At 41.4% G+C, this 123163-nt stretch overlaps 1 protein-coding gene across 2 annotated transcripts; it reads right to left on the reverse strand.

Moving 5' to 3' along the window:
- Positions 1-3825: 3825 nt before the first annotated feature.
- On the reverse strand, positions 3826-108829 carry LOC137376529 (apoptosis-stimulating of p53 protein 2-like). 2 transcript variants are annotated; one of them, XM_068045249.1, is made up of 18 exons: positions 108416-108829; positions 85687-85834; positions 85128-85247; positions 82061-82137; positions 70575-70676; positions 55447-55618; positions 46856-47037; positions 45751-45915; positions 41153-41396; positions 37802-37966; positions 32570-32721; positions 25628-26072; positions 19370-20187; positions 17142-17279; positions 15956-16089; positions 12807-12973; positions 9586-9785; positions 3826-9019 (listed from the first exon to the last, which is right to left on the reverse strand). In XM_068045249.1, exons 1-18 carry the CDS (start codon positions 108440-108442, stop codon positions 8978-8980), a joined length of 3498 nt encoding a protein of 1165 aa, XP_067901350.1. In that variant the 5' UTR covers positions 108443-108829; the 3' UTR covers positions 3826-8977. The 2 variants fall into 2 exon arrangements, with proteins under 2 accessions (XP_067901350.1, XP_067901351.1); XM_068045250.1 differs by lacking the exon at positions 108416-108829 and adding an exon at positions 107635-107696.
- Positions 108830-123163: the final 14334 nt, after the last annotated feature.

Here is a 123163-nt window from a genome sequence, read left to right on the forward strand (position 1 = left end):
TGGAGAAGCAAATACGTAGGCAAATCTCAGAGGTGTAAAAATAGGATAATTATAGGGAATTTCAACTTCCCCCAATATGAACTAGGATAGTTTTAGTGCAAAAGGCTTAAAGGGGACGGAATTCTTAAAATGCATACAGGAGAGCTTTTTGAGCCAGCACGTAGAAAGTCCTACAAGAGAAGGGGCAGTTCTGGACCTAATCTGAGGGAATGAAGCCGGACACGTGGTAGAAGTGTCAGTGGGGTAGCATTTCGGGGATAGTGACCATAACTCTAAGATTTAAGGTGGAAAAGGACAAAGATGGACTGGAAATAAAGGTACTGAATTGGGGGAAGGCTGATTTCAATATGCTAAAACAGGATCTGGCCAAAGTGGACTGGAAGCAGCTACTTGTAGGAAAGTCTACATCAGACCAGTGGGAGTCATTCAAAGAGGAAATAGTGAGAGTTCAGGACCAACAAGTCCAGGGATATAGAGGATTGAATAAGAAAAAAAAGAGGCTTGTGGCATATTCAGAGTGCTGAAAACAGAGGCACTAGAGGAGTGTACTTAAAATAATTAGGAGAGTGAAGAGGGGACATGAAAAAAGTGGTGGGCAAGATTAAGGAAAATCCCAAGGCGTTTTATAAGTATATTAAGGGCAAGAGGATAACTAGGGAAAGAGTAGGGCCCATTAGGGGCCAAAGTGACAATCTGTGTGTGGAGCCAGAGGACATGTGAGGTTTTAAATGATTACTTTTTAATCAGTGTTCACTATGGAGAAGGACAATGTAGGTGTGGAGCTCAGGGAGGGGGATTGTGATCTACTTGAACATATTCGCATTGAAAGGGAGGAAGTATTAGCTGTTTTAGCAGGCTTAGAAGTGGATAAATCCCCAGGCCCAGATGAGATGTTAAACCAGGCTGTTATGTGAGGCAAGGGAGGAGATAGCAAGGGCTCTGACACACATTTTCAAATCCTCTCTGGCCACAGGAGAGGTACCAGAGGACAGTGAATGTGGTACCATTATTCAAGAAGGGTAACAGGGACAAACCAGATAATTACAGGCCAGTGAGTCTAACATCAGTGGTAGGGAAACGATTGGAAAAAATTCTGAGGGACAGGATTAATCTCCACTTGGAGAGGCAGGGATAGTCAGCATAGCTTTGTCAGGGGGAGATAGTGTCTAACTAACTAACTTGATTGAATTTTTCAAGATGGTGACTAGATGTGTAGATGAGGGTAAAGCAGTTCATGTAGTCTACATGGACTTCAGTAAGGCTTTTGATAAGGTCCCACATGGGAGATTGGTCAAGAAGGTAAGAGCCCATGGATCCAGGGCAATTTGGCAAATTGGATCCAAAAATTGGTTTAGTGGCAGGAAGCAGAGAGTGATGGTCGAGGGTTGTTTTTGCGAGTGGAAGCCTGTGACTAGTGGTGTACCGTAGGGATCGGTGCTGGGACCCTTACTGTTTGTAGTGTACATTAATGATTTAGGCGTGAATATAGGACGTATGATCAGTAAGTTTGCAGATGACACGAAAATTGGTGTCGTAAATAGTGAGGAGGAAAGCCTTAGATTACAGGACGATATAGATGGGCAGAGCAGTTGCAAATGGAATTTAATCTCGAAGTGTGAGGTGATGCATTTTGGGAGGACTAACAAGGCAAGGGAATATACAGTGGATGGTAGGACCCTAGGAAGTACAGAGGGACTTTGGTATACTTGTCCATAGATCACTTAAGGTAGTTAGGAAGGCATATGGGATACTTGCCTTTAGCGAGGCAATGATAGAGTTGTATAAAACACTGGAGTACTGTGTACAGTTCTGGGCATCACACTATAGGAAGGATGTGATTGACCAGGATGTTGCCTGGGCTGGAGCATTTCAGCTATGAAGAGAGACTGAAAAGGCTCGGGTTGTTTTCCTGACAGCAGAGAAAGCTAACGGGGGACCTGATTGAGGTGTATAAAATTGAGGGTCATTGTCAGGTTAGACAGGAAGGAACTTTTTCCCTTAGTGGAGGGTTCAATAAGCCAGGGGCATAGATTTAAGGTAAGGTGCAGGAGGTTTAGAGGGGATTTGAGGAAACATTTTTTCACCCAGAGGGTGTTTGGAATCTGGAACGCACTGCCTGAAGAGGTGGTAGAGGCAGGAACCCTCAACATTTAAGTATTTAGATGAGCACTGAAAGATGACGTCTGGTGTTAATCACTAACTGGATGCTGCTGTCATGCCAAAAAAACGTCCTGCCGATCACACAAATGATTAATGAGATGTATGAATTTCAGTGCCAGTGTGATGCTAGGCCGATCATATCAAACATGTCCCTTCCGCTGTTGACAACAGGCAAGGTACAGGCCATACCCAACCAGCCCGTGCTTGCAAAACTCAAACCATAATGTCCAACTTTTGCTAAATAATCCTCAGTGTGCTAAGAATTACACCGACAACCAATTTGAGATGGTCAGTAGGGCTCGCAGTGGCGCATTTGCACGTACTGGAAGCTAGATATATTAATAGACAGGGCCCTGTTCTTTGCAGACAGAAAGAACATGTACAAACATTGTGCCTATTTCAGCTAAACAACATTAGTGACAGCCATTTGCTGGTTCATTCCTCAGGGCAATGCCTTGACCAGAGTCAAGCTGCCTGGTTTAAATTTCAAACAAAGCTTGGCATTTAACTGTCAGTCACCGTAGACTGATGCATTCTCCATGGCAATGCCTCTACCAGAGTTCATTTGCCAACGAATCAGCACTACACAGTATAAAGTTGTTTTCCCTTACATTGGTATTTTTGCAGATTGTCCTGATGAGTGCAAGACGAAAAGCTTCGACAACATGTCTCTTTTTACATGACCATAATTTTTTCCCAGACTGCTGTTAAATCAATCACAGGATTGTTGAGAGTTTAGTTTTACCTTTAAAAAGCTCTAAATCCAGACAAACATTTCATAGGCACCAGTATTTGAAGTTGGAACAAGAAGTCTATATTTCAGAAGATGATGCCAAAACCACTGTGGTGCATTTTTACTATTCTCCTAAAGGATAAGCTCATTTCAGACTTATTGCAAAGGAATTCTAGATGAAAACTGCAAAACAGCATTCATTGAATGTACTATTTTAAGTCCATACTGTATATAAAAGCTACGACCACTCTATAAACATAATAGAAAATGACGGTATAAATCAAATAAATTCCATGGTTAAAATTGTCCTTTTGCTAGTGCAGAACAGAAAATTGATCAATTTGTCATCAGAACTTTTATTTCTCAAGTCTATTGATCATCTCACTCTGTTTTACCTTACCAAGACTTCTTGACCAATAAGTGTTGTTTAGAAGTGATGCAATCAAACTAGTAATAATTCCAGCATTTCTGTACTCAGTTAAAGTAATGATTCATCACCTCCATCCACACATCACTGTGTCTGCAATATTAGTTCTGAAAACAGCAGCAGATGCTGAAAGGTCACCATAATGACAGCATTATTAATCATAAAGAGCACTAGACAATTACAAAAAAAAGCTACAGTCTTGCAAGCTTATTTCTTTGTCATGATACATAAACAATTATGGACCAGAAAATACCCACTGGTCCATCCAGCCTGTTCCACACATGGTGATGGCATTTAAGAAATAATTAAAGATGGTACCTTGTAGGGCACAATGTAAAATTGTGCAGTTTCTGGTTGAAAATTATCCAAGACGACATATTTTCTTGGTATCTGAAGTTTAACAAAGGCTTCATTTTAACCATTTTACTGCTAATGGCTGTAATAAGTTTATCAGTCCATCTTGAAAGGGAAATATTAAAAACACACTTTGCATTCATAGTGGGATTTAAAGACTTTAATAACAGAAAACTGAAGTACAATTTAATAAAATGGTTAGTAATTGGATACACAATAGTAACTTGATATTACTAGCTTTCTTTTAAACCCTCATTAACTTCTACGTGAGGTATTTTTAAACATTTTATATCAAACACAAAAATATAAATAAATACACATGGTAAAAGATGCCAGTTCCTGTGATACACACATTCTATGAAGTGTTATGCGACACTGTGTTGGCTGAATTCAAGGAGCCTTCTAATGGAGGGAAACACATTTGCCAACTGCAGAATACCAAGACAAGAGAACTTCTAATATATTTTACCATAAATTCCTGTCACTAATTCTTATGCAAGCACCCCATTTTCTGTAAAAAGTCTGTAATTTTGTTTAAAAGGTGCCGTATTTCTCAAGATAAATTTGAACTCCTTCATGGAGTTCAGTCTTATTAGTAAAGAGAGGAAGTCAGGGAGGTGTAATTGGGCCACTTTCTCTTTGCTGAAATGCCATTGTTATGGGTGAAACACTAGCTCATTTTTAAGAATCTATGGGAAGGTCAGACACTTGTGAAAAGTAAGCCATAGAATGGAAAGCCTTTCTATCTCAAACATTTTAACCCATTTTCTGATGTTTTGTATAGGTTCCTATATGAAAACAATTTCAACAACCATTAAACTCTTCAAATATACAAAAAAAAAATTCTTACACAATATTAACAATTCAAACACTCTGCAAACAGATGCAACCTTTTGTCATCACACTAAATCTTGGATCTACAGATAAATTCGAGGATGTCAAGAATTTAAAAGGCTTTGAAAACACCATACCACCTTCTCCTTTAAAAATAAAACTAGCAAAATGTAGTGACAATCACAAAGCACCACCATCTACCATAACTTATATGAGTTGATGCTGTCTGTCAACACAAAAGTGGCACAGCTTGCTCAATTCCCCAAGTACTGCACACCTTTGTTCAAATAAAACAGCAGAAAAACACCATACTGAGTCAGAGCGTACTTTAACCTTGCTGGCATGGATAGAAAGTCAGCCTTCAAAATACACAGCCCCGTTTTCAATTCACGCATATGTAAAAATACATTTTTCTGTACATTTCTACTAAACATTATATAATGAAATTAGAGAAGTGTACAAAACTTTCAACGCACTGTATTCTTGGAATACACTAATAAAGATTGTGGTTTTTCTATTTTTGATTTTGATGCTGAAATGTTACTATAATCAGAGTCAATAATTAAAAGGATATGAAATATGTTGCTAGCCAAACAATAATTCCAATTTGCTAAACAAATGTGTACTGTATGAAAGGTCACAGAAGTTCAAAACAGTAGCCATAGAATTACATGGCAGAATGATTTATAATCAGGCTTTGGTAGTGGTCAATGGTCAAGAACAACCCTTCAGGGTACAACAATTTTTAAAAACTAACCACAAACTAATAATTCTTCAAATTGAATACATTTTTGAGATACATTTCAGGTACAGACTTGACAATATGTATTCCTGTTCATCTCTGCAGATAATCTTATTTCAGTACAGAAACATAAAAAAAATGCAAAAATACACTGCAGTAACTTCAATTGTATAAACATGCTGCTAGAACGGCATACTGTCAACGGTAAAAGATTGCAATGTCAAAATGGAAAACAAAACTATTAGTTTTTCCATAATGGAGCAGAAAATCCATTTCATAACAAAATTGACTTCACTAACTGAGTACTAACTTACAGCTAATTATTATCAGTAGCTGAGACGGTTTTAAGGATGGGGGGAATAAGCATAATGGAAGTGCTGCATATGCAACTTGTAAGATGGCAAAATCCAAACAAAAAATTCTGTCTATTTCAAACATTAAAGAGTAGAAATTGGTATGAATTATTTCACTTTTCAGTCATAAAAAGGGCACCAAGCATATCAAGTCAGCCTGCATCCAATCTCTGGAGGTGTTGGTCCTGCCACTAAATTCTTGAGGCCCATCTTTTAGGCACCTAAGCCCCTCGAAAACATGTTAATGTAGGGACTTAATACGTGTTGAAGGGCTACTTTGCAAAATTAGTTCTTAATGAGTGGGAAGTTATCGGGTATAACCCACTAATGATTCTGCAGGCAGTCAACTAAAAGTAAGTTTGAGAAAATTCAAATAAAATACTTCCTGTGGAGTCAGGAGGAGCAGGAATGCTTCTCCTAACTACACAGTCATCGTTATTGCCTCCTCCCTCCCCCCCATCCCCATAGACTGCTCCTTCCCTCCTCCCAGGACTTTACCTAGGGTCACTGCCAACAAAGGAGGGAGCCTGACAATGTTTTGCTCTACTAGTGAGCTGCGTATGAAGGTGCAATCAGCACCAGCAGGCGCCTCAATTATTCAGCTGAGGCCTGAGCATCAACTTCTTTGGATCCTCGGACCCCTTGGTTCAGGCACATACTGCCTCCATAAACGGGCCAGACTAATTTCTATCCTGAAGACTACAGCTATGAAATAATATTTTCTGTGCTGTAGGCATGTCTTGAAAACTGTGCTGTAAGTTAATGTCAGCCATTACTCATCTATAATCTCTAAAATTCAAAATCTTGGTTTGACAGCTATCCACTTTACACAACCAATATATTTCATGAGGTTCCCCAGACTGCCCAGCGTGAGAAAAATGGTCCTTGTGGACAGATAGTTCCAAACCAGCATCCTTCAGCCAGATAAGTCTAATAGAAACATTAAAACCAACAGATTCAAATCTTTGAATTGTTTAAAAACAAAATTAAATTAAGTGGACAAGTACAAAACATAATTTAAATGGCTAATGAAAAGCTACCCTTTATCTTAAGGGGGCTGGAATTCAAAGGAGTTGAAGCTTACTGCAGTTGCATAAAGCTGTTAGACCAAATTTGGAGTACTGAATTCAGTTCTGGGCACCTAAACTTAGGAAAGGGTTAAATTATAAGGACATTGCATAGACTAGGCTTTATTCCCTTGAATGCAAAAGATTAAGGGGCAATTTGATCGAGGTGTTTAAAATGATTAAAGGATTTGATCAGAGTAGATGGAAAGAAACTTTTGCATGGTGAGTCTAGAACAAGAGGGCATAGCCTTAAAATTAGAGCTAGTCCATTCAGTGGTGGTGCAGGAAGCACTCCTTCACAAAGAGAGTCGTGGAAATCTGCAACTTTCCCCCAAAATGTTGCTGAGCTTAGGTCAATTCAACATTTTTAAATGGAGTTTCACAGATTTTTGATAGGGAAGGGAATAAAGGGATATGAAACCAACATGGATAAATGCAGTTGAGATACAAATCAGCCATGGTCTAACTGAATGACATAACAGGCTTAAGGGCCTATGCCAATTCCTATGTAAACCACAAAAAGGTTTAGACATTTGAAGTACCCTTTTGTTAAGGATAATTTTCTACCATGAATTTTTCATATATTGTACCCGGCAATAGATTACTGTAAATGAATACTAGTTTCTTTTTTTCATTTATTCTTTCCTTTGCAAGACAGTACTTCACCTTTGTGTTTTGAAATGGAAATTACAAAATGATTCTTTTTATTTTTAATAGTGTAAGAAAGATCTGAGCAGTAAGATCTGTAGCTTTTGTTCATCCATAGCTGACAGCACTCAACTTCCCAGCTGACACAACAAGCAACATGGTTGGAAATGGAGGTTTATACCTGAATAATTTCAATTATTATTTAATATTAGGCAAGGAAGGCAGGAAATAACAAACTAATCAACGTGTGAGGAGTCTATAGTAAACCACAGAAGCATGGGGCAATTTCCAACTCAAAAACAAATTTTGTGCACACAATGTTTAATCTGCCTTACAGAAACAGTTAAACAGCAAACAACCCAGAACTCTGAAAATGGGGTAGAAAAACAGTTCAAACCACAATGGCATGAATGTTTTCTTCACAAATGAGGAATTAAACTCTCAATATTAAAATGGAAATTGCTAAATGCTTAGGAATAATCCTTAAATGTATTAATAGAGAAGATGCTAATAGTTTTACACTGTACTCAGTAGGAAGCTAAAGATTCTTCAGTGACAAAGGAAAATTGAAGTAAAAGATGTAAAACTATATTTTTATGATTGATTACAACATAAATACTTTAGACTGTTCTTATTGAGAGCAAGTTATTACAAAGCATATTTCAAAAGACTGCATTTTATTTTAACCCTTTCAACAACCTCTTGGATCTCTTGAAAAGTTCAAAATACTACTAGCTGTGCTCATCAGAGTTAAATACAAATGAATATGTAAAAATCAAATTAGAGATGAAATTTTTCACTAAAGGAGGCAGGTTTAATGTAGTCAGTGACACTAACACACATTTGAAAAAGACAAATTGTGGTGTCGACCTCAAGAATAATGCTACATTCAGCCTGTGTAAGATTAATTTAGTGAAAGTATTAAAAATAAGCTTTGACATTTTAACTATGCCTAACTTTCAAAACTCTGGATGCATGCTTTGGAATGTGCAATGTCATAGCTACATTATATTCAAGAGTGAAAAATGTCAAGATGAAAATCTTTGATGTTTGGTTACTAGACATGATTACAAACTAAGCAAGGGCATTAATGTTTCAACTTTCTGTAGTCCTACATGGAACTATTTAAAACAAGAGTCCAATTCTTTGCTGACTGAACATCTCATTTCAGTATCTTCAAAAAGTTCCTAGTAAAAGTGAGCTGGTTTCATTATTCATACCATCAAATGGCTTAACAGCTCCTGGGTATAGTTTAGCACCTTCCCAAAGATAACAATTGCAATACAAACACTGTGCTTTAACGAAGTGGTGGAGGGGAAACAAAAGAAGCCAGCTGATTTGTTTTTCCAAATCATCTGTGCTTTATCTACATTATGGCCCTTAAAATGTTCTAAACCTACATTAACAAGTCCTTTAAAATGCACTAAAATAAACAGTCTTTTGTCAAAAAAACCCTTCAATTCACCATTTATATTAGGTGATCGTTAACACTGAACAAAAATCGCTCACTTCATATTGCATCCATTGAATTTTCCTTCATTTAAGTCTGGAGACCACCATTTTATTGCAGACATTCTGTTGGATTTGAATTGCTACAGCTACCTTTAAAAATGCACAAAGGTTTATAGTCTTTATCTGTAGTGTTTTCACATAAGTACTTTATGCCAGACTCCGCTGTCTTGGTTTAATTCTTGGATAAAGCTGTAAAATAGAAAGCAAATTGTGAGCTTTGGATTGCAGAAGGCTACAATAATTTAAAGCTCTAATTCCCCTAATTGTATAGTGATGAATTTGATACTGAGTCATGTAGACCAGGAAGTTCCTAAGTTTAACTCCCGAGCAGCAGTGAAGTGCAATAACTGGCCCATGCCCCTGAACCGTTTTTGGAGGCTCATGGAACAAACAACGTTCAGCAAGTACCACTGGCTTCAAGAAGGATAAGTGAGAAAACTAAAAACAAATACATTCACAAGTTCCTTTTCGATTCTTGTAAGCTTTGGTACATCTTCCAGCAGCAAACCTCCAAGAGCAGGTCACCCACAGCTAATTAATGCCCCAGTGCACTGGGGAGAATTCATTCCTCAGAAAATATAATTAGGAAGCAACTATGTGTTCCACATCATAGATTTAAGTACTTTATATTGAAAGCACAGATGTTAACAGCTACCTTTTAAGTTTGTGTACACTTTTGTTTCTTAACTATTTCACAGCAGTAAATTAACAATACTACAAAATACAACAAGTCATTATTCTTCTAAAAAACCTACCCCAAGTAAGTTGCGTGGCACATATCCTTCCCCATCGTTTAGCCGTGCCCACCACCACTCAATCTCAGCCTCATCTTCTCGTCGGATGATCGACATACAATCACCTTCTTTAAAGGTTAACTCATCTTCAGTTTGAGGTTCATAATCCCATAGGGCATATACGACCCCTCTGTTCATTATACCCATTTTTTCTTGCACACCTGAAGGATGAAATAAACAACTATTTGAATCGTTTTCTTTCTCTGCCAGAAATTGCTCCAAGCTGGCTTGTGGGATTAATTTGATAATAAACACTTCATGGTTAACAGTGCATGGATCACAATTGGATATCATAAAGGAGAACACTTCACAGATGATTAAGTCAAACACCTTTGCCCTCAGGTCCTGGGACAGAAGCTATCGGAAGGGGGGAAAAGCAGAGGCTCCCAAAAGTCTTTGGCACTCATGCAGCCAGGAGGAACACTCATGCTCCTCCCAGTGCCACAAGTAGGGAAGTGTTATTTAAACTTATCTTTTTGGTGATGGCCTCCAGTGGTTTCTTTAAAGGCCAATGGTTAAGCCACACGTAGACCACATTTTCCTTAACACAGTATGCTAGCTGCATTCAAATCAAAGCAACACAATATTGCAAAAGGACCTCCTTGTGGTGAGTTTCTTAGATGCCTCTTTTTCTGCATTCACCAATATGTTGGCAGCGCACTTCTGGCATGTAATGAGAATTTGCCCCACCCACCTTGAGGTTCCCATTTTGCCCCTGAAAAATGGACAATTCCTAGGCAACTCTATATAGATAGATCAGGCAATCCAAAGTGAACTTGTACAATGTTAGTTAATAACAGTTTCTGACTTATAATTAACCCTGGGAATGGCACTTTTTCCAGTCAAAAGTGCAGTTAATAAACATTGAGATGGGAAATGAAAGAATAATTTGCATTGATATAACATCTTTGGCCTATGGAATGTACCACTTAATAATGGAAAAACTAACACCGAGCCGAAGCAGAACGGTTAGAACAGCTGACTGAAATTACAGTGAAATGATCGTTTTAAGGACAACAGAGTTGTACAAGGTGGAGGAGTTAAGGGAAGGAGGACCAGGCAGCTGAACCAAACAGTTGAACTGTCACCAATAGAGAGTGTGGGATGCACAGAAAATCAAAGGATTCAAAAATACAGCCTGGGTTGGATGGCTGGAGGAGACACCAAAGTATAAAGTGGAAGGTAACGGTTTCTGTATTCAATGTATTGAGGGTAGATAGCTTGCATCAAAGATTTGGATGGAATTGGAGATTGTGAAGAATGGTGTTTGGGAGACAAGTGAGGAAGTCAGTCTAGAGGCAACTAAACCATGAAAAAAGGTTTTAGCAAGTAAGAGTGAAGTAAAGGCAAAAGGCAGACAATATCGGAGGTGGAAATTATCATTTTTGGTGATGGATAAGTTCTGGACTGAGTACAGCAAGTCACTGATGGTCACACACCATCTGGTACAGCTTCAGTTAACAACAGGGTGGTGATTATAGTATATATGGGGTTCCTTACTGGAGAGTGCACAGGTACCACTACTTTGGAACTGCACGCACTTTTCTAAGCATGATAGACCTTCAAGGATTTTGTGTAATGAAAGTAAAGTGGAATTGGCAAATTTTTAATGTTTATCAAAGTTTGTTACACATTTTAATCAAGTAACAGTTTAGGTTTACATATTGCAGTCTCTATGAATGTACAATCATAGAATGGTTACAGCACAGAATGAGGCCATTCAGCCTGCTGTGTCCATGCCGGCTCTCTGCAAGAGCAACTACCTAGTCCCACTTTTCCCTGTAGCCCTGCAAAGTTTTTCTCTTCAGGTGCTTATCCAATTCTCTTTTGAAAGCCATGATTGAATCTGCCTCCATCACACTCTCAGGCAGTGGATTCCAAATCCTAACCACTCGCTGCATAAAAAGGTTTTCCTCCTGTCACCGTTGCTTCTTTTATTTATTTTTTTTATTTAGAGATACCGCACTGAAACAGGCCCTTTGGCCCACCGAGTCTGTGCTGACCAACAACTACCCATTTATACTAACCCTACAGTAATCCCATATTCCCTACCACCTACCTACACCAGGGGCAATTTACAATAGCCAATTTACCTATCACCTGCAAGTCTTTGGCTGTGGGAGGAAACCGGAGCACCCGGCGAAAACCCACGCGGTCACAGGGAGAACTTGCAAACTCCACATAGGCAGTACCCAGAATCAATCCCGGGTCCCTGGAGCTGTGAGGATGCGGTGCTAACCACTGCGCCGCCCTAATCTTAAATCGGTGTCCTCTGATTCGCGATCCTTCTGCCAACGGGAACAGTTTCTCCCTATTTACTCTGTCCAGGCCCCTCATGATTTTGAACACCTCTACCAAATCTCCTCTTAATCTTCTCTTCTCCAAGGAGAACAGACCCAGCTTCTCCAATCTATCCACCTAACTTAAGTTCCTCATCTCTGAAACCATTCTCGTGAATCTTTTCTGCACCCTCTCTAATGCCTTCACATCCTTCCTAAAGTGTAGTGCTCAGGACTGGACACAATACTCCAGTTGAGGCCGAACCCAGTGTGTTCTACAGCTTTATCTTGACTTCCTTGCTTTTGTACTCTATGCCCCTACTTATAAAGCCCAGGATCGCGTATGCTTTATTAACCGCTTTCTCAACCTCTCCTGCCACCTTCAATGATTTGTGCACATATACCCCCAGGTTCCTCTGCTCCTACATCCCCTTTAGAATTGTACTGTTTATTTTATATTGCTTCTCCTCATTCTTCTTACTAAAATGAATCACTTCACACTTCTCTGCATTAAATTAGATTTGCCACTTGTCCGTCCATTCCACCAGCCTGTCTATGTCCTCTTGAAGTTTATTATTGTTCTCACAATTCACAATACTTCCAAGTTTTGTGTCATTTGCAAATTTTGAATTTGTGCGCTGTACACCCAAGTCTAGGTGATTAATATATATCAGGAAAAGCAGGGGGTCCCAACTCTGGCCCCTGGGGATTCCCACTGTCTGAAAAACAACCATTCACCACTACCCTTTTTTTCTGTCCCTCAGCCAATTTCTTATCCACGCTGTTACAAGATGCTAAGAAACACTGCTTCAAATACTACTTATATAAACATAATAACATTCCAGAATATTGGTATTTTTACACCTTGCACAATTTACATTCTACTAAATACCATGCACATACCATACAGAAATTGCGAGCACTGGATGTAACCCTCCTCCATCTCCTCGCATTTATCAGCAGCAGTCTGTAGGTCACTGTAGGTTGTAGCAAACACTGCTGCTCCAGATTCAACTAGAAACTTGCAAACCTGCACGTTATTACAGGAGGCTGCACAATGCAAAGGAGTCCTAAGAAAGGAAAACAAAAGCAGCTGATATTTAACAAATAAAAAGATGTTTTAAAGACTCATGCTTTTCTTCATAGGCTTTTTCTCAATCTGAATGAGTATCAAGAGATAAGATAAGGGTCTTTCACACTTCCAGTTATGTTTACGACTATCAGGTGAGACACATCCAATGATTCCTAATAATAAAATGATGCAGCCCATTGTGCCTGTGCTGGCTCTTTGGTAGAGCTATCCATAGCCCTGTAAATTTTTCCCTTCATGTATTTATCTATTTTCTTTTTGAGTGTTACTATAGAATCTGCCTCCACCACCCTTTCTGGCAGTGCATTCAAGATCATAACCCACTATGCAAAAAATGTTTCCTCATGTCACTTCTGCATCTTATGTCAATCATACCAAAACCATTCCTGATTTTGAGCACATCAAATCTCCTCTTGACCTTCTCCGCTCTAAGGAGACCAACCCCAGTTTCTCCAGTCTCTCCACACGAGTTTTGTGTTGTGTGCATGCTCTGAAATTATGCCCTGTATACCCAAGTCAAGGTTATTTAACATGCATCAAAAAGAGAGATGGTCCCACAATGAAGCCTCGGAAACGCTGCTTTACACTTCGCTCCGGTCTGAAACACAACAGCTCACCACAACCCTTTGCTTTCTGTCCCTTAGCCAATTTAGCATCATGCTGCCACTGTCTCTTTAATCCCAGGGGCTTTAGTTTGCTAACAAGTCTATTATGTGGTACTTTTAACACATGTTTTAAAAGTCTATATGCACCACATCAACCACACTATTCTCATCAACCCTCTCAAAGAATTCTATCAATTTGCCTTTAACAGAGCCATGCTGGCTTTCATTTATAGCCCATACTTTTCCATATGCCAATTAATTTTGTCTTGGATTGTCTCTAAAAGTTTCCCCACCACTGATATTAGGCTGACTGGCTTGTAGTTGCTGAATTTTTCCCCCTTCCTTTTTTTTTTTTGAACAGGGGTGTAAAATTTGCAATCCTCTACTCCTTGGATATGGGAATGGTGCCAAAGGAGGACTGGGGGATTGTGGCTACAGCCTCTACAATTCCCACCCTTACATCACTCAGTAACCTAGGATGCAGCCCATCTTGACTCTTCTACTTTCAAGTACCTCCTCTTTATCTATTTTTATCCTATCCAGTATTGCAATTACCTCCCCCTTTACTGCTACATTGGCAGCAATCTCTTCTCTAGTGAAGACAGCTAGAAAGTACTCATTTAGTACTTCAGCTACGCCCTCTGCTTCCACAGGATGGTCTTTTTGGTCCCTAATTGGCCCACCCTTCCTTTGATTACCCTTTTACCACTTATGCGTTTAAGAAAATTTTGGGTTCCTCTTTTTGTTAGCTGCTAATCTATTCTCATACTCTTATCTTTTCCCCTTTTATTCTCCTTTTTAGATCTCCTCTGTACTTCCTATATTCTGCTTGGTAATAACCTTGCTAGAATCTGCTGAGTACTTTATAGTGAGTGATACAAGGCGGCCTGAGGGTAGGCAATTCCTGAAACCCAAACACAAATTATAGACTTATTCTGTCAGATTAGCCAGAATTTTGCCAAATCAGAATATGGAATTTCTAATTTTAGCCTAACTTGAATATTTTGCTCAATAACTTTTATTAACACTCATACATATCAGCATTTAGGCTATATTAGATATCTTTGATCAAAGTACAAGGATAAAGTAGGTATTTGTGACACTGAAAAGTGAATACAAAGCACGGAAACTTGAAAACTGCTAGCTAAGGGTGATTCAGGAACTAACAGTGGAATATTGTATTCCAAAGCAAAGGGTAACATGTTTCCAGCTTTGTGACATTTGAACTCTGCTTTCAATAGCAAACTTGTCCGATTTTGCAGCTGGACTACCAGTTGGAATACTGTGTGATGGAAGAGCAATCACCCTTACAAAGAGCAAAATGGCAAGAACATTGGAACCCTAAAGAACCACACGTGACATAGCTGAATCACAGACTGGTACTCCCCCAGACAAAAAAAAAGTTAGCGAAAGGAGGACTCAATATTGAGAAATTAGATTTTTTTCTGAATGAGAATCAAAGATTTTAAGTGTTTATAAGGGTGGAGTATTTTAATACAATATATTAAAGACAAGCTGGCCTTAAGTACAGAAGTCAGGTTACATTTTAGGAGTTCTAACAGCTTAATTTCTTCATCCAATTTTGATTGGAAATGTGCATAAAGAGGAACAAATCCATAAATAAAAAATCAAGTACAACAATTTTGAATCCCTCAGCTAGATCAACTTACAAATATCAGCAGTTAGACCTCTCTACATCAAACTACAAACTGTGAACTCTATTATTGCATCCTGTTTAACATTACAGAGAGGAAAAAAAGGATATTTTGGTTTACTGTTTAACACTTCATCCCCTAAAATATAAATAATGCATAGAAATATTAAATTATTCCTCTAAATGGTTTCTAAAATGAACAGGTGTTCATAAATATATCAGAAATAGCTTTATCATCACTCAAGGAGAAAATAAAAATATACAACGTTTTATTTTAGCGGAACTGTTCATAAATGCCTTCTGTGTAACAAGACCACCATCTATTTATAATGGTCAATTTGCATCAGCCGAAACATAAAATGAATGAGAACTGTGTTAAAATACCTAAAAGGAAGCTTTAAATTACATGAAATATTTAAAACAACCATGAAAAGAACCTTCCTCCCAAGTGCATATTCCATTAACCATATTCTGTAGGACTTTCTTGCGACATTGCTAATTGTTCAAGAGTTTAATGTAATTACGTTAAGGTGTTTTAAGTACACTGCAAAAAAAACTACAGCAATTTTTTTTAAAAATGCCTTCCTATGCAGTGTTTGCATATGCAACACTAACTTTTTGAACCAAGATTGCCAGTATCGCATTTGGAATTAAGCAACAATGTGACTAAGCAAGCTTCAACCATATTTATTTTACAACTTACCACCCGTCACTATCTGCTGCATTAACATTTACTCCAAACTGTACCAAGAACTTCACAATTTCTGTGTGACCTGCACAGACAGCATTATGTAGGGCTGTAATTCCTTCATCGTTTGGTTGGCTAGGATCCTCCACCTATACAAAGAACAGCAAATTACAAACTATGATGTATTGATTTTAAACCACTCATGAATGCAAACTGACAAGTTATTTAGTCATATTCTTTAAAAACAAATCCACTGTTCCAGTATTGCATACATCATATTTAGAACAATTTCCAATACTATACAACCACTAGGGAGGCGGTGGCGTAATGGTATTGTAACTGAACTAGTAACCCAGAGACCCAGGGTATTGTTCTGGGGACATGGGTTCAAATCCCACCACAGCAGAAGGTGGAATTTGAATTCAATTAATAAATCTGGAATTAAAAGCTAGTCTAATGATGGCCATGAAACCATTGTCGATTGTTGTAAAAACCCATCTGGTTCACTAAGGTCCTTTAGGGAAGGAAATCTGCTGTCCTTACCTGGTCTGGCCTACATGTGACTGCAGACCCACAGCAATGTGGTTGACTCTTACATGCCCTCTGAAATGGCCTAGCAAGCCACTCAGTTCGGGCAATTAGGGATGGGCAATAAATGCTGGCCTGGCCAGCGACACCCGCATCCCATGAATGAATGAAAAAAAAAAATCATGGAAATCTGCATTTTTCCAGATACAGCGTTCTTGAAATAAATTGGGAAAAAAATAACCTATTCAGTAGTCTAGAAGATGTCAATACACTTGCCAACTGTGCTCTTTATTTAGGATACTATTGAGTTTAGCAGCTGATTCACATTAGAAAACCAATTCAGAAAAATGAGCATTTAGCCCAGATTTGCTCCAAAAAATGAAAGCAATTTTTTGATTCAAGTTCATTCTGGATTGGATTGCCCACAGTACTTCTTGTCCTGTCACACAGGTGTTGCAGATTCACATGCAAGTAACACATGGGGATGTTCTATCAAACATAGAAGATAAACAATATTTGAGTAATGTTATCTTGGCAATAGACAAGATCAAAGTGTTGGGACGCATTTAGAGTTGCATTTCAATCTGTCCACAAGTCCAGTAAAACTAGACACAGCTGTAGAAATCAAAGACTTGTATCCAGTGTATAAGTTATCCTGAAGGTACTAACATACCTCATAAATGATGCGCTGCACTAAATCAAATTCACCTTCCAAAGAAGAATCAAGTAACAGGGCTAGAGGATTGAACTTCACCCTCATTCCATGACCAATGCGTTCTGAGCCCAACTTTTTCAGGTTGGTTCTCTTTCCCTAAAACCAACAAAACTGAAATAAATATTGAGACATGAACAAAGGATAGACTATACTGTTGCTAGAAAGGGACTAGTACAGTACATAATTCTGGCCACCAGGCAATATCAGATCGGCCAATTATTGGTTATTAAAGGGTCATTAGGGAGCCTATTGCTTCAATGGCTCAGGAAGTTTATATTTCAATTGAGCCATATAGGTCAGGGAGGTCCCAGGTTTGACTCTGGATCTGAATTAGGAATGGCAACAGAAGAGTTGGCCTCAGAAGCCTAGGGTCAAGGTGGGAAAACATTCTGCCAGGGTGTTGACAAGTGTTAGCTGTATTCAGTGATCCCTTTTGGAAGCAGTATGGGAGGAGTTGGGGATGTCAGGTGAACATAGATTTGGGTTTGATTGTATTGACATATAATTAAATGACTACTGTCACCCTCCATCTCAGTTAACAATAACAATTTGCATTTATATAGCACCTTTAATATAGTAAAACATCCCGAGATGCTTCATGGGAGTGTTATCAAACCAAATTTGACAATATGGATAACGTTACGTAGCAAAGGGTTGTCAGTGCCATACCCTAGCAGTGGCTCAAAGCCTTTACAAGAAAGTGATGGTGACAAAAAAAAACCTCAAGTTATCTGTGTACCAAATATCTATGACAATCCTCACAGGTATCAATGCCAGGTTGAAAAAGCAGTGGAACTTGGATCAGTAATCTTGATTCCTTTTAGTTGCTATTTTGTAAAGTTAAAAAATAAAAATGGTACCTGGGAGTGGATAATGTACTAAGTATATTTTCAAATTTATAAAAATTATCAGTTTTCTACAGTATACTTTTGGTAGGAGTAAGCATTCCTTGTACTATGTAGAAAAAAAATCTGTGAAAAATCTGTACATGTCCTATACCATAACTTACCAAAACAAACAAAAAAATCAATTTGTAATGTTTGTAGACACTCAGTTCCCTAAGATATATTACTTATATGTTGTACATTTACATGAAGTGGTTGTTAGGTTGAAGAATTCATTCTATCCCATTTAATTCCACTTAGTTTTATTTCTCAATCATCTGCCAAATTCCATTAATCTATCCATTATGGCAGATAATTACGATTCTACTATATAATGTCTCTAAGTCAGATATACCATAGCTCTTTTGGAAGGAGACAGAGGAGATACCAATTAGTAACAATGAAAAAAACAAACATGCAAACTCCAAAGAAATGAGTTATAAATGTGGGTCAAATAATAAAGAAAAAATCTTATTCCTCCATTTAGCTTTCACAAATAGATAAATTGTAGCAAGACTTGTACAAAAAAAGGGGTTGAGAAACTGGCAATCTTCAGATAATCTTGAAACACATGTCTAATAAAACACTAGTCAGCTTGAATGGTCACATTAAGGACTTAATAAAGCACATGTATTTTACTCCTGCTAGCTACCTCAAATACAGCATCAAGGAAAGCTCTGTGTATCGATCTAAGGTGTAGCCAGAGCAAACAAAGTGCAATTTAACTCAGTAATATTTGAAAAGTGACAGGTTTACCAACTGTTTTTTCAAAATGAGAACATTTATGTTTGTTCTATCACTATAGAGTGCTAAAGCTTTGACTAATATAGTACATCCTTTCAAAGGAAAGTAAATAGTAAGTACAGTTCCAGGACCATTAGTTCTCAAACTAAATAAAAAATACATCATTAGGCAAAAGTGATAAATTGCACCAATGCTGCCAACATCTGAACATCAAAATAAGGCAAGACTTACGAAAGGATCAATTCAATTAAATCTGCTCATTAATATACAAGTAGAGCAATAGTCTTGAATGTAAAAAGGTCAAACTAGGGTCCAAATAAGTCCAAAATATATCCATTTTGATTCAATTTGAATTATTCATGTTTTCAGGAAACTGGATAGCATTCGGAGACCCTAGTTAATTTTGGTTGAAAATTTAAATTGTGAATAATGAAAATAAAACATTTTTGCCAAAGTTACAAACTGCATATCCAGTATAAATCATTTGTATAAACCCAAAGGAGATCTTCTAATGATCCCAAGCATCTAAGAAAAATCTTTATAATATCTATTACTCACAGGCGGTAGGACAGTATGTCCTGTAATTTCAGGTGGACGCATGTTAAAGCTATCATCTCCTACATTCTCATGTTCACCAGTAACAGGGTATGGAGGTGGTGGGTAAGGGGGATATTCTTCTGCTAATTCTTCTGGAGAGACTGGGCTATCCTGACTCTGTTGCTCTTCCACAGAAGATAAAACAGGAGAAGTTGGTGTCTGTCCCTCCAGAACGTGAGCAGGACCACCTGAAGGTGATGTCACAAGTTCTTCAGCACCTGGTGCCTCAGTTTCCTTCTTGAGAACTGGTTCTGGTTGATCTTGAGTGACATCTGTTGTAGCTGTAGTGTCTTCCTCTAGTTTAACGCTGAGATCTGTGCTTTCCTCGATGGCATTCTCTTCTGCAGATGAAAGAGTAGATTGTTTTGGTTGATAGAATGGCATTGGGCTAGCAGTCTCCATGGCAGCCAGTGTGGTGCGCTGGTATAGCAGCTTCTGAATATTGGGTCCATTTGGTCCCTCTGGCTCTGTAATAGAGCTACGCTTCTTCAATGGCCTAGGAGCATTGGACAGTTTTTTCCTTAATGCCTCCAAGTCAGCATCACTCTGATTTCGGTAGGGGTTGTACATAAAAGGCAGGAGCTTGGTGGGGCTCAATGGTCGTGGAATGCGTTCAGTCTCTGAATGGTCTGTTGGAGATGCTGAATTATCAATCTCAGTATCAGGACAGTCTGCTTTATCTTGGCTCTTTGAATACATACTAGTAATCTCCTGGTCAGTTTGATGCTGACTGCCTATGTAATTCTGCGAGGATCCAGGAATCAGTGGTTTGCCATATACTGCAATTAACAAAATAATGCGGAATTCAAATACAGATACAGCTCAAATTAATTTGATTGAACATTTATTTGCAAGAACAATTTTTACTGAATCACTATTTGCTTGTGAATTTTCCCCTTAAATTTCACATGTATTTACCATCAGGTTATTCAAGAAACAGCGAGACAACCAGTATATTTTTTAGTATCGACCCAAAACAGTACCCTGCCTTTTAATTTTAAAGATGCTGGCTGACCTGCAGCGTTTCCAGAATTTTCTATTTTCAAATGAATATAAACAAACATACTGCATAACTTCACTACAACCAACTATAACGAAGTTAACGTTTCAGCTCAGTGACCTTTCATCAGAACTGGCAAAGGTTAGAAATGTAATAGGTTTTAAGCAAATAAAGTGGGGGGGTGGGGCAAAAGAGAACAAAAGGCAAGGTGTTGATAGGACATGGGTCACAGAGAATAACTGACAAGGTGGTCAAGGGGCAATGTTAATAGTGTGGTGAAACACGAAGCGTTAGTGCAGAGAGGGTGTTAAATGACAGAATAATGAAAGCCCTAGCCAAAAATGAAAAAAAAAGTGGGCAGGCACATGGTTAAAAAAAATGTAATGATGAATCAAACTAAAATAAAATGAAATAAAAAATAAAATAAAAAGTAAAAATAAAAATAAAAAATATATAGGAGACCGCATTGTGAGCAGCGAATACAGTATACAAAATTGAAAGAAGTACAAGAGCAGTGAATACAATATACTAAATTGAAAGAAGTACAAGTCTGCTGCTCGCAGACTGGGTGACCACTTTGCGGAACAGCTCTGCTCAGTCTGAAAACATGACCCCGAGCTTCCTGTCGCTTGCCATTTCAACAACCCCCCCCTGCTCATGCCCACATCTCAGTCCTGGGCTTGCTGCAGTGTTCCAGTGAACATCAATACAAGCTCGAGGAACAACACCTCATTTACCAATTAGGCACACTACAGCCTACCGGACTGAACATTGAGTTCAATAATTTCAGAGCATGACTGGCCCCCGCTTTTCTTATTTTTAGTTTTACTTCTTATTTTTATTTAATTTTATTTTACTTTGTTTCATCATTCAATTTTTTTTTACCATGTGCTTGCCTACTTTTTTTTTTCATTTGTGCTTTTGGCTAGGGCTTTCATTATTCTGTCATTTCACACCTTCTTTGCACTAACACTTTGTCTTTCAGCACACTACTAGCACACTCTTTGCCTTCGCCCTATGACGTCCTTGTCAGTTATTCTCTGTGACCCTATGTCCTATCAACACCTTGCCTTTTGTTCTCTTTTGCCCCACCCCCACTTTATTTGCTTAAAACTCATCACATTTCTAACCTTTGCCAGTTCTGATGAAAGGTCACTGAGCTGAAACGTTAACTCTACTTCTCTCTCCACAGATGCTGCCAGACCTGCTGAGTATTTTCAAGCATTTTTTGTTTTTATTTCAGATTTCCAGCATCTGTAGTATTTTGCTTTTATTTATAACAAATTCTGGATTTAACATCCCAGTGGCAAGGCTCAATACTTTGCAATGTAAATTAGCCCTGCTACAACAAACACTTAATCAGGATTGATCCGGACAGAATTGGATACAATGATGGAATTCAAGCTGAAGCTATTTGTAAGATAACCTATCGTAATGCGAATCCTGCATGACATATGCATCCATTGCCTGATAAGACAGTCCGCCATCCGCACACAAACTGCAAAGATTCAGTGGCCATGTGGAAGCAACGGCAATGAGGCAACTGTAGCTGGGCAATATGCGTGCTTCATGGCGTGCAGGAAATGGCTGCCCAAAAGGAAGAAATAGCATCTGTGAGACAGGAATGTGATATACTGGGAATTTTAGAAATAAGTGGATAAAAAAATGAATTTGAAGAAAATCCAAACTGTTATATCAGCAATTAGGAGCAATTATGACATTATTGAATTAGTGACATTGAGTTGGGAGAGGATGAAAAAAGGTCCGGTGACGAGGGTGTGGGAGGCACAGAACCAGTTATTCCTTCACTGGAATGGAGAATCTTTTTGGACTGGTTAACAAGAGAGAAATAGCGTGCATTCAGAAAAGCAGGATTATGATGCAATCTACGCTGTAAAGTTTTAACAGAATAAAATGATCTTCAGTTCAAATCGGCAGTTTAGTTTTTTTAATGTAGCAAATCGTCAAACCCCACAATAGTGAAGAGACTGATATCAATTTTTCTACCAGTCCTGTAGGGGTTCATTCTAGTGAAGTTAAACTGTATTCATTTTGACTAAAGGTGTACATTTTGCACAGAATACACGTAGTTTGAGTCCTTGAAGCTTTAAAGTCTGTCAAATAGATCAGTTTCCTGTGATAAAAACAAGAAATGCTGGAACCACTCAGCAGGTCTGGCAGCATCTGTGAAAAGAGAAGCAGAGTTAACGTTTCGGGTCAGTGACCCTTCTTCAGAACTGACAAATATTAGAAAAGTCACAGGTTATAAGCAAGTGAGGTGGGGGTAGGGCAAGAGATAACAAAGGAGGTGTAGATTGGACCAGGCCACATAGCTGACCAAAAGGTCACGGAGCAAAGGCAAACAATATATTAATGGTGTGTTGAAAGACAAAGGATTAGTACAGATTACGTGTTAATGCACTGAATATTGAACAGCAGCAAGTGCAAACCTGAAAAAAAAACAGTGGGTAAGCAAACTGAACAAACAAAATGAAATGAAATAAATGCAAAAAGATTGTAAAAAATGTAAAAAAAGAATGTAAAAAAAAAAGAAGAAAAAATAACTAAAAATGAAAGTAAAATGGGGGGCTGTCATGCTCTGAAATTATTGAACTCAATGTTCAGTCCGGCAGGCTGTAGTGTGCCTAATCGGTAGATGAGATGCTGTTCCTCGAGCTTGCGTCGATGTTCACTGAAACACTGCAGCAATCCCAGGACAGAGATGTGAGCACGAGAGCCGGGGGGGAGTGTTGAAATGGCAAGCAACCGGAAGCTCAGGGTCCTGCTTGCGGACTGAGCGGAGATGTTCCGCAAAGCATTTATTTCATTTCATCTTAGTTTGTTCAGTTTGCTTACCCACTGCTTTTTTTTCAGGTTTGCACTTGCTGTTGTTCAATATTCAGTGCATTAACACTTAATCTGTACTAATGCTTTGTCTTTCAACACACCATTAACATACTGTTTGCCTTTGCTCCGTGACCTTTTGGTCAGCTATGTGGCCTGGTCCAATCTACACTTCCTTTGTTATCTCTTGCCCCACCCCCACCTCACTTGCTTATAACCTGTGACTTTTCTAATATTTGTCAGTTCCGAAGAAGGGTCACTGACCCGAAATGTTAACTCTGCTTCTCTTTTCACAGATGCTACCAGACCTGCTGAGTGGTTCCAGCATTTCTTGTTTTTATTTCAGATTTCCAGCATCCGCAGTATTTTGCTTCTATTTCAGTTTCCTGTGACTTTAGGGACTTTGCAAAAAAGCCCTGTATAGAAAACAACCAATCCAAACTCTAATTTAACAAAGCGATTTAGCACCAGTAGACTAAACCTTGTAGTTTCATTCTACCTGACAGGCCTCTTTCATAATATATTTTCTCAAAAAAGATTTGTATACGAACTATGGCCTTTCATTATACTGTTGTAATTATGAGGATATTCCACTTCCAAGGAATGTTACAAAAAAAAGAGCATGTGTTTAAAAAGGTTACGTTCACAGTATATCTAGTAGTGACAGTGCTTTGTACTTGTGTGGGAGTGCAGGGTGTACAAAAGGCTGGAATCCTTGAAGTTTTACAAAGTCTGTGGAATGGACTAGAGCCAGAGGGCCAAAGAGTGCAAGGCAAGTATACAAGGCAGGAAAGAATTGCAGAGATAGGGCAAGGCTGTGGCAGGACTGGAGTATAATTTTAAATTCAATGCACTGGGGGATAAGGAGCCAACATATGTCAGTGAGAACAGGAATGGTGCATAGGTAAGGTCTTAATGCAGACAGAATACAGGCAGTTGAGTTTTGAATGACAATATATTAAGGGTGGAGGATGGGATGTCAATTGGATATGAAGGTTCTAGGCTGTCTCATTCAATCTGACCAAGTAGTTGGGGAGGGGAATTAAATCAGCTGCAAGTGTATAGAGTTTATCGCCAAAACCAAAAATGATCTTCCCAATATTTAGTTGGAGGAAATTTTGACTTATCTTGAACTTGATATTGGAAATGCAGACCAACAGCACAGAGGCAGACATAGGACGGTGGGGGGTGGGGGTGTTAAGGAAAGTAATGGAGAAGTCGAGCAGAGCACCATCAACACAACATGTGGAAGCTGACCTGGTGTTATTGAAGGTCAGCATATAACAAAGGACGAGGAGGGAGCCAAGGATAGATCCTTAGTGATCTCTGAAAGTGACTGAGTTAGAAAAGAAGCCACTATAGGAGAGTTCCTCACAGCCTTCCAAAAGTAGAAAGTAGCTGTACCATGAGAGGGCAGTTCTGATGGAGGTGGACCACAGAGGAGAATGGTATGGTTGACCATATCAAGACCTGTGGTGAGGTCAAAGAGAACAAGAACAGAAAATGCACCATAGTCACAATTAGATAGGATGCCATTTGTGACTTGTGTCGAATGCAGAAATTTGACCAAAGAGATTCAAAGAGGGGTCTTTGAGAGATGGCCATGGAGCCAGGTGGCAACACCACATCCTAGGATCACAGAATGGAAAGGAAGGTTAGGGAAGGCTAGGGAAGGCTGCTCTGTGTTTGGGTTCCAAAAATCATGTACAGTCAACCCGGTCATGGGCTCTATCATTTGTATTTAATCTCCTAATGTAATATGAGCATAAAAATATGGTCCGACACCAAAAGGAAACTTTGGCGTTTTCACCAACCCCAACCTTTCAATTCAAAACTGGCCAGCCTCATACAAAAGAACAACGCCCGTCACATTTCGATAGTATCACAGGAGCCATCATGATTATTTGAATTTCTTATTAGGAGATGAATGCAAAAGTGAGCACACAGATTTGTTTTAGAATTCCTATCTTATGAGGAGATTGCAAACTCTATTAAAATCTCTTTGTAGTAGGAAAATTAAGTGCACAAACTCAGTTATTAGACATCAGCTACAAGAAATGCCAGCGCACAATGTCAAGAAGGAATAACACTGAATATCTTACCAATCAGGAAGCATCAATCCACAGTGTTGACTATTACTGAGTATGGAGACACAAAACTACAAATCTCCTGGGGGAAAAAAGACTAATAATTTTACATATTTCCTTAGAGATTAGATTTAAAAAATACAATTTTGGGAATGAGTGAAGGGGAAAAGTACTTACCTGTACACCCCACATCACACACCAGGTTAGATTGGGATGATCAGACAACAAAATCCAACAACTCAGTTCAAAACAGTCAACAACTCTCAAGTTAAATGAATGCTCACATACCGCTTGTGAATTGTGGCCGTGCCTGTACTCTTGTCAGGGCACCCTGAACTGCCTGTTGGAAGTTTTTGCCTGGCGCTTGTTGTTGCGTGTACATTGTGTAGATAGAGCTAGCAGCCACTGTCTCTGGTTTTCTCAGGGGCTGCGGTGGAGGTTCTTTAGATGGTTGTGGGGTGAAAGGTCGAACAGTAGCTGCAGGAGGCGCCTCTGGAGAAGGATAAAGTTGCACATTTGAGGCACAATGCTGCGTTTGCTGTGCTCCTGTAGTTAGGGTTGGCTTCAGTTTATTGACTATGGTTCCTACAGTCCCAAGTAATTTTTGTGGGTTGTATTCTGGCTTATTCTCTGCTCCAGGGGCTAGGCTAGATGGTCCAAAATGAGGTAAAGAAATCTGTTTGGGTTTGGAAGGAACAGGGGGTGGTACTTTAACCACATTCTTGTTACCAGTCTGAAAGTCAAGATTGAACAAAATTAGTTTACATGAAAATAGAACTTAAAACATCTTGATAAATGAGCGTCTGCATTATTTAACATTTCTATTGAAATAGAACCATAGAAAAATTACAGCACAGAAAGAGGCCATTCAGCCCGTCGTGTCTGCGCCAGCTGAAAAAACTAGGTGCCCAATCTAATCCCACCTACCAGCTCCTGGTCCATAGCCTTGCAGGTTCCAGAACTTCAGGTGCATGTCCAGGTACCTTTTAAATGAGTTGAGGGTTTCTGCCTCCACCATCGTTCCTGGCAGTGAATTCCAGACACCCACCACCCTCTGAGTGAAAAAGTTTTTCCTCACGTCCCCTTTAATCCTTCCACCAATCACCTTAAATCTGCGCCCCCAGTAATTGACCTCTTCGCTCGGGGAAACAGGTGCTTCCTATCTACTCTATGTAGGCCCCTCATAATTTTGTACACCTCAATTAAGTCACCCCTCAGCCTCCTCTATTCTAAGGAAAACAACCAGAGCCAATCCAATCTTTCCTCATAGCTGCAACTTTCAAGCCCAGGCAACACTCTTGTAAATCACCTCTGTACTCTCTCCACAGCAATTATGTCCTTCCTGTACACAATACTCCAGCTGTGACCTAACTAGCATTTTTTACAGTTCCAGCATTACATCCCTGCTTTTGCATTCTATACCTCAACCAATAAAGGAAAGCATTCCATATGCCTTCTTCACCGCTCTATCTCCCTGTCGTGCCACCTTCAGGGACCTGTGGACATGCACTCCAAGGCCTTTCACTTCTTCTACGCCTCTCAAAATCCTCCCATTTATTGTGTATTCCTTCGCTTTGTTTGCCCTTCCCATATGCATTACCTCACACTTCTTTGGATTGAATTCTATTTGCCACTTTACTGCCCACTCAACCAAACCATTGATATCATTTTGGAGTCTACAGCTATCCTCTTCACTATCAACTACACGGCCAATTTTTGTGTCATCGGCAAATTTCCCAAACATGCCTCCCTCATTTAAGTCCCAATCATTAATATATACTACAATCAGCAAGGGACCCAATACTGAGCCCTGTGAAATGCCACTGGAAACCGCTTTCCATTCGCAAAACCATGTGTCGACTATTACCCTTTGTTTCCTGTCACTGAGCCATTTGTGGATCCAACCTGCCACATTCCCCTGTATCCCATGGGCTTCCAGTTTACTGACCAGTCTGCCATGCGGGACCTTGTCAAATACCTTACTAAAATCCATGTAGACCACATCCATTGCACTACCCTCTTCAATCCTCCTGGTTACTTCCTCAAAAAACTCAATCAAGTTAGTAAGACATGACCTTCCCTTAACAAATCCATGCTATCCCTGATTAATCCATGCCTCACTAAGTGGCAGTTTATCCTGTCCCACAGAATTGATTCTAATAATTTACCCACCACCGAGGTCAGACAGACCGGCCTATAATTATTTGGCCTATCCCTCGCCCTCTTTTTAAACAATGGTATAACGTTCACAGACCTCCAATCCTCTGGCACCTCGCCCATATCCAGTGAGGATTTGAAGGTGATCCTCAGTTCATCTTCTATTTCCTCCCTGTCTTCCTTTAACAACCTGGGTTGCAATCCATCCAGCCCTGGCAATTTTTCCACTTTCAAGGATGTCAGACCCTCTAGTACTTCCTCTCTCATTATGCTTATTGTATCTAATATTTCACTCCTCTTTGACTACAATGTCTGCATCATCCCTCTCCTTTGTGAAGACTGAGACAAAAAACTCATTTAGAACCTGCCCACATCTTCTGCATCCACACATAACTTCCCTTGTACATCTCTGATAGGCCCTACCCTTTCCTTAGTTATCCTCTTGCGCTTAATGTACTGATAAAACATCTTGCTTTTACCAGCTAATAATTCTTCATGTTCCGTCTTTGCTTCTCTAATTTCCTTTTTTACTTCACCCCTGCATTTTCTATACTCTTCAGGGCTTTCTAAAGTATGAAGTTTTTATGATCGTCATAAGCTTTCTTTTTCTGCTTTAACACCCTCTAGATAAGCAGGGAGCTCTAGATTTGGCAGTACCACCCTTTACCTTTGTGGGGATATGCCTACACCATGCCTATAGAATCTTGCTTTTGAATGCCTCCCACTGATTTTCCTTCAAGTAGCTGTATCCAGATCACTTTCTCCAGATCACCTCTCTGTTTCGTAAAATTTGCCTTCCCCAATTTAGAACTTTTACTATAATAAAAACAAGAAATGCTGGAACCACTCAGCAGGTCTGGCAGCATCAGATGCTGCCAGACCTGCTGAGTGGTTCCAGCATTTCTTGTTTTTATTTCAGATTTCCAGCATCTGCAGTATTTTGCTTTTAGAACTTTTACTCCTATTTTATCTTTGTCCTTTTCTGTGATTATGCTAAAACTATTATGGTCACTTTATTGTGGAAATTGGAAATCTTTCATTTTTAAAAACAAATTATCTTTTTCTTCACAAATTAGCCATCACAGCAATATTGGTAATGATAACCAGAGTGGGAAAGGAAGGGACAGAGCATGCAAACTTAAGATCAGTACAGTTGTGAGAAATGATCTTAGTTCTGAAGATCAAGATGTAGAATCAGTTTGGGTGGAGATAAGAAATAGCTAGGGAAAGAAGTCACTGCTGGGAGTACCATACAATCATAGAAAAATTATGGCACAGAAGGAGGCCATTCAGCCCATCATGTCCTTGCCGGCTGAAGAAACTAGGTGCCCAATCTAATCCCACCTTCTAGCGCCTGGTCCATAGTCTTGCAGGTTACAGCACTTCAGGTGCATGTCCAGGTACCTTTTAAAAGAGGGTTTCTGCCTCCACCACCATTCCTGGCAGTGAATTCCAGACACCCACCACCCTCTGGGTGAAAAATTTTCCCCTCAAGTCCCTTCTAATCCTTCTATCAATCACCTTAAATCTGTGCCCCCTGGTAATTGACCTCTCCGCTCGGGGAAACAGGTCCTTCTTGTCTACTCTATCTCGGCCCTTCATAACTTCGTACACCTCAATTAAGTCAGCCCTCAGCCTTCTCTGTTCGAAGGAAAACAACCCTAGCCTATCCAATCTTTCCTCGTAGCTGCAACTTTCAAGCCTTGGCAACATTTTTGTAAATCTCCTCTGTACTCTCTCCAGAGCAATTATGTCCTTCCTGTAATGTGGGTCCAGAACTGTACACATAACTCCAGCTGTGGCCTAACCGGTGTTTCATACAGTTCCAGCATTACATCCCTGCTTTTGCATTCTATACCTCAGTCAATAAAGGAAAGCATTCCATATGCCTTCTTCACCACTCTATCTACCTGTCCTACCACCGTCAGGGACCTGTGGACATGTACTCCAAGGTCGCTCACTTCTTCTATCCCTCTCAATATCCTCCCGTTTATTGTGCTTTCCCTCGCTTTTTTGCCCTCCCCAAATGTATTGCCTCATACTTTTCTGGATTGAATTCCATTTGTAGTTCACAGGCCCCTTAACAGTGGCTACACTGTAGGACAGAGTATAAATCAAGAAATGGAGCTTGTAAGAAAGGTACTGCCATAATTCTGGGCAATTTTAATCTTCATATAGATTGGATAAATCAAATTTGTAAAGGTAGCCTTGAGGACAAGTTCATAGAGTGTATTCAGGACAGTTTCTTCGAACAATAAATTGTGGAACCAACCAGGCAACAGGCTATTTTAGGCTTGGTAATGTGCAATGAAACAAGATTAATAAATGATCTGATAGTAAAGGATCCTCCAGGGAAGAGCAACGATAACTTGATATAATTTCACATTCAGTTTGAAGGTGAGAAACTTGGGTCTGAAACTAGTGTCTTCAACTTAAATAAAGGCAATTACAAAGATATGAAGACAGAGGTGTCGAAAATGGACTGAGCAAATAGGTTAAAAGGTAAGACGGTAGATAAGCAGTGGCAGACATTTATTAAGGAGATAGTTCATAACTCTCAACATATATGAGAGAAAGCCTCCACGAGAAGGATGAACCACCCGTGGCTAACTAAGGAAGTTAAGGATGGTATCAAATTTAAAGAAAAGGCGCACAATTCTGCGAAGATTAGTGGTAGGCCAGAAGATTGGGAAAGCTTTAAAAAAAAAACCAGCAAAGGATAACTAAAAAAAAAAAAGAGGGATAAATTAGAATATGAGAGTAAACTAGCAAGAAATATAAAAAACAGACAGTAAGAGCTTCTACAAGTATATTAAAAGGAAGAGAGCAGCTAAAGTAAACATTGGCCTCTTAGAGGAAGAGACTGGGGACCTAATGGGAAACAAGAAAATGACAGAGACTTTGGACAAATATTTTATATCTGTCTTCATGGTAGAAGACACTAACAGCATCCCAATAATAGTAGAAAATCAAAGGTCAAAAGGGAAGGATGAACTTGAAACAATCACTATCATTATAGAAAAAGTGCAAGGAAAACTAATGGGACTAAAGGCTGACAAGTCCCCTGGAGCTGATGGCCTGCATCCTAGGATCTTAAAGGAAGTGGCTGCAGAGATAGTGGATGCATTGGCTGTAATCTTGAAAAATTCCCTAGATTCTGGTAAGGTCCCAGTGGATTGGAAAACTGCAAATGTAACGCCCCTATTAAAGAAAGGAGGGAGACAGAAAGCAGGAAACTTTAGGCCAGTTAGCCTAACATCTGCCATTGGGAAATTGCTGGAATCCATCATTAAGGAAGTAGTAGCAAGACATTTAGAAAATCATAATACAATCAAGCAGAGTTAACATTGTATTATGAAAGGGAAATCATGTTTGACAAATTTATTAGAGTTCTTTGAGGATGTAACAAGCAGGGTGGAAAGGGGAACCAGCAGATGTAGTGTCTGGATTTCCAAAATGCATTCGATAAGGTGTCACATAAAAGGTTACTACACAAGTTCATGGTGTTGTTGTAATATATTAGTTTGGATAGAGATTGGCTAACAGGCAACAGAAAGTCAGGATAAATGGGTCATTTTCAGGTTGGCAAACTTTAACTGGTGGGGTGCCACAGGGATCGGTAATTGGGCCTCAACTATTTACAATCTATATTTGACTTGGATGAAGGGAGAGTGCATCGTAACCAAATTTGCTGACGATACAAAGACAGGTGAAAAAGCAAGTTGTGAGGATACCAAGAGTCTGCAAAAGGGATATAGATAGATTAAGTGAGTGTGTAAAAACTTTGCAGATGGAGTATAATGTGGGTAAATGTGAGGTTATCTACTTTGGTAGTAAGAATAGAAAAGCAAAATATTATTTAAATGGAGAGAGACTACAGAATGCTGCAGTACAGAGGGATCTGGGTGCCCTTGTACATGAATCACAAAAAGTTTGCATGCAGGTTCAGCAAGTAATTACGAAGGCAAATGGAATGTTGGCCTTTATTGAGATGGAATATAAAAGTAGGGAAGTCTTGCTACAACTGTTGGTGAGACCACACCTAGAGTACTGCATACAGTATTCATCTCCTTATTTAAGGATGGATATACCTGCATTGGAGGCAGTTCAGAGAAGCTTCACTAGGTTGATTCTTGGGATAAAGGGGAAAGGTTTAGCAGGTTGTCCTATACTCACTGGAGTTTAGGAGAATGAGAGATGATCTTCTTGGAAACCTATAAGATTCTGAGGGGCTTGACAGAGTAGATGCTCAGAGGATGTTTCCCCTTGTGGGAAATCTTGAACTGGGGACAAAGTTTCAGGATAAGGGTTCTCCCATTTAAGATGGAGATGAGGAGGAATTTCTTCTCTCAGAGGGTCGTTAATCCTTAGAATTCACTATCCCAGAGAGCAACGGAGGCTGAGTCATTGAATATGTTCAAGGCTGAGTTAAACAGATTTGTGAACTACAAGAGAGTCAAAGGTCATGGGGGGGGTGGTGCAGTCGGGAAAGTGGAGTTGAGGCCACGATCAGATCAGCCATGACCTTATTGAATGGCAGAGCATGCTCAAGAGGTGGTATGGCTACTCCTGCTCCTAAATCCTCTGTTGACACAAAATTAACTATAGTTTGTCATTATTTTAACAAAATCATTCAAAAAGGAAGACTGGTCTAGAAAATTGCACAATTACCTTGCTAGACTGAGATTAAGGCAGATTACATAAAGAGTAAATTAATCTTGTGTAATATTGGACCTGGGAGAAGTTGGAAAACTGCACCCTGACCACAGTTTGACAGGAAAAGGAAAATTTACCTAAAAGGTATGACAAAGAAATTTTGACCAAAGTGAAAAGGTTATATAAATTCCAGCATACTAAAATATTTGATTTTTCCTTGAGTGATTTTTGTATGCAGACAGGGTTTTGGCCACCCTTATTTAAGGCTCAATTATTATGAAATTTTATCTGGTCATTTTTTAAAAATGCATTATCAAGATCCGTCATTTGTGTTGCATTTCATGAATGAGGAAGGATATAGAAGTTATAAATTCCATATTACTATAAAACCTTATTTATTAACATCCACCTCTATACCTGAATTTCCCGCAGAAGGTCCTCGCTGCTCTGGTTTTTCCTTAGTGTTCCAGCAGATGGAATTCCTGCAGGTGGATCCATGGACTCAAACATGGAGAAGCAACGTACTCTCTTATCATTCTTGTCTCTCATCACAACATCACCATCACCAACTGTTAAATTAAATATAAAAATTTTGTTCAACCATTTATCTCAGCATGTTTCAACATCAACCGAAAACAGATGCCAGTTGGTGCAATGAGTGACTGTGGCAAAACTAGACTTTTACCTGCATTACACATTTTAAAAATTTGTACTTTGTATCACTAGAACTAGTAACTTCACACAAGATCACACAAGAGTTTGAATCACATTTGCATGGGTAAGCTGTTCCCAAGCAACCTTGACATGGATCAAATAATCAGGCCCAGTCTGGGTAGCAGGGATTTGATTAATAGCTGTGAGAAGAGACCTTTGAGTATGGGATAGGGTCATTGGTTGGCTGTAGTCCTCTTTGATAGATTGATAGACAGCTCTGAAATAAACTTCTGTTTATAAAGTCCATGTTTAGAGAGGATATTAGTGGTTTCTTTATTATTTTATGTATCAAGAGTAGGTGTGCATGTTTTACTGTTTTATACTATTGACTGTTTATTGAACTGTAGAATGTAAATTAAACTACTTGTTGCTTCAAAGCCTGACACTTGGTCTGGTAAAAGTATATATTCAATCCTCTTTTTGAAGAGAAAATTGCATGGCAGCATGTGAAACATTCCAGGAGCTGACATATACAGAAGGGGTTCTGTTATGATCTGGCTCTTGCTTGGTTTACCTAGAAACCAGGTGGAAAATGGTGCACTCTGGACCACAGAGAACTTTAGGGTCACTTACAGGAATGGCCAGTGGAGCTGGACCCAATAAAATATCTCAAGTAAATACCCAAAAACCTGACAGTGGCCCAGCAATTCAACTGCTACCAAATTCTAAATGAGGACAAGGCTGTTCCAAGCCTCTTAGAATTTTTTTTTTTTTTGCATGATCTTCCTTTTCTGGCTCTCAGAGCTCCTAAGAACTGTCAATAAAAGTACCAAGTCACATTGAGCACATCTGTGTCCCGATGTCATGACATGACGCATATTTCTTGGTCTGCTACATTCTGGATTTTAAATGACCTAGGTCAAGAACACAAATCTTTCCTAATTCCAAGTGCCAACTAACGAATCAATGGATATTAATTATATCAACACTGTATATATAAATCATGCATGTGAAGATTCATCAGGTTTCTGCTCTTGAAGCTCCAATTAAATATGTAAATGCTAGAGAGCTGTGCATTTGGGATACTTTATGAACTAGACTGAACCAAAAGTTATTTTCGGGCTGGACTGGGACGAAAATGTGCATTTTGTCATATGGGTTATTTGGGCATAAAGCTGATTTAAAAAAAAATTGTTTGTGGGATGTGCCCATCCTGAATTTCCCTTGAACTCAGAGGCTTGCTAGGCCATTTCAGAGGGCATTTTAAGAGTCAACTACATTGCTGTGGGCCTGAAGTCACACGTAGGCCAAACCAGGTAAGGACGGCAGATTTCCTTCCCTAAAGGACATTAGTGAACCAGCTGGGCTTTTACAACAATCGACAATGGTTTCATGGTCACCATTAGACGAGCTTTTTAATTCCAGATTTATTAGTTGAATTCAAATTTCACCATCTGCCATGGTGGGATTTGAACCCATGTCCCCACAGCATTAGCCTGGGCTCTGGATTACCAGTTTAGTGACATCACCACCTCCCCTATTTATTTCAATATAATTCCCCAGGTGTGCAACACATACTTAAAACTTATTTCAATTTTGATGGGACAACATGCAACAAAAATGCTATGTCCCACCCTCTGCCAATTTAATGTATTCTATTAACAGGACGATTTTTAATGAAAATATATGAGTATCAAGATCAAACAGGCAAAACTCTGAAATACTCCCCATTGACAGGCACTGTATGAGAGAACAAAATTTCTTTTTGAGCTGAATTCCAATGAAATGGAGAGCCTGGCAGGAACCCTCACAACATTTAAGAAGTATTTAGATGAGCACTTGAAATGCCATAGCATACAAGGCTACGGGCCAAATGCTGGAAAATGGGATTAGAATAGTTAGGTGCTTGATGGTTGGCACAGACACAATGGGCCGAAGGGCCTGTTTCTGTGTTGTATAACTCTATGACCATGACTCTATAATGCCGCCACTTAAATTTAAATAAGAAGTGTACAGATTATAAGTCATTGAAAGCATCAGATCACATATGGAAAGGAATCTTTTTTGTTACTAATAATGAATGAGATTATGGCAATAGTGAAAAGCGGGGACATTTCCCCATCTAATGGTGGAAGGCCCATGGAAACTTCAACACATTCTTGAACTAACTCTCATGGATAAATAAAAAGAAACATGATTCTGTAAAATTAAACTTTTTGAAACGCTCCTTCAGGAGAGATGCAGCAAGGAAGCAAAAAGGGCAGTAAAGGTGGAAATAGACCAGAATATGATCAGTCTTTTAAAAGTTCATTTCCTGAGATGCGGGCATCGCTGGCAAGGCCAGCATTTGTTGTCCATCCCTAATTGCCCTTGAGAAGGTGGTGGTGAGCTGCCTTCTTGAACTGCTGTACTCCATCTGGTGCAGGTACACCCATAGTGCTGTTAGGTAGGGAGCGCCAGGATTTTGATCCAGTGACAGTGAAGGAAGGTGATATATTTCCAAATCAGGATAGTGTGTGGCTTGGAGGGGAACTTGCAGATGTTGATGTTCCCACATGTCTGCTGTTCTTGTCTTTCTAGGTGGAAGAGGTTGTGGGTTTGGAAGGTGCTGTTGAAGGAGGTGTGGTGAGTTGTTGCAGTGAATCTTATATATGGTAAACATTGTTGCCACTGTGCATCGGTGGTGGAGAGAGTGAATGTTTAAGGGGCACTATATGAGGGAAGCGCATGGGAAAGGCTTCCACTGCTATGTCCAGACTGGCCAAGAGAGTGTGGGAAAATGGCGCACTGACACGGAACACAAAAGTCCGAGTGTATCAAGCCTGTGTCCTCAGTACCTTGCTCTATGGCAGCGAGGCCTGGACAACGTATGTCAGCCAACAGCGACGTCTCAATTCATTCTATCTTCGCTACCTCCGGAGAATACTTGGCATCAGGTGGCAGGACCGTATCTCCAACACAGAAGTCCTCGAGGCGGCCAACATCCCCAGCTTATACACACTACTGAGTCAGCGGCACTTGAGATGGCTTGGCCATGTGAGCCGCATGGAAGATGGCAGGATCCCCAAAGACACATTGTACAGCGAGCTCGCCACTGGTATCAGACCCACCGGCCGTCCATGTCTCCACTTTAAAGACTTCGGCAAACGCGACATGAAGTCCTGTGACATTGATCACAAGTCGTGGGAGTCAGTTGCCAGCGTTCGCCAGAGCTGGCGGGGCTGAAGTGTGGCGAGTCGAAGAGACTTAGCAGTTGGCAGGAAAAAAGACAGAAGCGCAAGGGGAGAGCCAACTGTGTAACAGCCCCGACAAACAAATTTTGTCTGCAGCACCTGTGGAAGAGCCTGTCACTCTAGAATTGGCCTTTATAGCCACTCCAGGCGCTGCTCCACACACCACTGACCACCTCCAGGCGCTTACCCATTGTCTCTCGAGATAAGGAGGCCAAAGAAGATATGAGGGAACATCTAATTGATACGAAGAGAAGCTGAAAAATGTATTGAATATATGTCTGAAGTCATCAAGTTGCAGATAGGCTGTATTCTGACTACAGTAGATCAGGAATGGTAGCATTACAATGCAAAACTTAATGAAAAATGGAACGCCACTGAGAAACAGTATGTGGCATAGGAAGGGAAAGTCCAAGAGGCAGTAGATCAGGAAGCAGGTGCAAACATTGCTGAAGTTTTTTGAACAAAGGATAAATAGGGACTGCATATGGACCAATGTTTTCAGCATGTCCAGGAATAACTGGACCATGGTGACTGAAGTTGGTGGGTCAGTCTCGGGGACATCTGCTTTGTTGAACATGTCTATAGTCAAAGAGGACAGTTACTTTGGCCACAGACAAACCCTACTATGCTACAAAAACGTGAGAGATTTTAGCTGAGGTAATCCTATAGATGATTAAATTTAGCTTCTGGAATTTTTTAACGACTCAATTTTATCCATTTCAATGCAAGGTTGATTCAAAACAAATTTCAAAATGTTGCAATTGGAACTTATCGTACCATTTATTCTCAATGTGACAATCAGGGAATAATACTATGATGGCCCAGAAGTTGCTCGAATTGCACATGTGACATGAACTGGACTTTTCTCCTCACCCTTTAGACCGCACCATATTTGCGCCAATTGCAGAAATGCAAATTGATAAATCAATGCAGTAACACAATGCTCTAATTTGAACTGCAGCACAAACAGGACACACTGATGCTGAATGACTAAAAATGTAACTCTCACAGATGTTCAGTTCCCACACACTGTTGTTTAAAAGTTCTTTCAAGAATCTTCTCCATTATGCTCATTTCAGATTTTTGTTAACAAAAGATATTAAAGGGATATGGGGCGAAGGCAAGTATGGGGAGACAGGTTACAGAACATCCACGATCTCATTGAATGGTGGACAAGCTTGAGGGGCTAAATGGCCTACCCCTGTTCCTATGTACCTGTTCAGAAATGGGTGGGGTGGGGGACAGGAAGGAAATTATAATTCGCTTCTGGACAATTCTTCATTCCCACCCTCAAATTTGTTTCTAAAATAATGGTCACAATCTCAGCCAGATGATTAGGTGGAAGGCAAATAGTTGTGATTAAACATCACTGAATCTGGAGATAGGAGAAAAACAAAAATTATGTCACACAAATTATTAGATCACACATCCAAGTAGCGGCGTGAAAGGAGGCATTAGCAAAGGGTAGAAGGCGGCTGCCCACCCATTTTCTCAGCTACAGTTGAGAACAGATAATATATTTTTTAAAATTAAATTTGTTTCCTCACCTAATTTCCTTAAAACCATTTGACTGCCTTCATAACTTCTCTCAACCTTGCTTTGAAATAAAAGTGAACAGACTAATAATGCTTGTAAGAAAATTCACTTTGTGCAAATTTGTTTGCTCTACAGTAATGAATGAAGAAAAATCAATAATGCATTCCATTCTTGGTGGATCTCAACAAATCAAATAGCAAAAATAATGTACGGATATAGATGTTACCTTGACCTGTATTGGGCACTGTTGCTCCTCTGGCTAGGTTTGAAGTGCTGATACTCAAGGAAGCTGATGCTGCAGGCTGACGAACAGGAACACCAAAACTCAATTCATTCCTTTCGGGACCAGCCTGAGGTGGTGCCTGCAAATGCGCTTGCGTCCCAATGCCAGCTAAAAACAAAAAAAAAATGTAACTGCTATAAATGTTTTGAGAACAGAGATTGTCACTGTTGCTGCAAACTTGCTTGCTGCAGATCATTGGAATTTTGGGTGGCTGTAGCCTTTGAAAGGACAATAACACCTTCTGTTAGCTGTCCCGGGCCTACTTAATTTGCAATTCAGAACTACTCAACACAACTGGTAACCACACACATGAAGGCTTCATGGAAACTCCCCAAAAGTGAATATCCCCAATAACTAAGTACACCATCATTGCTAACGTTTTATAAATATATTTTACACAACCATCTAGCAGTACTTCATCTGTCTTCTTGGCTGTAAGGTGGGATCTTTGCAAAGACCAAAAAGGGGCAGAATTACTAGATGAATGCCCTGAAAACAAAAAATAATTTTAATTTTTATACATTTAATTCAAAGGGAAAATTATGATAATTTTGCTTCAGCACTTGTAGAGAAGTGGTTACTTACACAAAAACAAGTATCTTACAAACTGGTTTGAAGACTAGAAAAAGGGCATATTAAACATTATGAAGTCTAAACTTGCAAATAAAGCAAATCTTAATTTTTTTCATCACTGCACTGTTAAATCAAAAAGGAAGAATTGAGATTAATGACCTTTAGTACATGCAGGCACACAATAATCTTTTTATATTCATACTTGAACTACCCCTCCTCCATGCAATCTAAACAATTACCCATTATTGAGACTGGGACATTAATGGCTATTGGAGGTTTTTAAGCATTCTGTTCAAATGGTCATTGGTAAGACCTAAATAAGGCAATACTGACGATCCAGTGACCTGAAACTTTGTACCACCCCCTTCAAAGCTGCATGCCACTTGCAGCCAAGAACATTTGCAATTAGTAACACAACCTTTAAAAGATTCTTTGGGCAGGTCTGTACGCATTTATATTCAGTATATTGGTACCATTCCAGTAACATCAAGTTTGACATTCCCACACCCTCACTAAATAGATCCAATGATTTGGTTCTTTTTTTTATTAAGGAGAGAAAGAGATGGGGGAAGCATGGGGAAAAGAGCTTTTTTAATTCCCAACATCTAGTAAAAATGAAACTATTCCTTGGGCCGACAGGAGACGATTAAGTCCATGTTCAGGCAGAGAACAGAGACATATTTAAGTGACTAATTTAGTTCTTAGCACATCAAAGAGATGAAAATATTTGAATTGAATATATACTTGTGGTACTACTGCTTTATATTTTTTCAATATTTTCCTATTGCTTTTTCCATGTTATTTGCACAGCAGTAGATAACTAACAGCACACATTCACGGTCACAATGCTGACACGGATACTCAAACGTATGAGTTTCAGTCAATAATACTTAAACACATTATATCAGCAAACAAAAACCAAATGAATGACGTGGGTTAACAAACTAAATCTCTGTGCCAACCTGTTACAGCTACTAAAATACAACTGTTCACATGGTAAATTTGAGAACTCAGCCTTATTATGGTAGCGGCTAAAGCCTGGCTACCCGACCTGAACCCAACCAAACCCGACTATGTGTCGGGTTTGGGTCGGGTCGGGTCTATATGCATTCAGGCTTGGGTCGGATTGGGTTCGGGTTTACTGTGGTCAGGTTTTGTTTTGTATTGTTTTCTTTTTAATCTACATTTTGACACAATTTTTTTTCTGTACTAATAACATGTTTGATATTTTCAGGTCGGGTCAGGCATGAAAAAAAATTGAAGGACTTGGGCCCAGGTTGGCTGTGGTCGGGTTGGGTTTTAATTTTAGGCTCTAGTAGAGGCTCATCAAGAAAACAAAATGGGGGAAGAAAATGGAGAGCAAACAATTCTGTGTAGTGCTGACACATCGAGTGACTAAACTAAAAGCACCACTGGCAGGAGTCACAAATCAAGTTAGCCATGATACAGCAAGGAGCCAGACACATACAAACTGGAACTCCCAAAGAAAATCCCATACAATGCATCAAAGACACACAGATAATTGCCCATCCTGCCATTTCCTCACAATGACATTATGTGACCAGAAAGTCAAGGAGTAACATACTTAAAAAAAAATACAAATTCTCTTGAGTATTTAACTATTTCTGACCAAGGCAAAACTTCATCCCTTTTCTTGCCAATTTTTCTCCTCCAGAAGGTTTTCTCCTCCTTGTTGGGCTGTGGTTCCGATGGCACAGGTTGCTCCTTGGTACCTTGTCCAAGCAGCAATTATTTATGAGAGTGTTGACAAAATCATGAATCTTGTCTCAACAAATATACATGTGTGCACATGCTTTAAGCAGAACTACTTATTCGCAATAAGGGGCAGGAGTCCTGGCTCATTTACGTGTCCCTAACCCAGGCACTCTGAAATAAATTACAATGTAACTTAAGTCAAGTGAAATCAGTTAACATAAGGATCAGGAATGAAATTAGGGATCTTGGACGGCACAGCTCTGCTATTCATTGGATAAACTCGCTGAACCATTTGGGGAACCTTCCCATAACTTTCTATGAAGAACTGTACAGAGGACCAGGTTCTAATTTAGCAGAAAACAAAAGCAAGTTATAAACTCTAATCCGATAAATCCTAGTTTTATAACAGAAGGGGAAAATGGAAATAGTACTGAGATGACATATAAAGAAAGGGTAACATGGTATTTAGGAAAGATTTACGAATACTAGCTTTGTCAAAAATGAAAGCATTAAAACTCTTTTTTGGAAACTTTTGTCTGCAAAATTTCAGCTTATCTGAAATAAAATGTGACAAACAAAGAAATACCTTAAATTCTTCACAATCATTCTTTGTAAAAAGAAAATCCCCAAATTGAAACTGGTTATAAAGATGGGCACTGTTACATAAGAAACAACAACAACAGCACAGTGCTGCAGTATGGAATGTTCTTTAAAGCTTGTGATAAAACATGTTTTTTTTAAAAAGACAACTAATCAAAACTATGCCATATCTACCTGGGAGTAAGAAATGGAAAATTGTAATTGCCGATTTGTGACCTGACCTACCTAATGAGCACAAAGAGGAAAGGCACTGAATACAAAGATTTAACTGGATCAGCTAACTTCAGCACTACCATATAATTACAATTTACAAATCCTTAGCCATCTGTATAAATACGAAAACCTCCAATTCTTTCCTCACCCCACCACCACAGCAAAAAGAGACACATAGATCCATCTACTTACCACCAAGAGTTTTGACTGGGGAAACACCAGATTTCACATCAGGAGTCTGAGCATTCACTGAAATAGCATGTACTTGCACATTGGGTAGAGTAGACGATCCATTAGGAAAGGCTGGCTTTACCAGGAGCTCAAGCTTCTGTGGGGCACGTGGCAAGGTGGATGATTGGATATAGGGTCCAACTGCAGCCACACGGCTGGGCGCAGAAGACACCACTTGTTGAGGGATATTCTTGTCAGATGAAACCTACATACAAAATTCAGTTAATCAACATCTTTTGTTCTAAATTAACTCAGCAATTAGTTTAGTTCATTATCTATCCGACCTCGCCAAATCAACAGCCCTTTGCAATCAGGTTTCAGTCACCCAATAAACTAGGGTTTCCCCGAATTTTAACACCAAGCCTCCCATCCTTTCAGTCATGCAAAGGCATCTCATAATTCACTGAACTTAAAATTCTTGTTACAGGTTGGAATTAAGTACATTTACAGACTGTCTAGTACAGGTAGAAAATATTGTGACCAGATACTGTGAAATGGTTGGAATAATCCCTTCACTAAGAAGCCAAATCAGAAGTCCTTCCAAGAGCTAAAACTCTTCTCACAGTGAAGGCTGGGAGAATCACAAACAAATGGATTTCAAGTACAAATGCACTTATCCAAAATGGAGTTAAACTCATCACAACTTTTGTAAGGTATTTTGTTAGCCTTACTGTTGCGTTTTATTGTACCCTGAATCAATTTCTTCAAATTATCTGCAACACTTGCCAATTGGACATTAATAAAACAAATTATGTCTATTTTAGTGATACCAACTTGGTATCCCACTTTTCTAAATTGTGAAGCAATTTTAAACCAGTAATGATGGCAAAAGATTATATCTTAAAATTAACCTCGATTTTAGATACCTTTATAACACTTCAAGGTTGCTCCCCCAGTGGTTCAACACATTTAGCCATACAGACCAGTTTCAATCCCTGGTTGGTGCAGAGCTAGTTGGTCTCAGCCAGGGCAGCAGTAGGGTCTCTAAATTTGTGCCATTGACTTAAGTTTAGGGATGAGAAAATCTGTCCAGCAACCTGTGTCAGAATTGTTAAGTTTTAACTACAAGGTAAAAATTAGGCTGCGATGACAGCCTTTCAATTATACTCTATGGATTCTCATCAAGTATATACATTCCTGTTTTATTTTGACTTATTTCATTTTGTTTTTCTTCAAATTTTTAGTGAATTTTGTAACCCTTAATAAAGCTCACACCAGACATGAGGTGCAAGATGTTAAAGACAGAAAATGAAATATTATTCAACATTGGGGTCTCAAATCTCAGGAACGAGCACTTCCAGGTCAGAAATAACAAAATAAAAGCTCCCTTATCCACCACAACCTCAAAGGTGAATTCCTTATTGTACCAATAGCATCCATTTCTCATGTCAGCCATGCAGTCTCTCTACATGTGACTGACAATTTTAGCAACAATAACTAAACAGGATAAAAAAGGGGGTTTAGACCTCTGTGTTCTCCAAAGTGCTGCCTGATCCACTGAGTGTTTCCAGCACTTTATGTCTACACAAATGCATGTTTGTTCTTTCTTCATAAACTTAATCTTTTACATTGTTTGATATTATTTATATATGGAGAGGTCACTCCATAGTTGCCTCACAGCGACTAAAACAACACGGAAGGCAGCAGTTACGGGTTATAAGTCTCTGCAGCACTCTCGAGATAAGGAGGCCCAAAAGAAAGAAGATAATAGATGCACCCACATATACAAGGGGAGACGACAGGCGAGAACAGAGAGGGTTAAAGATTAGCTTAGCAACAGTCAGTCAATGTGTTCAAGATTGATCAACAGATTGCGTCAACTTTAATAGCGACAGCAGTAAAGCTGCCGATGCATGACAAACAGACAAGATACTAGAATTAGGCTAGAATTTACTATATAAGCCATGTGCAGTAGAAGGACCAACTGGGGAAAAATTAAGAAAAAAGTGTAAAAGATTTTTCTTTTGTTCAAGTGGTACAAGGTGAATGCATCCCTATATTTAAATGTGCTCTATCCACTGACAATACTTAGTTTGTAGATTATTTTTTACTTCAGCATAAGAAGCAGTGATTTTAACTACTGACCGACTTTGTTACTACTCAAGTGAATGATGCAAGTTACTTAATAACAAATATACAAACACAAAGTAAATTGTGACTGGTGCACAATTTTTGGAATGTATGCAATTCTAAGGAGTTTGTGCTAGTGTAGAGGTAATTAAAGGCATTTTACTATGGGCTGAATTTTACTAGCATCTCGACGCCATGGGTCTTCTTGGCGGGGGGGTGGGCATAAAATTCAGCGGGGAGTGGCCCACCCCGACCCCCGACATCCAGAAGGGCCCACCGCATATTAACGGCAGCAGGGGGACCTCCTCTGCCGCATGGCGGCAGGGCCTTCATCTAAATATTCAAATTAACATAAATTAGACTTAAATGAACCTACCTGCAGGTGCAGCCGTCCTACGTTGATTTTATGGCCGCCGATCGCACTGGCACGCCTTTGGAACTCCATACGGAGTTCCGAGGCGAGAACCTGGTGGAGAGGGGAGAGCAATAAAATTTTCAGGGCGGGAGGGGTGGGGAGCAGGAAAACCATTTTTTATTGCCTGTGGGGATGGTGGGAAGGTTGAGGGTCAAAGGGAACAAATTTCTTGGGGGGGGAGGAGTTCAGGAGATCAAAACACATTTATTACGCGGGGGTTGGGGGGGGGGGGGGGAGGAGGGCAATTTGTATATAAATTACCCATTGGGAGATGGGAGGCGGAATTTAGAGTGGAAGTAAAATTTTGTTATTTCCTGGAGACCGGAACCTTTAAATATTGGATTATTACTGAAAGGCTTGAAGCCCTTTAAAAATGGCACCGATGTCCGTATGGTGGCTCCGGACGCCGTTGCTGGGGACGCGGCAGCCGCCCCCTCTACATCATTGGGGCCGGCTGCTCCGCCCCCTCTATTTAAATCAGCTCCCGCATGTAACATCACAGGAGCTGTGCGGCGGCGCTTACATGTCGGAAGGCCGCAGAGTTCAAAGCAGGCCGCCGCAGAGCGCTCATAAAATCCAGCCCTATTTCTTCAGGAGTTTTTCTACCTTCCCCACTCACCAATACCCATGTTTAATATTAAAATTTTGTTGAACAGAATAGTTGTAATAGAATGGGAGGAAAGCATTGTTTGAGGAGGTATCACAGTTTATGAATAAAGGAAACTCCATGGGCACTGTTTATCTAGAGTTACAGTACCATGTAGGAAGTTGCCCACAAGATAGGAAAACAGAATAGGCGAGTAATTATTGAAATGGACTGGCAATTAGCTAGGCCAAAGGAAACAGAAGGAAGTTGTGCATGGAGCTGCACTGAAGCAGCAAATGAATAGCGCAAAGTTCCAAGGATCAGTGCTGGGAACTATGTTATTCATGTACTGTATCAATGAATGGGAATAGAGTTAAGACTGTGAATACTTGCTGATGACACCAAGGTGGGTAGGGGTTGTAGACATTCAATAGCAGACTGTTCAGGCATAGGGGTTGTAGACATTCAATAGCAGATTGTTCAGGTGTAGAAGAAATCTGGACATTTTGGCTTGAGAAATTGGAAAATGAAATTCAATAACAATCCTTCTGTGCTGCAAATGACTATGACAATAGAAGCAGAATAAACCATGGCACTATAAAATAAATGGTGCTGGTCTACAGGATACACCACAACTATTTAAAAGTACTGATAGACAAATCTTTTGGTTAAGGTAGTTGAGAGCAAGTAGGGATCTTATTGAGGCTTTGATAATCTTTGACAATACTGAACAGTAAAAGCTTGAAAAATTTCGATCAAGGCCCCAAAGACAATGCAAGGGGTGTGTGATAAAACTCAGAAAAGGAAAGGTGAATAGGTAGGTATTGATGGTATCAATAATTGCAGCACCTAAAACTTTGAAAGAGATTTAAAAAAAAATTTAAATCAATTTACAACAACTTGCAGAGAGCACTCATTACATGCAGAAAAATCTCAAAAGCGCTTTAAAGAATGAACAAAAATAGTGTATGCTGAGCTGTGTGGAGTTTGCAAGTTCTCCCTGTGTCTGCGTGGGTTTTCCCCGGGTGCTCTGGTTTCCTCCCACAGCCAAGACTTGCAGGTGATAGGTAAATTGGCCATTGTAAATTGCCCCTAGTGTAGGTAGGTGATAGGGAATATGGGATTACTGTAGGGTTAGTATAAATGGGTGGTTGTTGGTCGGCACAGACTCGGTGGGCCGAAGGGCCTGTTTCAGTGCTGTATCAATAATAATAATAATAATAATAATAAAGTGAAAAATGCAGAGGGTTAGCATGAGGGCTGAAAGCATAGTCAAAAAAGAATTATGAAGACAGAAAGGGAGGGAAATGGCAGGGTACAGAGAATGAGGCAGGGAGTTCCATCTAACCACTTTAAATTCAGAAGTAGCAAATATTTGAAGAAATTTCAGATTTTGTTCAGATCTAAAGTAATATCATTTTTACTCCTCGTGTTAAAAATCTATTTTATGTTGGTAATTTTACATCCTAATATAGACACTAAACTTACTGGCACATTTTCTTTTTGTTGTAAGGCTGCCTTCTTTTTCCACAAGCGTTCACGCAGATCCCCGATACGTCTGTCCATCGATGCAACTTCAGAGTTGCGCTTGTTTAAGGACTCCCTTTGATGTTGAAGCTTTGCATTCTGCTCTTGGTTCAGTTTATTCCTTACCTGATTGGTGAAACATAGAAATTAACAATTCCTTGCTTTAGTAGTCAACAATGAAACCAAGTATGAAGAACTCTAATTCATTTTCCAACCAACTAGAAATCTAAATTAGAATAAATTTTTGTTATTTCTGTATTCAGCGAGATGGTTATAGAACTTCAAAATTGATGTCCTTCTTTGAAATCTATATGTGAAATCGCTAACATTGATGTCAGTACAGCAACAAACTAGTTAATTCCTTGTGGCATTGCACATGGGAAATCCAAACCAAGGGCAGCAGGCCAAGCAGGCATAGAGATCAAGAGTTATAAATGGGTCAAGTGGAGGGGATGGAAGGAGGTGACTTTTGCACATCTGCTCCGAACTTCAACTCAGCAAAAGAGGCGGAACAGACTTTCCCATCGTCAGCTTCAGGTTAGCTAGGAGCTGGGCCTTTCCACTGCTGACCCCCAAATTCAATTCTGTAGTGGGAGAAATGATGCTTACTCATCATGGCTATGAACTGCTACTGAGTCAGGGTGGGGCAGAAAAAAGGGAATGGGTTAGCAAATGGAGCTTTTCAAGGAATTAAAAAGCACTGCAATTATCATCAGGAATGCGAGAAGATCAGAAGATCAGGCTACATGAAGCAGAAATTGGCCTTGGAGAAACAACAAAAGCGATTGGGAAGAATAAGATCGAAGGGAGATGGGGGCGGGGGGGGGGGGGGGGGGAAGGCTGACTGACAAAGTAATTACATAAAAAGGACAAAAAAACAAAGTTGATCAGGTAGCTTTACAAACTTTGAAGTCTCTCATGTCAATGAAGGTGCAATTTAGGGTCAGGACTATGGGACTGTCATGTAATGCCCCATTGCATTCAAGTAATCACCAAATGGTATGTTCATGTCGCCACATAAAGGTGTCGTGGCTTTGGAACCTTGACTTTTTCATGTAGCAATTACCTGCAACTCTTTATATAGTCTATCAAGCTCAGCTACAGCAGATTGGTTGTCATGGTAACCATCAATCTTTCCACTTTTCAACATGTCTAGTTGCCTGGTTAGCTCCTCCACCTTTGCAACAGCAATCACCAACTCCCTCTGCTTCTGCTGGAAGAGACTATTCATCTGTTCAATCTCCTCAACTGTAAGAATAAAATTCGAAGTACTTAGCACCAGAATTTTTAACCATTTTTCAGAATAAAATTTAAAAATTACAACATATGCATCTTGCCAAATGAGTATTAAGCAACATTGATAATGCTTGAAAACGTATCATTTTGCATAATGAAAGCCAATTGACTCATAAATGAGCTTCACTGTCAAAACAATCAAGGTAATTGTGGCCATCTTGATGAGGTCATAATGAAGTGTAATGTTAAACTGAATTCAACCAGAGTTGTTCGGGAGGATAAAGAAGGAGGAGCATGAGACAGAACGAGGGGAGGAGAGGGTAGGGTGGGGTGGGGCAGAGCGAGGGTGGGGTGGAACAAGATAGGTGGGGTGAGAAAGAGAGGGGTGGAAGTGGAGAGGGGCGAGGGGAGGGGTGGAAGTGGAGAGGGGCGAGGGGAGGGAGGGGTGGAGGGGGGGCGAGGGGAGGGAGGGGAGGAGAGGGGTGGAGAGGGGCGGGAGGGGAGGGAGGGGTGGAGAGGGGCGGGAGGGGAGGGAGGGGTGGAGAGGGGCGCGAGGGGAGGGAGGGGTGGAGAGGGGCGCGAGGGGAGGGAGGGGTGGAGAGGGGCGCGAGGGGAGGGAGGGGTGGAGAGGGGCGCGAGGGGAGGGAGGGGTGGAGAGGGGCGCGAGGGGAGGGAGGGGTGGAGAGGGGCGCGAGGGGAGGGAGGGGTGGAGAGGGGCGAGGGGAGGGAGGGGTGGAGAGGGGCGAGGGGAGGGAGGGGTGGAGAGGGGCGAGGGGAGGGAGGGGTGGAGAGGGGCGAGGGGAGGGAGGGGTGGAGAGGGGCGAGGGGAGGGAGGGGTGGAGAGGGGCGAGGGGAGGGAGGGGTGGAGAGGGGCGAGGGGAGGGAGGGGTGGAGAGGGGCGAGGGGAGGGAGGGGTGGAGAGGGGCGAGGGGAGGGAGGGGTGGAGAGGGGCGAGGGGAGGGAGGGGTGGAGAGGGGCGAGGGGAGGGAGGGGTGGAGAGGGGCGAGGGGAGGGAGGGGTGGAGAGGGGCGAGGGGAGGGAGGGGTGGAGAGGGGCGAGGGGAGGGAGGGGTGGAGAGGGGCGAGGGGAGGGAGGGGTGGAGAGGGGCGAGGGGAGGGAGGGGTGGAGAGGGGCGAGGGGAGGGAGGGGTGGAGAGGGGCGAGGGGAGGGAGGGGTGGAGAGGGGCGAGGGGAGGGAGGGGTGGAGAGGGGCGAGGGGAGGGAGGGGTGGAGAGGGGCGAGGGGAGGGAGGGGTGGAGAGGGGCGAGGGGAGGGAGGGGTGGAGAGGGGCGAGGGGAGGGAGGGGTGGAGAGGGGCGAGGGGAGGGAGGGGTGGAGAGGGGCGAGGGGAGGGAGGGGTGGAGAGGGGCGAGGGGAGGGAGGGGTGGAGAGGGGCGAGGGGAGGGAGGGGTGGAGAGGGGCGAGGGGAGGGAGGGGTGGAGAGGGGCGAGGGGAGGGAGGGGTGGAGAGGGGCGAGGGGAGGGAGGGGTGGAGAGGGGCGAGGGGAGGGAGGGGTGGAGAGGGGCGAGGGGAGGGAGGGGTGGAGAGGGGCGAGGGGAGGGAGGGGTGGAGAGGGGCGAGGGGAGGGAGGGGTGGAGAGGGGCGAGGGGAGGGAGGGGTGGAGAGGGGCGAGGGGAGGGAGGGGTGGAGAGGGGCGAGGGGAGGGAGGGGTGGAGAGGGGCGAGGGGAGGGAGGGGTGGAGAGGGGCGAGGGGAGGGAGGGGTGGAGAGGGGCGAGGGGAGGGAGGGGTGGAGAGGGGCGAAGGGAGGGAGGGGTGGAGAGGGGCGAGGGGAGGGAGGGGTGGAGAGGGGCGAGGGGAGGGAGGGGTGGAGAGGGGCGAGGGGAGGGAGGGGTGGAGAGGGGCGAGGGGAGGGAGGGGTGGAGAGGGGCGAGGGGAGGGAGGGGTGGAGAGGGGCGAGGGGAGGGAGGGGTGGAGAGGGGCGAGGGGAGGGAGGGGTGGAGAGGGGCGAGGGGAGGGAGGGGTGGAGAGGGGCGAGGGGAGGGAGGGGTGGAGAGGGGCGAGGGGAGGGAGGGGTGGAGAGGGGCGAGGGGAGGGAGGGGTGGAGAGGGGCGAGGGGAGGGAGGGGTGGAGAGGGGCGAGGGGAGGGAGGGGTGGAGAGGGGCGAGGGGAGGGAGGGGTGGAGAGGGGCGAGGGGAGGGAGGGGTGGAGAGGGGCGAGGGGAGGGAGGGGTGGAGAGGGGCGAGGGGAGGGAGGGGTGGAGAGGGGCGAGGGGAGGGAGGGGTGGAGAGGGGCGAGGGGAGGGAGGGGTGGAGAGGGGCGAGGGGAGGGAGGGGTGGAGAGGGGCGAGGGGAGGGAGGGGTGGAGAGGGGCGAGGGGAGGGAGGGGTGGAGAGGGGCGAGGGGAGGGAGGGGTGGAGAGGGGCGAGGGGAGGGAGGGGTGGAGAGGGGCGAGGGGAGGGAGGGGTGGAGAGGGGCGAGGGGAGGGAGGGGTGGAGAGGGGCGAGGGGAGGGAGGGGTGGAGAGGGGCGAGGGGAGGGAGGGGTGGAGAGGGGCGAGGGGAGGGAGGGGTGGAGAGGGGCGAGGGGAGGGAGGGGTGGAGAGGGGCGAGGGGAGGGAGGGGTGGAGAGGGGCGAGGGGAGGGAGGGGTGGAGAGGGGCGAGGGGAGGGAGGGGTGGAGAGGGGCGAGGGGAGGGAGGGGTGGAGAGGGGCGAGGGGAGGGAGGGGTGGAGAAGGGCAAGAGAGTAAAGACGGATGGGGTGGCGAGGCCGAGGTGGGGGGAGGTGAGAGCGAGGGGAGAGAGCGCAAAGGATGAGAGAGAGATATTTAAATACTGAACTTAATGCTTATCCTTAAGTTGTGAAGAAACCTGTGTTCTTGATACTTTGTTCAACCTCAATTACTTAATAAGATAGTGTTAAAGCGAACATTACTACCATAAAGCTTTGTGACATACAAACGTGGGGGTACACTTCTGGAAGTAACCAATATTCCTGTACCGATATGATGATAGACCTGGAACCATCTCTTGAAATTGAAGTAAAATTTATATACTTATTTCAAATGAAAGCACTGCTTGGTGACTTATCTTCCAGGCCAATTGTGTTAAAATAAATTAAGCTAGACTATGCTCTTTATTTCTCCTGTACTTTAATGCTTGCAGCCAAACACTTGATCCAGTATGCCAAGGGTTCTGACGTCACTTTTATCTATTAACGTTTGACATTCATTGTTCAGAACCATTTTCCCCACAGCAGCCCAATACTGTCAGTAGCCAATGCCAACCGTATTGTTTATTATTCTTTCATGGGATGTGAGCATCGCTGGCAAGGTGAAAATTTGTTGCCCATCCCTAATTGCCCTTGAGAAGATGGCGGTGAGCTGTCTTCTTGAACTGCTGCAGTGCACCTGGTGTTTGTGCACCCACAGTTCTGTGAGGGAGTTCCAGGTTTTTAACCCAGCGACAGTGAAGGAACAGCGATTTAGTTCCAAGTAGGGATGGTGTGTAATTTGGAGGGGAACCTGCAGGTGGTGATGTTCCCATACCTTCTGCTACCCTTGCCCTTTCAGGTGGTCGAGGTGCTGCTGAAGGAGGCTTGGCAAGTTTTTGCAGTGCATCTTGTAGATGGTACACACTGCTGCCACTGTGCACCAGTGGTGGAGGGAGTGCTGATCTAGCTGGGCTGCTTTGTCTTGGATGATGTCGAGCTTCTTGAATGTTGTTGGAGCTGTACTCATCCAGGTAAATGGAGAGTATTCCATCACACTCCCGACTTCTGCCTTGTAGATGGAGAACAGGCTTTGGGGAGTCAGGAAGTGAGTTACTCGCCACAGAATTCCCAGCCTCCTACATGCTCTTGTAGCCACAGTACTTATATGGCTCGTCCAGTTAAGTTTCTAGTCAATGGTAACCCCCAGGATGTGGATGGTAGTGGATTCACTGATGGTAATGCTGTTGAATGTCAAAGGGAGATGGTTAGATTCTCTCTTGTTGGAGATGGTCATTGCGTGGCACAAATGTTACTTGCCACTTATCAGCCCAAGCCTGAATGTTGTCCAGGTCTTCCTGCATGTGGACATGGACTTCTTCAGTATCTGAGGAGTTGCGAATGGTACTGAACAGTGTGCGATCATCAGCGAATATCCCCACTTCTAACCTTATGATGGAGGGAAGATCATTGATGAAGCAGCTAAAGATGGTTGGGAGGACACTACCCTGAGGAACTCTGCAGCCATGTCCTGGGATTGAAATGATTGACCTTACAACAACCACAACCATCTTTATGCAAGGCATGACTCCAACCAGTGGAGAGTTTTCCCCGATTCCCATTGACTTCAATTTTGCTAGGTCTCCTACACTCTCACCTCACCTAATTAACCTACTTCTGGCCAACTGATGCTCGCACAAAATCCTCTAGCAGAAAGGAAACAAAATTTTGTTAAGAAATACTACATTATCAGAACCTGTAAATTATCCTTTGTATTTCTTTTCCAGCTACCTACATCAGTATAATACTTTCCGCACAACTCTTACGCACAGAAGCCAAGGACAGAAATGATTAGTTTGTGGAACTCTGCAGGAGAGGATATGAATTGCAGTGTTCTGGATTATATGAATTTTAAATGTTGTAGGTTAATGAAAAAGTGTGTAATTAATGTGATTATGTCAATGATTAGGGTTTAACAGTGGTAGGGCATAGCTGGGCAACATTCCAAAGGTAAACTAATGCAGTGTTGGAGATAGATGGATGTGAAATGAGAAACTGGGCACAAAGTTGAAGAAAATGCCCACGTTAGGACTACTGGATTTAGTTCGAGGGGGCAGATGGGATAAAATTAAATAGAATAGAGCCAGAGACATGCATAGCCTAAAAGGATTTTCTTTTTGCCAATTTTGAGTGGAAGGAAATATTGACTCATTCTAGTTGCTTACTTGAGATCAAATTCTGCAAGAATAGCAAAACCCTTGGATTTGATGATGTCTGACTCCTTAATTGAGTCTGATGTCACCATGGAATTGAATGGAAGTGAATAGATTAGATCAAGGATGATCCCCCAGAAACAGTGAAATGCACAAGCACAGAAGGAAAACCCAAATGAGGGAGGAGTCTCAATAGTTGCACTGAGACATATGGGAGTAGAATAACTACAACTATCTGTCCCAATGCCATCACTGATGTGGTGAAATGGACAGAGAGAAGTACTGGTGAAGGAAAGTGAGCATGCAGTTGGGAAGCAACCAGATACTCAAGGACATAGCAACACAGGAAATAGGAGCAGAAGGAGGCCATTCGGTCCCTCAAGCCTGCTCCGCCATTCAACTAGACCATGGTTGATCTTCTACTTCAATGCCATTTTCCTGCATTATCCTCTTATCCCTTGATGCCTTTAATATCTAGAACAAAGAACAGTACAGCACAGGAACAGGCCATTCGGCCCTCCAAGCCTGTGCCGATCTTGATGCCTGCCTAAACTAACACCTTCTGCACTTCCGGGGCCCATATCCCTCTATTCCCTTCCTAGAAATCTATTGATCTCTGTCTTGAACATACTCAATGACTGAACCTCCACTGCCCTCTGGGGAAGAGAACTCCAAAGATTCACCGCCATGAGTGAAGAAATTCCTCCTCATCCCAGTCCTAAATGACCGACCCCTTATTCTGAGACTGTGTCCCCTGGTTCTAGACCCACCAGCCAGGGGAAACATCCTCCTTGCATTTACCCTGTGGAACCTTGCAAAAATTTTGTATGTTTCAATGAGATCACCTCTCATTCTTCAAAACTCCAGAGAATACAGGCCCTGCCTCCCCAATCTCTCCTCATAGGACAATCCCGCCATCCCAGGGATTAGTCTGGTGAACCTTCATTGCACTCCCTCTATTGCAAGTAGATCCTTCCTTAGGTAAGGAGCCCAAAATTGTACACAATACTCCAGATGCAGTCTCACCAAGGTTCTATACAATTGCAGCAAGATATCTTTACTCCTGTACTCAAATCCTCTTGCAATAAAGACCAACATACCATTTGTCTTCCCAAGTGCTTGCTGCACCTACATGTTAGCTTTCAGTGACTCATGAACAAGGACACCCACGTCCCTTTGGACATCAACATTTCCTAAAAAAATCACCATTTAAGAAACTCTGTATTTCTGTTTTTCCCACCAAAGTGGGTAACTTCACATTTTTTCACATTATACTCCATCTGTCATGTTCTTGCCTGTCTTAGCCTGCACTTAGCCTACCTAAATCCCCTATAAGCCTCTTTGCATCCTCCTCACAACTCACATTCCCACCTAGTTTTGTGTCATCAGCAAACTTGGAAATATTACATTTGGTCCCCACCTCCAAATCACTGATACAGATTGTGAATAGCTAGGCTCAAGCACTGATCCTTGCGGTACCCCACTAGTCACAGCCTGTCAACCTGAGAACGACCCATCTATTCCTCTCTGTTTTCTGCCGGTTAACCAATTCTCAATCCATGCCAGTATATTACCTCCAATTCCATGTGCTCTAATTTTGTTTATTAACCTCTTGTTTGGGACCTTATCGAAAGCCTTCAGAAAATCCAAATACACCACATCCACTGGTTACCTCTTATCTATTCTGCTAGCTGCATCCTCAAAAAGTTCCAACAGGATTGTCAAACAAGATTTCCCTTTCATAAATCCATGTTGACTCTGCCCAATCCTATCACTATTTTCTAAGGCTGGGATTTTATCTTGGCGACGAGGGTCTCGACTTCCGGAAAAGGCCGAGAACCCTGCGTTGCCTCTACTGTTAGAGGCCCACCGAATCAAGTGGACAACGATGGGCCTTCCTCGGGACGGAGGATCCCGGTGATGAAAGTCCTGCCCTCGGAGAGCTGCTGGACAATCAAGAGGTCAGCAGCTATTTCACTGAACACCACCACTGTGGAGGCGATGGCTGCTGCCAGTGGAGCACCTACCCAAGGACCAGGTGTGGTGCCGGACCCAGGCTACAGGTAGGCCAGGGCGGGAGGGATCTTGTGGGGAGGGGGTCATGGGGGAAGAGGGGTATTGAGGGGGGCGTTATTAGCAAGGGCAGGGGGTGGCTCTCTGCAGGGTCCCCCACCTTTCCTAATGCCGGGTCCCTCGCTCAAGCACTAGTGCCTAACGAGGGACCCCTCCCGGAGCCGGAAAGCAACCCACATGGCTTTTCATGCCGTGCCTCCTGATCGGCGACAGGGCCACCCACCACATGGCTAATTGTAGTGGGGGAGGGATGAAGCCCTTTATTGGGCATTAATTGCCCAGTTAAGGGCGTCAAATGGCAATGGGGCAGGAAGACGGTTCACAGGCCTTCTCATCCTGGACTTAATTCTGGCAGTGACGGGAAGGTGGCAGGGTCCCCCTCAGCACTATTTAATGCTTTCCCTGCCTCCAAACCCGCTGGGAGGGGGGGGGGGGGGGGGAAGAGCATAAAATTCCCCCCAAGTCTCCAGTTATCACATCCTTTATAGTAGATTCTAGCATTTTTCCTACTATTGATGTCAGACTAACAGGACTGTAGTTCCCCGTTTTCTCTCTCCCTCCTTTCTTGAATAGTGGGGTTACATTTGCTACCTTCTAATCTGTAGGAACTGTTCCAGAATCTATAGAATTTTAGAAGAGGACCACCAATGCATCCACTATCTCTACAACCACCTCTTTCAACACTCTGTGATGTAGACCATCAAATCCAGGTGATCTACCAACTTTCAGTCCTATTAATTTTTCCTGTACTACTTTTTTACTAATACTAATTTTTTTCAGTTCCCAGTCTCGCTCGTCCCCTGGTTCTCTAGTATTTCTGGGAGGTTTTTTGTATCTTCCTCTGTGAAGACAGTCACAAGTATTTGTTTAGTTTCTCTACCATTTCCTCGTTCCCCATTATAAATTCTCCTGTCTGCCTGTAATTGGCCCACATTTGTCTTGGCTAATCTTTTCCTTTTTACATACCTATAGAAGCTTTTACAGTCTGTTTTTATGTTTCTTACTAGTTTACTTTCATATTCTATTTTCCCTTTTTTTTTAATCAATCCATGGAAAACAGATGCAGCACTATGAATGCCAGAGACTTAAACTAACTTCAAGTATACACAGAAAGTAATTTAGTAACAACAGTTAAGTGAACATCACATCTCAAAATATTGTTTTGAAGGAGTTTTGTGGGATAAAGTTACGATCAGGAAGTCAGAGAAAGAGATTCTGAGGACACGTAATCATTTGAAAGTAAAAACCGAAGTTAGTTAAAGGAAGCTTTTTTTTTAAAGTTTAAAGCGATATGGGGAAAAACAACCTAAATTAAATTCAAAAACTCAAGCCACCAGACTATATTCATTTTTATTCGATGAGCCCTACAATGCAGATCACAAGGAGTAGATTGAAGGCCGTGAGAGAACAAGTTTAAAGAAATACTGCCCCCAATTAAATTGGTATGGGTGCCTTAACAGTTAAGACTTACCCAGCTTCCCATTGCTAAGTCGGTTTTGTTCCACCTGTCCTTTAAGTGTCCGTACATTCTTTAATTTGGCTTCTTGGCCCTCAGCAATCTCACGAAGCTTTTGTAGCTTCTCTTGTTCTGCTGCCTGCTGCTCCCGATGATCCTGCTGTTTCAGGTATCTCAAATGCCGCTCCTAAAGATTAATACGGAAAGACAATGTAAAAAATATCAGATTTATAGCATCAATGTGCAAAGAATTAAAAAAATGTGCCTGGTGGCAAACTTAGAGAACAGAACACTTGACACATCAGTACTACAAACCACTATATCAAACACCCCCCTTCTCCTGATATGACAGAAGAAGACAGGTTAAAGAAAGATAAGACCATTAAAAAATCCAGAAATTATTATTGCTGCTATGATGGAGGAATACCAAATGCATTATTCTTTCCAATAAAGAGATTAACACCTCAGTAAAGTAGTGCACAGAAGAATGTCATAGAAATAAGTATTCATCCACTAATATTGTCAATAATAATTTCTTGGTTGGGATGTGGCTACTTTATAACCTCAAGTACAAGTAGAATTGGTCCATAATCTAATAACATAGGACTATTGATGGGCATCAGAGTAAAATGGGAAAAAAACGTACAGTGGGCAGGATCTGTCAAAGAAAAGTTTAGGGGCCTGAATATAATCAAGGAACAATTACGTGCTATAGTTCCAGTGGTGAATTGTTGTCAAAAGAGGCCCTAATAGTAGAATTAGTATAGTGCCCTCTATTATTAGGAAAATAGTAGCATTTCAACATACTCAAATATGTGTCAGTATTAAACATGTAGCTATATTTTAGAGATCCTCAAAGTCTGCAGATGACACAACACTTGGAAGTATTGTGGACTCTGAGGAGGATAGTGATAGACTTGAAGAGGACTTAGGCTGGTGCAATGGACAGACAGGTGGCAAATGAAATTTAGTGCAGATAAGTGTGAAGTGGTACATTTGGTAGTAAGAACAAGGAAAGGCAATATAAAACAAAGGATATAATTCTAAAGGGATTGCAGGAGCAGAGGGACCAAGGGGAATATGTGCACAAATTGTTGAAGGTGGCAGGGCAAGTTGAGAAAGCAGTTAATAAGGCATGCCAGATCCTGGGCTTTATAAATAGAGGCATACAGTATAAAAGCAAGAAAAGTTATGGTAAACCTTTATATAATACTAGTTCAGCTTCAACTGGAATATTGCGTCCAATTCTAGGTACCACTTTAGGAAGGAGCTGAAGGCAGAGAGGGTGCAACAAGAACGGTTCCGAATTTGAGAGTCTTCAGTTAAGTGGATAGAGTGGCGAAGCTGGGCTGTTCTCCTTTGAGAAGAGGCTGAGAGGAGATTTAATAGAGGTGTTCAAAATCATGAGGAATATGGACAGTGTAGGTAGAGAGAAACTGTTCCCGTTGGTGGGAGGGTTGATAATCAGAGGACACAAAATTAAAGTGATTGGCAAAAAAACCAGAGGCGACGTGAGGAAGATCTTTTCTATGCAGCAATGCTCAGGATCTGGAATGCACCGCCTGAGAGCTTGGTGGTGGCAGATTTAATTGTGGTTTTCAAAAGGGAATTGAATAATTATCTGAAGAGAAAAAAATTGCAGGCCTACGAGGAAAAGGCAGAGTGTGGGTCTAGCTGAGTTACTGTTAAAGAGAGCAGGCACAGACACGACATGCTGAATGGTCTCCTTCTGTGCTGTAACCATTCTATGATTCTGTGGATCTCAGGCCACTGAAACTTTACAATTCTTAGTAGGATTGTAAGGAAGAAGAATGTGGAGAAGCAAGAAACAAATCCTCAACCACCACACTAGATTCACATACACTGTTATTATTCAGCTCCATATCTAATTGCCATAACGGAAATGTTGGCTACAGGGTGACCAAGACTGGGAACTGAATATTCAAGGATATTTGACATTTAGGAAGGACAGGCAAAAAAGGAAAAGGAGGTGGTGTTGCGCTGATAAGAACGGATGGGATCAGTACATTAGTAAGGGAGGATCTCAGATCAGAGGAACAAAATGTGGAATCTGTTTGGGTGGAGCTAAGAAACAGCAAGGGGCAGCAAACATTGGTAGGAGTTGTTTATAAGCCACCAAACAGTAGAGGTAAGTGTGGGGCATGGTAATAATCAGGAGATTAAAGAAGCATGTAGCATGGGTAATACAGTAATCATGGGTGACTTCAATCTGCACATAGACTGGGTAAGCCTAATGAGCATTAATGCTGTGGAGGACAAGTTTCTGGAGTGTGTTGGGGATGGTTTTCTCGAGAAGTATGTTGAGGAACCGACGAGAGAACATGCTATTTTAGATCTAGTATTATGTAATGAGAAAGTGTTAATTAGTAACCTTGTTGTAAAAGAACCTTTAGGGATGAGTGACCATAATATGATAGAACTTTACATTATGTTTGAAAGTGAGGTAGTTCAATCTGAAGCCAGGGTGTTAAATTTGAACAAAGGAAATTATGTATGATGGGAAAATTGGCTGAGGTGGATTGGGAAAATACATTAAAAGAATTGACAGTACATGGGTAATGGATAATCTTTAAAGAAATATTACATAGTTTACAGCAACTATACATTCCTTCAAGGCACAAAAACCCCAAAAGTAAAGGCAGTCAACCGTGGATAACAAAGCAAGTTAAGGATTGTATAAGGTTAAAAGAAAAGGCCTATAAAGTTGCCAGAAATAGTAGTAAACCTGAGGATTGGGAGGATTTTAGAAAACAAAGGAGGACGAAACTGATAAATAAAGGGAGAATAGAATATGACTGTAAGCTAGCAAAAAGTATAAAAACGGACTGTAAAAGCTTCTATAGGTATGTAAAAAGGAAACGTTTGGCTAAGACAAATGTGGGTCCATTACAGGCAGAGTCTGGAGAATTTATAATGGGGAATAGAGAAATGGCAGAGAAGCTAAATGATTATTTTGTGTCTGTCTTCACTGAAGAAGATACAAGAAATCTCCCAGAATTAGAGATCCAAGGGATTGGGGGAATGAGGAATTGAAGGAAATTAAGGTTGAATTGGAGAAATTAATGGGGCTGAAGGTTGATAAGTCCCCAGGACCTGATATTCTACATCCCAGAGTGGTTGAAAGAGGTAGCTATGGAGATAGTGGATGCATTGGTGATCACCTTCCAAAATTCTATAAATTCTGGAATGGTTCCTGCAGATTGGAAGGTCGCAAATGTCACCACTATTTAAGAAGGGAGGGAGAGAGAAAATAGGGAATTACAGACCTGCTAGCCTTACATCAGTCATTGGGAAAATGCTAGAATCTATTCTAAAGGATGTGATAAATGGACACTTGGATAATAATGATCAGATTGGGCATAGTCAACATGGATTTATGAATGGGAAATCATGTTTGACAAACCCGTTGGGAGTTTTTTTGAGGATGTTACAAACAGAATTGATCAACGGGAGTTGGTGGATTTGGTATACTTGGAATTTCAGAAGACTTTTGAAAAAGTCTCCCATAGAAGGTTGGTTAGCAAAATTAAAGCACATGGGATAGGAGGTAATATACTGGCATGGATTAAGGATTGGTTAACAGGCAGAAAGCAGAGAGTAGGAATAAACAGGTCATTCTCGCTTTGGCAGGCTGTAACTAGTGGGGTACCACAGGGATCAGTGCTTGGGCCCCAGCTGTTCACAATATATTTCAATGATTTGGATGTGGGAACCAAATGTAGTATTTCCAAGTTCGTGGATGACACAAAGCTGGGTGGGAATGTGTGTTGTGAGGAAGATGCAAAGTGGCTTCAAGGGGATTTGGACAGACTTAGTGAGTGGGCAACAATGTGGCAGATGGAATATAATGTGGAAAAATGTGAGGTTATCCACTTTGGTAGGAGGAATGGATGTGCACAGTATTTCTTAAATGGTAAGAGATTAGAAAGTGTAGATGTACAAAGGGACCAGGGTGTCCTTGTCAATTAGTCACTGAAAGCTAACATGCAGGTGCAGCAAGCAATTAAGGCGGCTAATGGTATTTTAGCCTTTATTGCAAGAGAATTTGAGTACAGGAGTAGTGGAGAGTCTTGCTTCAATTGTATAGAACCTTGGTTGGACTGCACCTGACGTATGGTGTGCAGTTTTGGTCCCCTTACCTTAGGAAGGATATTATTGCCATAGAGGGAGTGCAACAAAGGTGCACCAGACTTGTTCTCGGGATGGCGGGACTGTCCTATGAAGAGAGATTGGGGAAATTGGGCTTCTATTCTCTATAGCTTCGAAGAATGAGAGGCAATCTCATTGAAACCTACAAAATACTTAAAGGAATAGACAGGGTAGATGCAGCTAAGATGTTTCCCCTGGTTGGAGAGTCTAGAACGAGGGGACACAATTTCAAAATAAGGGGGAAGCCACTTAGAACAGAGATGAGGAAAAATTTCTTTACTCAGTGTTGTGAATCTTTGGAATTCTCTACCCCAGAGAGCAGTGGAAGCTCAGTCATTGAATATGTTTAAAGCAGAGATTGACAGGTTTATAAATACCAATGGTATGAGGGGATATGAGGATAGTGTGGGAAAAAGGCATTGAAGTGGAAGATCAGCCATGATCCTATTGAATGGTGGGGCAGGCTCGATGGGCTGTATGGCCTATTCCTGTTCCTATCTGATGTGCACCAAATGACGCAACTAACTTTGGATTTTTAAACCATCACCATTCCTAGACTCCCTCCCCACCCCTACATTATCCATATTTTCTTTCAGTAAGATATTGAATAAAGACTTACTTAGATAGCACCTATCACATGTCTCAAAAATATCTCAAAGTGCTTCATATACAAAGGAGAAGGACCAGGTCCAATCTGCACCTTCTCCTTTGTTATCTCTTGCCCAACCCCCACCTCACTTGCTTATAATCTGTGACTTTTCTAATATTTGTCAGTTCCGAAGAAGGGTCACTGACCCGAAACGTTAACTCTGCTTCTCTTTCCACAGATGCTGCCAGACCTGCTGAGTGAATCCAGCATTTCTTGTGTATCAAGATTTATGAATGGTCAGGAGCTTCTGACCTGCTGTTTGGGGTTTGGATATTGTTTTTCAGTTCAGTTGGGGTGTGAACTGTTTTGAAGACAATTGGAGATCAACTTGCCAAGGAAAAGCCACCCAGCTCACCTCTTTCTCTACCTCTGAAGAAAACCTGCAAAGATCCAGTGTGGCAGAGCTAAAATCCCTGGTGTTGCATGAGAATGTTGCATGTTCCTGAGAAGCTGGAAAAACCTGCCAAATTAATTCTCAACACCGCCTGAAAAGTACTGCTTTAGTAAAGATCCCAGTGATTTGTCACCGTATACATGGACGCCAGACCAAAAGGGACAACTGACTTCCTTCCGTAACTTTTTTTTCTCAAAGAATTAGCAAGTACTTGGCCAAAGTATTCTTTTTTGTAACAGACCTCTGCCGACAGAGTTTCTGTATTTTTTTCCAGTATGTGTGTGAGGAATTTAAAAAGGGAACTTTCGTATTTCAATCTTTGCGTTAATGCTTTGCTTAATTACTGGATGAGTCTTGTTTGATAATAAACTGATAATTTTGCTGTTTATTAAAAAAACCTGGTTGATGCACTTTATTCTGGGATAAAAGAGTAGAGTATATGATTGACCGAATCAGTAACTGGATCAACATTTAAAAAATATATGTTGTGACCTGCGGAGAAGTGGGACTAGAAAAGACAGTGCACTCCTCCCACATTGGTTTTAACAAGCTCCTCACTCAAACCCTTCCCCAGTCTCAGTAAGTGTTGGCTTATAAGTGCTTAAGTAAGAACCCAATTAGGACCCTCCACCTGCATATAATTAAACAATTGATAGACAATTAACAGATTAACATCATGATATGATGTTCTAACTTAATAATTGGTAATTTTTCACTGAATATTGAAATTCTTCATTATTCAAGAAAGACACAGGGAAGATGGAATTATTCTTTTGTTCAACAAACTCATTTTTAATTTCATTCTCAAAACATTTAATTATTTGCAGAGACTAGAGAAGCTGGAATTGTTCTCCTTAGAGCAGAGAATGTTATGGGGACATTTAAATTAAGTATTTAAAATTATGAAGGGATGAGAGAGTAAATAAGGAGAAACTGTTCCTGGTTACTGACCCTCCTGCCAGTAGAAGATAGATTTAAGATGAGGTGTTGGAAGCAGATTCTATAGTAACTTTCAAAAAGGAATTAGATATATACTTAAAAGGGAAAAGTTTTCATGGCTAATAACTAATTATCCCATAACTAATTTAGTAGCTCTTTCAAAGAGCCAGCACAGGCACAAAGACCTCCTTCTGTGCTCTATAATTCCATATTAATAAAAATACTTTTTGAAGGATCATAAAATTATGAAAATAACCACTTCTTTACATGTAAATAGTGGAATGATACATTTGGCTGCTACCCAGAGTTATACTTTCTGTGAGAAGAATGACTTGGTTATCTCTTACAACACTATCCACTATACAAGATGAGCAAAGCTTTCAACTTTGGCAGGGGTGCAAAAAAACTGGCTGTATCAAATCAGCCAGCCAGTCTGATACTTCCAGTTTCCTCACTTTCAACCAAAATTGATCCAAGGAGTTTTATAACGTTAGTTTATTCCCATACCAAGTATCCAAAATAGAAAATAAAAAACATTATTTCAAAATTATTTTCCACCTTCCCCCAAGGGCTCCCAGCTCTGCAGTTGGTTCAATTCAAGATACTGCATAAACCCAACCTATATTCACCAAAAGGTTCCAAGATTTGATGCCTAGTCTGTGCCAAATTGGCTAGATTAAGGGTAGGGTCATTACAATTGGGTTCAACGCTCTCAGTTCAGGAAGCTATAGATTAGTCCCGATTCTGATTTCCAATAACTATAAAGTGACCCTTGCAGGTATGTATGTGGTCAAACGGGGAGCAGGTCTAACTGTCATGCCTACCATGATCAAATGGCCTGCTAACATTCACTGTCAAGGTTTGAACAATAGCACTGAGTGAGTTATCAATGGACAGCAACCAGCTGTAAAATCACATCTGACTCAAGAGTCAATGTTTTCAGGGGAAGAGGAGAAAATTGCCAAAGGGCAAAAATACATAAATTAAAAATTAGAAATATAACAAATTTATAAGGGTAGATATTGGTACGTATAGCATCCATTTTTCCAGTGTAAAACAGGTGCAAGGTATATCAATATGGCAGTGAGTCTGTGCCAAATCTACACAGGTGTTGGTCCCACTGCTAAATCTGTGGGGATTCGTCAGCTGTTCCTGTGGCCTCCAATGAAAGATCAATTGTTAATTGTTATTTTCCCTTCTGGATCCACAGCAATCCCGAAGATCAATGATGGCCCCTGCTCAGCCCTCTTTCCCAACTGCTTCTCCCCTCACTTTCAAAATCTACCTGAGTAACTCTGATGTTGCAGCGGCTCAAAATTTAGGTCCACTTTGTCAAGCTGCCTAGGAACGAGCAGTAGGCGACTGCAGCTTGCCTATCAAACTTAACTTCGATCCGAGGTCCAATTTTGATCAGGCTGTGGATCCACCCATTCCAGCTCAGGGAATGTTTCCTGCAGGCTAGTCAATTACCACCTCACAGTACATAGGAACATACAAATTAGGATCAGGAGTAGGCCATTTGGCCCCTTGAGTCTGCTCTGCCATTTGATAAGATCATGGTTGATCTGACTATGGCCTCAACTCTACTTTCCTGTCTACCTGCTATAATTTTGACTCCTTTGTCAATCAAGAATCTATCTAACTCAGCCTTAAAAATATTAGTTGAACCTGCCTCAGCTGCTCTCCGGGGAAGAGAATTCCACAGACTAAAACCCTCAAGAGAAAAAATTTCTCCTCATTGCCATCTTAAATGGGAGACCCCTTATTTTTAAACTGTGTCCCCTCGTCCTAGTCTTTCCCATAAGGGGAAACATCTTTTCAGCATCCACCCTGTCAAGTCCCCTCAGTATCATAGGATTCAATAAGATCACCTCTCAGTCTTCTAAATTTTAATGGATAAAGGCCCAACCTTCCCTCATATGTGAAGTGATTAATTTTGGTAGGAAGAACATGGAGATACAATATAAAACAAAGGGAACAATTCTAAAAGGGGTGCAGGAGCAGAGGGATCCGGGTGTATATGTGCATAAGTCATTGAAGGTGGCAGGACAGGTTGAGAGAGAGATTAATAAAACATACAGTATCCTGGATTTTATTCATTGGGGCATAGAGTACAAGAGCAAGGAAGTTATATTGAACTGATATAAGACACTAGTCCGGCCTCAGCTGGAGTGCTGCATCCAGTTCTGGGTGCCGCACTTTCAGAAAGATGAGGGCATTGGAGAGTGCAGAAAAGATTCATGAGAATGGTTCCAGGGATGAAGAACTTCAGTTATGAAGATAGATTGGAGAGGTTGGGACTGTTTCCCTTGGAGGATATAAGGTTGAGAGGTAATTTGATAGAGGTATTCAAAATTACGAAGGGTCTGGACAGAATAGATAGAGAGAAACTGCTCCCACTTGTGAAAGGATCGAGAACAAGAGAGCACAGATTTAAATCAATGGGTAAGAAAAGCAAAAGCGGCATGAATAATTTTTTTTCACGCAGTGAGTGGTTAAGGTCTGGAATGCACTGCCTGATAACGCAGTGGAAGCAGATTCAATTGAAGCATTCAGAAGGGGATTAGACTGTTATATGAAAAAGAAGAATGTGCAGGGTTACGGGGAGAAGGCGGGGGAATGGCAGTAAGTGAACTGCTCGTTTGGAGAGCCGGTGCAGACACGATGGGTCGAATGGCCTCCTGTGCAGCAACAATTCTGTGATTTCCGGTGATAAGATCACCCCTTCATCCCAGGAACCAGTTGAGTGAACCTTCTATGAACTATTTCGAATGCAAATTACTTACTTATTTCTTAAGTAAGGAGAACAAAACGGCAGGCAGTACTCCAGATACCATCTCATCAATGCCCTGTGCAACTGTAGAAAAACTTCCTTACTTTTATATTCCATTTCCTTTGCAACAAACGACAACATTCCATTTGCCTTCTTAATCACTTGCTGTAACTGCATATTAACTTTTTGTGAATCATGTACCAGGACCCAGATCCCTCTGTGTGGGAGAGTTCTGCAATCTCTCTCCATTTAAATAATATTTTGCTTTTCTATTCTTCCTGCCAAAGTGGACAAGTTCACATTTTCCCACATTATACTCCATCTGCTAAATTTTGGCCCACTCACCTTTACCTATATCCATTTGCAGACTCTTTATGTCCTCTTCACAACTTATTCTCTTACCAATCTTTGTGTCATCAGCAAATTTATCAAACATACATTCAGTCCCTTCATCCAGATTGTAAATAGTTGAGGCCCTAGCACTGATCCCTGTGGCACTCCACTAGTTACAGCTTGCGAACCTGAAAATGCCCCATTTAATCCTACTCTGTTTCCTGTTAGCTAACCAGTCCTCTACCCATGCTAATATGTTACTCCCCACACATTGAGCTCTTATTTTGTCATAACCTTTGATGTGCCACCTTATCAAATACCTTTTGAAAATCCAAGTACACTATAGGTTCCCCCTTATCCCCACTGCTTGTTACTTCCTCCAAGAACATAAGAAATAGGAGCGGTAGTAGGCCATTCAGCCCCTCAAACCTGCCCCACCATTCAATAAGATTATGGCTGATCTCTCCCAGGCCTCAACTCCTCTTTCGGGCCTGCTCCGCCTAACTCTTGACTACCCGAGATTTCAAAAAATCTATCTACCTCCTCCTTAAATACATATAGTGACCTAGCCTCCACAACTCTCGAATCTCTGGAATTCTCTGCCTCCACCACCCTCAGAGAAGAAATTCCTTCGCATCTCAGTTTTAAATGTGTGCCCCCTTATCCCGTAACTATGTCCCCTAGTTCGAGATTCCCCCACTAGTGGAAACATCTTCTCAACATCTACCCTGTCAAGCCCTCTTAAAATCTTATATGTTTCTATAAGATCATCTCATTCTTCTAAACTCCAATGAACAAAGGCCTAACCTGCTTAGCCGTTGTTGATAAGACAACCCCTTCATCCCAGGAATCAGCCTAGTGAACCTTTTCTGAACTGCCTCCAATATCCTTCCTTAAATATGGGGACCAAAACTGTACACAGTACTCGAGGTGTGGCCTCACCAACACCCTGTACAGTTGTAACAAGACTTCCCTATTTCTAAACTCTAACCCCCTAGCAATGAAGGCCAAAATTCCATTTGCCTTCCTAATTACTTGCTGCATCTGCATGCTAACCTTGTGTTTCATGCACAAGAATACCCAGATCCCTCTGTACTGCAGTATTTTGTAGTCTTTCTCCATCTAAATAATCTGCCTTTTTATTCTTCCTACCAAAGTGGATTACCTCACACTTTCCCCACACTGAACACCATCTGTCAAATTTTTGCCCACTCACTTAACCTATCGATATCCCTTTGCAGATTCTTTGTGTCCTCATCACAACATGCCTTCCCACCTATTTTTGTATAGTCAGCAAATTTGGATACACTACACTCTGTCCCTTCCTCTAAGTCATTAATATAGATAGTAAATAGTTGAGGCCCTAGGACCGATCCTTGTGGCACCCCACTAGTTACGGCTTTCCAACCTGGAAAAGACCCATTGATCCCGACTCTCTGCCTTCTGTGTGTTAGCCAGTCCTCAATCCATGCCAACACATTACCCCCAATACCCTGAGCTCTTATTTTGTGCAATAACCTTTTATGTAGCACCTTATCAAATGCCTTCTGGAAATCTAAATACACTACATCTACTAGTTCCCCTTTATCCACTCTGCTGTTATATCCTCAAAGAACACTAACAAATTTGTCAAACATGATTTCCCTTTCATAAAATCTTGTTGACTCTGTTTGATTGCATTATGTTTTCTAAATGTCCTGCTATTTCTTCCTTAATAATGGACTCTAGCATTTTCCCAATGACAGATGTTAAGCTAACTGGTCTGTAGTTTCCTGCTTTCTGTCTCCCTCCTTTCTTGAATAGGGGAATCACATTAGTGGTCTTCCAATCCACTGGTACCCTACAGGAATCCAGTGAGTTTTGGTATATTATGACCAATGCCTCCACTATCTCTGCAGCCACTTCTTTTTAAACCCTTGGATGCAGGCCATCAGGTCCTGGCGACTTGTCTGCCTTTAGTCCCATCAGTTTGTCCAGCACCTTTTCTCTCGTGATAGAAAGTGTTACAAGTTCCTCCCTCCCATTTGCACCTTGCTCATCTATTATTGTTGGAATGTTTATAGTGTCCTCCACCGTGAAGACCGATGCAAAATATTGGTTTAAGTTATTTGCCATTTCCCTGTTATTAATCCCCAATCTCATCATCTAAGGGTCCCACACTTAGTTTAGTTACTCTCTTCCTTTTAATATACCCGGAGAAGCTCTGACTGTTTGTTTTTATATTTCTTGCCAATTTACTCTCAATCAATTTTCTCCCTCTTTATTAGTTTTTTAGTAATCCAGTGCTGGTTTCAAAAAAAATTCCCAATCCTTTGGTCTACCACTCGTTTTCGCCGCATTTTACGCCTTTGTTTTTGATTTGATACTCTCAACTTCCTTTGTTATCCACGGGTGGTTCATCGTTCTCTTCAAGTCCTTCCTTCTGACTATAATAAATGTTTGCTGAGTGTTATGAAATATCTGCTTAAAACTCTGCCACTGCTCATCTACTGACGTTCCCTGTAGTCTATCTTCCCAACCCGCTTGAGACAACTCTTCATACCTCCGTAATTGCCCTTGTTTAAGTTGAAGACACTGGCTTGAGACCGGAGTTGCTCACCATCAAACTGAATTTGAAATTCTACCATGTTATGATCACTTCCCCCTTAAGGATCCTTAATTACGAGATCTCTTATTAATCCTACCTCATATAATAAATTAGTCAAACACTATTTCCCTTTCACAAAACAATGTTGACTCTGCTTGATCACATTATGAGTTTCTAAGTACACTGCTATAACCTCTTTAATAATAGATTCTAGCATTTTCCTATGACAGATGTTAGGCTAACTGGCCTGTAGTTTCCTACTTTCTGTCTCCCTCCATTCCTTCAATACCATTAGTAAAAAGGTCCAAGATACTACAGAAGAGTGGTGCCCAGCAGCAAAGGAGCGAGGAAAGGTGAAAATATGGTCAGAAAGATGAGTTTTAAGAAAACTTTTGAAAACAGAGCAGGAAGTCCGAGAGGTTAAGGGATAGAATTCCAGACAAATGAGTGGAGACAATTAAAGTTCTACAACAACAACTCATTTATATAGCAACTTTAACATAATATAACATTCCAGGACGATTCACAGGAACATTATAAACAAGATACAACACTGAGTCACATAAGGAGATATTAGGTCAGCTAATCAAAAGCTTGGTCAAACAGGTAGGTTTTAAGCAGTGTCTTAAAGGAGGAAAGTGAGATTGAGATGCAGAAAAGTAAAAGGAGAGAATTCCAGAGCTTAGGGCCTAGGCCAGGGCTCAGCAACCCCCAGTTCCGGAGCTGCATGCAGCTTTTTAACAATTCATTTGCAGCTTCCAACCTTTTCCAATTGGATCGCAGTATTAACAGTATGGTCTCCTAATTGTTGACCGTTTATCTATGATTCACTTCCTAGACGTTAAAGAATTTAGCATTCACAATGATTTAATGCTAGAATTTATGAAATAATATAAATGATATTAGGAGAAATAGCACACACACACACACACACACACACACACACACACACACACACACACACACACACACACACACACACACACACAGGATTTGTCTGACTTGCTGAAGAACTAAGAGCTGTGTTTTTATTGTGGGGATAAAAGGCTAATCATTACGCTGCACTCTACATTTTCAAATGATTATTTTAATGAAAAAACATAATGCTCTAAATAAACCTATATTCAAGCTGTATAGTTACACCATGGTTATAGATAATGCCTTTGGGTCAAGTAAAAGGTATCATGGTGGCGACCATTATTGCTTCCAATATAGCGAAGAGGATAAATTATTCTGAATGTGCTATTAGAATCTTAATTCTATGCAACTTAAGTTAAAATGTTTTAAAGATGACTTTACTGAAAAAATTATGGCAGAAAAAATTCCATTTATTACAAGCATTCTTTCAGTTGAATATGAATACAGCTGTAATAAGAAATGTACTAAGTGGAAACATGCTGTTTTCCATTAAATTAAAATGGTTCACCATTTTTACATTTTCTTTTTGAACACGCTTGCACATAATTCATGCAAATTGACGCATAAAACCTGAACATTCATATACTGGAGATACAAAGAAAGGATATTTTAAAAATGAAAAGTTAATAAACACTATAATTCAGAGTTAGGTATACTTTAATTTTGTTTTCTTTTGCTATATAAATTCAATACAAGTATTTTATTATATATGCAAATTATGCACGTGACCAGAGATACTTGGCGATTTGCCACGTATTTGGTTTAGAAATGCTGAATTTTAGTCTTGCAATTCCCAATAGTTTTTACTTCAGGAAATTTTTTTTTAAAAAGCTCTTCAGGTAAAAAAAAAAATTTGCCGACCCCTGGCCAAGGCAACTGAAGGCATGACCTGGAGCGATTAAAATTGGTGATGATCAAGAGGCCAGAATTATATGAGCGCTGATGTCTCGCAGGGTTGTGGGGCTGGAGGAGATTGCAGAGATAGGGAGGAGTGAGGCCATGGAGGGATTTGAAAACAAGGCTGAAAATTTTAAAATCAAGATGCTGTTTGACTGAGAGCCAACGTAGGTCAGTGAGCACAGGGGTAACAGGTGAACGAGACTTGGTACGAGTTATGATACAGGTAGCAGAGTTTTGGATGAACTCAAATTTACAGAGGTTAGAATGTGGGAGACCAGTCAGCAGTGCAGTGGAATAGCCAGGTCTAGAGGTAACAAAGGCTTGAATGAGGATTTCAGCAGATGAGCTGAGACAGACGTGAAGTCAGATGATGTTACGGAGGTGGAAACAGGCACGAGTATGTAGTCGGAAGCTCATCTTGGAGTCAAATATGACACCAGGGTTGCAAACAAACTGGTTTAATCACAGACTGTTGTCAGGGACAGGGATGGAGTTTACAGCTAGGGAACGGAGTTTGGAGTGGGGACTGAACCATAGAAAAGTTACGGCACAGAAAGTGGCCATTCAGCCCATCGTGCTTTAGAATAATGTCACCAAGGGGCAGCATGTAGATGAGAAATAGGAGGGGGCCAAGGACAGATCCTTGGGAGACACCAGAGGTAATGGTGCAGCAGCAGGAAGAGAAGTCATTGCAAGTCATACTCTGGCTACGATGAGAGTGTTAAGAATAGAACCAGGCAAAAGTAGTCTCAGCCATCTGGATGACAATGGAGAGGTGTTGGAGAAATTTGGTGTGGTCAACAGTGTCAAAGGCTGCAGACAGGTCGAGAAGGACAAGGAGACCTTTGTCAGAGTCAAATAGGATGTTGCTTGCGGTACTAGGAAGGGCAGAAACCTGATTGGAAGGACTCAAATATGGAATTCCGGGAAAGATGGGCACAGATTTGGGAGGTGACAACACATATTCTACCAATAATGGAGGAGAAAAGGGAAGGTGAGATGCATGGAATGCTAGTCAGTGGGCCAAAATAGAACTGGGATATAATGATGGAGAAGGCTACAGAGATAGGAGCAGTGCAAAAAAAATGGAAGAAATGTTTTCACCAAGAACAAAGATATTGAAATCACATGTGATACAGGACAAGGAAATAGTGGCTGTCAATGAGATAAGGGTGATGGTGACCGTGATTTGGTTCGGGGCAGGATGAGAATGGCAAAATTTTGGATGAGGTGAAATACGTGTAATGTGAAAGTCAAGAAGCCAAAAGAAGTTATACATCCAACCATCAAAGACAATGTACTGGAAATGCAACCAGTGCAGACAAGAGAAGAAAAGTTATATTTTACATTCTGTCATCATGGTAAAGGGCCAAGAGGAGATCAGATATTTCCCCACATGGAAGTTAGGCGAAAGGAAGGAAAAAAGGAGTCATTTTGGATTGTTCACATGCGATTTTAAATAGCGGCTTTGTATGCATACCTTTGCTGCCAGTAACTGTTGCTGGGAATCAATCTGCTGTTGCTGCCGAGTTGCCATTTCCTGCAGTTCAGCAAGTGTCATGTCCATACGTGGCCCACTAAGCTGAGAAAAAACATGACAAAAATAGTGTTTTAAAATCAAACTTCCAACTTTGTTCAGTGTAGGCTTAAGCAACAGCAACTACAGCTCTCTCATATTAACATTGACTTTAGCAACTTAGCTACCATACCTCATTTCTCTACCAATAATTCCTGTTCACACTTGACATTGTTCCCTTCTATTTTGCAGCTGCTTTCCACACCTCTTATTTTTATAATGGAGGAGCATCATCCAGCTGTTTTGATCTCTTTCCAGTTTTTCAGTAAGTGATCAAATCCATTAACGACTCTTTATAGTAGTATTCTAAGAATAATATGCAGTTTTTGTCTGTCTGCTCTTTTCTGATTGGTTGGTGGGTTGATTGGGTGGGTGCAGCCTGGCGCACGTGGAGGCATGGGGCATGCAAAGGACTGGAGCACCTGATGCATGTACGGCTGCCAATGGTTGATGGTTCCAGCAGGGTGGGGGGTGGGGTTTGGTTGAGAAAAACAGTGGAAAGTAAGGGGAGCCCAACAAAGTTACTCTGGATGGAAGGACTAGGAAGGGGAGATGCCATGGGAGGTGGCATGGGAAGGTTGGAATGGCATGGGAAGGATGGAGTAGAGGAGAGGGTTGGCATGGGAAGGAAGGGATGTGATGATGGAATTGGATGTATACTAATTTGACCAAGAATGTTTTGCAGGTCTCTGCTAGTTTAGCATATTTGCTCCATAACCCAGTGTATTCCCTTAAATAAAAGCAAAATACTGTGGATGCTGGAAATCTGAAATAAAAACAGGAAGTGCTGGAAAAACTCAGCCGGTTTGGCAGCATCTGTGGAGAGAGAAGCAGAGTTAATGTTTCAGGTCAGTGACCTTTTATCAGAACTCAGTTCTGACAAAAGGCCACTGACCTGAAACGTTAACTCTGCTTCTCTCTCCACAGATGCTGCCAGACCTGCTGAGTTTTTCCAGCACTTTCCATTGTGTTCCCTTGTTGTTTTTGGTCAGTTTTACAAATGCATTCGCTCATCTTCCATTTTAAGTACTGGGTTGATGCCCTATCATTTTTCAAATACTATTAATGATTGCATTTGTTTTTACTTCAAATGGGCTTGACTGTCTTCCTCCTTTATCCAGTAAACAGAAGTTCTTTGTTTTCAAACCACTGCCCTCCACATAAACTTTGAGGGGGAGAATCGTACTCCCTTGAATTAATTTTGTTCTCCTGTCTTCAAATGATTCATTGCCTATGATAAACATTTTATCAAATTACCTTACAGGCATGAAGTAGCTGCGTCACCTGGCAAAGTTGTGTATCGTCATCCAAGGGTTGTTAAACACCAATCAAACAGCTCAATTTTAATAAGTCATTGATAGTGGCAGGACAGGTTGAGACAGCGGTTCATAAAGCATACAGTATCCTGGGCTTTATTAATAGGGGCATAGCGTACAAGAGCAAGGAAGTTATGTTGAACTTGTACAAGACACTAGTTTAGTCTCAGCTGGAGTACTGCGTCCAATTTTGGGTGCCGCACTTGTAGAAAGACACGAGGGAACTGGAGAGAGTACAGAAAATCTTCACGAGAATGGTTCCAGGGATGAGAAATCTCAATTATGAAGATAGATTGGAGAAGTTAGGACTGTTTTCCTTGAAGAGAAGGCTGAGAGATGATTTGATAGAGGTATTCAAAATCATGAGGGGCCTGCACAGAGTAGATTGAGAGAAACTGTTCCCACTTGTGAAAGGACCAAAGACAACAGGGCATAGATCTGAAGTATTTGGTAAGCGAAGCAAAAGCGACATGAGGAAAAACTTTTTCACGCAGCGAGTGGTTAAGGTCTGGAATACGCTGCCTGAGAATATGGTGGAGGCAGGTTCAATTGAAGCATTCAAAAGGGAATCAGACTGTTATATGAAAAGGAAGAATGTGCAGGATTATGGGGAGAAGGCAGGGGAATGGAACTAAGGGAGTTGCTCTTTAGAGAGCCGATGTGGACACGATGGGCCGAATGGCCTCCTTCTGCACTGTAACGAATCTGTGATTTCTGTGATTCCATAATCAAAAGTCTCCAGTCTTTGTTTCATTTCAAAATGCAATGGCTTGGATTTTGTAGAGGTTTTAGATGGTGAGCTATCAGCATTTGCAATCATTACCCCTCTGAAACGAACCACAACTTCAGGATTTAGCGCAAATGCAGATCAACACACAAATCCTGAATCTGTGGTCCATTACTCACTGCTCCAACCTAGGCTGCACTGTGGACACCCACCCTACCGCCCCCCCACCACCCCACCTCACCTCACCCCCAGAGCCAGCAGTCAAATCAGTTGATGTGGGGAGAACTTCCCCTTTTCCACTCTTAATCACTGTTAGAAACTGAACAGAAAATTACGCCATCAGTCAGGTGTAACTGAATTTTTAAAAGCGATCTGAGTAATAACTATTGCTGCACAACAGATCCGGCTCTGAAAAAATAATTTTATGTTTGTGGAGTGTTGTTAAATGTCTCCACTATGATTAATAATTTTTAACTATATTTTTGAAAATACATTTTTTTTTAAAGTTTCTTCATGATATTTCAGCTTGCACCTTCACCCCATAAGTACGTCTCAATCTTTATTTTGCTTTATGTAAAAAAAAATTTATAAATTATTTTATTTATTTTCATTTCCTGATTGGCTGCGAGAATTCATTAATGTGATCACTGCAGCTCCAGGCTGGGAATCCCAATTAAAGGATGCTACAATCAGTTGCACAGAGACAGGGGTAACGTTCTCGCCACAGAGACTGCTAGTTCTTGTCAGGAAGACTTTCTTCGAGGTCAGCAGTGAGTGCCCTTGCCTTGCGGCTGATTGCAAAATCCAGGCCGATATTCAGACATCTCCCCTTGGCAATTAACGATAAAAGTAACTATTATCTGTGGGAAGTCAAAAAATGGAAAAGTCACAGTGGAGTACACAAGGACAGCTGAAGAGGTGAACAGAAGAAATATAACTGAAGTAAAGGTAGAAGGCAACTAAGACCCAAAAAAAAGGGAAATTGAGTAATATTTTAAAAAACTTAAAATGCATATATTGTAATACACAGAGCATGGAACATAAACAGAGGGAACTGCAAGCAAATATTTTACAGGAAGATCTAGCTAATAGGCCTGAAAGGGCAGGAGGAGGCGTTGTTAGATCTGGCACTGAGTAATAGGTGGGTAGATTAGCTAGCTGTAGTGAGAACTTTGGGTGTGGTGATCACAATGCAAATAAGATTTAAGATTCCTTTCGAAAGGAAGAAAAGTCAGTACAAAAATCAGAATGCCAGAGTGGGTTAGGGCATACTTTGCAAAGATGAGGAGCAAAGCTAATTTAGATAAGGTGTTGAGAAATTGATACACAGGACTGCACAGTACCAGTGAGGTGAAAAAGAGATTTCAACAGTACAGAATAAGTAAATGCAGTTAAATAAGGTAACTATTAGCAGTTTTAGGATACCATGGATAACTAATGAAGCTAGAAGCCAATTAAACCTGTCCGATGAAGACAACAAGAATAATAATGCAATTAAGTGGTTCCTGCAGATTGGAAGGTCGCAAATGTCACCCCACTATTTAAGAAGGGAGGGAGAGAGAAAACAGGGAATTACAGACCTATTAGCCTTTCATCAGTCTTTGGGAAAATGCTAGAATCTATTCTAAAGGATGTGAAAGATGGACACTTGGATAATAATGATCTGATTGGGTATGGTTAACATGGATTTATGAATAGGAAATCATGTTCGACGAACCTATTGGAGTTTTTTGAGGATGTTACTAACAGAATTGATAAAGGGGAGTTGGTGGATGTGGTATACTTGGATTTTCAGAAGGCTTTTGATAAAGTCCCCCACAGGAGGTTGGTTAGCAAAATTAAAGCACATGGGATAGGAGGTAATATACTGGCATGGATTAAGGATTGGTTAACAGGTAGAAAGCAGAGAGTAGGAATAAACGGAGTGGGGTACCGCAGGGATCAGTGCTTGGGCCCCAGCTGTTCACAATATATTTCAATGATTTGGATGTGGGAACCAAATGTAGTATTTCCAAGTTCGCGGATGACACAAAACTAGGTGGGATTGTGTGTTGTGAAGATGATGCAAAACGGCTTCATGGGGATTTGGACAGATTTAGTGAGTGGGCAAGAACGTGGCAAATGGAATATAATGTGGAAAAATGTGAGGTTATCCACTTTGGTAGGAGGAACAGATGTGCAGAGTATTTCGTAAATGGTAAGAGATTAGAAAGTGTAGATGTACAAAGGGACCTGGGTGTGCTTGTCAATAAGTCACTGAAAGCTAACATGCAGGTGCAGCAAGCAATTAAGACGACTAATGGTATGTTAGCCATTATCGCAAGAGGATTTGAGTACAGTGGAGTATTGCTTCAATTATATAGAATCTTGGTTAGACTGCACCTGGAGTACTGTGTGCAGTTTTGGTCCCCTTACCTTAGGGAGGATATTACTGCCATACAGGGAGTGCAACAAAGGTTCACCAGACTTGTTCTCGGGATAGCGGGACTGTCCTATGAAGAGAGATTGGGCCTCTATTCTCTAGAGCTTCGAAGAATGAGAGGTGATCTCATTAAAACCTACAAAATACTTAAAGGGATAGACGGGGTAGATGCAGCTAAGATGTTTCCCCTGGTTGGGGAGTTTAGAACCAGGGGACACAATTTCAAAAATAAGGGGGAAGCCACTTGGGACAGAGATGAGGAGAAATTTCATTACTCAGAGGGTTGTGAATCTTTGCAATTCTCCACCCCAGAGGGCTGTGGTAGCTCAGACATTGAGCATGTTTAAAACAGAGATTGAGAGATTTTTAAATACAAATGACATATGGGGAAATGAGGATACGGTGAGAAAAAGGCATTGAAGTGGAACATCAGCCATGTTCATAGAGAAAGGCGTGGCAGGCTGAATGGCCTACTCCTGCTCCTATGTTCCTAAAGGAGAAAATAAAAAGTTAAAAATGGGATAAGGAAAGCAAGAGAGAGCCTGAAGAAAAAGTTCAAAAAATATCATGTTTACATGTATATCAGTAAAAAGAGAATTGTTAAAAAACGAAGTTAGATCTCAAAGGAGAGGCATGTCAATTTCTACAGTATGATCCAAAAATGGCAGAGGCATTTAACAACTACTTTGCATCACTCTTTACTAAAGAGACAGTAATCAGAGAGGTGATGAATCCTGAAGTGATAGGGAGTGATATTTAATGGATAAATGGAAACTTTTAGGCAAGTTAATTAATATCTTAGGAACGTGAAGGAGATAAAGGAAGAATATTTTACGGTTTTATCGAGTGTGGATGTATGCCAGAGGACCAGACAGTCACTAATGTGATGCCCACTTTTAAAAATGGAGACAAGAGCTAATCCAGATAATTACAGGCCAGCTAGTTTAACTTTGTGGTAGGAAAAATTGTGGTTGAGTCGTTAAGGATGAAATATATATCCAAATCGATAAAAGAGAAAGTAGTTAGACGTAGCCAGCACAAATTTCAAAAGACACGATTGTGCTGGACAAACCTTAGAATTCACGGAGATGGTAACAGGCATGGTAGATGGGTGAAATACAATGGATGTAGTGTACATGGACTTTAGGAAAGCTTCTTACAAGGAACCATGCAGCTTATTACAGAAAATTATTGTTATGGAATTAGGGGAGGAGAGAAAATTGGGTTAAGAATTGGTATGAGCAGACAAAACAGAGTAGGAGTTAAGAACAGCTTTTCAGAGGAGTTTGAAGTAGGTTGGGGTTCATTTCTGGAAATTGAACTCAGAACTTTGAGGTGCAGTTTGGACATATTTTGGTTGCACAATGTTTTATTTCCGTTCACCATCAATGATCAGGATAAAGGCCTAGATGGAGTGGTGTTGAAATTTGCAGATGATATCAAATTGGAGATACAGTTAATTACAACCAAAGAAAATTGCAAAGGGATATCAATAAGATGGAGGAATGGGTTAAAATGCAAGAGATTAATCTGCCACTTGAAAAGAATTGTTGAGATTACATCTTGAAAGAATTGTTTAGGCATAAAGATAGAAGTAGAAACTCCACCAAGCCACAGATACCAACATTAAACTCACATGGAATGTAACTCCTTAGCCCCGAGCATCATAGTACTTTCTGCCTAATGTTTGTTATTCAGTAAACTAAAATGGTTACCATGGCAACCAACATACCACTATAACAAAAGCTTCCTTCTTTAACCTGATAGTCTTGTCTTTAAATATTCAATATTAGCACAACTAATTCCAATTGTACTGAACTTGCACCTGACAGTACAATATTACTTGTCCATTTATCATCAAGTCCAGTGTTAAGTGGTCATAGAAGGATATTAAACAGAGGTGAACAGATAATGTAAGGTAAATCCTATCTTTTGTCAATCTTGAGGTTTAATCTTCAGACACTTCAAATCAATCCTTCATACATAACTAAGTCATTAGTCATAGTTCCACAGCATTCAACAGTCAGTCAGATAAAATAGGGAATCATGGATCTGCAAGATGCCATTCAAACTATTGGCCTGATCTCTGGTTGAAAAGTTGATGCTGGGTATGCATGCTAATTCCAGTCAAGTTAATGTTAACTTTTAAAAAAATTAAACATTGTGCAACCAAAATATGTCCAAACTGCACCTCAAAGTTCTGAATTCAATTTCCAGTTCGTGCTGAGGTAGCTGAGCAGGGATTCTACAACTGACCTCACTGCATAGACTTGGGAAGTAAGAGAAAAAAATCAACTCTTTCTGCAATGCAGTCACATCTACAGGATAGTATTTATGCAAGATATCAACTGATAATGGCTTCAGGTTGAGCTTGATGACATACACAATAAAAGTAGTCAACTAATACTCAATATTAAGAACTGTTCCTTGTGAGAGTTACCAGAGTCAGTGCCTTCAAAAGTGGATGGGAGAAGACCATCAAAAAAAAAACTGTACATGTACAAGCACAATTCATATTACGACATGATATGCATAATTTCCCTCATTCAAGATTTTTTTGGGAAGGTCCCAAGCAATGCCTAGGCAAGTCTCTGCAATCCCTTATCTTACTTATTTTAACACATAGAACAGGGGTTTTATCCACTCTCAAGACTGATTTGTTTATCAATTATCTCCCCCCTTTCTACCTTAAATGTCTTTATATCTTTTTGATTACTTCTTCCAATGTCACAACAGGTTGAGAGCGGATAATAAAGCATACAGTATCCTGTACTTTATGCCCCTATAAATAAAGCCCAAGAGCAAGGAAGTTATGTTGAACTTGTATAAGACACTAGTTCGGCCTCAGCTGGAGTATTGTGTCCAGTTCTAGGCGCCGCACTTTAGGAAAGATGTGAGGGCATTGTAGACAGTACAGAAAAGATTCACGAGAATGGTTGTAGGGATGACGAACTTCAGTTATGAAGAAAGATTGGAAAAGTTAGGACTGTTTTGCTTGAAGAGAAGGCTGAGAGGTGATTTGATAGAGGTAGTCAAAATCATGAGGGGTCTGGACAGAAACTGTTTCCACTCACGAAAGAGAACAAGAGGGCACAGATTTAAAGTATTTGGTAAAAGAAGCAAAAATGACATGAGGAAAAAATATTTCAGGCAGCAAGTGGTTAAGGTCTGGAATGCACTGCCTGAGAACATGGTGGAGGCAGGTTCAACTGAAACATTCAAAAGGGAGTTAGACAGTTATGTGAAAAGGAAAAACATGCAGGGTTATGGGGAGAAGGCAAGAGAATGGAACTGAGAGAATTGGTCTTTCAGAAAGCCAGTGTGGACACAATGGGCCGAATGGCCTCTTTCTACACTAACAATTTTGTGATCTTTAAAAATTTCAAAATTTAACTTTCCCTTTCAATTATTCAAATCCACACAGCTTCCTTCAAGTGAGGAATTTTCTAGTGGTCCAAGACATCCCAGCAAGCAGAATACTGATAACATTCAGTAGTCCTTCCCATAATGGGATGTCAACCTGGTGGCTGAGGACCTTCTATATTGTTGTGAAGAGTTATGCTACAATAGCACCAAACAGGCTTCTTAGTTTGTTGTCACTTCTTTGACCTCATCAATTCTACTTCTCTACATTAAATACTTTGCTCCTAAGGAAATGTACAGATATGCAAAAGGAGACTGAATCCAAACTAAAACTTTTAAAAGCACAAATTTAAAATGGATTTAAATCCAAACTGTTCTAGTCTATCACAGATCTTTCACATAGTCCTGTAAAAGAAAGATGTTTGAAAAACTCAAAGCAATAAGAAATTGTCTTGTGCTTCACTGCAGGATTTGCAAATACAAATCAATTCTGATTTTTATGGCCTCAGCGTCATGAGTTTCTTTGTGTTACCTTGAGCAACACAATGAGGTATGTGGATTCCAGTTCCTTGAAGATCTCTGGAAGGTTTATTAACAAAACTAGTACATACGAAACAGAGCAAACTATATACAGAAGCTTTGTCCAGGGTGTTACAGTGCAGTGACTGTGGCTTCTGGTCACATGACTAGCCAAGCTGTTCCAGTACAGCTACAACACTGGCATCTACCCTGCAATGTGGAAAATTGCCCAGGTATGTCCTGTACACAAAAAGCAGGACAAATCCAACCCGGCCAACTACCACCCCATTAGCCTACTCTCAATCATCAGTGAAGTGATGGAAGGTGTCATCAACAGTGCTATCAAGCGGCACTTGCTTAGCAACAACCTGCTCAGTGACGCTCAGTTTGGGTTCCGCCTGGGCCACTCAGCTCCTGGCCTCATTACAGCCTTGGTTCAAACATGGACAAAAGAGCTGAACTCCAGAGGTGAGGTGAGAGTGACTGCCCTTGACATCAAGGCAGCATTTGACTGAGTATGGCATCAAGGAGCCCTAGCAAAACTGAGGCCAATGGGAATCAGGGGGAAAACCCTCCGCTGGCTGGAGTCATACCTAGCTCAAAGGAAGATGGTTGTGGTTGTTGGAGCTCAATCATCTAAGCTCCAGGACATCACTGCAGGAGTTCCTCAGGGTAATGTCCTAGGCCCAACCATCTTCAGCTGCTTCATCAATGACCTTCCTTCAATCATAAGGTCAGAAGTGGGGATGTTCGCTGATGATTGCGCAATGTTCAGCACCATTCGTGACTCCTCAGATACTGAAGCAGTCCATGTAGAAATGCAGCAAGACCTGGACAATGTCCAGGCTTGGGCTGATAGGTGGCAAGTAACATTCGCGCCACACAAGTGCCAGGCAATGACCATCTCCAACAAGAGAGAATCTAACCATCTCCCCTTGACATTCAATGGCATTACCATCGCTGAATCCCCCACTATCAACATCCTAGGGGCCACCATTGACCAGAAACTGAACTGGAGTAGCCATATAAATACTGTGGCTAGAAGAACAGGTGAGAGGCTAGGAATCCTGAGACGAGTAACTCACCTCCTGACTCCCCAAAGCCTGTCCACCATCTACAAGGCACAAGTCAGGAGTGTGATGGAATACTCTCCACTTGCCTGGATGAATGCAGCTCCAACAACACTCAAGAAGCTCGACACCATCCAGGACAAAGCAGCTGGCTTGATTGGCACCCCATCTACAAACATTCACTCCCTCCACCGACGCACAGTGGCAGCAGTGTGTACCATCTACAAGATGCACTGCAGCAATGCACCAAGGCTCCTTAGACAGCACCTTCCAAACCCGCGACCTCTACCAACTAGAAGGACAAGGGCAGCACATACATGGGAATATCACCACCTGCAAGTTCCCCTCCAAGTCACACACCATCTTGACTTGGAACTATATCGCCATTCATTCACTGTCGCTGGGTCAAAATCCTGGAACTCCCTTCTTAACAGCACTGTGGGTATACCTACCCCAAATGGACTGCAGCGGTTCAAGAAGGCAGCTTACCACCACCTTCTCAAGGGCAATTAGGGATGGGCAATAAATGCTGGCCTGGCCAGCGATGCCCACATCCCATGAATGAATTTTTTTAAAAACTACATCTTGGTACTTAACTCATTAGCATACTGTGTTCTTAAAGGGACATGACTCTTAAAGCGATCATACAACAGACAGCAAGGGCCCCTTCCCAATGCTGAGTCCCTTGTTCAGGTACTAAGTGCTTTTTAATGAGGAAACCCTCCTCCCGCATCCCCCCCCCCCCCCCCCACTGCCCCAGCCCGGGTGCTTGCCGTGAGGCAACAGGCCCACCCACTGCTGGGTTAATACCGTCGGCAGTGGGGCGGTAAATCCATTCACTGGCCTTCCCACCCTGGATTTAATTTGGGTGGAGTGGTTAAGTGGTGGGGCCCCCAACAACCATCCTGTCCGATTACATGCTCTCCCTGCCTCCAAACCTGATGCAGGGGAAAGCATAAAATTCCCCCATAATTTGTTTTATTTATTTAAGGGCATAGCCCCTTTAAGCTATTTTGCATGGCTGCGCACGCATGGCAACTTAAAGGGGCCACCTTGTGTGTGGCCTGTGCAGGGACTCTTGGGTTGCTCTGTGGCCGTGGTGCTGTTTAAGACCCCTATCAAATAACTATCCTCCACTCACTGTATGTTGCTGGAGAAGTCACCCTGCTTTTATCGGGAGAATTTGCTGTAGTTCTGGTCATGAGTTCTGTTTTCTCTAGTTCATACGGACTCTTTTAAATAGACACTGTAGACTGTTTGCTGTAGTTCACGGTTTGCTGAGTTAATAAGGCTTGGCTTGCTTAAAAATAGACTGCTTGCTGTGAGTTGTCATAAGTGCTGTCCCACCTCATTGGCTGACTCAATCCAACTCACTGGCTGACAGTGGTGTCAAAAGAGACTCTGATTTTTTTCTACCAAAAAGAATACCACTTATAGAATTACAACTAGCCACACAATGAAGGAAAAGTAAAACCTATACAACCAAGGCCACAAGAAGTTTGTATGAACTGTGATTATTTCATACTGTTACTGTACAAGTAGAATTTAGTGTACAAGTTACAAGTGGAATCTGCATATCTAAAAAAGAAAATTTCATCTTTAATTCTTATTGATGAATTTGATTAGTTTTTCCTTTTTGCTTCAATTGAAGCAACTTAGATCTCCCTTTCCATTTAACTTCAGCATGGTATTAAATCAGTCTCTCCCAGTCAATTTCAACTCTACTGAATCAACGTCCCTGCTTTTACTCTACATTATATCAACTACTGGGCCAATTAAGCATAGAGATTTTTTTTCTTTCAACTACTGAGGCAAATGAATTTTGTTAATAAAAAGTTTAAATTCAGGAAAGCGAAGTCACTTAATATGGGTGGAGGGGGGAGAAGCAGAACATCAGGAGGAAAAGATTTAGAATCATAAAACCACACAAACAAATTTAAACTTTTAAAAAATAAACAATTGACTCGACTTACTCCATTTTCCATCTGTCTATCTGTAGTACCCTGGACTCGGTTTCTTTTCACCAGTGGATCCTGGAGTCTCAAAGAACCTGCAAGAAAAGTTTTTAAAAAAAAAAAAATAATGGTTACATGTAGCACACAGAAAATTCATTGTTTTCAGCAGCTGTAATTTCTGTCTCCACCCAGAAACAATTGTTTAGCAGAAACAAAGAGTTTCATCATTGCACAACATTTTTGTTCTCAGTGCAGCTAACCAACTCTGAGTGAGGGTGGATGATTGCACTAAAAGTGAAATATTTAAGTTCAAAGTAAGCTTAAAAAAAAGCAAGAGATAAACATTTATAGTTCAGGAGGAGCAGAAAATGAGAAAGCAGGGCTTTGAAAAGGATAGAGAGGCATAATAATAGCACTAAAACTGGAGTATATTTATTTTACATCACTGTTTTCTTTAGCCCCACAAACACAGATTCATGTGCGTATTAAGCGGCTGAATAAAATAATATCTCAGAGTTCAAATTCAACAAAGACAGATGTCTTACAAAACTGACAATGGTAGATACTAGGAGTACAAGATTTGAAGAAATCATAAGTACTAATAGGCAACTCATTGACTGACCATAATCTAAAGTCCACATGAATAAATCTTGCTTAGCACAGCACAACACACTACAGTGCAGGAACATCTGAGAAGAGGCTAGCTTCTGGAGTTCAGCTCTAGTACATCAAATGTCCAATCGTAGCATCCATTTGCATTTAAGGTGTAGAGATTTTAAATTATTCACTAATTAATCCAGGTTTTCTCTGTGTATCAAACGAATATAAAATATACCAAATGAGTAAGCCCAGAGCGGAAGAAAAAAATTTGAAAGCCAAGGGTTATAGTGGGCCAGGATAGTGCAGAATGCCAGTCTGGTTCTTATCTTAGTGGGTAGATATAGCATTGGCCGCTTATGATTAGCCATTCTATCATAACATTAAAGGACTTTCATGATTGGTTCTCAGAGTTAGGGTAAAGTTTAGTACATTAGTTTTCTTTTTGAAGTGAGATGTTCCACCGAGTAAATATAACCACAGACTGATTTGAGCCCATGTTATTTTTTCAGTGAATGTATTTAGCTGTAACTGAGACTTGTAAATAATGACATGGAAGTAAAATTTGCTAGCAAGCATTTCATCTTCCCCTCTTCAGCTTACATAGCTTTGATTCTGCTGCTACAATGGTTGCCCATGTCAACATTTTTTTTGACTACTCCCCTACAACCTTTGACCCTTGGGAGAAGTGGCATCATGATCAGGTATGAGAAAAATCAACATCAGGCACTGCAACTGGTCCTTCCATCCTCCTTACTTTCAAGCAGATCTATTTATTACTAAGTTTTCCCTCGCAAAATAAAGAGTGTTAACTTGCATTTATGTAGCAACTTTATAGGGGAGACACTGGCGTAGTGGTAATGTCACTGAACAAATAATCCAGAGGCCCAGGTCAATGCCCTGAGGACATGAATTCAAATCTCACCACGGCAGCTGGTGGAATTTAAATTCAATTAATTAATTTAAAAATCTGGAATTGAAAGCTTGTTTCAGTAACAGTCACATGAAACTATAATCGATTGTCGTAAAATCCCATCTGCTTCAGCACTTCAGAGAGCAGTTAAGAGTCAACCACATTGCTGTGGATCTGGAGTCACGTGTAGGCCGGACTGGATAAGGATAGCAGATTTCCTCCCCTGAAGGGCATTAGTGAACCAGATGGATTTTTACGACAATCCAGTAGTTTCATGATAATTAATGAAACTAGAATTTTATTCCAGATTTATTAATTCATTAAATTTAAATTCCCCCAGCTGCCGTGGTGGGATTTGAACTTACGTCTCCACAGCATTAGTCCAGGCCTCTGGATTGCGAGTCCACTAAGTTTTAATTGAGATATTATTCTAATTGAGGTGTTTAAAATAATAAAGGAATTTGATGGTGTAGATACAGAGAAACTATTTCTTCTGATACATACAAATCTATTATTCAACACAAGCTAAAATATAATTGCATTGGTATATGGAGAAAGTCATAGAGAGATACAGCACCGAAACAGGGCCTTTGGCCCAACGAGTCTGTGCCGACCATCAACCACCCATTTATACTAATCCTACATTAATCCCATTTTCCCTCTCACATCCCCACCTTCCCTCAATTCTCCTACCACCTACCTACACTAGGGACAATTTTTACAACGGCCAATTTACCGATCAACCGCAAGCCTTTGGCATGTGGGAGGAAACCGGAGCACCCGGAGGAAACCCACGCGGTCACAGGGAGAACTTGCAAACTCCACACAGGCAGTACCCAGAACCGAACCTGGGTCGCTGGAGCTGTGAGGCTGTGGTGCTAGCCACTGCGCCATGAGACCGGTCATGTAAAAATCTCATACCTGGCCTGTACAGGCAGATGCTATAATATAGAAAGGGCACAATTCTAATGAGCCATCAGCCCTAAACTATATATTTCAAAATTATTCTTCCAACCTGAATTCAAATGAACTACTCAATAAAATCCTCAAAATAGGAATGCATATTAATAAAGAGCTGGAGCATAAAATGTGTCACATAGGTTCAGTTCCCACTCCACTAAATTTCTAAATTAGAGGATAAATACGAAATACCCTAAGGAAGAGGTTTTTTGTGTCAAGTAAAAACAAATACATATCAATGAGCAAAATAATATGCAACTGCGCTATTCAGAAAACTACATTAGCCAGTCAGTCCTTAGGAAAACCTGCATAAACTTGTGTAAAATCAAACGGTGGAGCAGTCCATTAACTTACATTCTTTTCACAATGAGCATGAAAACTCCACTTTAAACACCTGTGAAGTCACCCAAGCTACACCAGACTGGATTTACTTGTTCCGTTTATACAGACCTGTTTATCCACCAAAAAGTAATTCCAGAAGCTATCATTACCAAAAAAAAACATGAAAAGTGAGCTGGAACAGTCTGAAAATAAACTACCAACGAAATACAAACTAACCTGAAAATGAACTGACTGCAGTCTATTAAAAGTTGCTTAAAGTTGGGCTGAACTTACCTGCATCCCTAGTAGTGTTTGGTGGGCGTTCATGGCGTAAGTAGAAATAAACATCATTTTTCTGCACTCCCCACTGTTGCAGAATATCATATATACGCTCGTTGTCTGCTATGGCACGCTCTGCAAGTAAGAACACACCTTCGATGTACTCTTTACACACCTTTGATGGACAAAATATCTTCTATTTATTTCACCTACTGCCTTTGAACACCAAAGTGAACTGAACTGTGGTTTAACATTTCATCCAGAAAAACTGCACTGTTTATGTCACATTCTTTAAACTGACATTCCAAAGCAAAGTAAGACTGCGAGCATGCTGCTATCTACCACTTTGTGGTATAACAAGTTAGTGCTCCTCAAAATTCATGAGTAAGCTACCTCAAGTTGACTACTTCATTTAAAGACATTTAAAAAGGTGCCTGGACGTGCACCTGAAGTGCCGTATCCTGCAGGGCTACGGATCAAATGCTGGGAAGTGGGATTAGGCTGGGTGGCTCTTTTTTCAAAAGATCAATGGTGACCGTCCATAAGTATATTAGCTTAAACTGGTTTTACTTACCATCACCATGCCAGCGCTCAGCCAAATGACAGTCCACCTCTCCTGGTTCTTTGCAGTAACCTATAACATCTCGACATGTGGTCTCTGGAGTGATTGGTACCTCTGTGTAATGCTGATCATTGTTGCTCAGGTACACAGTGAGAAACATCTAAATCAAAACAGAGGGAAAAGCTTTACTCAGAGTGACTTTCTCTGAACAGTCTTATCCCCATAATGAAACTCAAATCACCCCTCATTTAGTCAAACATCAAGCGGGTCCATATTTGTATATTTATCCATGACAAGCATCAATTCTTTACTATGATTAACCAACAGCAGCCTACTGCACAACATGGCCTGGTAAATAAACTAAGGGGACGGTAGCATAGCTGTAATGTTACTGGACTAGTAATCCAGAGGCCCAGACAAATGGCTCCACCACAGCAGCTGGGGGAATTTAAATTCAATTAATTAATAAATCTGGAATAAAATGCTAGTCTCTATTAATAATGCTCAAGAAACTACCAGACTGTTGTAAAATCCCACCTGCTTCACTAACATCCTACAGGGAAAGAAATCTACTATGCTTTCCTAGTCTGGCGCACATGACTCCAAATCCACAACTATGTAGTTGACTCTCAACTACCCTCTGAAATAGCTTGGTAAGCCACTCCGTTGAATCAATCCACTGCAGAAAACAAAAGCACTGTGGGTATACCGACACTACATGGACTGCAGTAGTTCAAGAAGGCGTCTTACCACCACTTTAAGGGCAATTAGGGATGGACAATAAATGCTGGCCTTGCTGCGGTCACTCACATCCCAAGAATAAATAAAAAACAATGCATGGTTAGAGTTAAGCTATGTGTAAGCATATTTTTCCAGTTTTCTGAACTTTACACTGTAGTTTCTGTAATAGAACATTTAGCAATGGATATACATTTTGTGACTGCATGTTACTTTAAAAAATTCTTTCAAATTGCACGACCTCCACTTACTTTTTGAATAGTACTTTAAAAATTTAAATCTAAGATATGCTGCTTGATATCTTACACAAGGAGCAAACAGTACAACAGGTTCCACTAAATATTTAAAAATGAGCTTGATGCCACTGCTAAACAGGCATAACTTTAAGTTATATTATGCCCAGGCCTGAACAATGCTAGTGTTTCAGTATTACTTTATTAAAAATTGATTTTATTAATCTGATCTCATTGCAAACTTATCCATTGCAGTGCCTCCATTTATGTGAGGGTACACATAATCTAGGATGACATTCCAGTGCAGTACTGGGATACAATGCACTGTCAGAGATATCGTCTTTTGGATGAGACATTAAACCCTGTACGCCCTCTCAGGTGGATGTAAATATCTCATGACACTGATAGAAGTGCAGAGTGATCACTGGGCATATTTATCTCTTAACCAAGATCACTAAAACAGATTATCTGGCCATTTGGCAATGGGTGGGGGGATAGAATTAACTCAAAGAGAGGACTCTTCTAAGGGTTAAGGTAGACGGGTACCACTGTAATAGTGTGCATCCAGACACAACTTCAGCCAAGAAAAGGTCTCACATTTTGACTCCACAGTAATTGCTGATTGCACAGCGACTTGGATAAAACAATACTGGAAGGAGTATCCAAAGGTTTTTCAGCTAAAGCACACTCAAACAAAACTGGCTTAGAACGTGACAGCTAAATCTACGAGGGATGGAGTTTCAGATGTCAACACTGTCCAAGTGTTTCAAAGATCAGTGAATGAAGGGTTTGCAGTTTCACTACAAGTATTCTCTACAGTCTATTTGGATTCATGCAGAATGTTAACAATTAGCTATTGCAGCTGATGTATATCTGCGGTAAATAAGTAGTTCAGCCGAAGCACGAACAAATCTTGGTCTGGTAGAGGATTAAGTACCTCAAAACACTCTTGGCTGTGTTAACAGCATAATCATATGCTAGGATGGAATAGCCTATCCTCATTGAGGTGATTCATCGGCACACTTCTGAACAATACCTCAGTCGAGAAGCAAGACTTCTGTTTATTTATATTATATGTTCAAGCTACACTTGATCAATTTAAATATTTTACACTGGACTGAGACTTATCAGGTCTGTACTGGCCATTTCTGACTTATCACTCCTTTTGGCTACTTACAAGCTATTGGTACCCTACCAGTGTGTCCTTCAATGATCATCAATGCCTTAATCACTCTAGTCTCCTTTAGCACTGAAATAAGTAACAACTATCACTGGAAATTCTTTTCACAAATAGCTGTTTTAGCCTGTCTAGTACTTCTCATTTATATTGGTGGTTAACTTTTCCTGAATTAACTCTGTTTGGAAGGGTACACATAATTTATTCCATAATGAATTATTTTTGGTCAATATGAAATCTATGACTTTAGGAGGATATAGAGTAAGACAGACTGGTGAAATAGGCAGACACATGGAAGATGAAATTTAATGCATAGGAGTGTGACGTGTTGCATTTTGTACGAAAGAATGAGATGTAATATAAATTAAATGGTACCATTTTTAAGACAGTACAGGAATATACACACCTGGGGGGAATCACATACACTAATCTTTGAAGGTGGCAACACTAGCTTTTATGGATGTTAAAATGGCATACGGAATCCTTGACTTTATAAATAGAGGCCGAGAGAATAAAAGTAGGGAAGTTATGACAAAACTTGCTAAATTACTGGTTCAGCCTCAGCTGGTGAATTATATTCAAATCTGGGCACCACACTTTAGGAAGGATGTCAAGGCCTTGAAGAAGAAGCAGAGGAGGCGATTTACTAGAACGATACCAGAGATGAGGAACTTTTATGTGGAGAGATTAGAGATGTTGGGATCGATCACTGTAGAGCAGAGACGATTAAGGAACAATTTAAAAGGGGTATTATGAAGAGTTTTGATCAAATAAATAAGGAGAAACTGTTTCCACTGGCAAGAGGGCAGGTAATCAGAGGATACAGATTTAGGTTAATTGGCAAAAGAACCAGAGGAGAAATGAGGATATTTTTAAAAATGAAGTGAGGTGTTATGATTTTGAATGCACTGTCTGAAAGGGTGATGCAAATAGATCCAACAGTAACTTTGAAAAAAAGATTTGGATACATACTTGAAAAAGGAAAACTTTGCCTGGCAAGGGTGAAAGAACAGGGAATTGGGGCTAATTAAGTAACTCTTTCAAAGGACTGAATGCACAACGGACTGAATGGCTTCTTCTGTGCTGCATGATTCTAGTATTTTTTCACTTCTTACTGGATTAAGCCTAGGATGTTTTATTAATTTCTTGTTTGAAAGTGCCTCATTGCTTATTCACCGTCTTACCTGCCAATTTTTCTTTACTGAACTAATTCCTCTTTATGTCACAAAGTTTTCCACCTTTGTCTTCTCTCTCCTCAATTTATATTGAACATAATTTTGCTATGATGGTTAAGTTAATTTCAGTCTGTATTTAATGGATGAGTGAACATTTGAAAGATCTGTTCATATCCTTGGTATTTCACTCAAGGATGTAATATGAAATTTATACATACGCAGACCCATTGTTCCCTTACGACTCCCCCTCCCCCACCCCCCAACACCTGATGTAACTCCAAACGTTCCAATCTCAGGAAAATCATGAGGGTGAAGACATTGTGTATTTTGCAGGAGATTCAGGATACAATTGTAGATCAGTAGGTTCTGGACATGGGTTCAGAGAATTATAAAGGCCAGGTTCACAGCATTTTTTTTTTTACAAATGAACAGGACAGGGTCTTGGGGTGTAGTGCCCAAAACTGAATAATGTACTCTGGAAGGAATCCAAACAAAGTTCAGTACAACTGAAGCATGGTTTCCTCCCCTTTGCATTTAAGGCCAACATTGCATAAGCTTTTTGATTACTTTTCTGTACCGGTGCACTAGATTTTAGCAATTTGTGTACATGGACATCCAAATCCCTTTGCTCTTTCACACTTCCTAGTCACATTAAAAAATATTGTGAATTGTTGCTCTTGGATCAAAAGTAGATGACCTCACAGGTCACTTAACTCCATCCATCATACTTTTGCCCACTCTCTGACACTTCGTAACTTACTGCACAACCTACTGGACCCTCTAACTTACTTTCATCTTCAAACTTGGATTATACAACTCTGATGAAAATGCGAGGAAAATGCGCCACTAGCTGGAACACAAAAGGAAGATGGTTGTGGTTGTTGGAGGCTTGTCATCTCAGCCCAAGGACATAGCTGCAGGAGCTCCTCAGGACAGTGTACTAGGCCCAATCATCTTCACCTGCTTCAACAATGACCTTAACTGATGATTGAAGAGTTGCAAAACGAGTACTGCACAGATAACAAAGCAGTCCATGATATCCACATGCAGCAAGAGCTTGACAACATTCAGACTTAGGCTTTTAAGTAGCAAGTAACGTTCACACCACATAAGTGTTAGGCAATGATCATCTCCAACAAGAGAAAGCCTAACCGCCTCCCCTTGGCATTCAACGGAATTACAATGGTCAAATCCCACACCATCAACACTGTCCCAAAACTTAACTGGACCACCTACGTAACTACAAGAGGTCAGAACTTGGGTGTTCTGCAGCAAGTGACTCATCCCCTGACCCTCCAGAGCCCTTTCCACATCTAAAAGGCACAAGTCAGGAGTGTGATATAATACTCGCTGTTTATCTGGATTAGTGCAGCTCCAAAATGCTCAAGAAGCTTGATACCATCCTGAGCAAAGCAGCCCACTTGATTGGGACACCATCCACCAGCTTAAACATTCACTCCCTCTACCACTGGCGTACAGTGGTTCCAGTGCATAACAAGATGCACAACAGCAACTTGCCAAGGATTCAACAACAGCTCGCAAACCCGCAGCCTCTGCCACCTCGGACAAGTGCAACAGGCACAGGGGAATACCATCACCTCCAAATCACACACTACCCTGACTTGGAAATATATCACCGTTTCGTCATCGTTGCTGGATCAAAATCCTGGAACTCCCGACTCAACAACATTGTGAGAGTAGCTACACCACACAGACTGCAGCAGCTCAAGGCGATGGCTCATAACTACCGTTCAAGAGCAATTTTGGATAGGCAAGAGATGGTGGCCTTGCTAGCGATGCCATCATCCCATGAACAAATGTAAAAAGGATTACAAAGCCTCATTACCTTCAGAAAGATGAGATCCCAAAGATAATTTGTATGTGCAGTCATTCTGTGCCAACTCTGGAATTAGACACTGTAAATTAACCAAAGTTCACTAGACTAATCCCTGGGAGGGGAGCCACAGTAGATGACCTCACCCTCACCAATCTACCTGCCACAGATGTATCTGTCCATGAGAGTATTGGTAGGAGTGACCACCACAGAGTCCTAGTGGAGGCGAAGTCCTGTAGTCACACTGAGCATACCCTCCATCATGTTGTGTCGCACTACCATTGTGCTAAATGGGATAGATTCAGAACAGACCTAGCAGCTCAAAGCTGGGCATCCATGAGGCACTGTGGACCATCAGTAGCAGTAGAATTGTATTCAACCACAATGTGTAACCTCATGGTCCAGTATACCCCTCACTCAACCACTACCATCAAGCCTGATTCAATAAGGAATGCAGGAGAGCATGCGAGGAGCAGCACCAGGCATACCTAAAAATGAGGTGCCAACCTGGCAAAGATACAATACATGACTGCATGCATGTTAAACAGCAGACACAGCATGTGACAGACAGAGCAAAGCACTCCCACAACCAATGGATCAGATCAAAGCTCTGTGGTCCTCCACATCCAGTTGTGAATGGTAATGGACAAATAAACAACTAACCAAAGGAGGAGGCTCCACAAATATCCCCATCATTAATGATGGGGGAGACCAGCACGTCAGTGCAAAGACATGGCTGAAACATTTTCAACCATCTTCAGCCTGAAGTGCAGCGTGGATGATCCATCTTGGCCTCCTCTTGAGGTCCCTGGGATCACAGATGCCACTCTTCAGCCAGTTTGATTCACATGGGATATCAAGAAATAGCTGAAGGCACTGCACACAGCAAAGGCTATGGACCCAGTCAACATGTAGTACTGATGACTTGTGCTCCAGAACAAGCTGCGCCCCTCGCCAAGCTGTTCCAGTACAGCTAAAACACTGCCAACTACCTGACAATGTGGAAAATTGCCCGGGTATGTCCTGTCCACAAAAAACAGAATAAATCCAACGTAGCCAATTATCACCCCATCAGTCTACTCTCAATCATCAGCAAAGTGCTGGAAGACATCATTGACAATGCTATCAAGCGGCACTAGGGGAAGAGAAGGCTGAGAGGTGATTTGATAGAGTTCTCTGCTCTTTGTATTCAAAATTATCAGGGGTCGGGTCAGTGTAGATAGGGAGAAACTGTTCCCACTCATGAAAGCAATGGGAACGAAAGGGCACAGATTTAAAAGTAATTGGAAGAAAAAAAAGTGACATGAGGGAAAACTTTTTCACACAGCGAGTGGTTAAGCAGGTTACATTTAATTTGAAGGGGAAAAAAGTGCATGACAATGGCAGGATACACTGTGGTCTAATTGCCTCATCCAGCCATATTCCCAATCTGAGCCCAGCTACTGTTGCAAAATACCATGATCAGCAGCAACCTCCCCATGCGATGAAAAAAAATCAACCTGGATACAACTCTCACTTCAATTCTGGGTACTGCCTGTGCGGAGTTTGCAAGTTCTCCCTGTGACTGCGTGGGTTTTCGCCGGGTGCTCCGGTTTCCTCCCACCGCCAAAGACTTGTAGGTGATAGGTAAATTGGCCGTTGTAAATTGCCCCAGTGTAGGTAGGTGGTAGGGAATATGGGATTACTGTAGGGTTAGTACAAATGGGTGGTTCTTGGTTGGCACAGACTCGGTGGGCCGAAGGGTCTGTTTCAGTGCTGTATCTCTACATAAAATAAAAAAATAAAATATAACTTCTGGGGGTAAACAGCTTAAAGGCCACCCTACATCTCTGTAGGAATGGCAGACGTTTTCAATGCAATACCTGAATTTAAGATACCTAACTGAACATAAACTTGGTGCCACTTAGACTTCTTATATGCCTTGTATACTCTTTTCAACCTTGGTGATAATATTGCTCAGAGCCTTGGTCCATGACCTCAATAATTTAAAACAAACTGCCTGTTCCAGTGGTTTTGGTTGATGTCAAAGATCTCATAGCACATAATAAAATGCTAAAAATTTTCATCTTCGTAAAATTAGTTTAACTTTACCAAAGGTACTTTGAAATGTGTTTAATTATGTTTAATGTATTAGCTAAAAAGGTAATTCATTATTAAACTCATTTCAATGCTTTCAAAAAAATCCCCCAGATTTGTGCTTCCAATCTGAGATTGACTAAAGTTTTTTTTTTAATTCTTTCATGGGAGGTGGGCGTTGCTGGCAAGGCCAGCATTTGTTGCCCATCCCTAATTGCCCTTGACAACTGAATGGCTTGCTAGGCTATTTCAGAGGGTAGTTAAGAGTCAACCACATTGCTGTGGATCTAGAGTCACGTGTAGGCCAGACCAGGTAAGGATGGCAGATTTCCTTCCCTAAAGGGCATTAGTAAACCAGATGGGTTTTTCCGACAATCGATGATGGTGCAATGAAACTATTACAGAGACTAGCTTTCAATTCCAGATTTATTAATTAATTGAAGTCATTAAATTTTTTATTCATGCATGGGATGTGGGTATTGCTGCCTAGGCCAGTATTTACTGCCCATCCCTAATTGTTTTTGAGGTGGTGGTGAGCCACCTTCTTGAACTGCTGCAATCCATGTGGGATAGGTACACCCACAGTGCTGTTAGGAAGGGAGTTCCAGGATTTTGACCCAGTGACAGTGAAGGAACAACGATATAGTTCCAAGTCAGGATGGTGTGTGGCTTGGAGGGGAACTTGCAGGTGGTGGCCCCATGCATCTGCTGCCCTTGTCCTTCTCGGTAGTAGAGGTCACGGGTTTGGAAGGTGCTGTCTAAGGAGCCTTGGTGCATTGCTGCAATGCCACTGAATTTAAATTCCACCAGCTGCCGTGGTTGGATTTGAACCAGTGTCCCCAGGGCATTGGTCTGGGCCTCTGGATTACTAGTTCAGTGACATTACCACTGCACCACAAAAGTTAGAAGAACCGACATCAAACCGCATAACAACCTAGTGGATATTTTTACTTTCACTTTTCTGGGATTGTCTTTTGTATTCATCTATTTACATTCATGTCATTAACCTCTTGTTGCTGGCTTGTAATAAACATTTTGCTTTTATACACTATTAGAAGATACATCCAAGAAGCAGTGCAGTACTATATTGAACTTAATAACAGTAGGCTGCAAACCCAACCATACATCTTAACTGAAGAGATCAGGCACAGGTAGCACTCTCCCATGCACTGGCAGTAATCTCCCGCACAACAGACATCATGCACATATTATGATTTGCAAAACATGCACATTTCGTTTGAAGAGATAAAATCCAATCCACCAAACACACACATCTTGATTTATAAAACTTTTATGCAACAGATTCAACTTTCATTAATAGCTGCTAATTTATCTCGTGATTCTGTTACCTTGTGCCAAGCCTGACTTCCCAAGTTTACTGTTCACACGAACGAACATAAAGCCAGTAAGAAAATAGGAAGTAATGTTTTGTGGGTGGGGTTATGATTTTAAAAAACGTACTTGGTGAACAATTGCAGGATCACCATACTCCTCAGCCACAGGAAAGCTTGTATCCCAAACTGAAGCTAAACTTCCTTCTATTGGAGTAGTGATGTTGCACAGGATAAATTTTAATGTTTTTCCCTTTCCCAAATAGGGCAGAAAAGGAAAAACAAAAAGCCCAGTAGCTTCTTAAAAACTTAAGAAAACAGCCATCAAACCCTTGTAGTACTGCCAATGCAAAACTGCGTACAAGCCAACGTTACGCAGAGTAGTCATGCAACACTGACCCATCTCAATATAAATCATCATGATGAAGCTATTGTTTTTGTACATATTTTATATCACCAAAATTAACTACTGCACAGAAAGACAATACAAAAAGTGTATATGTGAAATATAAACTAGAAAAGAATTTAATCCTATTTCAATTTAAACACCTAACACATCAGTAAGAGACCATAGATCAAATTCTCAAGTATTCGAACACAACTTTGGAAATACATTATTGAACAGTTGCAGATAAGTTAACAAACCATACAAAGGCCAAAAGCAATGCACAGGGAATTCTATCTGGCTTAAATTCAAATAAAACACTTAGCAACCATCACACACCCTGCTTCCTCTCCTACTCCCAAAACACTAAGATGCTTGCCATGCAATTTATAAAATTTATGTATATTTGTGTACATCTAGTAAAGTAAACAAAACCACAGTGACCTACATCACTCTCTCAAAACAAAAGTACAATACAATGATCAAACTGAGGTACAGAACCCAAGAACTGGAAGGCACGTCTTACTCCCATTTCGCTATAAGGCTCATTAATCACTGTACCTTTTGTCAAGAAACTCCACATACAGTATTATCACAGACTCATCATACATAGTGGAATGCTAATTATTTAAACTATTTAATGGCTTAACAAACATGAACTTTTGCCAAGTTTTATTCATGGAAACAAAATCGGCAGTGTTACTGGCAAACTGTACAGGGAAATAATAAAGTTTAAGCATCTCTAAACTGTTTTGGATCAAGCAAGCCAGTTTTTAAACTGTCAGGAGTGAAGTAGCTATACTCTTTATTCAACTACAAAAATACAAAATTTTCATTGTTCTGTACTACACATTTCACCAAAATTCAAATATTTTCAGTGTATCTGACACTATTTTAATAATTAAATTATTTAGCTTACTTCCAATATTTAAAAAGTGATATCTGTATAAGAGAATGTCCTATCTGCTTTAAACAGGTTTCTAAACTACAGTACTTGGGTTCCTCCACGATATTGTGCCCTCCTGATTATTCAAAGCCAGTTTAGTGATAAAATATTTGAATTGTCAAACAACTTAAATTAAGCAACATAAATAGCACAGTGGGAATTTAGTGCTAAAAGTTCAAACTGCTACATTTCAAACTCATCATCTGAATTAACAGCAGATTGAACGGCCCATATCTACACAAAATAATCCAGGTGATCAAATCACTTTGGTATTTCTCTCTCTCCCAACCACACCCACTTCCGAGAACAAAATAAATTCCTGCAAATTTGGAAGGTGGTCGAAGGAGCCTTGGCAAGTTGCTGCAGTGCCTCTTGCACATCGTACACACTGCTGCCACTATGCGACAGTGATGGAGGGAGTTAATGTTTAAGGTAGTAGATGGGGTGCCAATCAAGCAGGCTGCTTTGTCTTGGATGGTGTCAAGCTTCTTTAGTGCTATTGGAATCCAGGCAAGTGGAGAGCATTCCATCACATTCTTGTGCCTTGTAGATGGTGGACAGACGCTGGGGAGTCAGGAGGTGTATTAATCGCCACAGAATTCCCAGCCTCTGAACTGCTCTTGTAGCCAGTGTTTATGTGGCTGGTCGACTTCAGTTTCTGGTCAGTGATATGCCCCAGGATGTTGATGGTGGGGGATTCAGCGATGGTAATGTCACTGAATGTTAAGAGCAGCCGTCAGATTCTCTCTTACTGGAGATGGTCACTGCCTGGCAGTGTGGCGTGAATGTAACTTGCCGCTTATCAGTCCAAGCCTGAATGTTGTCCAGATCTTGCTGCATATGGACCTGGACTACTTCAGTATCTGAGGAGTTGCAAATGGTATTGAACACTGTGCAATCATTGAACATTCCCACTTGTGATCTTATGTTGGAGGATGGTCAATGAAGAAGTTGCTGGCGATGGTCAGGCTTAGGGAACCCCTGCAGTGAAGTCCTAGGGCTGTGATGATTGACCTCTAACGACCACAATCATCTTCCTTTGTGTTAGGTATGACGCCAACCAGTGGTTATTTCCCCACACACTAACCCACCCACCCACCCGATTCCCATTGATTTCAATTTTTACTATGGCTCCTTGGTGCCACACTCAGTGACTGCCCTTGACAGGGAGAAAGCGGGAACAGGTTACTGAGTTTGGATGATCAGCCATGATCGTATTGAATGACTATAACTCACAAATTCCTGAGTTTCCGACTATGTCATGTTATCACATTGACCAATGATCACCAAGGTAACAAGAAAATACTGAAGCATGCAAGTGAAATTGGAAAAATAGCCTTATACTAAAATAGATATCATTGCTTCTTTTTCTACCTCGATTATAGCCAATTCATAAATATTATTACAATGAAAGTGACAGCTGCCTGAGCAAACAAGCAAAGTGTGTGTGGAACTATATCAGTGTGTGTGACTCATAGTTCTAACATCATATCAAGTTCATCACACATGCCTTTACTTTTGTCACTTATAAATAATTGTTCAAAGGATTCAGGACTAATGCAACCATCAATATACTCAGCTGAAGCCACCTGCTATCCATGTGTTTGGGACAACCCACCTGCTTCCTTTACAGTTTATAACAAATATGTCATACTTCAGATTTTGCTTCATAATATGCTGGAGAATACTCTGCAGCAGAGCAGTTTTTGGCACCCAAGCAAGCAAGAGCAACAGAACGAATCATTAAGATGGCAGTGGTATTATTTCAGCTAAACACTCTGCACATCTATTGATAAGCATAAATCTTGTTACATCATGTATTACGGTCAATGTAGATTGGAGACTTGATGAACCAACCCCATTAGCATGGTACACAATGAACAGTAAGTCTTCAAAATCAAAACATCCTTAAATACATTTGTTGGCTACTACTGCAAAGTGCTGTAAGATTTGTACATCGTCAATTTTTTGTTCATAATGCTAGCAAAGTTAATTCATTATGTGTTAACATTTTGCAGTACATGAAACATTAATTCTGATTTGCTGCCTCTCAAAAACTCCCACCACACTTTATTAAAAAGTAATTTTAGACTTGAATAAAAGTTAGTTGTAGCAATACAAAACAGCAAGGGCAGATAGACAAATTTTAGCCCTTCCATTAGTTAAGCACATGTTCCCAGATTATCCTGCCTGTAAGGATCATAAAAATCCAACCAATCATTGGACAGAGAAGACAGGAGAGAAACTTTTAAGAGTTTCTAGCTCTTCTTCCTTTTGGATCCAGCTAGCTGTCCTAACTTTTCAAGCAGCCAGATTCTGAGATTTGAACTCAGGTCTCAGAAATACACAGAAGTTACAACACAGAAACAGGACACTCAATCCAACCAATCATGTTGTAATTTTCCCTCCACACAAGCATATAGTTCTAATCACCATTATCATACTCCTGTTACATTTCTCTTAAATCCTTTCCATTCATCCAACTTTCCAATCTAATCTTGCATGTTGACATAGTTGAGGCAGAAACTATTAATCTTATAAGTGAATTCTCTATAAAAGAACAACTCTCTATAAAAGAAGTTTCTGTTCTAAATATACTGCATTTGCACCTATGGGCCCTTGTTCTAGAACCCTCAACTACTGGAAACAATCTGCTTTGATCAACCCTGTCTCATCCTTTCACAATTCTAAACACTTCTAACATATTGGCCCATAATCCGCTATGCTCGAGGAAAAAAGCCTCAAGTTTTCATAATTGTATTGCCACATACCAGGCTGTATCCTTGTGAATCTGTGCTGTACTCTTTCTAGCTTCAATATCCCTCGTATTTTATACAGCCCAATACTGCACACAGTACTCTAAACTGATGTAAACGATCTTAAAGATGCACAATTATGTCTTGACATTTATATCCTATATCTCCTAATTAAACACAAAATTCCATTAGTGTTTTTTTTTTACAGTCTTATCGACCCAAAGTGTTGCTTTTAATGTCTGATAAACCTGAAACCCCAAATCCCTCTGCTATTCCGCAGCACCAAGCATACTATCACTCAGAATGTAATTAATGCTTTTTTTTAAAAATTAAAATGGATTTCATCTGCCACTTTTTACTCCGTTCCACCACTTTGGAAGCTTCCTTGGTCTCCTAAAGAATTAACTATACTTCCTATTTTGATATCGTCTGTAAGTTTCACCACTCCCTTTAGTCCTATATCTAAATCAATGATTTACACAATGAACAGAAATAGCTCCAGATCTCAATCCTGTGGGCACAACTACCCACTTCCAACCACTCTTTAAAAAGAAAAAATCCCTCAAGTTCCTACTCTCGTTTCGCCCTTCAAACCAATTTTTAATCCAGTTTGCTATCCTCTACCTAATTCCATACTGCTTAATCTCCCATGTGATATCTTGTTAAATGCTTTCCTCAAGCACATGTGCATTACATTCACTACAGTTCCATCTATCATGTCTGTTACATTCTCAAAAAGAAATCTAAGGTTTGTCAACCATAGGCAAACCTTCTGAAATCCATGCTGACTATTTTCTCTTTTCATTTAGGTATGTGGGCAGGATTTTAGCCCCCAACAGGGTCAGGAATGGAGGCTGGCAAGCGCCATAAATAGTGCTACCGACCAACATACTGGTTTCCCAGCTCCATTCCGCCCCATGCCATTTTCCTGGAAGTGGGATGAGTGAGGTGGGGTGGTGGGGGGGGGGGGGGGGGGGGGCGCGCGGGGGGCAGGATTACCTGCCCACAAAAACAGTGATAGCCAATTCAGCCAGACAATAGCCACTTCAGGCCAACTGGGATTTTCTAGTCAGCCTCCAGGTGCCCGCTGGTGACGGGGGACAGTTTAGCTGCCTGGAGGTGTCCTCCAGGCTGTAGGCAGTGGGGGGTCCCAGCACTCCAGGGAGGGCTCAGACGCCCTGCTTAGGTTCAGTAGCAGCCGCAGACCACCCTGCAGAGGAGCTCCCCCCCCACCACAGTGGTGGCCGAGCTGCTGAATCTATTTTTTTTTTACTTTAAATTTGAAAAAGCTGGAGAGGGCACCTCCATTTTGAGACACCATCTCCCTCACTTACCTCATGGCATCCTGTTGTTGCTTTCAAGCTGGGCAGCCTCCTATAGGCCTTCCAGCTTCAAGAGCCCACCCACCATCCTTAACTGGATGTCGAGTCCACACTCTGGTCATTAATTGGCCAATCTGAGGAAAATGACAGGTGAGTGACTACTTCCCACACAGTGAGTGCTTCTGTTCCACATTTGAGCCTGACAGTGAGGTCTTGAAGCTCACAGGAAAATCCTGCCTATGGTAATTTCACCCTTGGAGATAAACATTTCCCCTACCACAGATGTTAAACTAACTGGCCTGTAATTACCCAGGTTAGCACAGTTTCCCTTTTTTAAAAAAAAAAATGGGTAATATTGTAGCCGCTCTTCAACCTCCACGCTCAATAGAGCTTAGAAATATACTTTCCAGGCCCTTGGCAATCCCCTGCCTAACCTGCTTCAGGATCTTAGGATATATCCCATTGGGTCCTGATGCTTCGTCTTCCCTTAGCATAACTAACTTTTTAAAAATTTCCTTTTATCCACTTAATATCATTCACCTTGCCTTCAACCACTTCAGAATACAGGACTTTTCTGATATCCTTGTCTTAAGTAAAGATGGCTGCATAGTACTTATGCATCATGTTTTGGTCATTGACAAATCAACAATCCTCTCCTCGCAGGTCCCACCTCACTTTTAAAAACTGCCTTTTTAACTGATATATTTTTTAAGTACTTAATTGTTCTCCATCACATTCAACCTCTTATTTTCTCATGCTCTTATTTGTAAATACTTATAATTTCTAACCTTTTCAATTGTCTATGCCATCCTGAAACTATCGCAGTTTCCTTCTTTTACATTTAAAAAAAATAAAACATCACACCGTTGCTCTGCAGACCTGTGTGCCAAATTATCTTTCCAACTCACCTCAGCTGGTTCACCCTTCATATAAAATCTGGTCTAATGGAATCAGGTGTTCTAAATTTTGTACTGACTTTCCCCTTAATGGTTGAATTTGAAATCTTATCACAGCTAAGAAACTAGCAGCCTAGCTACTGTTCCACTTCAAGAGACTTTGCATGATCAAAGTATTTTTCACACACAAATTATCACAATAATGAGAGAGAGGAAACTGATTCTAGTTGGGGTACAGTTCTCTTGGTACAAGTCACCTTCATACAAACATATGAATTAGGAGGAGTAGGCCACTCGGCCCTTCGAGCCTGCTCCATCATTCAATAAGATCATGGTTGATCTGACTGTAACCTCAATTCCACATTCCCGCCTAACCCCGATAACCTTTCACCCCTTTGTTTATCAAGAATCTAACCTGTGCCTTAAAAATATTTTAAAACTCTGCTTCCACTGCCTTTTGAGGAAGACCCTGACAGAAAATACTTCTCCACATTTTTGTCTTAAATGGGCAATCCCTTATTTTTAAATAGTTCTAGATTCTCCCACTCTTCTCTCACCTTTACATGGTCCATCTCCGATACATCCCTTCCCTTCCTCGACTTCTCTGTTTCCATCTCTGGGGATAGGCTGTCTACTAATATTCATTATAAGCCCACCAACTCCCACAGCTACCACTTCTTCACACACTGCCTCCTGTAAGGATTCCATTCCATTCTCCCAGTTTCTCTGTCTCCGACACATCTGCTCTGATGATGCAACCTTCCACGACAGCGCTTCTGATATGTCTTCCTTTTTCCTCAACCGAGGACTCCCTCCCACTGTGGTTCACAGGGCCCTCAACCATGTCCGGCCCATTTCCCGCACCTCTACCATCACCCCTTCCCCTCCCTCCCAGAATCGCGACAGGGTTCCCCTTGTCCTCACGTTCCACCCCACCAGCCTCCACATCCAAAGGATCATCCTCTGCCATATCCAGCGTGATGCCACTACCAAACGCATCTTCCCCTCCCCTCCTGTCAGCGTTCCGAGGAGATCATTCCCTCTGCGACACCCTGGTCCCCTTCCCACGCAATCGCAGAAGGTGTAATTCCTGCCCTTTTACCTCCTCTCTCCTCACTATCCAAGGCCCCAAACACTCCTTTCAGGTGAAACAGCGATTTACTTGTACTTCTTTCAATTTAGTATACTGTATTCGCTGCTCACAGTGTGGTCTCCTCTACATTGGGGAAACCAAACGTAGATTGGGTGACCGCTTTGCGGAACACCTCCGCTCAGTCTGAAAACATGACCCCGAGCTTCTGGTTGCTTGTCATTTCAACACACCCCCCTGCTCTCATGCCCACATATCTGCCCTGGGCTTGCTGCAGTGTTCCAGTGAACATCAACGCAAGCTCAAGGAACAGCATCTCATTTACCGATTAGGCATGCTACAGCCTGCCGGACTGAACAATGAGTTCAATAATTTGAGAGCATGAGGGGACCACCTTTTTTAGTTTTAGTTATTTTTTTTTTTATTTGTTTATTTTATTTTAGTTTGTTTCATCATTCACTTTTTTAAAAAATCATGTGCCTGCCCACTGTTTTGTTTTTCATGTTTGTGCTTTGGGCCAGGGCTGTGCATTTTTCTGTCAATTAACACCCTCTCTGCACTAACGCTTCATCTTTTAGCACACTATTAACATATCGTTTACCTTTGCTCCATGACCTCCTGGTCAGTTATTCTCTGTGACCCTGTCCTATCAACACCTTCCCTTTTGTTATCTCTTGCCCCACCCCCACTTTATTTGCTTAAAAACTACGACATTTCTAACCTTTGCCAGTTCTGATGAAAGATCACTGACCTGAAACGTTAACTCTGCTTCTCTCTCCACAGATGTTTTTAGCCCTGCTGAGTATTTCCATGCTTTCTTGTTTTTATTCCAGTGGATATGAGTCTAGCCTGCCCAACTATTGACCCATTTATGCCTATTCTCGGTTTCTTGTTAGCTAGCCAATCTGCCATCCATGCCCAATGTTACCCCCATACCATGAGCTTTTATTTTCCACAATAACCATCTTATCAAATGCCTTCTGGAAATCTAAATACAGTACATCCACCAGTTCCCCTATAATCACAGCACATTACTTCTTCAAAGACCTCCAATAAATTGGCTAAACATGATATTCCTTTCACAAAACCATGTTGGCTCTGCCTAATTGCCTTGAATTTTTCTAGGTGCCCTGATATCATGTCTTTATTAAGACCTTCTAACATTTTCTCGATGACAGATGTTACGCTAACTGGCCTGTAGTTTTCTGCTTTCTGTCTTCCTCCCTTTTTGAATAAAGGAGTTTTCCAATCTAATGGAACCTTCCCCGAATCTAGGAAATTAAAACCAACGTATTAACTATCTCACTAACCACTTCTTTTAGGATCCTAGGATTAAGTCCACCAGGACCTGGGGACTTGTCAGCCCGCGGCTCCAACTATTTGCTCAGTACCACTTTCTTGGTGACTGTAATTTTCCTGCGTTCCTCCCTCCCTTCCATTTCCTGATTTACAGCCATTTCTGGGATGTTACGTGCATCCTCTATAGTGAAGACCAATGCAAACTACCTGTTCAATTCATCTACCATCTCCTTATTTTTCCTTAGTAATTCCCCAGACTCACTTTCTATAGGACCAATGCTCACTACGTTAACTCTTTTCTTTTTAAAATGTCTATCTGTTTTATATTTCTAGCTAGCTTTCTCTCTTACTCTAATTTTCCCTCATCAATCTTTTAGCCATTCTTTGCTGTTCCTTATATTCTCTCCAATCGTCTGACCTGCCACCTATCGCTGTGCAATTATAGGCTTTTTCTTTAAGTTTGAAACTATCTTTAACTTTTTTAGTTAACCACAGAAAGTGGGTTCTACTCTTGGAATTTTTCTTTCTCAAGGAATGTATCTATTCTGTGTATTCCTTTTCTTCAAGTACTCACTGGCCCAATGGCTCAGCAAGTTTATTCAAACAAACTTTTAGAATGTTGATAGAGACAAAGAAAAAACAGATGTTCAATTCCTCGAAAGATTGCTGAAGAAGTGCATTACAAGCAAGCACTTGAAATGAGGAGGAAGCAATAAAGCAACAGATCAACAAATAAACCAATAGAAAACTAGGGATATAAAAAGGAAGAGAATAGCTAAGTAAGTGTGGGACCCTTAGAGGATGAGACTGGGGCACTAATCACAGGAAACAGGGAAATAGCAGGTAATTTAAACCAATATTTTGCATCGGTCTTCACGGTAGAGGACACTATAAACATTCCAACAAAATACTAGATGAGCAAGATGTAAATGGGAGGAAGAAACTTGTAACAATCTCTATCACGAGGGAAAAGATGCTTGACAAGCTGATAGTACTAATGGCAGACAAGTCGCCAGGACCTGATGGCCTGCATCCAAGGGTTTTAAAAGAAGTGGCTACAGAGATGGTGGAGGCATTGATCATAATATACCAAAACTCACTGGATTCCGGTATTCAAGAAAGGAGGGAGGCAGAAAGCAGGAAACTATAGACCAGTTAGCTTAACATCTGTCATTGGGAAAATGATAGAGTCCATTATTAAGGAAGAAATAGCAGGACATTTAGAAAAACATAATGCAATGAAACAGAGTCAACATGGTTTTATGAAAGGGAAATCATGCTTGACAAATTTGTTAGAACTCTTTGAGGATATAACAAGCAGAATGGATAAAGTGTATTTGGATTTTCAGAAGACATTTGATAAGGTGCCACATAAAAGGTTATTGCACAAAGTAAGAGCTCAGTGTATTGGGGGTAATGTGTTGGCATGGATTGAAGATTGGCTAACACACAGAAGGCAGAGAGTCAGGATCAATGGGTCTTTTCCAGGTTGGAAAGCTATAACTGGTGGGTATCACAAGGATCGGTCCTAAGGCCTCAATTATTTACTGTCTATATTAATGACTTGGAGGAAGGGACAGGATGCAGTGTATCCAAATTTGCTGACGATACAAAAATAGGTGGGAAGGCATGTTGTGATGAGGACACAAAGAATCTGCAAAGGGATATCGATAGGTTAAGTGAGTGGGAGAAAACTCGGCAGATGGAGTTCAATGTGGGAAAGTGAGAGATCATCCACTTTGGTAGGAAGAATAAAAAGGCAGATTATTTAGATGGAGAAAGACTACAAAATACTGCAGTAAGGAGGGATCTGGGTATTCTTGTACATGAAACACAAAAAGTTAGCACGCAGGTGCAGCAAGTAATTAGGAAGGCAAATGGAATTTTGGCCTTTATTGCTAGGGGATTACAGTTTAAAAATAGGGAAGTCTTGTTACAACTGTACAGGGTGTTGGTGAGGCCACACCTCGAGTACTGTGTACAGTTTTGGTCCCCGTATTTAAAGAATAATATACTAGCATTGGAGGCAGTTCAGCAAAGGTTCACTAGGCTGATTCCTGGGATGAAGGGGTTGTCTTATCAACAACGGCTAAGCAGGTTAGGCCTTTATTCATTGGAGTTTAGAAGAATGAGAGGTGATCTTATTGAAACATAAGATTCTAAGGGGGCTTGACAGTTTAGATGTTGAGAATATGTTTCCACTGGTGGGGGAATCTCGAACTAGGGGACATAGTTACAGAATAAGAGGTCACACGTTTAACACTGAGATGCAAAGGAATTTCTTCTCTCAGAGGGTGGTGAATGTCTGGAATTCTCTACCTCAGAGAATTGTGGAGGCTAGGTCACTAAATGTATTTAAGGAAGAGGTAGATAGATTTTTGAAATCTCGGGGAGTCAAGGGTTATGCGGAGCAGGCCCGAAAGAGGAGTTGAGGCCTGGGAGAGATCAGCCATGATCTTATTGAATGGTGGGGCAGGCTTTGAGGGGCTGAATGGTCTACTCCTGCTCCTATTTCTTGTGTTCTTATTGACAAATGTCACAGCTCCTGTTGGACACAAAATGAGTATATCTGCTGATTCAACAGTAAATGGGGAATATCAGTGGGCAGTAGAAGATAGCTTTTAAAAATACGATCAGGATCTGGGAAAGGATCTAGACAATGGGGTGAGCAGAATGGATAAATAGCCTTTCCTCAGAATTATGTTATCATTAAACGCAATTCAATTATAAGTACTCCAACTGGAAAAATATATTAAGTTAAAATACAGTTAAAGTCTGGAACTAAACATACTAGTTTGAGTTTGTCGCTTATGTGATTCCAAGATCAGTAATCACTGACACTAACTTTGCAGTTGACAAGCCTGAGCAGTGGCTCAAAAGACACTTTGAACTGTTTCACAGGATATAGATGCAACTTTCAAACTTCAACTTCACAATGTCAACATATTATTGCTAAAAAAAAATTGGATATCCCATTCAGCTTTAAGACAGAATTTATCTAAATGCCTAAAGATTTGTTATGCTGGGTTCTCTGGCTTCAGATTCAGCTTAACCAACATTCACTCAAAAGGGAAGAATTTAGTTTTTTGAAACTTTCTTATTTCACTGTATGCATGATGGAAAATGGAAGCTGAAACATCTAAATTGTTTAGTCACAGACCAATAAATGTTCTACATCACTATTGTCCAGTAATGTATTGACACGTACTACTGAAACAAGATTTTTAAAATATAATTAATGACATAAAAGAAAAGGATCCCATTTAATTTTATTACACATGTATATAGAAGGCACTCCACTCCATTACAATACATAAGTTCACGTCATATGACACGAATACACTTTAGTTCAAACTGTATGACCAATTCATGTGGGTTTTCCATGAGTCAATGTCCACAATGATGTCTGTTGCTGCCAAAAAAAGTTGCCAGAAACAGAATAGAATCACACCCTCTTGCAACATATTTTATAAGTGACTGGCACTTAGCATAACGTCTGGTAAAGATTATAATCCTAAGCACCAAATAATAAATTGACAGTAAACCAAACATCTTAAATTATGGAAGTAAAAGCAATTTCTTTATTGACAATATTCTTGAAATGAAACTAAAAAATAAGTAAAGGTGGTAAACTAGCAAGCTCCACAGTTGAATTAAGTCCAGCTACACAGGGCGGCGCAGTGGTTAGCATCGCAGCCTCACAGCTCCAGCGAGCCGGGTTTGGTTCTGGGTACTGCCTATGCAGAGTTTGCAAGTTCTCCCTGTGACCGCGTGGGTTGCCGCCGGGTGCTCCGGTTTCCTCCCACAGCCAAAGACTTGCAGGTTGATAGGTAAATTGGCCATTATAAATTGCCCCTAGTGTATGTAGGTGGTAGGAGAATTGAGGGAAGGTGGGGATGTGGTAGGGAACATGGAATTAATGTAGGATTAGTATAAATGGGTGGTTGATGATATTAAATGGTTGGCACAGACTCGGTGGGCCGAAGGGCCTGTTTCAGTGCTATGTCTCTTTATGACTCTACACCTTGTACTTCCAATTCTGCTATTTCTGTGGGTCTCCTCAATTATTTGGCTCACATTCCCATGGGTCGAGATAGCACTTACAGCTATTGATCTCAAGACAACAAATCAACAGAGTTCTCTTCTAGCAGTTAGATGTTTAAATAATTAAAACAGCAGAGAGGGAGGAATCTCTGCTCTTAATATTTACATCAAGTTAAACCAGATTTACAAGGGGTCCAGGAAGTCCAATGAACCCCAAACAATAAGTTAGGTTTGTCACTGAACTGAATTTATAAGCCATGTCATATCTAACCCAAGCAATGAGACACTAACCTTTCTGGGAAATCATACCTGTTCACTCGAGAGTCAGTTTGGGCCCTGACTCTGGATTTACGCTGCAAGTTTAGTATCTGTGCCAAGCCGAAGGTTACCTTGCACAGAGACTAAACTTTCAATGAAAATGCATCCCAAATTTCAACTCTGCAGGTGCAGTGCATTATATATGTAAATAAAATATATATATATATATATATATAAAAAACTAAAGCAAGTTTCACAAAAAAAAACTTCCTGTAGACTCCAAACTAAAAGTAATCAAATCACAGTTTAGTCCCCGGAAAGCTGCTTAGCATTCTTTGCTGCAGTTTGCCACCATTTTTGTTCTGAATAGTTAATGCAAATATAGGTCAAGGGTACTAACCTAGTCAACGGTTAATCATCCCTGTATTTGACCATCCCCGCCAATGGTAATTCAGCTCACTCAATCAAATTCAGTAATTCCTTTAGGTCAGCAGCCCAGATATTAATATACAAGGTTCAAACAAAAGAGACATAAGCTGACAAAATAGAATGCTATGATAATTATAATAATTCAATGTCCAAGTTCTTTTTTAAAGTGTTCTAATTCTTTCATAACTGCTTTGTCAATTACATGTTTTTCCTAGTTATTTTGATAATCCAATCGTTTTCATAGAGAAATCAAAGCACTATCAAGGACTATTTATCTAGTAAAACAATCAGAACCACATTTAAAACGTATGTTTGTACAGTAAAGGGTCTGGAGGTTTAGTGACTGCAGCTTGCAAACAGATTTTCTTTCCAAACTTTGGGCTAGGAAATAAAAAAGCTAACAATCAACTGATCCTTAAAGTACTATTTAGCTGGCTTTGAATCAAATGTTTTGACGTAAGTCGAATAATTTTAATAATCCGTGACAGGATTGAGAAAAAAACACCAACTTAAAAAGAAAAACTGAGGGATTCGTTTGCATACTTATTTTTTTCCTGTTATTCGTTACAGTACGAGAAAAAATTTCAAACGGCGACATATTGTACCCAACAACTGAGAGGTAGCATTTTTTTTTTTTAAAGTTTGCTCAGGTACAAACTACACAATTTCCTAGAGAATTATGACATAATATCGTATTTGTTGATTATTCTGAGTTACATTTTAGATTTTTTTGGAAAAAAAGAGACACTTACTGGCATCATTTTGGGCCCGAACCGCATTTATAATCAGGATTGTTTCCTTCCTTTCCCCCTCCGGAAAATAAAAGCGGTAGAGGGGAAATTAAGCGGCGAAATGTTTCTGAGACTGTGGGTGAGGAAGCCTCTGGAAACCTCTGCCTCTGGTTGTGTGTCCGCGGCCTGTTCGATCAGTCTCTCTGGTTACAAAGTTTCTCCTGCCTCAGCTCGCTGCTCTCGATAATGTGACCGAGTCGCGCAGTTGTTAAGCCGTCCCCGAAAGTCGCCCGTTTGAACTGGTGTACGGGGAATTTTGCCCGCTTACATGTTGTGGAAAGTGATTAGGTTGAGCGGTGAGCAATCTTCCAAAAGGCCGTCTCTCGCTTCCAGGCGGCTCCGTGACAACAATCGGCCACGCAGTGACTCACAGTGGCTGACGTCAGGGCCGGAAATAGGCGGTCGCGGGGGCCACTTCCAATATCCATCACAGTCAGAATCCTCCCTTTCCCAGTACCTGCCAACAACCTCTTAGGTCGTTCAACCTGCAATGTTAACTCAGTTTTTCTCTCTCCACAGATGCTGCCTGAGCGTTTCCAGCATTTTCTATTTATCCCCCTAGAGCACAAATGCACAGCAGCATTCACCACAATGCTTCCTTCAAATTGTGGATTTTGTTTTAAAGCAATTGCTTCTTTAAGTGAACAAAACTTGGAAAGGTTGTTGCCAGTAGTTGTAGTTTCACACAAAATCATTGTTAAACCCCAGTGCCCTATCACTAGAGTTTTACATGCTGTTTTCACATTTTTAAAAGAAAAATCCAATATTTCGCTTTTTTTAAAAAAAAGAGGGAATAAATCACTTAAGTTTCCTTTCAGTCGGATACCACTGGCTGTGCATGTTTCAGTGCTGTATGTCTCTATGTCTATGTCATGCATGGCTCGGTGAGTAGCTGAGAAACGGACTGAGTTGGATATTCTCAACCAGGGTGATAATTGGTCGCTGTGATTGTCTTTAGTACCAAAAGGGGGAAATTGTCCAGGATTTTTTCTCCTGATTGCTATCCAGAGACCCAAAATGGATGTATACATGTATGATAATCAGATGTGAGCAAGATCACACTTCACTCCAATATACTTTTACAGCCAAAATTCGCTATAAAAGCTTTACAATGAAAAAAACGCATTGAGGTGCTGAAGGGCAACAATTGACAATGGAACCATATTCCAGCAAAGACTAACACCTTCAGGAATGTAAAAAATGCTCAAAAAGAAAATGTTTTCTAAACACTTGTTCACAAACACAAAATTACATTAAAATGTAGTGTTACATTATATTCTGTCATCATGATGCATGACTGTTTTTTCACCAAATAATGTTTTTTTGTGAAGAAGGTAACAATTTGAAATATGGGCACGGGAAATCAATGCCCACCTTAGTTCTCATTATCTCAAAATTACATAACCGAAAATGCAGAATTTTGCCTATCTCAACAAGGGTGAAAACTCTACTTTTGTCACGTGCACTTCCATCAGGGTCTCTTGCCCAACTGAGATCAACTCATTTAAGAGACCTAGAAATATGCTGATCTGCATTGCTCAGCGATTCACATGACAAAGCGACTGAACCATCTCTTTAATTTAATAATTTTCCCACCAATTTTGCTCACTTTTTCTCTTGAAGGTACTGACTCTTTGGTGGACTAAGTTGCCCAATAACCATTACACATTAAAGATTGTAAATGTATCTCCCCTATATATGCAGCATTTCAGGATACTTAACTAGACACTGATCCATCATTAAATCTGGTCTCTGTAGATTAACTATTCATTGAATAAAACCTCTGAGTCTTTGGATGCGCTTTATTTTATATTTTATTGAACATCATAGGAAGTCATTAGAATATAAAGTGCTTTAAGAGATTACTGAAAGACTATGCTAGTAATTATGAGTTTTTTTAAAGGAGGCTTTAGAAGACAGAGAAGGTGGTATCAAGGCAAAGTGATTTTGGGGGAGATGGCTAGAGTGTAGGGTTACAGTGACTGAATGATTACGTTTAATGGTAGAACAAAGGGGGTGGGAAATAAGCAGTAATCTAAGTCATGGAGAAAAGGATGGAGGTATAGGTGTTTAGCTGGAGAGAAGAATGCTCAAAACTTGAATCAAGGGATGGGGAGATTTGAAGGTGAGGTCAAGAATCTTGAAATTGATTTGAGTGGGTACAGTGAGCGGGTTTGGCAAGAATGGGACGATGACTTCAGGAGTACCTAAAGTTTGTGTTTTTAAAATATTTCTTCACTGAAACCTGCACTAAAGGCCTGCTCGGGTCTGCAAATGAGACCTGACCCGAGCCCGACAGAACCCCATCCAACCCCGACCTGGCCCGAGTCCTTCCATTATTTCCAGAGCCCGACCCGACCCAACCATCAGTTAACTTACCTTTCGTTTTTCACTTTGTTCCTTACCTGCACAACCTTAAAATAACTGTAGCAAAACCACCTTTAAAGTCCAAAAAGTAAATTAACATTAAAGTCACTTAACTGAGGTGGTGATAGATCGTATCCGATCTGGCCCGACCCGAGCCCAAATGTCAGAGCTGGAAGTGCGACCCGACCCGACCTGAACCCGACACATGTCGTCGGGTCCCGTCAGGTACGGGTTGGGTAGCAGGCTTTTAACCTGCACTGTATTTTCTGCTTCTTTGGATGAATTGTTATGACATCAGTATGTGTTTGAAAAGTTTCCACGATTGCATGTTCTTAAATATGCTGTGCCTAATGTGCTCCATGCTGACTCCACCCTACCTACATCAACTTTATCCCATCAGGGGACTTCTGACTTTGACTCTGGACGCCCTCCTGTTGTCTCCTATCTATTCCCTGCTTATAACTAGTTTTATATGTATATAAATAAAAGCAAAATACTGCGGATGCTGGAAATCTGAAATAATGTATCCTGATTGCTATGCCTATGTAACTTGAGTTCTCCCTATGTCCATTTGCATGCGCATTTTGGCTGTCATTCAGGATATGAGCCCATCACTTCTATTTCCACTTTTTTCTCCCCCTTTTTATTTTTTTCTCTTTGCTCCTCCTAGATCCCTCTCTCTTGTTATTCTGCCTCCTTTCATTTCTCCCCTCTCAGGTATTCTGCCTTCCCAGATCTCAACCCCAACCCCAACCCCAAATCCTTCAGTAATCCTCAACCTTCCTACTCTCCTCTTGCCATTGCAGGATTGAGCCCCCTCTTAGGTAAGCCTACAGCTTTCCCCTGTGCGTCTCTTGGCATCCTCTGTAGGGCTCATCGAGACACTTGGCACTTCCTCATTACAAACAGCAACTCAGACGGCACCATCCTACTCTCTTAATGACCTTCACGCCCAGTGATTAGCACCGCTTGGAGCTAATCTTACCAATCTGCTCCCCGGCCAACTGACCCCTCCCACTGCTGACCCTGTTGCCTCTGCCAGTGTATCAGCTATCACTACCCCTCTCTGCATCACACTCCAGCGTACCAGCTATCATTACCCTCCCTCCAGAATGTCCATTCACTTGTGAACAAGGCTCTTGCCATCCATGCGTTTCCTGTGGATGATTTCATTGACATCCTGGACTTGACAGAAAGCTGGCTGAGGAGTAATGACACCATCCCCCTAAATGCAGCCACCTGGCTTGTCTATACCTTCCCCCACTGGCCTTGCCAAGACCAGCAAGATGGTGGTGTAGCTCTTAACACCAAATCACACCTTAGCCTATCCCCTTACTCCTCCGGCACTTCCTCCTCCTTTTAGCATCTCACCTTGTTCCACCCCTCTTGCCTCTCATTTAAAATCCTCTTTCTCTACCATCCACCCAAGTATCATAAAAAATTTCTCATGCGATATCTTCATTAATTTCCTCCCTCATCATTGAGAGACTTCTCATCCTCAGTGATTTCAGCCTCCATTTCAACTCATCAAGCTCTCTCTCTCCTCTGAATTCACTGACTTATCCTAACTTAATCTCTCCCTCCATGTAAACTCTCTAACCCATATTCATTGCCACCCCCTTGATTTTGCCATCTCATGTGGCCTTGCTATTCTCATCGTATCGATCACAGATAAGGCCATCTCTGATCGGTTCTTAATATCACTCTCCATCCACATCCTCCTCACCTGACAAACCCTACTTCCTTCTGTGTCTACCTCAGGAGAAAACTATACCACAAATCACTTATAACTGCTCTTTCAAAATTCCAACTGTCTAGTCATAGCCTGGTGTTTAACACTGTTCAATCACCCCCTCACCTCCACCTTTGATGCCATAGTTCCCCACGAAAAACATTACTCACCATGGCCATTCCCTCTGGTGCAGCCTTCTTCTCTGCTCCCTTTGGTCCAAGGGATGCAGACTTGAATGGATATGGCCGACAACTAGTTTAGCAATTCACTGCCAGATATGGCTGGACCACGTAAAGCACCGGTTCTCACCTGCTAAAGCTGCTCATTATTCTAGGATCATTCTGGATTGCAAGGATGAACCCCAGCTTCTTTTCTCGACTGCAAAGCATCTTCTTAAACCCTTCTCCTCTGTCCCCTCCACCTTCAGGTCCAACATGAGCAAGAGGCTCATGGACTTCTTTGTAACTAAGATTGAGACCATCTGATTAGCTGCTTCTGCACTTCCCTCCCTTCCTCCAGCCCACCTGGCTAAACTTCCTCCAAGGTCCCCCCTGCCCTCGCCCTGAGCTCACATTTTTCTATTGTTTCTCTCCTATCACTCCTCATGCTTTCTCTGGGCTCATCTTGTCCATGAGACCCACTTCCTGGTCCCTCGACCCTATTCACACTAGACTGCTGACCACCAAAATTCCCTCCCTGGCTCCCATATTGGCTGATATCACTAAAAGTTCTCTCTCTTCAGGTACTTGCCCTCTCTCCTTCAAATCTGCTGTCATCACCCTTCTCAAAAAAAAACCTTTGACCCCACTGTCCTTGCAAACTACTGCTCCATTTCCAACCTCCCTTTCATGTCCAAAGTCCTTGAATGTGTTGTCATTTCCAAAATTCATGCCCATCTTTGAATCCCTCCTGCTGTTCTGAAGAAGGGTCACTGACCCGAAATGTTAACTCTGCTTCTCTTTCCACAGATACTGCCAGACCTGCTGAGTGGTTCCAACATTTCTTGTTTTTATTTCAGATTTCCAGCATCCGCAGTATTTTGCTTTTATTTGAATCCCTCCAATCAGGTTTCCACCCCAGCTACAATACTGAAATGGCTCTTATCAAAGTCCCAAATTACATCCTATATGACTGTGATAAAGGTAAACTTTCACTACTCATCCTTCTCAGTCTGTCTGCCATCTTTGTCATGGTTGACCATGCCATGCTCCTCCAATGCCTCTCCACTGTTGTCAGCTGGGTGGGACTTCTCCCACTTGATTCCATTCTTACCTAATTGTAGAAGGAAAATCACCTGCAATGGCTTCTCTTCCCACTCCGGCTGTTAACCTCTGGTGTCCCCTAAGGATCTGTCCTTGGTTCACTCCTATTTCTTATCTACATGCTGCCCATCAGCGACATCATCCAAAAACTCAGAGTCAGTTTTCAGAACTATGCTGACAGCATCCAGCTCAACCTCACCATCAGCTTTCTTGAATCCTCCACTATCTCTAAGTTATCAGACTTCTTGTCCGACATCTAGTTGGGGATGTAGGGGAGGCTGTGGCATGGTGGTAATGTCACTAAGACTAGTAATCCCGAGCCCAGGCTAATGCTCAGGGGACACATGTTTGAATCCCACCACAGCAGATGGTGAAATTTGAATATAATTAATAAATTTGGAATTTTAAAAAAAGCTAGTCTAATGGTGACTATGAAATCATTGTTGATTGCAGTAAAAACCCATCTGGTTCACTCGTGTCCTTTAGAGAAGGAAATCTGCTGTCCTTACCTGGTCTGCCCTCGCTGTGTCTCCAGACCCACAGCAATGTGGTTGACTCTTAACTGTCCTCTGAAATGGCACAGTAAGCCACTCAGTTCGAGGGCAATTAGGGATGGGAAATAAATACTGCCTAGCCAGCAACGCCCACATCCCACAAACAAATTTTTTAAAAATCCATTACTGAATGAGCAAAAATTTCCTCCGGTTAATTATTAGAAAGATCAAAGCCATTGTCTTCAGTCTGCACCACAAACTCTGTTCAATAGACATTAAATCCATTCCTCTCCCTGACAACTATCTAAGGCTGAACCAGACTGTTCACAACCTTGGTATTATATTTGACCCCAAGATGAGCTTCTGATCACATATCTGCATCATCACTAATACTGCCTATTTCCAACTCCATAACATCGTCCCTTTGCCCCTGCCTCAGCTCATCTGCTGCTGAAACCCTCATCCATGCCTTTGTTACCTCTGGGCTGTACTATTCCAATGCAGTCCTGCCTGGCTTCTGACATTCTACCCTCTGTAAACTTGAAGTCATCCAAAGCTCGACTGCCTGTGCCCTTATTCGCACCAAGTCCCGTTCACCCATCATCCCTGTGCTCACTGAGCTATTGGCTCCCAGTTAAGCTACACCTTGATTTTAAAAATTAACATTCTTGTTTTCAGATCTCTCCATGACCTTGCCACTCCCTATCTGTGTAATCTCCTCCAGGCACACAACCTTCCGAGTTATCAGTGTTCATCTTATTCTGGCCTCTTGAGAATCCCTGATTTTAACTGCTTCACCATTGGTAGCTGTGCCTTCAGCTGTCAAGGCCCTAAACCCTGTAATTACCTCCCTAAACCTTTCAGCATCTCTACCTCTTTTCTCCTTTAAGACACTCCTTAAAACCTATCTCTTTAACTTAGCTTTGACATCTGACCTAATATCTCCTATGTGACTCAGTGTCAGATTTTGTTTTATAATGCTCCTGTGAGGCATCTTGAAATGTTGTATTACGTTAAAGGCACAAAACGAATACAAGTTATTGTTGTTGATTTGCACTGGATATGCTGATTTTTCTGGCGTGTCAGATTATCTGATAGGAATATAGGAACAGGAGTAGGCCATTCAGCCCATCGAGCCTGCTCCGCCATTCAATACAATCATGGCTGATCATCCACTTCAATGCCCTTTTCCACTCTATCCTCATATCCCCTTATGTCATTGGTATTTAGAAATCTGTCAATCTCTGCTTTAAACATACACAATGACTGAGCTTCCACAGTCCTCTGGGGTAGAGAATTACAAAGATTCACTACCCTCTGAATAAATAGAGGGAATAGAGGGATATGGACTCCGGAAGTGCAGAAAGTTTTAGTTTAGACAGGTATCATGATCGGCAGAGGCTTGGAGGGCCGAATGGCCTGTTCCTGTGCTGTATTGTTCTTTGGAAAGAAATTTCTCCTCATCTCTGTCCTAAGTGGCTTCCCCCTTATTTTGAAATTGTGTCCCCTGGTTCTGGACTCCCCAACCAGGGGAAACATCTTAGCTGCATCTACCCCGTCTATCCCTTTAAGTGTTTTTTGTAGGTTTCAATGAGATCACCTCTCATTCTTTGAAACTCTAGAGAATACAGGCAGAGTTTCCCCAATCTCTCTTCATTGGACAGTCCCGCCATCTCGGGAACAAGTCTGGTGAACCTTCGTTGCACTCCCTCTATGGCAATAATATCCTTCCTAAGGTAAGAGGACCAAAACTGCACACAGTACTCCAGGTGCGGTCTAACCAAGATTCTATACAATTGAAGCAAGACTTCACTACTCATTTATTCAAATCATCTTGCGATAAAGGCCAACATACCATTAACCTTCCTAATTGCTTGCTGCACCTACATGTTAGCTTTCAGTGACTTATTGACAAGGACACGCAGGCGCCTTTGTACATCTATACTTTCTAATCTCTTACCATTTAAGAAATACTGTGCACATCTATTCCTCCTACCAAAATGGATAACCTCACGTTTCCACGTTATATTCCATTTGCCACGTTCTTGCCCACTCACTTAGTCTGTCCAAATCCCCTTGAGGCTGCTTTGCATCTTCCTCACAACACACAATCCCATCTGTGAACTTGGAAATATTACATTTGGTCCCCACATCCAAATCATTGATATATATTGTGAACAGCTGGGGCCCAAGCACTGATCCCTGCGGTACCCCACTAGTCACAGACTGCCAAAGTGAGAATGACCCGTGTTACGACCAGGTGAGAGGGGTCTAGGGGTTCCCTCTCAGCCTTTGCCTGGTTTAACTGTAACAGGGTTTAATTTTTTAAAAACACCGTATTTTAGCTCCCCCTTAGTGAATCCTTTTTCACTGCTTTCTAATTGTAAGGCAAAGAAATCAATTCAGACAGGTTTTCTTATATTTTAAACAAGAAAGGTAGAAGTTTATTAATCTTAAACTCTAATCCGGTTACCGACTCCGAATATTTGATGCGACCATGCTAGTATGCACACACGATAAACACACGTGCAGATAGAAACAGAAAAAGTAGAAGGGGAAAAGTTTGAGGTGATCTCTGGTAGTTACAGTCCTTTAAGTTCAATGTGGAGTCTTTGGTTGCCAGTCAGGCCTGCTGTTCGTGGGGCCCAGTTCACACTTCAACATGTTTCGATGTCGGAGTCTTTTCTTTCTGAAGGTTTACATGTCTTCCGTGGGTCTGGTGGCTTGGGAGAAAGCAAGCAAGAGAGAGAGAGAGAGAGGCTTCCTTGCTCCAGCTACAGTTTCCACTGCTTTCTGCCATTCCCTGTAACACAATTAAAAAAAACCCCGGTTGCCCAGCAGGTTAGTCATGTGACTAGCTGTTTTGACCACTTCTGTTTGTGGATTCTGCCTTCTTAGCAGTCATCCTGAAATACGAGCTTTCTCACCTTCAATGTCTGGTGAACACAGTCCATTTTGGGTTAAATGGACCAGGGAATAGTCCTTTGTCTCTCCAAGCACTGTCTGTTAGTATGCAAATGTTTTTCCAACCAAGTATCTGGTGATATTAAAGTCAATGTTCATGACAAAATTAATATGCCTCATTCTTGGCAGGTGGGGGTCTGCATGACATCTGTTTATTTCTACTGTTAATCAATCCTTAATCCATGCCAGTCTATTATCTCCTATCCCATGTGCTTTAATTTTGCTAACCAACCTCCTGTGGGAAACTTTATCAAAAGTCTTCTGAAAATCCAAGTATACCACATCCTTAGAATCCCCTTTATCAATTCCGTTCGTAATATTCTTATCCTCAAAATACTCCAACAGGTTTGTCAAACATGATTTCCCATTCATAAATCCATGTTGACTATGCCCAGTTAGATCATTATTATCCACGTGTCCATTTATCACATTCTTTAGAATAGATTCTAGCATTTTCCCAACAACTGATGTAAGGGTGATATTCTGGCATATGAGATCATCAGACTGTTATGAACGAGGCGGGAGCAATGCACTGTCAATTCAGTCCCATCACTCTACAGGTCGCAGCATATTATTAAAGTTTTCCCACTAACCGGAAAACAGCCAAATTAAACACTTTATTAACCCCCATAATAAAATACACCAAATCAGGTATCTTTAAACAACAACAAATTAACTATTTATTAATAAACAAAATCTTAAACACTATTAAGATAAATTTATATCTAAAGACCTTATAACTTCTTATTTATCCTAACCACCCACCACCACCACCCCCACCCCACAATCATGCACACACACACAAACACATTCAAAAACTATCAGTTAACCGTTTTTTTCAAAAATTGAGTTTCTTAGGAATAAAATAAGTAGCGGGGTTGTAAATCCTGGTGGGTTACGTTCCTGTCTGATGAGGTGTCCCAGTGTAGAATAATCAAACAGTCTTTGCTAGATAGGCATTCAAAGTATTTCAGCTGCAGCAGGCGTCACACAGTTCTTTCAACGAGGAGCACAGCAACAGATCTCTTTGGATTTTCAAACAGAAACTTCACTGAGAATTCCAGTAAACACAAATAGGCAATAGAGAGAGTTACTTTTGTGGAAGAGACTGCTTAGAGTTTCTAAGTAAAACAGAATTTGCTGCCTCCAACAACAAAAATATTCTTTCCAGGGTTTTTTTCCTCCTTATGCAAACACAGTCTGAGCTCAATGTAGATTTTCTCTGCTGAGATACAGACAGCTTCTTTTTTTTAGTAAGCAGCTCGTTGGGCTCCAGATCAGACTGGTTTCAGCCAGTCCCTGCACATCTCTTGCAGTTACTTAGGGAACAGACTGGCTGTGGCACTGTTCTCAAAGAATCTAAAAAACTTCTCTCTCTGTCTTAAAGATACATTGTTTTTAGATAGAGTCTTAAAGGCACACTGTTTTAAACAGAGGAGAAAAAAATAGTTCCAGGACAAGACAATTGGGCATAAATTGACATCAGGAAAATAGGCACATAAGTAGATGTCATTTCAGGCAAAATTTCCAAAATAACCATCGACAGGAATTATACCTGAATATCTGAGCCTCTGGGGTTGGTTTTAACTGTGATGTGGCAAAGTAAGTGGCATGCCTACCTGGGTGCAGTAGCAGGCAGTTTTAGCTAATTTTAGCTCATAAGCACACTCCTTGCCATCTTTGCGACCTAAAGGTCTGTAACATTAAAAATCAACTGAAGGTGACCACCAGGCAGGGACCCAGGGAAACAGTTTTGGCAGAAGATAAGTTCTGCAGTTTGGGAATCCTAGTTTGGAGGGTGGTATGGGTGGGGGAAACCCATGACAGGGAAGGCCCAAGGTTTCCTTTTGGAGCTGGAATGAGCCCTCCTGCTTCTCCTGGCTCACAAGGAAACCTGTAAAATAAAAAAATTGCCTTTCTTTTCTTGTCTGTCTGCTATTCCTGGCAGGTTTTGGCTGGCTGGGGAGCCACCACTGCTCCCCCGGTCAGGCCACGAGTTAAAATAGCAGCTTGCATTCCAATTACTTTTATTCTGCATTTCCATTTCAGCAGATCTGTAATAGAGCTCCATGCTTACACATACTCTAAATTTAAGGGTGAAAAAGAAGAACCAGTGGCAATTTCCCCCCTCCCCCTGCAAGTCTTGTAACATTATACCTAAGGGCTTAACAGGCACAGCAGGTAATTCATTCTTGTGAAGCAGGAGCCCCAATTCTAACCCTCCACAAGAACCAAGAACAGGGCGTTTAGAGATTAACTAGGGCCAGAGTACTTACCTCCACGTGTGCTGTACTCCCAACTGCTGCAAATTTAATGCACTGGTTTTGAGAGTCATGTGAGATGCTTACCACAGGCAGGCGCAGACCTCATAACTATTCAAAAGTCCAGGTCCGATAATGTTTAAACTATTTTGTTTTAACCAAATCAAGGAGCTTGTTCAGATAGATCTTCCCTTTCTGAATCAGCGCTTACTGCTGGTAATTGTATTTTTTTATTTACAGATAATCCTCAAGTTTACTCCAGATATTCAATTCCATTATTTTACATGGAATGGAAGTCTAATGGATCTGCAGTTGACATATCAGCTTTGTCCCCATTTTTGAATATGGGCACCACATTTTCCTGCTTAGGTAAGACACTATAGAAATACAATTTTTCTCTTTCTTTCATGTATCCATACCAGTATCTCAATCTGCTGATTGAAAATTAGTTCATCGTTACTCAATTTGTTCAGCAGCATTATGTGAAGAGATAGCATAGGACTAATTCAAGAGCATTGGTAGGCACTTGGCAAGCTTATGCCATTCTTTCACTCCATAGAAGGGAGTGTATGCTTGTCAGCAAGATTTAAAGTGGGTATCTAACATATGCCCAAGTATATCCTTCACTTCAGCTGGGAAGACTGTGGTTAACATTCTCAGCTATAAATCTTTCAATGGAGATAGGGAAAAAAGGAGTGAGGGTGGCCTTAGCAATTAAGGACGAAGCTTCTCTTTTGGGCCTCCTTATCTCGAGAGACAATGGATACGCGCCTGGAGGTGGTCAGTGGTTTGTGAAGCAGCGCCTGGAGTGGCTATAAAGGCCAATTCTGGAGTGACAGGCTCTTCCACAGGTGCTGCAGAGAAATTTGTTTGTTGGGGCTGTTGCACAGTTGGCTCTCCCCTTGCGCCTCTGTCTTTTTTCCTGCCAACTACTAAGTCTCTTCGACTCGCCACAATTTAGCCCTGTCTTTATGGCTGCCCGCCAGCTCTGGCGAATGCTGGCAACTGACTCCCATGACTTGTGATCAATGTCACACGATTTCATGTCGCGTTTGCAGACGTCTTTATAACGGAGACATGGACGGCCGGTGGGTCTGATACCAGTGGCGAGCTCGCTGTACAATGTGTCTTTGGGGATCCTGCCATCTTCCATGCGGCTCACATGGCCAAGCCATCTCAAGCGCCGCTGACTCAGTAGTGTGTATAAGCTGGGGATGTTGGCCGCTTCAAGGACTTCTGTGTTGGAGATATAGTCCTGCCACCTGATGCCAAGTATTCTCCGAAGGCAGCGAAGATGGAATGAATTGAGACGTCGCTCTTGGCTGGCATACGTTGTCCAGGCCTCGCTGCCGTAGAGCAAGGTACTGAGGACACAGGCCTGATACACTCGGACTTTTGTGTTCCGTGTCAGTGCGCCATTTTCCCACACTCTCTTGGCCAGTCTGAACATAGCAGTGGAAGCCTTACCCATGCGCTTGTTGATTTCTGCATCTAGAGACAGGTTACTGGTGATAGTTGAGCCTAGGTAGGTGAACTCTTGAACCACTTCCAGAGCGTGGTCGGCAATATTGATGGATGGAGCATTTCTGACATCCTGCCCCATGATGTTCGTTTTCTTGAGGCTGATGGTTAGGCCAAATTCATTGCAGGCAGACGCAAACCTGTCGATGAGACTCTGCAGGCATTCTTCAGTGTGAGATGTTAAAGCAGCATCGTCAGCAAAGAGGAGTTCTCTGATGAGGACTTTCCGTACTTTGGACTTCGCTCTTAGACGGGCAAGGTTGAACAACCTGCCCCCTGATCTTGTGTGGAGGAAAATTCCTTCTTCAGAGGATTTGAACGCATGTGAAAGCAGCAGGGAGAAGAAAATCCCAAAAAGTGTGGGTGCGAGAACACAGCCCTGTTTCACACCACTCAGGATAGGAAAGGGCTCTGATGAGGAGCCACCATGTTGAATTGTGCCTTTCATATTGTCATGGAATGAGGTGATGATACTTAGTAGCTTTGGTGGACATCCGATCTTTTCTAGTAGTCTGAAGAGACCACGTCTGCTGACGAGGTCAAAGGCTTTGGTGAGATCAATGAAAGCAATGTAGAGGGGCATCTGCTGTTCACGGCATTTCTCCTGTATCTGACGAAGGGAGAACAGCATGTCAATAGTCGATCTCTCTGCACGAAAGCCACACTGTGCCTCAGGGTAGACGCGCTCGGCCAGCTTCAGGAGCCTGTTCAGAGCGACTCGAGCAAAGACTTTCCCCACTATGCTGAGCAGGGAGATTCCACGGTAGTTGTTGCAGTCACCGCGGTCACCTTTGTTTTTATAGAGGGTGATGATGTTGGCATCGCGCATGTCCTGGGGTACTGCTCCCTCGTCCCAGCACAGGCATAGCAGTTCATGTAGTGCTGAGAGTATAGCAGGCTTGGCACTCTTGATTATTTCAGGGGTAATGCTGTCCTTCCCAGGGGCTTTTCCGCTGGCTAGGGAATCAATGGCATCACTGAGTTCCGATTTGGTTGGCTGTATGTCCAGCTCATCCATGACTGGTAGAGGCTGGGCTGCATTGAGGGCAGTCTCAGTGACAGCATTCTCCCTGGAGTACAGTTCTAGGTAGTGCTCAACCCAGCGGTCCATCTGTTTGCGTTGGTCAGTGATTATGTCCCCCGATTTAGATTTGAGGGGGGTGATCTTCTTGATGGTTGGCCCAAGAGCTCTCTTCATGCCATCATACATTCCTCTGATGTTTCCGGTGTCTGAGGCCAGCTGAATATGACTGCATAGGTGTTGCCAGTAGTCGTTTGCGCAACGCCTAGCTGTTCTTTGTGCAGTACTTCTGGCTGCTTTAAGTGCTGCGGATGTTAAATCGCTGGGGGCTTTCTTGTAGTTCAAAAGTGCAATGCGCTTAGCGGCTATGACAGGTTCCAGCTCTTCATTATGAGATTGAAACCAGTCTGCATTTCTCTTCGCACTTTTGCCGTAGGTGGTCAAAGCTGACTCATAGATGGCGTCTCTGATGTGGGCCCACTTGGTCTCAGCATCCCCTGTGGGAGTGTTTTGAAGGGCTGTTACAAGTGAATTTAGAAATTTTTGTAACAGCTGTGGGTGAGAAATTCTGCTCGTGTTGATGCGCGGGTGGCCCTTCTGCTTCCACTGCTCCCCCGGTCAGGCCACGAGTTAAAATAGCAGCTTGCATTCCAATTACTTTTATTCTGCATTTCCATTTCAGCAGATCTGTAATAGAGCTCCATGCTTACACATACTCTAAATTTAAGGGTGAAAAAGAAGAACCAGTGGCAATTTCCCCCCTCCCCCTGCAAGTCTTGTAACATTATACCTAAGGGCTTAACAGGCACAGCAGGTAATTCATTCTTGTGAAGCAGGAGCCCCAATTCTAACCCTCCACAAGAACCAAGAACAGGGCGTTTAGAGATTAACTAGGGCCAGAGTACTTACCTCCACGTGTGCTGTACTCCCAACTGCTGCAAATTTAATGCACTGGTTTTGAGAGTCATGTGAGATGCTTACCACAGGCAGGCGCAGACCTCATAACTATTCAAAAGTCCAGGTCCGATAATGTTTAAACTATTTTGTTTTAACCAAATCAAGGAGCTTGTTCAGATAGATCTTCCCT

Source organism: Heterodontus francisci, chromosome 13, assembly GCF_036365525.1.
Source record: "Heterodontus francisci isolate sHetFra1 chromosome 13, sHetFra1.hap1, whole genome shotgun sequence".
In the NCBI taxonomy this organism is placed as follows: domain Eukaryota; kingdom Metazoa; phylum Chordata; class Chondrichthyes; order Heterodontiformes; family Heterodontidae; genus Heterodontus; species Heterodontus francisci.

Excerpts from the sequence above, each read along its gene's own strand:
- LOC137376529 (XM_068045249.1), bottom strand. The coding sequence starts at position 108,442 with ATGCGGTTCGGGCCCAAAATGATGCCA. Across the intron at positions 70,677-82,060 it reads ATAGACAGATGGAAAATGGA|CTTAGTGGGCCACGTATGGA; the intron begins GTAAGTCGAGTC and ends GTTTTTTCTCAG. Across the intron at positions 9,020-9,585 it reads TGCCACGCAACTTACTTGGG|CTTTATCCAAGAATTAAACC; the intron begins GTAGGTTTTTTA and ends TCTATTTTACAG.